Here is a 144,179-nt window from a genome sequence, read left to right on the forward strand (position 1 = left end):
AAATGTATATATATGCATATGAAAATGCATACTGGTGAAAAGCACATTTGTAAGTGTGGTGTATGCGGTAGAAGATGTCGTCAAACTAGTGAATTACGATTCCCACAACACATACTGGTTCAAAAAACGTATATGTGCGATGTGTGTGGTAAAGGATTTAGTCGGATTGATACTTTACAGGGACATATGAGAACGAATACAGGTGAGAAACCTTATAGATGTGAAAACAATTTTTGTCATAGACAAGACATGCAAGACTTATGGATGCATATAGCTCTGTATTTCTTTTTGGAACAATTCTTTGCTTAATGTCGATATATTGTATCTTTTTAAGGCCATATGTCATAAGTAAACTTCTTGATATCGCTTGGTAATTTGGTTCATGATGTTGTGGGATCGTTGGCGTATCCCTGATATCTTTTTTAAAACTCTGGTCGTTTGTTTCAAGGTTTGCAATAAAGTCATCTCTTCGTATTTCTAATGATAAATTGTGTTTCATTTTTGTCGATACACTGTGAAGTAGCCTTGATATTCTTCGATTATTTGTTTGATGATGTTGTTGTATATTCGATACTCGATATTCGATATAACCCTTAGAACTGATCTCCACTTGTATATATATTGCCTATCATTGTTAACGTTTCTTGAAATGACGACTTAAGATTACAATGGGTTATATACCATGTCGTGGTTCTCAAACTGATAACGCTATTGCAAACCGAAACTAGAGGGGCAAAGGACCCTGTGTCGCTCACCTTAGATTTTTGTTGACATTTGATGCATGGAATAATAGTAATACTTTTTGTTAAAGGAAACTTTGTGAACCACTTTCAACAAGTTTATTATTTTCAGTTTTGAGGTCTAAAACACACTTTTCAAGTATTGTGTTGTTCTCTCATGAACATACATGTTTATATATTTGTTCTATATAAACTCATCATCGATACCAGGACTACATTTTGTATATACGCCAGACGTTATCATTACTGGTCAAGGATCGTTAAGGAAACTTTAATTGATTTGTTCAATATATATAAGTTGTTCAATTAGTTATGACAGCAAAGTAACTGATCATTATGGAGAATGGCAACAGATCAACTGTATCAATCTTTTTACTGGACCCAAGATTATCATCTTTTATGAGTGGTGACCTGATACGACCGCAGAGGTCGAACCCTGAACAGTTGGGGCAAGTATGGACAAAACATTCAAGCGTGATACAGCTCTGAATTTGGATTGTGGTCAAATTTTTGACATTACATGTTTTTTTTTTACACAAAACAAATGTAAAGATTTTACAAATCAATTAAAGATTTCTTCTTCAAACTTTTTAAATCTAAAATTAAATAGTTGACACAGCATAGGTTTCTGACACAGAATGAATGTGGTCTTATGAACTTAAAAGTTTTTTTTTGCCTTTTAGCAATTCACTATGCTGTTGAATATTAATCCTCTCAAAAAAATGTTTGAAGAAATTTTCTTTTTATTTATGAAATCTGAAATGAGAAAAATTTACCCCCCCCCCCCTTTTTTCACATCCCCGTTTCCCTTTTTCCAAAACTGATATCAATTCAAATTTCTAATGGAGTTTGCAACAATAACTACTCTTTTAAATACATCATAAAATATTAAAATGTAAAATAAGGTGCTTGTTATCACTGAATGGTAAAGATTGGTTGGTAGTAAAAGTGAATATACATTGTTTATTGTATAAAACAATAAAAAAAACTTAATCAGCAACATTTTATATTGGCAAATTTCCAATGAAGTTATTTACATAAAGTTATTGGCAAATAAAAATAGAAAATGACATCATAGTCATGTCTGGCAAATTTCCAACATATATTATCAACTACTATTCTATACTAAGAAAGATAACTCCAATTGAAAATTAATTGCTATTGCACAATATTGTGCAATTAGATATTGCTTGCTATTGTGCAATACTGTGCAATTGAAAATTTCTTGCTATTGCACAATACTTGATATGGAATCCTGATTTGGACCAACTTGAAAACTGGGCCCATAATCAAAAATCAAAGTACATATTTAGATAAAGCATATCAAATAAGCCCATGAATTCAATTTTTGTTAAAATCAAACTTAGTTTAATTTCGGACCCTTTGGACCTTAATGTAGACCAATTTGAAAACTGGACCAAAAATTAAGAATCTACATACACAGTTAGATTTGGCGTATCAAAGAACCCATTTATTCAATTTTTGATGAAATCAAACAAAGTTTAATTTTGGACCCCCATTGGACCAACTTGAAAACTAGGCCAATAATTAAAAATCTAAGTACATTTTTTGACATAATTTATCAGTTGGTAGTAAAAGTGAATATACATATTGTATATTGTATAAAACAATGATTTAAGTTGATTTAACTACTCTTCTGGACAAAGAAAGATAACTCTAATGGAAATTGCTTGCTATTGCGCAATATTGTGCATTTAGATATTTCTTGCTATTGCGCAATACTGTGCAATTGAAAATACTTGCCATTGCACAATACTTTGCAATTGAAGATTTCTTGCTACTGCTGAATACTGTGCAATTGAAAATTTCTTGCTGTTGCACGATACTTAATATAATAATTTTGGATCCTGATTTGGAACAACTTGAAAACTGGGCCAATAATCAAAAATCTAAGTACATGTTAAGATTCAGCATATCAAAGAACCCCAAGGATTCAATTTTTGTTAAAATCAAACTAAGTTTAATTTTGGACCCTTTGGACCTTAATGTAGACCAATTTGAAAACGGGACCAAAAATTAAGAATTTACATACATAGTTAGATTCGGCATATCAAAGAACCCCAATTATTCAATTTTTGATGAAATCACACAAAGTTCAATTTTGGAACCTTTGGGCCCCTTATTCCTAAACTGTAAGGACCAAAACTCCCAAAATCAAACCCAACCTTCCTTTTATGATCATAAACCTTGTGTCATAGATTTCTATTTACTTATACTAAAGTTATTGTGCGAAAACCAAGAATAATGCTTATTTGGGCCCTTTTTTGGCCCTTAATTCCTAAACTATTGGAACCAAAACTCCCAAAATCAATCCCAACCTTCCTTTTGTGGTCATAAAACTTGTGTGAAAATTTCATAGATTTCTATTCACTTAAACTAAAGTTATAGTGCGAAAACCAAGAAAATGCTTATTTGGGCCCTTTTTGGCCCCTAATTCCTAAAATGTTGGGACCAAAACTCCCAAAATCAATCCCAACCTTCCTTTTGTGGTCATAAACCTTGTGTTAAAATTTCATTGATTTCTATTCACTTTTACTAAAGTTAGAATGCGAAAACTAAAAGTATTCGGACGACGACGACGACGACGCAGACGACGACGCCAACGTGATAGCAATATACGACCAAAAAATAAAAAATTTTGCGGTCGTATAAAAACGAATGGACGCAGATATACACAGACCGAAAGGCCCATCAGTGGCCTCTTTATCAACTGGAATCAACAGATTTTAAAAGTAAGGCCATAATAAAAAGATTTTTTGTTTGGCCTAACCCTGCCTACCCCAAAAATAGCTGCCTACTCCAAATCTTTTATTGTCCTCATGTGAACAAGTGGTTTTTAATCAAAAAGGAATGGAGACTAAAAAACATTTAACGATTTAATTTCTCTTTGTTAAAAAAAATAATAAAAATAAATGACTACCTACCTACCTCAATGTACCTACTCTCTATCTTTGGACAAACTAAATAATTCTTAAGTGTGGCCTAAATATTACAGAATAATGATTAGCTGATAAACTACAATGTTCAATATGCTACAAGTTTGAAGTACATGCATATCATGAATATAGCAGTTTCAAATTCATAATAAATGTAGTTTTAATAATATTCAAACAGAATACATTGAGTAATAAATACATTATTTTTGTATAATTGTATCAATTTGAGGCCTTAAAATATAAATACATTATTGATGTATCTATAATACTAAAATTACGAGGTCCAATTTGTCAGCCGTCATCACGTTAAAACGACGAATGAAAGAATTCAGCTTTATATATAACTAATATAGTACAAAGGTGTAGATTAAAAATTACACCACTCCAGGACCTTTTGTTTTCCACGTAATTAATATTGCCAATAATAAAGAAGTTCCGGGTCGAGTCCGATACCGATACCAATAGTATATTCACCTGTTACCTATTACCTTATCTGTACGTTCCGCATCTAACAGGTGCACCACCAAACGGTGTATTTAGGATTATGCTATATACACGGATCATAATCACAGGGTTGACACTACTAAATTCAATCATTGTCAAATTGTTACCTATTGTAGTATTTTAATCAGTAATAATACGAATACTATAAATCTGGACTAAAAATAAGGTGTATATAGGAACCGTTTTCAATTTGTTAGCGGGCATGACATAAAACATTGAATTCAACTTTATTTATAACTAACATAGGACAATGCTGTTGATTAAAAAATACTCCATTCCACGACCTTTTGTTATCCAAATAATTAATATTACCAATAATTGATAAGTACCAGTTCGACGGGTTCAAACAGAAATATTTGAAAGCAGAGAAAACTGTGTATCTTATAATCGGCATCACTTTATCAGATACAAAATAATACTAAAATAAGGCTTGCGCATAGTTATATACTTTAATTCAGTCACGGACCCGCGATATCACGGGTGTGTTCTAGTAATTGTATAAATTTGAGCTAATGAAAACTAAGATCTGTATTAAATTAGATTCTAAATAAACGTTAAGCTCATACGTTTCTTTATTTTAACAACACATTTATTCTTTTTATTTTAGATTGCGTGTTACAATTGTACTTCCATGTATCGAATGTAAAATATTCATGCCAATCGGCAATGCTCGGGTGACTCCGCTACTTTCCGTCTATCCGTTATGAGGCACGGAATCGACCGAGTTTTGACGAATGGTATTCCTGCGACATACTTCTGAGTTGCCCGGAACATACAAGGAATATAATAATCAATATTACATAATCATAATGATTATTCTATTTAATCATTTTATTCAAAATATGAATGAAGAGGTTCGGTTTCGCCAGGTTTCACTGTTATACATGTAAGCGTGATGATGGAAGTGTTTAACGAGGGACGAAATATACCAAATGGACAGTCAAACTCATAAATCGAAAATAAACTGACAACGCAGGTGCTCTGGACGGGTAAACAGATCCTGCTCCACATGTGGCACCGGTTGTGTTGCTTATGTGATAACAAATCCGGAAAATAGTCTAATTTAATAGGTCACATTAATGAAAGGGAAGGAGATTGTAGTTACGACGTAAGGTGCATATCCGATATCATTTGAGAAACGGTTATTCCATAACGGTCAACCAATTCATGATGGTGTCAGACCACCAATTACTCCCTCCAATTTAGAACGTATGTAAAAGTAGTCCTACTTTGACACAAAATAGTGCTTTTGATGTCATTGTTTACTTAAACTAACCAACAAATTTGCAGAAATGAAACTTTTGGTGAAAGGGAAATATATTTAGACCATTTTGAGCCAAAATTCACTTGTCTATGAGTTTGCATTAAAAATTCAGGATTAATGCGCTACATAGTACACTAATTTAAGATTTCCAGAAAACCGGGAGTTATTTTGGTAGTACCTGTCTTTTCAAAATCAGAAATTTGTTACAAGACTTTAAACATTGGTTGAAAATTGGCATGTAGGAAGGTGATACATGTACAATTCAGGATATACCTTGTTTCCTTGAAGTTAAACTTAAGGTAAAATATTTAGAAAGCTGTGAAAATTGCAAAATTTGGTTGAACAGATAGGGATTTTTAATTGGTGGTCTGATACCTTTAAGGGAAATGCGGTGAAACCCCAAATTCAGAAAACAATTGATTTTTTTTACTTAACTGATCATATGAAGTGATAGTAGTAACATTTCAATCTTTTTGGGGGCAAAAAGTCACATATTACAAATTTAGAGCCTTAGACCTGAATTTGTGCTATTTTTAGCTTTTCCCACCCTGACAATATGCTTTCACATAAAAAAAATGTCCCAAATTGTTATAAATGCACAGCAAGATGTTTCTGTGGTATTTACATTAAAACATGTTTATTTTAGCACCAAAAAAAGTTCTTGTCATCAAGATTTAATGAAATTATTTGATTTTTATCCCTTATATCATTGCGTCATAGCATGTATTTGGCAGATTACATAGCCTGATGTAAACATTGCAAAAACTCACAAAAATCCCATTTATTATCTCAAATGAAAGTTTTATGCCTTAAGTTGTATCAACTGATAGAAAATAAAAACAGTTAAATGACCATGACTGCACTTTTGATCATTTAATAGTCCCATTACTTACACCAGGTGTAAAAAAGGGGGTCAATATTCCTTGACTCTTCAATACCTTGAATTTTTTACTTAACCCATTGTAAAAATTGTGGAAAGTCTTTTAAGAAGTAGAACAAACAAGAAAAAAATCAACAAAACTGATCTTGATATTGAAAGTTTATGTTCCTGTAGTCCAAAATGAAATTTTCAAGTATTTTCTATCAAAGTCATACATTACAGTCAGTTTAAATTGAGCTTTGAAATTTGTAATATAAGTCACATTATGCTCAGATAGGATGTTTCTGACTTCAAATTGAATAAGGATTAAGAATAAAGCAAAGCAAAGATTTCTGAGCAACTTTTTTGGCTCTTTAGGTGTCAGACCACCAATTACTCCCTCCAATTTAGAACGTATGTAAAAGTAGTCCTACTTTGACACAAAATAGTGCTTTTGATGTCATTGTTTACTTAAACTAACCAACAAATTTGCAGAAATGAAACTTTTGGTGAAAGGGAAATATATTTAGACCATTTTGAGCCAAAATTCACTTGTCTATGAGTTTGCATTAAAAATTCAGGATTAATGCGCTACATAGTACACTAATTTAAGATTTCCAGAAAACCGGGAGTTATTTTGGTAGTACCTGTCTTTTCAAAATCAGAAATTTGTTACAAGACTTTAAACATTGGTTGAAAATTGGCATGTAGGAAGGTGATACATGTACAATTAAGGATATACCTGGTTTCCTTGAAGTTAAACTTAAGGTAAAATATTTAGAAAGCTGTGAAAATTGCAAAATTTGGTTGAACAGATAGGGATTTTTAATTGGTGGTCTGACACCTGATGGCGTCCGTAAAATTTACGAAGGGATGATTTTAACTTCACAATTTTGATCGCTTGGTTTAATAGCTTCTTTGTGAGCAGCAACCCTCTATCAAGAAAATCATAATAAGAAATGCAAGCACGGGAATGCTTAAATGTTTGCTCTGAAATAATATGACATGAAAATGCAAAAACCTAAAACTGTCAAATATAGTTCAGTTTTAGTTTGTTACCCCGATTTTGTTTTTTGTCCATGGATTTATGAGTTTGAACAGCGGTATACTACTGTTGCCTTTATTTATTTGTATATTTCTAATAAAAGAAAAATAATCTTAAAATTTTGTTAAACATGACCCCTGTTTTGCAAATAAAAGTCTTGTATTTTTTTTAATTCTTTTAGCGATTTAACATTATTTATATTATTTATCATTAAAGACAAGATATGTTTTGCCAATATTTTTGAAACAATTGGTAGGAATAATCTTTCATTTCAGTAAATAGATTGCATTCAACAGTGTTCACAGGGCCGTAACTAGCCTCTTTTAATAGTGAGGCAAAATATATTCGCCTAACGGAGCGAGGCGAAATATTTTGGGCGAGGGGTCTGTGGGCCGCTTAAGGCCCCCAGAGGCTCTGAGAAAAATAACGCAAAATCGTGCATTCTGAGCGTTTCCCAGACTCTTTCTTGCATTGAAACGGCTTAATTAATTTTTAGATATTTTTTTCGACAATCAGGTCCCAAAGCAAAAACAAAGATTCATTGTAATTTAAGACTTTTAGGTATTAGAGACAACATTAAAAGACCGATATGTAGGATAAAGCAAAAATCGTAATTCTCATAATTATTAATACCGTATCTGTCTGTTTGTTCTTGTACTGTATTGTTATTAGACTTTGGAGATTTTTTTATGACTAGATTTAAATATAGTGACATTGCAGTATTATACTTTAAGTACTAGTACTGCTTAAGTCCACACTAGGGACCATCTTCACCTTATTTTACGATCTTTTACGGTATTAATGATTCTTTAAAAGTATTGTTGAAGACCATCCGGCAACTATCAAGATGAAGAGCAGAACACAAACTTTGACCATTGATCATTTGTATTTTTTCTATGCATTGACTTTGTGTGCGATTATGTCCCCATACTCCTTTATTATCTGTTAAAGGTTCTCAACACGACTTGATGCAAATTTAACCTTTCAATCATAAAAGGTCATATATGGCAATACCTTGTTTTTTTCTTCAAATTATTTGATACCGGGAAATATGTGACCTTACTTTAATTCAAACCATGTCAGCTATCTAGTTTTATTTACAATAAAACAAACTGTTTTGTATTCTTTGATATCAACTCTGAAAACTAAAATGAAACTAGAAACACGAATAACGAAAAACATCCAGGGGATACACCAGAGAGTGAAGAGAACGTCTTGCTTCTTGCAATACACTTTCCGTGAATTTGATATGAAAACAACCTTTTTTTTTAAATTTTTTACATGAGGCATTTGTCTCATTTGCCTCAATGTAGTTACGGCCCTGGTTCAATAAGGAAACTCATGAAGGTTTCAGTGCTGTAAAATAGCTATCAACTTTTTATAAATCCCATTTTTGATATTTGCAGATAAATGTCTTTTTCAACTTTGTCATGTTTTGCAAACAAATTCAAAACTACAGCAATCGAACTCCTTAATGACTTTGTCTAGAACAATGCACGACGAAGCCAAAAATGTAAATGTTTGCAGTATGCCAGATTAAAGAGGGGGAAATAGGGGTCCGTTAACATGTTAACAACACCTCGATTTTGGCAAAAACAATTAACAAAAAATGCAAAAATGCTGATAACAGTTAACAAAGTGGGTTGAAAACTGTTAACAGCTTTAAATGATCTCAAATAACAGTTAACAACACCTTGCAAAAAGGCAAAAACAGGATAACATAAAAAGGTATTGCCCCCCTCATTTAATAATCAATATATTTCATATATAGTCAGCTGCCTTGTTTGCTATGTCTTGAGTAAGGATCTCATTTATCTATTTAAGGTTTCTAATTAAACTTTTCACAATGCAATAGTCAGATAATACATGTTTAAGATTTGTCAGTGCGTTCTCATATGCATCCGTAATTCTGACCTATGACCAAATTTCTCATCACATACATCGCAGCTATACGGTTTTTCACCTGTGTGCGTTCTCATATGGTCATGTAAGGTATCAGTCCGACTAAATCCTTTACCACATACATAGCATAGATACGGTTTTTCACCAGTATGTGTTCTCGTATGTTTTTTTAAGTCACTACTGAGACGAAATCTTCTACCACATGTATCACAGTAGTAGTGTTTATCTCCAGTGTGTATTTTCATATGCGTCCGTAGAGACGGTAGTTGTCCAAACCGTTTACTACACACATCACACTTATAAGGTTTATCACCGGTGTGTATTCTCGTATGTACTTTTAACTGGTGTTTACTACTAAAGCATTTGCTACATACTTTGCATGTATATGGTTTTTTGGCAGTATGCGATCCCATGTGTATTAGTAAATCCTCCTTTTGAGGAAAAACTTCATCACATACATTACATTTTTTAGGTTTTGTAAACTCATGTGTTCTCATATGTACATTTAAGATATCACGTCGAGTAAATTCTTTACAACACACATCACACACATATGGTTTGACACCAGTATGAGTTCTCATATGTTTCTTTAAGTCACTATTTTGACCAAACCTTCTATCGCATATGTCACAGTTAAAACGTTTATCTCCAGTATGTATACGCATGTGCGAGTTTAAGTACTGCTTAGAACTAAAACATTTTCTACAAACATCACAGATAAAAGGTTTATCACCAGTATGAATTCTGATATGCGTCATAAAATTATATCGATTACTGAATCCTTTCCCACATACATCACAGTTATATAATTTATCACCAGTATGCGTTCTCTTGTGTTTCTTAAATTGTCTAAGTCGTCTAAAGTCTTCACCACAGACGTCACAGTTATAAGGTTTATCATTGTGTATACACATGTGTGTTTTTAAGTGGCCAGATTTTCTAAACTCTTTACCACAGACGTCACAGTTAAAAGGTTTATTATCATTGTGTATACACATGTGTGCTTTTAAGTATTGTTTTTGACTAAAACCTTTACTACATATATCACAGTTGAAATGTTTATCACCAGTGTGTATTCTCATATGCAAACGTAGATGACATTGTTGATTGAAATCTTTACCACATACATAACAGTTGAAATGTTTATCACCAGTGTGTATTCTGATATGCATCCGTAGGTGATATTGTTGATTGAAATCTTTACCACATACATAACAGTTAAAAGGTGTATCATCGGACTGAGTTCGTTTAACATCGGACTGAGTTAGTTTTGGCGTGTGCGACTGTGAGATAGGTGTTTGATTTAAGTCGTTGTTACACATATCGCATTTTAACGTTTTTTCGCACGAGTGGATTTTTTTATGTTCTTCGGACTTTTCTTCCCGGTTCCATCCTTTAACACATCCTTTACAATTATTCTCGGATTTTTCAAGTTTTTTCCCTTCTTTACCACACAATTGACACTTATTCTCAATCTTTTTTTCCCTTTTTAATCCTTTACCACACAGTTGGCAAGTACAATTTTTGCTTCCATTATTGCATCTCGGGTCTTTCTTTATACAGTGATCTTGATTATGGTCAGGGGACACATTCATTAAACCCACTGTATTTTTGTAATCAGTCATTTTCTTTGTTTTGTCCCTTCTTGCCCGTTATATTTTTTGTTGTGTGGCCTAGAGTTTTAATAAAAGAAAATAAACATAAATTAATAATTTCATTTTTAATAGCTGTAAATATACTTTAAGTTATTTAGCAAACGTCAATAAGTTTTTAGAAAAGATGGATAAATACCAATAATGGATTATCCATTTTTTATAAAATTGTGTTTTTTTTGTGTCTATCAATGATCATTATTTTTTTCTTTCTCAATCTTCGAGCCCTATCTCATAAAAAAAAATAAAAAAAATATGTGCATTATTGAAGCAGTTACAAATCGTCACCTTCATCTAGATAGAACAAGTGTAGCGAATAAGTTGTTGGTGCATTCTTTAATGAAACAAACAGATAAGACCTATGAAAAAGAAGATGTGGTATAATTGCTAATGGGACAACTGTCCACAAAAGACCAAAATGACAGAAATAAACAACTACAGGTAACCGTACCGCCTTCAACAATAAGCAAAGCCGAACCCGCATAGTCAGCTATAAAAGGCCCAGAAATGACGATCTCAAACAATTGAAACGGGAAAACTCCGCCACATTATTAATGAATGTGCCTGTCCCAAGGCAAGACCCTGTAATTTAGTGGTTTTCGTTTGTTTATGTGTTACATATTTGTTCTTCGTTCCCTGTAATTTAGTGGTTTTCGTTTGTTTATGTGTTACATATTTGTTCTTCGTTCATTTTTTTATATAAATAAGGCCTTATTTATATAAAAAAATGAACGAAGAACAAATATTTATTAACCAGTTAGTATAATTATAAGCTTAACTGTCCTATCATTATAATAGGTGTCAATACATTATTTTACCCAAATAGTCACCCCGGTCCATTATGACTTTTACCCGGTCCATTATTGATTTGTTGCCAGTCCTTTATGAGCACGTGCAATAATGTTGAAAAACCAAAAAAAAATGGCTGACATCAGTGTCCGCTTCGATTTCAATTTTATGTTCTGAAAAGATCTGTGCAACTTTTCTGTGGAATTACCTACAAGTCCAGGACTGCGTAACTTCTTTTAGCAACATTTTGCGTGCTATATTTAGAACCGGAACTCTATAGACGCAGACGACAGTACAGTATGGCAGGCCTTGTTCCTGCAAAAATATCGGACAGATACGCCAAGAATGGCGAAGACATGCTTGATGTTTTGTCTCATGACATAATGAGGTACAAAATGCTTGCAGAGAAGGAGACGTTCGACGCTCTTACCTCCGTCCTGCAAGGGGAACAATCCCATGACAATGTCGAGCTACATGAAATCGAGGTAAACCGCTTGAACAATGACAACAACAACAATGACGAAGGTGATCCGACGGAAACACACGAGCAGCGTGACACAGGAAGCAGTAGATTTAGATCAGTTTCCAATGAGGACACAGACGAATTTCTCAGGAAAAATGTAAATAAAAACACGGACTACAAAACAAGATCAGATGTTAAAACTTTCTACACCTGGGCACAGCAAGTAGGAGAGTTTAGAGAGCTGCAGATGATTCCGTTTAAGGAACTAGATGCTATTTTAGCCCGGTTTTACTTAGGTTAGTTTAAAAGTTTTTTACTTCAACTTAAAGACTCCTAAAAATATGTTATTATGGTAATGAATTTTGATAAAATAGATTTGTACATGCTTTAGCCAGCTTCGTGACGGCTTACGGATAGGAACATGTATACTGAATTTTTGAGTCTGTCCAATATCATTCAGGACATCTTGTTTATATTTTGTAATATCAGTCTGTCCGTCCTATACTAACTTTTGAATTTCAGCTGAAGTTACGCTTGTATGTAGGCTGAATCCATGCAAACAGCTAGTCAGATCTTCATTGAATTTTGTACACTCATTCAAAATAAGAAAATTAAAATGAAAATTCAATACAAGTTAACAATTTCATAGCACAATTTACCGTGTGAGACATCTGTGTTTTCTTGTTGATATCAATTGATTTTTGTATGATACATGTATATTTTTTGTATTTCATGTAAATTTTGTACATACAGAGTGAGGATACAGGCTGAATGGGGTTAATGTTCACTTTTTTTATGTTTCCATTTAAAGGTGTAAGGAACAAAGAGGGACAGGAGTATGAACCAGACACGCTTACAGGATTCCAGAATAGTATTGAGAGACACCTGAAAAACAATAAAGTTGTAGTGGATTTGAAAAGAAATGACGATTTCAGCCATTCAAGAAAGGTGCTCGAGGCCAAAAGAAAGCAATTGAAACAAGAGGGAAAAGGGAATAAAAGAAATAGAGCTGAACCTATAGACACACAGGAAATCCAAAATCTTTATGACAAACAGCTGCTTGGTTCAGGTACCATTAATTTATTTTTACAAATGTACATTTTTGTACATCACAATAGATACTGAATATTGGATTTCAATATTTAAAAAATTTGTAAGGGTTCCGCGGAACCCAGTGTCTCGCCTATTTTTGCTGTAAATCGCAGACTCAACAACAATGAGGAAAAAAATCAATAAAATATTCCTCTTGTTACTATTTTATGATTGTAAGAAAATCTAAGTCCATTTAAAAGTAAATTACAGAAAAAACGGAGTAATCTTTTTACAAACTTTACTTCTGGATACAATCTTATGATCATAAATAAGCTTCTGTCCAAGTTTGGTACAAATCCAGGATAGTTTAAGAAAGTTATTAAAATTTTAAAAACTTTAAACACAGAGTGAATGTAATGGTTCCCCGCAGAAAATCTAAGTCCATTTAAAAGTAAAATATGGAAAAAATGGATTTATTTATTTACAAAATTTACTTCTGGATACTATCTTATGATCATAAACAAGCTTCTGTCCAAGTTTGGTACAAACCCAGGAGAGTTTAAGAAAGTTATTAAAATTCTAAAAACTTTAACCACAGAGTGAATGTAATGTTTCCCCGCAGAAAAAACTAAGTCCATTTATAGTAAAATACGGAAAAAATGGAATTTTATTTTTACAAAATTTACTTCTGGATACTATCTTATGATCATAAACAAGCTTCTGTCAAAGTTTGGTAGAAATCCAGTATAGTTTAAGAAAGTTATTAAAATTTCAAAAACTTTAACCACAGAGTGAATATTTGTTGACGCCGCCGACGACGCCGACGACGACGGAATGTAGGATCGCTTAGTCTCGCTTTTTCGACTAAAGTCGAAGGCTCGACAAAAAACATGGTGCTATATCAATTTTGATGAAAGTTTTGGGATATAACAGATTTAGTGTCATACAGGAGACATTGTACTGCATTTGTACAAATAGCATGAATATAGTTTTTGATTTTCCTACAAACATGACAAATGAATGTCAAGATAAATTAGGTTAAAAAATTAAATGGAATGAAGCTAATTAAAAAAATTGTTTTGTTTTTATATCCTGTCACACAAAGTGGCAAGGTATAATGTGATTTCATTTGAGTGTCCGTCTGTCCATCCGTCTGTCCCCCAACGGTTTCCTGATGATAACTTGAGAACAGATTGACCGATTCCAATGAAACTTTGTACTGTTGTTAAGCATGATTAAAAAAACTAAGTTTGATTTTCAGAAAAATCTGTTTACTGGTTTCGGAGTAAGACCATTTAATCTCTGGATAGTGCCCTATTTTTAAATTTATCATTTTTATTTTCAGCTAATCCCACGTCACTACTAAACACAGTCTGGCTCAACAATGGTGTTTTCTTCGGATTCAGAGGTCGTCAGGAGCATGCATCCCTCCTTCTTGGAGACCTTACTATGAAGCAAGACTCCAATGGGAAAGAATATGTGGAATTTAATGGTTAGTTCATAGCACATGTTGTGCACATATGGTACACAAAATTTTCATTTACATTGCAGTTTATCAGAGGTAATTTTAATAACTTGTTGGGGCATATAATTTTATTCATGTCTGTTTCTCCTTACGCCTGATACAAATTTTCATCTGACATAAGCTTTTACCCACATGTTTACGCTTATTTCGTGCAACTGTCTGTTTGTTTGTGTGTCGTTAACACACAAACCATTAAAGTTTTGTTCAACAACAATAATAAACTGCTATCTATTTAGCATAAAGTGTCATTCCAGTGTCCTAATGATGTTTGATATTGAAAGCATGTGTTTGTTTTTATAATTTTTCAGAGAGAACAACTAAGACGAGAACTGGCGCCAAGTCGTCTGACTATAGAGCAGTAGCACCTAAAATGTTCGAACAAAAAGAAAACCCAAACTGTCCGATAAAAATGTTAAAATTGTACATCAGCAAAAGACCAGCAGATCTTCAAAATGACCCATCATCCAAGTTTTATTTAAGACCTTTGGACAAACCTAAGGAAGATGTATGGTATTCACATCAATGTATTGGGAAGAACAAATTGGGGACTATGATGAAAACTATGGCCGAGGCCGCACAGTTATATGGCCGTAAAGTCAATCATTCAACCCGTAAAACTTTTGCAACCAGTTTGTTACATTCAGAGCGCCCACCTACTGAAGTTGCCCAGCTAGGCGGATGGAAAGGAATCTCGACACTCACACACTATAATTTTCCGTCTATGAAACAACAAGACCAGGCATCAAATATCATATCAAATGTTGTCATTCCTCCATGTTCCAGCAATCAGAATGAAACGGCACCTGAGAATTCAGATAAGGATACCAGTGACTGTCCTGAATATGATATTCACATTGTTTCCTCTCAAGAAAAAACTCTTGATATTCATTATGACAAGGAAAATGATTCAGAGCTATCTATGTTTGAAAAACCATCTCAGGCTTCTAGCATTGTTAACAATAGTAAAAGTAACATGATTGCCAATAGAAAAGACTGCAGTAATCCATTCAGTATTCTAACTGGCGCTGTTATTAATGGTGGAGTCATAAATCTAAACATATTTTCTGGGAAGAGGAAACGGGATGACTTTTCCAGCTCTCAAGAGTCTTAATAATTATCAGACAAGTTCCTAATTCAATCTGTATTTGTTTTCCTTGTTGAAAAATTTTGTTATCAGTAAATAATTAAGAAAATATACAATTCCATTTTTATTGCCTCAGAACTGGTTAATAAAAGTATTAAGAAATGGGTAATTTAATAATGGACTGGTTATATATCCTCGGCGTTGCCTCGGGCCATTACAGCAATCCTTGGGCCGTTATTACAGACCTTGGATATATAACCAGTCCATTATAAAATTACCCATTTATTAATACTATAGTAACACATAAACAAACGAAAACCACTAAATTTCAGGGTCCTGCCTTGGGACAGGCACATTCATTAATAATGTGGCGGAGTTAACAATGTTAGCGGGATCCCAACCCTTCTCCTAACCTGGGACAGTGGTATAACAGTACAAGATAAGAACGACCTCTAAAAATCAGTTAAAAGGCTTAACTCATCAGATGGACAAAAACTAGGGTTTTTGTTATTTATTTTATAATAATAAAAATAATTATTATTATTATTATTATTATTATTATTATTATTATTATTATTATTAAATATTATTATTATTATTATTATTATTATTATTATTATTATTATTATTATTATTATTATTATTATCATCAATTATTATTATTATTATTATTATTATTATTATTATTATTATTATTATTATTATTATTATTATTATTTTTTAAATATTTGTGTAACCATCTTGATTCTTCTTTTATAGAAAATAAATGCAATCTTAATCGTCGCTACACCTTTTTTTATAACATTTCTCATCTTTTTAGATTTTTTTTGTTTTAATTATCAATTCTTAATTTAATTGAACACAAAGTATATGTGTTATAAATGCGCTCCATATATCAACACACACACACATCGTTAATCAGATAGATACTTTGATGCGTAATGCTGTATTTAAAATTGCAGTTGAAAATTCTTATCATCTGAAACCATTAGACTTATGGTCGGGCTTAGATTTTGTAAAATTGTAGAACAATTACAATTATAATTTAAAAGATAACTAGTGTTGGTATTTATTAAAACAGTAAAATTTTCAAAGCAAATATGTATTTATGTTTCGGAAGCATTGTTTGTAGTTTTGATTATGTTAAAACCCTGCCATTAGTTGTGTAACATGATACACATGAACATATTTAAATCGTGTACTTACTTATTCAAATATTAAGGTCGGATGATGTAAATTTAGAGCAAAAGATATAAACGCAAAGGGAGATAATAACAGTAATTTACTTATGGAGAGCCTGTTTAAAATTATCTGTCGGTAAACCAGCAATAAAACGTTTGCAGAATTTGATATCGCGTGTTCTCTCTTTTTCGAATCATGCTATTTTCTCAATAGGCATGATAGGTGTGGCAAATTTTTGTTGCATTTCCTTTTTTCTGTTTAAAGTACATACAATGTAATAGTGGAGACTGCTAATTTGCAAGTCATTTATATATAATATCAACAGTATACATAAATTAAGTATATGAAAAAATACTTATAAGAAAGAAAATCCAAAAGGATTCAAAAAGTAAATGAAAGTTCAACTTCAGCTACAAATCAATAGATCAAGCGTAAAACAACTGTCATATTCTTGAATTGTTACATACATTTTCACAACACAACCTAGAAAACTAAAAAGTCTAAGTAATCAGATTGAAAAACCAAACCGAAAGCTATTCTTATCGGAGCCTTTTATAGCTGACTATGCGGTATGGGCTTTGCTCATTGTTGATGTATGTGTCATTTTGGTCTCTTGTGGACAGTTGTCTCATTGGCAATCATACCACATCTTCTTTTTTATATTCAGTATAATTCTGAAAGTAAGGGATTTCATCAAAGTCCATTGGACACTTATTATGCCCCTGCATTCATATAACGTGATAAAGGGGCTTTACTCAAAACAGTTAAAGTGACCCTGCACAAAATTGAACTTGATTTAAGTTTGTGCTAATAAGCATTGTGTATTTATTTAATGCCATTTAGTTGAGACAAATTTAAAGTTACAGAACGGAAACCAGTTCAGTACCAAATGTTATTATCTGAAACATCCGCAGAACCATTTATTTCCGAAGAAAACACACATATGTCATTTTTGTTTAAACAATTTAAACAAAATATTCTTGATTCCTTTTTTATATAAATTCTTTTATTTCATTGTGTCTATATCTATATCATTCTTATTTTAATGTTTCTCACTTTTTCATTCTCCGTTTGATATAATTTTTTAATTGAAAACAAATTATAGATGTTATCTATGTGTTCCATATATTTTGTTTTAATAGGTCATGCAGCTATAAACCTATAAATCTATATATTTCATTATTTAATTATGTATTTCTTCAACTATATTCTTATTGAAATACATTGTTATCAACTGACAGCAATCAAACTTAATGTGAAATTTTGTAGAAATCGCTACAGTGTGATGTAAACTTATTTTACACGTTTTATATTTCAATTTAGCAAGAACGGTAAAATTCACAAAATAAATTTTATGTGTTTCGGTGGCACTGTTTGTAGTTAATTTGATTATGCTTTGAAAACATGCCATTACTTGTGCAAAACAATAAACACAAACATATAATTATTTACTCACTTTTTCGATATGTTTTTGTACATATGGTAGAATATAAAAGATAACAAAAGAAAAAACGAGAAGGGAGATAATAATAGTATTTTACCTATGGAGCGCCTGTTTGAAATTATCTGTCGTGAAACCTTTGATAAGATAGTAAAGGAATTTAAAAACGCAGTTCTGTTTTTCTTTCGAATAATGTTGTCTTTGCAAAAATGAAAAAAACAAAAAAAACAAACAAACTACAGTATACCAAAATAAACTAAAACAAGATACTGAAGCGCCAAAAGCCTAAGTTCATTAAAGTCATTTGAAACGAGTGACGGATGAAAAATAATGTTTATCCTATTTTTGAACCAATGCATGTATATATCATAAACTTAGTATTCTGTGCACGATTTTATAATTTTTTTACCCATCCATATCGAATAATCGTAAAAAGAAAACTATTTCGGTCTAGTGTTATGATTTGAAAATATGACAGCTAATTAGTGTTCGTGTTTTAAAATAGTAATTTATCGATTATTGTAACGGAGGGGGTCGGTGACGACACCTCCCGGGACGTGTAGTGGCCAGTACTTTGTCCCTATTCGACCATCGGGATACCTGATATCAGATTATGGCTGAATAACAGACAATGAATCAAATGAAACTATAATTTATTCACAAATGTACAATAATAATTGCATGAATTTAAACATAGTCGGAAATATACAGGAGTCAGAAAACTTTCTTAAATGGAGTTCAAAAATAAAGTAATTTCAAATGTAAAATGAAAAATAGAGTGTTCCCAGAGTTAGTCTTTTAAGTAAAATAAAGTAAATTTGCTTCGCGTTGTGTTTTAAAGTAGTAAAATTGCACCAAAAAGGGGTGACTAACTCTGGCGAACTGCACCGATGTGGTGGCTAACTCTAGACTCGATTAGTACTAATATTTGTTCCGGCGAGAATTTGGAGGCCTGTGCAAGGCCGACTCCGACTGAATATCAAATGATATCCTAAACTTGTCATTAATCAAGAGAACTTTAACATAAAAGGTACTGAAGAAAAGTTGAATAAATGAATATTCTTAAAACACTATAAAAACATCAAAGTTAAATACTAAAACAGTTAAATTATCATTCTTTACTTTTATCCTACTATATTTAAACCAAATCAAACCTAAAATAAACATTTAAATACTAAATAATTAATCTGTCCAAATTAAGGGGAATTAATCAGGCTTATCAAAGCACATCTATTACAATCCTCCCCCCTTAGGACAAACCCAGTAAACAATCCAACGTTGACATTACGTCGGGACAACGTAATACTATCGTTGTGACAACGTAGTAAAATTACGTTGGTACAACGTAATTTTGTGAACTCCCAGGCACGTGCTGACAACCATCCACACAACGTTGGCACAACGTAATTTGTGACGTAATTTATTACCATCACAAGACGTTGGGACAACGTGATATCACAACGTTAAATGTTCCTTGTCCTCATTGTATTGCTAGGACCAATAGTATTATCAATTCCAGATGTAAATGGGGTCAATATTTCAAAAATAAAATGATATGATATTCAAAAAAGTCGATTTGGTATGATGGCCAATAAGACATCTCTCCATCTTGAATTAAGTATTGTTGATGTTAGTACTTGTAACTGTACAACCTGCAACATGATATCTTGGTACATGCTGCAATTTATATGGTTAGTGTTTCAGTGTTCTAGAATATCGAATTCACTATAATTCTAGAATTTAGATTAACTTTGAGGAAGGAAAACAGTTTTTAATAAAAAATATGACAAACTACCAGAAGCCTGTAATTCAGTGGTTGTTGTTTGTTTATGTGTTACACATTTGTTTTTCATTCATTTTTTAACATAAATAAGGCTGTTAGTTTTCTAGTTTGAATTGTTGTACATTGTCTTATGGGGGCCTTTTATAGCTGACTATGCGGTTTGAGCTTTGCTCATTGTTGAACGCAGTACGGTGACCTATAGTTGTTAATATTGGTGTCATTTTGGTCTTTTGTGGATAGTTGTCTCATTGGCAATCATATCACATCTTTTTTATACAACATACACCTAAATATTTACTTTTGAATCTATCAGCTGAATTCATTACAAAATGAAGAGATAGGAAATGTGGTTGGGAAAAGGCCAACAGCTTACCGTCTAGTTTACAAAAGATATCAGACATGTTCCTCATGTCGTAACAATAATCCCTTTCCTTTTTCATAAAAGTGACCTACAGGAATTATATTGACCGAGTTGTAATAACATTAGAAACATGATAGGGTGCCAAATGAGATCACCCCAGAGTGATAGAGTTTGGGTTGCTCATTCTTTAGTTTTCTATTTTTTGTCTTGTGTACTATTTTTTTACTATTTGTCTACTTCTTTTTTAGCCATGCATGGTGTTGTCAAGTTTATTTTTCGATCTATAAGTTAGCTCAAAGTTCGGCCCTCTTTAACCTGAATTTCAATCAAACTAACTACTGCTTTTTTTCTGATAAAGGCCACATTAACCAATAAAAATGCATGTAAAATGTTTCTGAATTTTTTTTTATTTTCATTCCAAATTTTAGTTTTTATTTGACCAGTTATTCCAAATTATTGATTTCTGCCCTCTGATCAGCTGGTTGGTTGGTGTTGGTTTCAGGTCTCTGAAAAAATAAATAATCATTTAAAAATTAAAATAAAAATGGGTTCCATTATATAAATTACAGCAGTTCTTTCAAAAAAAATACCAACCGGTGAGAAACATAATCAACGTTTTTTCTATAGTTAGTAGTTAAATAAATCTTGTATATTCATAATAATGTTGTGCTGTGACTCAAATGTACTTTTGCCAATTATACACATTTCGATAATTTATATTAGAAATTTTAACATAATTTCAACCCTGAGTACATACTAATTTATAACTATTTTAACCTTTGTTCTTATCTTAAAATTGTTTTTAAAATGTACATCTCCATTCTAATTGTATTTTGTCATTCATCAATTTAAGATATTAAAAGATTTTTTTAAAATATATTTAAAATTTACTACAATACAGCAACCCTTATAATATATCATATGCCAATGAAAGCAATTTATAAAATCAACAAATTGTAATCTGATAAACAAAATTAATAAAAGAGTACGTTCATGGGCTAATCATCAAACTATGCATTTTATGATAATGAGCATTGTGTATTAATTTCCCTAAATATGGTTCATGCAAATTAAAAGTAAAAGAACAGTTCAAGAGTAAAACTATATAAAACTGTATAAACTGATATTTACCTTTTTATATCTTGGTCCATCTTTTTGAGCTGGTGCATGCTTGAGGGTTTCTGCTATGCACTCCTCAACCTCAGACACACTGCATCTGTGTATTTTTATACAAGATTCTGGAAAAAATATTATAAAAACCATCAATCATCTTCTATATTCAACAATTAAAATCTATCTGATAAGCAAGCCTTTATTTTATAACCATATTTTTTTTTTATCAAAGTTTGAATAAATATAGACTCTAGCTACAACTGCATCAAGTGTGATACAATATTTATCCAATCAAGAGAGTTAAATTTTCCAATTTAAAATGCAAGGCTTGCTGTGAGTTTTAAATATCTAAAATGTAATCCTCTCCAGTGGATGAATATCATATTACACCAGATTTGGTGGTGGATTCTTTAATGATTTTCAATTAAGATGCAGGCAATCTTTTTTCTTCTTTTTTGAAAGATCTGCAAAAGATTTGTACTTTGAATGTGACGTCAGCAGATCAAATAAACTACAAAGGGTGCAAAAAGGGATAAATTGATAAAAATTACAGAGAGATTTTTTGCATTCTAACATCATTCCTTTTTTACAAAATCTTTGAAGGAAATTTTCTTACTTACTTGTGACAACTCTACAAAGGGATAGCTCGGAGAAGTTCTTCTTTTTTTTTCCCTTTCAAGCTATAATTGGACCAAAGACCATTCGTCCCCAATACTCTCAGCATTTTTCGGACAGTGTCCCCAACTTTATGACCACCTAAGGTACTAAGTAGGTTTACCTAAAAATCAAATCAAAATGGAAATTAAAAAAAATATATTTACATTTGTATCGCAGCACTCAAAGGAACAAGTTGATAAAATGTTAATCTTATTTGTTGACAAAGTTAGCAACTTACACCACATTTGTCTAAAAATTTTGCAAATTTAAACTGGATGTTCATCGATGAATATCATTCCCTTTTTGAATGGACTTCCAGAAGCCTTTTCATAATGAGAATTAAAGTCAGATGAAACGAGTAAGAGGTGAAAAATAATGTTTGTCCAATTCTTGAACCAATGCATGTATACATCATGAACTTAGTCCTCTGTGCACAATTTTATCATTTTTTCTCAAATATATCATATAATCGTCAATTTTTTTTCTCTCTGTTTGTTATGATTTAACAAATATGGCTGCTCATTAAATGCCGTGTTTTGAAGCGGAGTTTTACCGATTGTCACCCTATAGTAAACAAATCACTAAATGCATGGGTATTGGGCACGTGTTTAACATGTATAATCAGATATTTGTTTATTTCAATGACAGATCCATGCGTATTGTGGTCACCGAATTGTTACCAGGAGGGTTAAGCTCGGGTCACTATGCATACAGAAAATATGTCAGCGAATTGCTTCCTGGAAGCAAGCAATTAAAAATAAGTAAACTTCTTCTAAATGTGGACAAATTAAAGAATTTTACTCAGAAAAAAGTACATGTACATAAGTTGTATAATGAATACTATCCATTATTAAAATGCATATTTTTTTTTAATTTGAGGTTTCTTATGACTTTAAAATACAATTTGTAAACAATAGCTGCACTGTACAGTTCGGACCTTGGATTTTAAGTGATTTTTTTACCACAGTGATGTGTACATTAATTTTAACTTAGCTTAGTATTACATACCAATTTCTTTTTAAATTCAGGGTTTTCTAGTTCCCTAATAATCTCCAGCAACTCCTCTTCAGATTTTGCTGGAGATTGTATCACATCCTCAATTATAACATCTTTGGGGCCTGATTTTGATGACAAGATTTGCCCCAACATCTCCTTCATTTCTTTTTGATTTTCCCTGATCACTGCCAAATTTTCAAGGATTATCCTCTGAGTGGCTGAAAGGAAAACAATGTACCTTGAATAAGAAATTAGATACTGCTATTTCAGGAATTTTTGCAATAAATATGACAGTCTTGTATTCTTTCAAAATATTGATCTTTTTAAAGTGAAAGAAGCAGTTCTTTCCTCTAAATGGCAATTATTAATGCACAGAATAATTTCTAAATTTACAATAATATATATGAAAACACATTTTCCAAGAACTGATAATAGAAGTATATATATATCAATATAACACAATACAAATTGATAATGATATTAATATATTGTATATAAATTTGTAGAGGCATGGTTTTTTCATAAATTTTTATATAGAGACCAACTACCTTCAATAGTGTCAACCCTTCTTGTCAATGGCATCCGTAATCCAGGCAGATTATCCAGGAATTGGTTATCTAAATAAAAGAAAATTTTAAGATAAGGAAAATTGTTAAAGCCGATTGATATTTTTGAAAATTCTTTTATTCAGTCTTCTTATGGCATTTTTTTAACATATTAAAGCAACTAACATGTGTACTCTTGTTTATTTCTTTCTTATTCCATGATTAACAACAATGTGTCTAAAGCACACAGATGCATATGCCCCAATAGCATTATCATTATCAAATTTGAGTCAAAAATCTTATTTGGCAATATATCATAGAGAACATGTGTATTAAGTTTCAAGTTGATTAGACTTCAACTTCATCAAAAACTAACTTGACCAAAAACTTTAAAATGAAGCGAAACCGAGGGACAGACAGATGAACAGGCCCACAGATTAGAAAACATAATGCCCCTCTACTATTGTAGGTGGGGCTTAAAATAAATGTGTCTGTTTAACAACTGCAATTTTTTATTCTTGGCTAGATGCATAGGTTCTGATTTTCTAGGTCATTACTTAAAGAGTATGTGTCCACAGTACACTGAAGCCTCACTATCATGTTGTTACTAACTTACTTGTATTATGTGGTGACCAATCTACTACTGGTGATGGTGTCATTGATGACCTTACCATCCCTGGTGATGGTGTCAGCAATGGTGGTGGGGCTGTTGATGACCTACTACTACCAGACCTCATTGTTGATGGTGACTGTGATAAACTTGATCTGGTCATTTCACCTGTCAAGCTTCTGTTCAGTGGTCTAAATGATGATTCTGTTCTGAAATCTATATTATAAAAAATAACAAATAAATAAATAAACAAATAACCAATTTTAGACTCCTAAATATAGTAAAATAGGACAGTATGCATACTAAAAGACAGAAACTTGCAAATATGTAATTAAATTAAAGATTAAATGGTGGAACAATATTATCACATTTGAACAGCAATTCAAGTTAGGCTTTCACTGATGATTATATTAAAAATAAAATATGTCTTCAAACTACTAATCTTATCTTTATTTCAAATCATTCTCCAATGAATGCATGTTGTGGATAATGATTCTTTGATCTAGAACAGTTCAAATATATATGAAACAGATCGAGCTATTTTTCTTTAAAAAAAGGGGTCCCAACTCAAGATAAAGGGGTGTTCTTATTATATGTCCTATTTCAAATGCATTGTTCATAAAAATGGGGGTGTTTGAACTTTCAACCCCTGACCATCACCCCCCCTTTTGGATCTACCACTAATATCTATTCAAGATGCACAAATGAGTTTTTAATGGCAATTAAATAATACAGGAAAGCCTCACTATCATGTTGTTACTAACTTACTTCTATCAAGGGGTGACATATCTACTGATGGTGATAGCGTCAGCTGTCTATCCATTTCTGGTGATAGGGCTGCCAATGAACTTCTGTTCAATGGTGATAGCATTGGCGGCACTGGCAGTTTTAACACTTTTTGGGAAGAACATGGTGGTTCATCTTCATCCGAGTCTGCTGAAAAAAATATATACAAATTTTATAGAAATGACTTGAAAAATAAAGTTCATATACATTTTTATTTCAATCAACAGGCTGCACTATATCTAATCTACCAAACTAGACCACTGGTCATAAAAGAATTTCTAACAATCAAAAGAATCTATACATGAGTTTTCAAAAGTGATCTTTAGAGCAAAAAAATTGTTTCAAAAACAGCTGTCTTTCTTTTGCAATCTAGATTAATCAATATATATCAACAGATCTTCTTCAGGAGGTCAACTGCATCAGCTTTTTTAACTTGGGTGCCATATTTTTTAAAAGGCTTTTACACAGTAAAATGAAGTTAACTGAAGACTAAAATTGCCTACAAAACATCAACCAAATAATTATTATCAAATACTGTAAATTCAGAAATTATTGCAAAAATGTGACAGGGTAATAATATTAGCAATAATTGAAACTCGCATGTCTAAATTCTGTGCTTCAAACAGGATTTTTCTCAATATCACAAAACTTAAAATTGTATTTTAGTCTCAAATGACAAAATCAAATCATAAATGCACCCAATAATTTCTGAAATTACAGTACTTAATAAATGTATATATATATACATGTATTACCATCTGGAATACTGGCATATTTTTGAGGCCTTTTAATTGTCCTAGATTTTGTATGTACAGGTACTGGCTGGACACTGACAGGGCTATTTGACTGTTCTGGCTGCACATTGACAGGGCTATCTCTCTGGGTTTCCCCCTGATCCTCGCTCTCCACATTGGATGTGTCTAAAGCCAACTTTGACTTTATTACAGCCATTTCAAATGAATCTGCAAATTCAAAATTTAAATATTAATTTGTAAAGACATTAAACAAACTTGTATACAATGTATAGTTACTTGTGTTATAAAATATAAAGCACAATCAGTTTTCTAGTTTGGCTAATGATATGTTATTTAATTTTCAACACAATCAATCAAATTTATATTTTTAAAGTTCAATATAAAATATACGGCACAAGTGGCACAGTTCTGACATCACAATAGCTTTCAATAATTTACAGTATTAAACAATTTCATTTAGCTTGTAAGCTCAAAGTAAAGGGGGTTCAGCTCTTGTAGTCTAAACATTGTCGTGTTTTTATCTTCTTAATAAGACAAAATTTCTTTACCTGCAGATGCAAATATACGGACAGAATAGATCATCCACCTTTCCTTGTCAGGTACTTCCCCTTTTCTTGCTCTGGTACTCTGGTTATTAAAGGGCCACCAACATGCAGATTCCTTTAAAAAAATATATAGACAATGATAATAAAATCTTACATTTAATACTTCTAAAAAGTTATATGTATACGTATATAGAAAAATTTCGGAGTGAAATATAAATGTGTGTTTGCCGATTGTTCCCTTGAAATATTGGACATTCATAAATAATTCTATTGGGCATTTTTCAACAATTTCTTTAGCAATAAATTAGATATTTTGTCATTTAATGCATGTGATGATGATGTGGTTTTTTTTCAATCTATATGTGTTAATTGTTTACTGTTATCAAAAATAGGTTTCTACCTAATTCAGTCAACTATTTTTGGTTTTAGTTTTAATGTTTTGTAAATGTGCATGAGTATCTTTCCCAAAGTAGATTCACAATTGCCCAAATTTACAACAAATTGATTTCGTGTGCGTAGCAGTCAGTGCTTTAAATAGCTAAAATAATGTGTTTCTGTCAGTTCTTACCCCTTCCAATGTTTTTACTAGCCATTTTTTGTGTGCCACTGCCACCGAATCATCCTGAAAACCCACAACTACATACTGCTTTAACATCTGAAATGAAGAAAAATAATTTTAACGTGAATCACAAATTGGGATTAAATACTCCTGAATAATTAAAGTTCATTTTCATTATCCTTGACAATGAATAGAATGTACAAATATGAAAATGTGAGCTACAATGTACAAACGTACTGATATGGCACATGTATTTTTTTTAAGTTCACACATGCACAAAATGTACTTTTACTTGTTTTTAATTTACATGTGAGGCATACAAATTGATCATGTTGATACTCGAAACATCAATGCAACTGGTTTTTCATACGCTTAAGAACTCTAATGAAATATTAAACGTACTTGCATGATGTTGATCGAGGTCTATTAAGGAAAAATGTTTTCAATTGTTTTTGTCTCTTTGACTTATTCCCTTAACTCCCATTCTTTTGTATACTCATTGTTATATTCCCTAAAATTACATGCAGAAAGGTTTGTACAACAATGTTAGTTTTTCAAATACATTTACATCAGATTCAACTCATTCAACAGGTTCAAGTTATAATTTTAGTTAGTCTTAACTTACCTCTAAAAGTCATGCAGAATTGCTAAAAAGGTAACATGCAAATCAACATCTTTGTTGATCTCAATTGCTTGACGATTAAGCAGTCCAACATCAAGCATTTTCATCTGGGAGAAACGTTTCTCGAATCTGTATCCTCCAATAATTCTTGAGTCACATGGCATATTAAAAATAGCTTCTCCCCTTGAATACACACGACACAATATTGATTTACCTCCATTTATTTCACCAACAACTTCACAGCAAGTGTGATTGTTCAAAACAAAAGCATTATTTGGTTTCTTGTTGCAAATGTTGGGAATGACTGTTTCAACTTTTTTCGATTGTAAATTTTCTAGCTCACTAATTCTTTTAATAATTTGGGATAGCGGATTTTTTCCAGATCGTATCATTTTTTTTAAGTGTTGCATATGATTTTCAAAGGAAAATGCTGCACAGTTATCTAAACAGCCATATTCCTTTGCATCATCAGCCAAATGCACCATGCTGTGAACATTGTAGACTAGTATCTCTTCTCCATATAAAATTTGAGCCTGTGATACGAAATACACCAATAATTCCTTTGCATACTCAACATAATTTTCAACTAAAACTGGACTTACGAGTATAGTCATGGCAACTGAAAAACTTAAGAAATGTTCATATAGCTCTTTTTTTAGTACACCTTTTAACACAAGCTTACCAGTGTAAAGTAAGAACTGCCTGTATTCTGTGGCCTTCCAATAGTCAATTTCATCCAAGCCTCTAGGTTTCCTTGCAAATTTTTTTGGAATGAATTTAGACAATTGGACAAGTCGTGTACTGATTTCTTCAATATGACCAAATGATATTTTGGTCTCCTTCTTTTTACCACGCATCCAAAGTAATAGTAATCTTTTCATGACACCAAGACAAGCCTGATGCATGTAGTCAATAGGAAATGATTTTATCATATCTATTGGAAGATCACAAAACGGGGATCTGGTACGGTGATGTTCTGGTTGGGTTTGGTTACGAAAAGATAAGTCTGTCCTATATGGTAAGTTTTCTATTTCTGGATAAGTCATCCTGCCTTTCCATACACCTCTTTGTCCACATCTATCACAACCGCAATAACCACTGTAAAGTTTAACTCCTTTAATCATTGCCTTTGCTGGAGCATCACAAACAATGCATTTTAAACCTATGTCGATATGTTTTTCGTTTAACATTATTCCTCTTTGAAGAAGTATATCTAATTCATTAATCACTTCATTCAAAAAGTCTAAGCTTTGTGGTTTGGAAGTTCCCAATGTTAATGTAACTGCAAAAACTTTCATTGGTTTCAAATTTATACCACACAAGACTGGCCAAAGTGCTTTTTTTGAACTTTTAAATAATGGCAAACCATCAATATTTAAACTTATTTCTACCCTGTTAACCTGGCTAATTAACTCGCATGGATACTTTTCCAGATTAGTTTTTAGTCCTTTCTCCAAACCAAAATTATAGTACTCCATATCTGATACAACTTGTGTGTCAATATGTCTTTTTGTTTGTAACAAAGTCCGGGCAGTGGAAGGAAGATTTTTGTGTCCATTCTTAATTAAAATCTTGAGCAACTTGTCAAGTGCATTTTGTTTAATAAGATTTTCAGTCGCCCACTCTGAAAGATCAGTTAAAATAGTTGAACTGTCACCTTCACCTTCATCTTCTGAATCTGTTATTTCAATGTGTTGATCAATCATATCCCAATTCCATTCTTCATTTATAATATCTTCATTTTGGTTCATTGGTACACTTGAATCAGAGTCATCTGATAAATCTTGATTCATGTTAATGTTAGGAAAACTTGAAGATTCTATAAATTCTTGTCCCAGTCCACAGGTTCCCACACTTTTGTTTTGGCTAAAATCTCGGCCCTGGGCCTCGTCATCATCAGAACTTGTTGTGCAATTAGCATTATTTGAAGCTGCATGTAAATCTTTATTCACTGCACGTGAAATACTCATCCACCGTCTCCTGTATTTTTTACGCCTCTCTTTTTGTAAATCCATCCTGGAAACAGAAGTTTTGAACAACATGCACTTATGTTAGCTTAAGTTAGTATATCAAAACAAAAATCAAACAAATGAAATATTTCTGTACTCAAACATTAACTTTAGTTTTTTTTCCCCGTTCATTTTTAAATGTTTTTTTGATATCTCCAGGCTTGTGGGTATAAAATTTTCAGAAAAAAATGAAACATTTATTTATCAATACAAATTTTATTGATTACCTTTAATAGTTGTTACTTTATCATATGGTACAAAAATATTTGAAAAAAAATCAATTTGTGTTGGCCCCATGTGATTTTCAAAATGTAGATATCATTAAAAAGCTCCAAATTATCTCCCTTAGGTACAAAAATGACATTTTTGGCATTAAAATTGAAATATCTTTTTTAACTCATCGGTGACCTATATTTTTTATTGTTGTTTTCAAATAGGCTGTACATAAACTAAATAATTGTAAAATTTAAGCGATTTCTGTAATTTAGTTCTTTTTTTTATTTCGATATTACCTCTATTTCTCCTATTAGTTCAACAGATAAAAGGACATTAACAAAAATGTATGCTTCTTTCAATGGCAGATTGTGAGAGTAAATGAACGGTTACCCCATTTTTTATTTCCGTTTTCTATTAATAGATTAAGTTCATTTATACATGTAGAAAAATTAAGCGAAATCCTATATTAAATTTAAAAAAAAGATTTAGACCCGCGAGCCCCCTTAAATGAATAAAACCCTAGATGTAAATGTAGCTATATATACATATATTGAAAGATTTATATATACATATATAGCTATATCTCACAAATGTAAAATAATTAAAAGGGAGTTCAGGTCAATAGACAAAGTTTCATGCAAAGTGGTTAAAGCTTTTTTGGAGTTATTGTCTGACATGCTGACAACTGACCGACAGACAACAGTATACCGAAATACACCCTGTAGATGAGCATTTAAAAACCAATGGTTCTTAATGTTAAGGCATACTTTTGTCTGTTTACATGCGTAAAAGTCCAACAAATCTTTGTGAAAACTAGGTAATAATGTAAGTGCCAAATATACATGTACATACATTCCAAAATTCATAAGTGTTATGTTTGATTGTATGTCTTTATTTTTTATTACACTTTTAGTGTCATTAATAAACACCTTGATTTGATACCTTACATTGAAAAGAGAAGAAGACCCTTTCTACTATCTACATTGTCATATATTATATCTATCTTTCTGTCAAGGAATGGACTCATTTATGAGTGTATATATAGATGTACTTCAGTGATACTTCACTACAGCTCGTCTGCTGAAAACCTTCAAGTATTTACATGTACAGTTAAAATGAGATCTGTATGCATGTACATACTTACTTGTAACACTCGTGGGCCTGGAAGTGTAGGGTGCAAACTTCTTCAGGGATGAACTTACGAACGGACCTAATATAGTAAACTGGGGTATATACATTTAAAGCGGGGAGTTTATACACATTTATACACAAGTTTTATACCCCACCCCGTCTTGACCTTATTATAACATATATAAGCCTAGGTCAAACTAAAAGACTTTTATACTTACAACATTCATAAAAGAACATTGAAAGACACTTGCAGCCTAACTTACATGTAAAGTTACTATATATACTAGATTAACTTCCACCCCCACCCCCCTTTTCTTATATTACTCACTCAGTATTATATCTTGAAAATCAGCACAAGATAATCGAGCAAATTTAATATTAGATGAAAATTGCATAAATTTTGGCTCAAATATCCCTGATCAGTGCAATATATTGACAATAAAAGAAGAAGTATCATATTTCAACACGCGGTCTCAGACAATATAGACTTGAACTTTGAAGAAAACCCCTTTAATAGACGCCCAACACGGCAAGATATGTTTTAATTCTTGTTTTTATCACGGAGTATCTTTTAGGCGTAATATTAAATTATTATATTACCTTTTTCTTTGTTCTGCAATCTGTATTGTGCTAAATTTCACTGCTACGTTATATCATTCACTGTTCAAAACAAGCGGTAAGTTAATATTCATGAATGTGCGCATGCTCAGACTTTTCGTAGTAAGCAGAGGTAAAACCCGAGTACTGCTGAACGTTCCACTAAAACCAATCGTAAAGGAAAAACCCGATATCTTAAAATTAAAACAATAATAATAGATGATGATATATAACTTCTTTTATGACATAAATGAATAAATATTCATAAATAACATTAATATAACAACACATTTGAATTATAATATTTTCTTGGACATTTTGTTAAAGTGCAAATATTATGTCTGAGTGAAAAAAGGGGGATTGGGAATCAAAATAATCGTGACCTGGAAATTTGTTTCAACTGAACATGTTTTTATTTTATTCTAGCGCTGATATTCACAGGGTTGCCAACTACGTTTTTATAATGTTGATACGACGTAACAAAATGTTACGTTGGATTATGCTAGTTGTAACAACGTTGTCACAACGTAATAAAATGTTACGTCATGACAGGGTACTAAATTCACGTGTATACGACGTAATTTTATAACGTTGTCTGTACGTCTAAATCCAACGTTGGGATTTTACGTTCCCACAACGTTGGTACGATGTAAACTCAAGACATGACGTTCAGACGACCATCAACCAACGTTGGGAGTACGTCGTGTGTTTGCTGGGAATATTAAAGAAATTAATATTTGGGAAAAGAACTATTTAAAATAGATGTGTTCAAAACAATTAACAAAAATATAAATCAATGCAAATAGAATGTCAATAGATGTCACAAAAATGTCAAATAATCACACGGTCCAACCATAGGAAAAGTTCCACACAGTATAAACGTCCAGGAATAGGTGGTAAACACAGTTTATAAAGTACGATAATCCAAAGAATATACATCACTACGGTAAACGGACACAGTTATATACAGCATTCTATAAAATAGGTTCTTTAGACGAAAACGGAATGTAAATATCGATAAACTGCATGGTCCAAGTTGTACCAGGTATAGTCCACCATTGTAGATCTCACGAAATCACGTATAACATGTGTTTTCGGGTTCTAAAAAGTCCATCGTTGTACCAGGTTTAGTCCACCATTGTAGATCTCACGGAATCACGTATAACATGTGATTCCGGGTTCAAGATGATCAAAGTTCAAACGTTGTACAAAAAGTAAGAAAGGTATTCTTGATAACAAGAACTGCTTACTTTATCAGCTGGTTGTCTTCACACATAAACTAACTGCCACTCAATAGATTTCTGCCATGACTTATAAAAGTCACAAAAGGGACACCATAACCAAACTAAACAAATTTAAAACAATAAAACTTGTTCAGAAAGGTTAAAAATCCAAATAAATGAGCAAACTCATAAATAAACCTATTAGAACAAGAAACTGAGCCACAATCTAAACAAACCAACATCTAAAGAAAAACACAATCAAATCAAACAACGTTTTTGAGGGTGGTTTTGATGGCAAAACCGGTTCATTAACGTGACCAAGAAAAACAACAAATCCAATGAAAACTTTTAAACCATACCTACTAAACAATAATATAAACTGACAAAATAAGTAAAATACTAAATATACAAATTAAAACATTGTAAAACGAATAAAACATACTATATGAAAACTTTAACTTTTCCTGTCTTGCAACAAGAAGTTTGCACATTATCACCCCCAAAATAAACAGATGAAAATCTAACCAAGTCAGATGGAAATAAATTCTGAACTCTGTTGACAACTTTGCATGATTTTTTCACTTTCTTATGAACTGCAGTAGAAACTGTTTTTTTCTGGTTCAACAACATGAACAGAATTGACACTTTTACAAACTTTATTGGGACAATTAGCTCTGATATGTCCAACAACCGAACAATTGAAACATGTTTTAACTTTAAACTTCCTATAAACCAGCTTTTTAAGAACTTTGACAATTTGATCAAAACCAGACTTCAAACAACTAAAATCTAAACTTTCTTCACTTTCCTCCATTTCACATTCAACAGGTCCAATTGTCAAATTAAAACATTCAAACTCTGTAGCCAAAAATATAGCATCATCAAAAGTTTCAGGATGCTTAAAATGAACAAACTTTCCCATTTCCTTCTCTAACTTTCCAATAAAAAGATCCATAAAATAAGTTTGCATACTTTGAAAATTATCTGGATATGCACGATGACATAAAAGTTTGAATCTATGTCCAAAATCGAACACAGATTCATCTGACAAAATTAAACAACTATTCAGTTGAAATTTATAAAATGCTATCCTTTCCTTAGGATTAAAGCGTTGAAAAAGTAAACTTTAAAAAAAATCATAGCTTTGCAACTGAGTTGGAGTAAGAAGACGTAAAAAAATTCGTGCTTCTTCTCTTAAGTTTATTACTAACTGAAGAGCCATTTCAGATAAATTCCAGTTATTCCAAAGACAAATTGAATAAAATAATCTTGTACATCGGCACTTACACCGTCAAAAGTACAAGGTTTCTGTTCAAACTTTATCATTTTTAAAATCAAAAATTGAACAAAATCAAAAATAAATGTAATACAAATATTCAAACCAAAACTGAGGGATCAGTTATCCTGGTCACAGCACCATTTGTAACGGAGGGGGTCGGTGACGACACCTCCCGGGACGTGTAGTGGCCAGTACTTTGTCCCTATTCGACCATCGGGATACCTGATATCAGATTATGGCTGAATAACAGACAATGAATCAAATGAAACTATAATTTATTCACAAATGTACAATAATAATTGCATGAATTTAAACAAAGTCGGAAATATACAGGAGTCAGAAAACTTTCTTAAATGGAGTTCAAAAATAAAGTAATTTCAAATGTAAAATGAAAAATAGAGTGTTCCCAGAGTTAGTCTTTTAAGTAAAATAAAGTAAATGTGCTTCGCGTTGTGTTTTAAAGTAGTCAAATTGCACCAAAAAGGGGTGACTAACTCTGGCGAACTGCACCGAAGTGGTGGCTAACTCTAGACTCGATTAGTACTATTATTAGTTCCGGCGAGTATTTGGAGGCCTGTGCAAGGCCGACTCCGACTGAATATCAAATGATATCCTAAACTTGTCATTAATCAAGAGAACTTTAACATAAAAGGTACTGAAGAAAAGTTGAATAAATGAATATTCTTAAAACACTATAAAAACATCAAAGTTAAATACTCAAACAGTTAAATTAACATTCTTTACTTTTATCCTACTATATTTAAACCAAATCAAACCTAAAATAAACATTTAAATACTAAATAATTAATCTGTCCAAATTAAGGGGAATTAATCAGGCTTATCAAAGCACATCTATTACAATTACCTTTAAGTCATGGTCAACACACAAAGAAGCATGGATATTTAGGACGTGTATAACATGAAAAATAACATAAAAGTTTATTTAAATGACAGATCTACGCGTATTGCAATCACCGAATTTTTACAAGAAAGGTCACGCTGAATTCACTGCATACGGAAACCTTTACTGGAAGTTAACAATAAAAGTAAATTTCTTCTTGATTTGGACAAAGTATAGAATATTCTTGAGAAGAAAAGGATATGTACTTAAAAAAACATATGCATCATATTTTTGTTTTATTGAAAGTTTCATATATGGTAGTACCTAACACTACAAGGAGATAACTCTGTAAAATCAGATAAACGTTTTAATCACGTTGTGTGGTTAAGAAAATATTAAGCTTCTCAATGATCAAAATTAGTGTTTGTGAAACTGCTATCTATCAAACCCTTTTTTCCGAGAAATTGATTGGTTCAAATTTTCTTATTTTTATATATTTCCTTCATAGGGTCAAAGTAAGTATTTCGTAAAAATTCTATGAAATTAAACTATCCAAATTAATTTGAGTCAAGGTGTTGGGTACCACCTTAAACTGACACATTCTGAAGCTATCAATAAACAGATCAAACGGAAAACAACTGTCTTGTTACCATAATTGATGTCACTGCTGGTGGAGATTTATTTCCCCGAGGGTAGCACAAGCCCAGTAGTCAGCACTTTTTGTGCTGACATGAATTATCATTGATATTGTTATATTTATAAATTAACTGTTTACAAAATTTTGAATTTTTTGAAATAATAAGGCTTCTTACCTCAGGCATAGATTACATCAGCTGTTTTTGGCAACACTTTCAGCGTCACTGATGAGTCTTTTGTAGACGAAACGCGCGTCTGGCGTATATACACAATTTAGCCCTGGTATCTATGATGAGTTTATTTCTTAAGAAAAGAGCACAACATAGTAAACTAAAGACTAAGCTAATAGAAACTAATAGAAACCAATAGAAACCAAAGTGGTTATTCAGTATGGATAGTTAATAAACTCATCATAGATACCAGGATTGAAATTGTGTGATTCAGTCAGCTGCGGGTTTCGTCTACAAAAGACTCATCAGTGACGCTCTTATAAAAAAAGTCATCAACGCCAAACAAAGAACGAAGTTGAAGAGCATTGAGGACCATACACCTTTCTAAAAGTTTTGCTAAATACAGCTATAAGGTATACTAATGCAACAACGTTTGTATCGTTCATTCTGATTGGATAACGTCGCCAGTAAATAACATCAAATCCCCAATTGATGCCGTCGGAGCTTTAATTACAATACAGTTATCTCCTAAATGTTGTCAGAACCTGGACACTTTTAAACAAAACATGTGTTGATTTCTTGACTATAAATGATTTACATAAGCTTATACTATTCTACAAAATATTAAATGGGATGACACCTGCATACTTATATGAGTTAGTTCAGCCATATCTTCCCAGACAAACCCCTTATACTTTGAGGAATGAAAATAACACTTTTCACCCGCCTCTTGCTAGAACTAGCTCTTATTTTAATAGTTTCATTCCTTCCACTATAAGACTTTGGAATAGTCTTCCTTTGAGTTTACAAAAATCACCAAGTTTGGGTATATTTAGAAGTGGACTAGATAAGTTTTATAGGACTGATGATATATTTAAACCTTTCAACTATGGGATAAGGAAACTAAATATAAGTCATTGTCAACTCAGAAATAATGCTAGCAACCTTAAATCTCATTTGTTTAATCAGTTCTTATCCGAGAACACTTTTTGCACAAACTGTAACCAACCTGTTGAGGATAACCAACATTTCTTTTTTATTTGCCCTAAGTATAATGATGTAAGACAGATCCTTCTTGATTCCATTTACTCCATTGTTGATAATGTTGACATAAATATTGAATTACTACTTTTTGGAAACAGATTATTTTCATATGATATGAATATTGCTATTTTTAAATCTGTTCAGAAATATATCAGTGACACTCAACGTTTTGTTTGAAACTTACTTTAATTTTTGTTTCATCTATTTTTATTTTTTATTTTTTTTCTACACTCCAACATTAATTCATTTATTCCACTAAGCAAGCTTAGTGTCTCTTTCAAGCCATATATATATTTCTAATGACTTATAAAGGATATTTGCATGTTTCAAGGTACTTTAAATAACTGATGATTAATTGCCTATATATTTAAATATATTTTGCATTTAGTAAGTAACACTGTTAACATATATTTGCTCGTGTGTGCTCACAAGTAGCATGCATGTTCCACTATATTGCATTATTTTAAATACAGTTGTTGTGATTGAATTATACCTTGTACATGTAATATGGAGAGAGCTTTTATAGGCTGTGCCTGTTGCTCAATCCTTTTCATATCTTAATGAATAAAATATGTTTAAAATCAAATAAATGATTTATAACAACTTACTCAAATATTCTAATGAATTGTATGTTATGTATATATATATTTATGAACTTATTTTTCTCTTGTTCTACAGACAATTTATAGTTTATAGTCTGAATAGTGCATTTACATAATATGTTTGAAAAAAAGCTTTGTAATATTTGTACTGTTTGTTCTTTTTTGGGGCATCAAGGTAGATTAGTGAAAGCTAATTGAGTCACCCTCTTTAAATAAAGTCATTACTTACTTTCTTACTTACTTATTTATGTAAGGGATTTTAAAAGAGTGAAACAAAAAATTAACGCGAAACAAGCACAGTAGTGTTAATCAAGTATTAACATAGAACATTGAATATCCAGTGCATTTATTGAAACAAAAAGTCCAAAACATGTACCCAACTGCCTTCATATTGGTAGATTGCTGTTTATTTCATGTTCAGTGGCATTTGTCATAATGCAATGTGGTCAACAATACAGATAGTGATATCTAAGTGACACAAATCAGTCAACAAGCATCGATAAATAGTTATATCAAAGGTATTAGGATTATAACTTAGTACACCAGAGGCGCGTTTCGTCTACATAAGACTCATCAGTGACGCTCAGATCAAAACACTTAAAAAGCCAAACTAGTACAAAGCTGACGAGCATTGAGGACCGAAAATTCCGAAAATATGTGCCAAATGCTGGTTAGGTAATCAAATCATGGGGAAAAAATTCAAAGTTTTGTTAAAATTCACGTGAATTTCACATGAAAAAAAATTACGTGATTTTCATGTGAAATTCACATGAGTTTTACATGAGATATGCACGAAACAAACAAAAACTGATTTCACGTGAGTATCACGTATAAGCTCGTTTGAGGTGAAATTCATGTGATATTTACATGAATTGAAATTCACGTGCAATTGATGTGAGTGAAATTTGCCTGAGTAGTACCAGCAACATCCTTTCCTACCGAGGTAATATTCTTATGTGTACTACTTGTAACAAAAAATAAAGTCAAACAGTCTTTCGTCTGAAATTGTTGACCGGACCATATTTCTAAACAAGAACAAAATCAAAGTGACCTGCGCTGAACTCTACGTAATTGATATAAACATTTCTAACGGTGTTTGTACACAGATCAACACTTTCATGGATTAATAATAAACTCATCACAAGCCGTAACAAATATACCTTTGTATTGTAATCAAGACTTGTATGTAAACGTGATTGGTATGAGATGTACATTTAAATGAATGTAATTACTATGTATTTGAAACTTAACTATAACTGTCTAATTTACAATTTTAGGACTACCGCAGTGGGCTTAACCATCTTGTCAATATATACTAATGTATCGTTATGTTGTTTGATTTAGAAAACTAATTAAAGTTCAATTCAAGTGCCAGATATTCTCAAAAAATATGTAAAAAGTAGGCCATTTTTGGTCAAAGGGCAGTCTTCAACACTCAGCATTGCTCACACAGAACCTAAATCTATATAAAGTATTGAATTATTAAAAAAGGAAAACAAATTGTCAATCTATATAAAAAACCAGAAATGAAAAAGAGAATTAACCACATCAACAAACAAAAATGACTGAACAACAGGTTTCTGACTTCAGACATGAGCAAAAATTATTCATCGGGTTAATGATTCACATTAGATTATATACTTTGTGTTTCAGCGTACTATGTAGAAAAAAGTTCAAGACGTGAAATGTAGATGCAACAACTGTCACTAAATACTTCCAGTTTAGAAATAACAGTTCAGACGTTGTCAAACCAATTAGGTAAATTACAATTTTTTTCAAATAGTACTTTATTTTTTCCTTTTTTTTTAATTTAATAAATCCTAATAATAATCTATTGAAATAACATAGATTTTACAAAACAAATAGTTAATATGATGCTTTAACTTCGCTACCAACACGAATTGGTTAAGCATTCTCACATCTTTTTTTGTTGTTATAATATGATAAAAACGGGTAATGAAAACGAGTAGACTAAAAGAAGTTTTATGCACTGCCAACACGGATGAGCAAAATATTTTTGCAGATCTTCTAAATACTCACATATTCATAATAATACGATGAAAATATGGAAAATACTAAGAGAGCAGAAATACCATAGGCCAAAGTCAATCAGTCGATCAAAACATTACAAACATTATTTTCGCATACAGCTTTCAACAAACGGAAATAAAAATACTTGGGAATATTGTCAGAACTTTTGTTGTTGTTATTAAATGATAAAAAACGAAGAAAGAAAACAAGTGGACCATTGGGAGTTTTATGCACCGCCAACACTGATTAGCAAAATAATTTATCACATCTTTCAAATACCAAACTAATCATAATATGATAAAATGAGGAAAATACTAATAAAGCAGGAACACCATAGGTCAAAGTAAATCAGTCGATCATGATCAAGAAATTACAATCTTTATTTTCGTATAAAGTTTTAACTAACAGAAATAAAAACACTTGGGAACAACACTCATTTGGTTATACAGACGTCTCTTCAAAGACGGTCCGAGTTTTCGTCATTTATGTACTAAAAAAACGCCACCAAAAAATAATTAAAGACTTCATATTGATTTTGTCAAACGTATAATGTTATACTTAGTCTCAGTTGCCATTTGCGACAGTCAAGGTTTTTTTTCGGAGATGGACCGTGTTGTCTTCGGGGCGACTTATCTCACACCCAAACAGACACTACCTTACTCAAAATATGTGACTAAATAACAGTTAACAAATTACAGCATATAATGTATAAACAGAGCAACATGAACCTTAAGACCGGAGTTGAAATTTGAAAAGGGTAGAAGTTTTCGATTTAAAAAAAATGAATTAAAAATGTTTCTTCATCTAAGCTACTTTTTGTAAATGATAGATTCCTTTCACTTCTTGAAGGAAATACTGATATTAAAGAGCTATTTACATATATATAATTTGGAAAAGGGTCGCATGGGCGGTATTGGCCTGACTGGTCTATCTGGTCCACAAGGAAGCAGAGGATTAACTGGTGAAAAAGGACCAGTAGGTGATCAAGGAGAAAATGGACTACAAGGCTTAAACGGTGAACAAGGCAAAAAGGGTATAAAAGGAGAAAAAGGCTCAACAGGAAACAAGGGTTCGTTTGGCGTCAAAGGTCAAACAGGTGAGACTATTATAAACCAACTTATTTAAGCGGATACTTTATTTCGCGTTTTACTCGTTCTAGACCATTTCGCGGATTTAGATTTGCGATATTTTTTTATTCGCGAAAGTCGCTAAATTAAATCTCTCGCAAAAATTATTTGGTTTACAATATCAAAATAAGATAAGTTCACTGTAGATACAAATGAACAAAGAACTGAGATATTATACAATATTGCAAAAGTACATATGTTGTCGCAATAACTACAGTGAATAAACTCATCATAGATACCAGGACTAAATTAAGTATATGCCAGACGCGCGTTCCGTCTACAAAAGACTCATCAGTGACGCTCGAATCCAAAAAAAGTTAAAAAGGCCAAATAAAGTACGAAGTTGAAGAGCATTGAGGACCAAAACTCCTAAAAGTTTTGCCAAATATAACCCAACTAAACCGAATTCTGCATAAACGGAAAACCTGTATAAATCAAACATGTTCTTAAGCACCGTCATGTGAAATGGTATGCGTTGTGAACCTGATAAAACCGAACATCGACCAAAACCGAACAAAAGCTTACGTCCCTTAAAGGTACGGTTTAAACAGGTTTCACTGTATACAGTAAAACTACATTAATATGTTTACTTATTAAAACAGTGAATTGTATATAAAATTGGAGACCTTGATATTTAACACACGAGAGAGAAAGTTTATTGAGAGATAATCCTTCATCGTTTATAACTCTTTTTAAATTGCACAAATTTGCTAAGATTTTTTAGGTTGCACAGAAACTTCTATCCACTAGCCTTCAAATAAATTGCATGTATACAATAATAAGCAATATGGATATTGTATTGTATTTTATCTTTAGACTTTCAATAGAAACATTCAAACAATGGATTAAAATCCTACGTTTCTGCATTATCTACTTGTACCATCACCTATAGTAAATTCATCGTCGCGGTTTGATACTTACTTTAATGAGACAATTAGATATCTTTAAGTATTCACATTCCACGTACTTAATTTCCAATTTGAACTCCACGTGGGTCATAGCGATACATACTGAGATAGACTGATCCAAATTAAGATACAGTGAAACCTGACTAAACCGAATCCTACATAAACTGAAAACCTGTATAAACCAAAAGTAATTAAGCACTGTCATATCAAATTGTATGCGTTGTGAACCTGATAAAACCGAACATCGACCAAAACCGAACACAACCTTACGTCCCGTAAAGGTTCAGTTTAAACAGGTTTTACTGTAATACAAAATGTATTCTCACACAGGATAATATATGAACATTTATATTGAGAGGTTAGGTACGGTCAATTATATGGTAAGATGTGAATTTATGAACTTTTACCAAAAATGTATCATTGTATGTCAGGGCTATATAAATGAATGAGATTCTGTGAATATCCTACACAGTTACTTTTGCAAATAGGTACTATTTCTGTACTTAAAATATGTAGTACTGGAAATTTACTTGTACTATTTAGTACTATTTCTTTACTTTAAAATTATTGTAATATTTAGCTAGGTGTATTTTCCAGTACTTGATTTGTACTCAAAATATTGGTACAAAAATGATACCAACAATGATCACAGTATTCCGTGTTTTAACATCATAACTTCATAAGATTTGAAAAAGACAAACGTTCACAATGCTGAAAATGTAACCGTGCAACCAATAATCTGTAGTACATGAATTTCAAGTACAAATCAAGTACTGTAAAATACAGGTACTTAAATATTACAATAATTCGTAAGTAACACAATAGTACTGAATATTAAAAGTAGATTTTCAGTACTACAGATTTGTGTTACATAAATAGTACATAAATAGTACCTATGCAAAAGTAGCTGTGTAGTCAGTATATAAAGAATGTGAAAATGTACATACAATGGTTTAGTTCATTATTAAAAGATCAATAAACTATTTATTGCAAATTATGAACTTCATATTATAACATGTATAAGTATGTATATCATATTTGGTTTTAGTTCCTTATGTTACACATACATTCGGCTGTTTGTTTTCTCGCTTATTTGTTTAAGTTTGAAATGTCGGTGTTTTTTAAAACTGACTAGGCGATATGGGTTTTATTGATCGTGTTCTTTGCTAATTGCCGAGCGATAATCTATGGATCTAATTTCTGTGTCATTTTGGTGTATGGCAGAGAGTTGTCTTATTGGTAATTATACACCATCTTATTTATATGTATATGTTATATGTCAAACGAATTCGTCTCTTTTAAGATATAAATTATATTTTACAGAAATCTTTATGATTTCAACTTTGATTAAAGGAGTAGAAACTTTAATTTCTGAACAGCCTACAAGTTTATAACTCTATTATTTGCAGGAGAACGAGGACAAAAGGGTGAAAAGGGAAGCCCTGGAGAATCAGGTACTTTAGTCAAAGAAATATGCAAGCTATATGTTAAATTTCACAATCCATGGTTTCTATTTTTTTTAATTTAAAAAAAATTATATCAATTTTTCGTTTTCCACGAACATGAACCGGGAAATGATTTAAAGACTAATGTATTCGCTCTAAAATTCGTGTATTTAATTTGCAACTTTGTAAATCGTGTTTTCCAATTACAAAGAGATCAATTGAACAAAGGAAATCGTTACCAGATCACATAATTTCTTACGTATCCTAGACTAGGAGCCATCTAGTTGAACATCGACATGACGTCCGTCGACGGCCGATTGTAATATGATCCGTTTAAAACATAGACATATACATTAGTATGAATAAATATTAGTAGACAAAACACGTTTTAAGGTGTAATGACGTTTTCTATGTCTGTTTGGGCTCGTTTTGTTAAGATTTAAAAGATATTGGTATCAACATTTCCCTTATACGAAGTATTTTTTATGCCTTAGAAGTCTACGAAAACAATCTTTATGGTGGCTTCAATGTTTCGTTTATACTATTTTACAACATTACGTTTTTTCTAACTTCACATGCTTAACACATGCACAGGCAAACTCCAGTAACGTTTCAAACTAAAAACAGAATGAATAAATGCGAGTCAATAATACATCAGTAACTTTTCAGAGTTTATTTTAGAAACAAATTTAAACAAACGGACATCCAGTAGAGAAATATTGATATCATATTTTAAACAGGTTCGGGTGACCATTAATTTGTTTACCATCTCGACCCGATAAATAAAGGCAACAGTAGAATACCGCTCTTAAAACGTCATAAACCGATTAGAAAAAAAACAAATATTGGTTACAAACTGTAATCGAGGGAAACACATCCACTATAAAAGGGAAACACATCCACTATAAAAGGGAAACACATCCACTATAAAAGGGAAACACATCCATTATAAAAGGAAAACAACAGAACAACAGAAACACAGGAGGGCAACAAAATCAAACGCCATGCAACAAACATATATAGAAACAAACTATTAGATAACAACTGCCATAGTCCTGACTTGGTACAGGACATTTTAAGAACAAATAGTGGATTGAATCTGGTTTTATGATTAGCCAAACATTCCACGTTTATGCCAATGTTAAAGCTAAACATGGGATGTATGTCGGACACATTGTCCATACTTTCAACAGACATTCATCATATTTCTACTCTTCAGATTTCTGAACTTTACAACATATCTGATCATTAACATCCGTTTACCTAAATAGCACATATTAATGATATTAGTTTATATGCATTGAATAGTATACTCTTCTCTGACCAACTTATGTTTCACATTTTTACACTTTTGTATTGTAAACTTGTTTCTAATCAAAGATAAATTAAGTATATAAAAACCCAAGCCATAATATTCTAATTTACACGAAGAAGAAACAACGAAATGCGTAAATAAAAATGTGTGATTTTTTTTATTACATGTAGCTATAACACCTAGCTGTGGATCTGAATGGGAACAGTTGATGAATAGTTGTTACTTCTTTCAATTCCAATCAAAGAAGACATGGAATGAAGCAAAGGTATACATATTCAAACATAAGCAAACTTACTGATAAAAGTGTGAAGATTAGACGAGAACGCAAGACACGCGACCTAAATACATGTGCATGATTTGTTAGAAATGGGAAGCAAAATGTAAGATTTTCAGATTTCGATGCCTTTCCTCGCTTACTTCGCCCACTCGCCCATTCATACATTTCCTGTACCAAGTCAATTGTTATCAATTTGTTTAATTTTTGAGCTCTCGATTTGGCCATTTGAATCGGAACTTTTCGTTTTTAATTTATTCCGAAGGTCAATCGGTATTTTTGTTTATTACTTTTTTTCGTTCAAAATACGTGTAAGTTTCATCTGTCCTTTCTTTTGTATTTATATTGGATATTATTTTGTTTGCACGTCCTAAAGATATACCAAAATAAAATCAAAATATAATGATAAAATATTAGTTGTTGTTAATTTAAAAAAAAAAAAGAACAAAAATATGTTTGCTAATTTAGTCCGATAACTTTTTATGTAGTTGTTATCATAAATGCCATACGTCGTTACCTTTTTTCCTGCCTATAAACGAAATTTAAAAAAAATATATTTTATAGATTTATTGCCATAACATGGGAGGATTTCTTGTAAATCATATATAAAATCCGGTAAGTACTTTTTTCTATAGTAAAATATCAATTGAGAGTTGGGAAATGTGTCAAAGACACAACAACCCGACCACAGACTAGTAAATAGCTGAAGACCACCAACGGATATTCAACACAGCGAGAAACCCAACACCCACCGGGATCCTAAACAAAAATGTGTTGAAAATTGACGTCATACAAAAGATCCCAACATATAATTGAACTAAAGTTTGATATGATGAAAGACTAATGAAGACCAGCGGCGCCTGAATTGGGACAGGCACAAACATGCACTGGGTTTACATATGTTTAGTGAGTAAATACTTTATACACTTTTCATAATTACTACAAAGTTAATCTCTGATTTATACACTTTTAATTTTGAAGCTGACAAAACAAAATGTGACCCTTTTCTATCCAGGGATAAGAACTTTCAGAAAAATGGCATATTTTTTTCCATAATCTCAACATATTTTAAAACAGTGGCTTAACTATGATGTTAACTCGCGGTTTAGGGGATTGATGTGTAAGTTTCAATGATAAAACCGAATTAACATGATTAAGGTAAATCAATATTCTAATGTTCGATATATATGATGATAATTAATATGAGCTAACGGAGAATATTTTTTAAAGAAAAAACGATAATTTACAAAACGAAGGTGCAACATATGAAACAACTCCTCATAAATGTGTACGTCAGACATGCGTTAAGTTTTTTTTTTAGTAGCGCTCAAATTACAAACGTTAAAAACGCAAAATAAAACGAAGTTATATAAACTAAATTATTTCATCTTTTCTTCTATTTTCATACTTGGTTCTCATATTTGTATTACGACAGTTCTGTTTGTTTTAAGATAAGTCTGCAGGTGACGTTTGGATTGGAGCACACGATTTTGTACGAGAAGTTGACAATACATCACTTACATATACTGACTGGTATCCTGGTGAACCAAACAACTCTCATAACAAGGAAGACTGCGCATGTCTGAATTCTGATGTAGAATAAAAATGGAACGATAATTTATGTTCAAAGACATTTTATTATATTTGTGATAAAGTTGAAGGTTCACATAATAGTTACCAAATTCTGTTAATTATGTGACAGTAGATTATCATTTGTTTAATTCACACTTAATAATAAAAAAAAAATACCGGTTTATATATATTTACTTTTCTGGACTGTTTAATATCATTGAGTGTTATACATTTTCTATATCAAAGCAACATATACTGAATACAACGTTAATATATATTTAGGTATTTTAATTTTGGGCTAATATACATTTGATGACTCAAGAGACACCTCTTATGAGAAAAGGTAGAGTTTGTACCAAACTACTAAAAAAAATGAACAAAAAGTTCGTGCAAAATGATATAAGGAAAGTCCCTAAGCAAATGTCAAAATGAAAAGCTCAAATACTTCAACTGAATGAATAACAACCGTCAAAATCCTGACTTGATACAGGCATTTTTTATGGTATAAAATGGTGGATTAAACCTAGTTTTATAGCTAGCAAAACCTTTCACTTTTATGACAGTCGCATAACATTGCATGTTTTCAATTGCTCAAATTCAAATAGTCTGTAGATGTAACTGGCTATGAATTCATAATGAAATGATAACCAAAAGATGTCTATCGTTAAATCAATGAATGGGGATGTGTTGGTCATGTGTTACATGAAAACATGTAGTGAGCGTCACTGATGAGTCTTAATGTTGACGAAACGCGCGTCTGGCGTACTAAATTATAATCCTGGTACCTTTGATAACTATTTACACTACAGGGTCGATGCCACTGCTTTCGGACGTTTTGTTCATGAGGGTATCAGATGCCCAGTAGTCAACACTTCGGTGTTGACATGAATATCATTAATGTGGTAATTTTTATAAATTTCCTATTTACAAAACTTTGAATTTTTCGAAAAACTAAGGATTTTCTTATCCCAGGCATAGATTACCTTAGCCGTATTTTGCACAACTTTTTGTAATTTTGGATCCTCAATGCTCTTCAACTTCGTACTTGTTTGGTTTTATAAATATATTGATATGAGCGTCACTGATGAGTCTTAATGTAGACGAAACGCGCGTCTGGCGTACTTAATTATAATCCTGGTACCTTTAATAACTATTGACACGAAAAAAGTATCAACATGGAAAGAAAAATATAACAAAAGATTGATCTCGCTTATTGTTGTGGACCACAACAACACATTCTTAAATGTTGACCACAATATTATGGTCCAAACTGATTCTTACAAAACAATTTCCGCAAATGGTGGTGTAAACGAACATACAAAATATCCTCAACATAACACATGAAAGAATGAACATTGTTTATTTTTTGTTTTGGAAAGTATTCTGCTAGTTCGATTAGTTTATTTTTGAATATCCCGTGTAAATAGTTGAATTTTGTGGGCAAATATAGTATGTATAACAGAACAAGGTATGATCTATTTGTCTTTTATTACTAACGAAGACAAACTAAAACTTATACTCAACATGATTCTATAATATAAACAAAAAGAACAAATGGAAATAAATCTAACGAAAGTTTTTCAAGCGAGAAAGAGAAAATGACTGTCAACAATGAATACTTGTATTTATTTGATAATAGAGTACGTGCTATTCACAATGTACATGTTTAGTTTTACGATACAAGTGTCTCTTATAAAAGATATAATATTTAATCAATGTTCAAGATGTTTAGTAATCGGAATGATATTATTAGATTTTACCTTGACCTGTTTTTCAGTGAAATAAGAATCCCACACTCCAACATTGATTTTAAATGGATTTTATAATTCCAAAAATTCAAGATTTCGATTAACATTACAGCATTGTTTTCAATATACATATCAATTTACCCTTATAAGACATGTTCTTCTGACTTTGAGACACCAACAAACTTAGAGGTTATGATCCGTTATACTCCAAATAGAAGAAACCTCATGCCACGCGGTCATATCAAAACGAATGATATACACCAACTAGTTCTCGAGAGTATATTATTTTCAACATAAAATTGAGAATGGAAATGGGGAATATGTCAAAGAGACAACAACCTGAACAACGAGCAGAAAACAGCCAAAGTCACCAATTGGTCCTCACAACTGAAAGTGGGCCTCAGCTGGCCCTAAATAAAAATGTCCACTAGTTGAGTGTTCACAATACTAAATAAACGTAAAACAAGATTCTGCAATAAATTTATGACATTTCGTCAGACATTTACTAGTAGTTGATAAGTGAAATGCTAATCGAATAACACATAATTGTTTTGACCTCACTGAATGTTGATTATTTCAGAGCACGTGCCATGAACATTGAAATTGGCATTTCGCATTTGTACAAGAGCGTTTCGAGTGATAGTGACTGAAAGTTCAAAATGTTTTCAATGTGGCTAATACATGAAATAATCGTTAATTGAGAGACTTTTCGAATTTGCTTAATTGTGATTTCTACCGGTATAATAATGGAAGGGAAACCAATTTTGAATGATTTTATGATTTTTTTTATATTAGGGAAACCTAAATTAGAATGTTCAATGCATCAGAAAACAAACTCTTTGTAAATTGTTATCAAAGGTACCAGGATTATAATTTAGTACGCCAGACGCGCGTTTCGTCTACATAAGACTCATCGGTGACGTTCATATCAAAATATTTATTAAGCCAAACAAGTAAAAAGTTGAAGAGCATTGTAAATCATGAAACCAAATAGCTTCACAACTATCAATTCGAAATGCTTAAAAATAAGTACCAACAAAAATAACCAATCAACAATATTTCACTTCGAAGTAAGCTTACATTCTAACATGACGTCCTTCAAATGCTTTGAGTACACCCCCGTGGTAGAATATAAATATATTGTTTGGGGTGTTCCCTTCGTACTCCCACGTCATATTTTTGTTTATGAATGAGCTACCCGACGTCAGAATATAAGAATTTTACGGGAAACTACACGCCTGTGAAACCGAAAACCATCACAACAAGGAAATGTAAACAAACAATGCTATAATGTGTTATATAAGCCATTTATGTAAACATATAACACATTTAAGTAAAATTATCATTTAAATCCACCCAAACCTATCTAATTGTGTTATTTTAAATAGTTTAAGCATGTCACTTTATATTCAGTTTGCTCCGTTCTCTTATGTCAAATTAATCGTGCGTTTATTTATGGGAACGGCAAATAATGCCTTCAACTAGAGCGGTTCGATCCAAATAAAATGCCGAATTTGTCCTATTAGAATCGAAATAGTTCATGGGGGCTTGAACATATCTAGATTTTACCACGGGTTGTCCCTTTATGCCGATATTTTACCCATCGCTTTCGGTCAGGCTAAAATATTTTGCATAAAGGGCCAACCCGTGGTAAAATCACGATATCTTCAAGCCCCCATGAATTATTTTTTAATTATAACTGTTTAAATATGTTAGGTTTGCATATTTTGGATTTCTCTTAATAAGGAACGCTTATACACAACTTATGAACAACAAAGATGTGTAAACGAGTGAAACACTATCTGACCAGACGGGATATACAAGAATAAACAAGGGTCAAATTTGAAATAGTGAGTTAAAACCTTAGATTTATCATAACTTCTGAAATTTAAAACGTTTAATATAATAACATACACGTGTTACAAATCATACAGTAATTACCCCTGTTTTAATCAGACTTTGATATTTCCCATCAACGTGCAAATTGTAAAGTATCTACTTTATAAAGTTAAAAAAAAAAACGATTCAGGAGATAGTTGAAAGTAGTTGAAGTGTATTTTCAAAGTGAACCTACAATTATATGTCTTATATGTTAATAGATAATTTCATGATGATATTGATAAATAGTAACTCCAATTAAAGGTGTATACTGCATTGATATGTTTAGCAAAGTTTGCACATCAATAATGAGTCTTCAATATGTGATTGCTTTTTAGTTCAATATACAACGACTAATTACAATTTAATCCGATTCTATCAGGCAAATATTTCAAATTTAGATTTTTTCCCTCTGCATTATTGGTAATAAATCATCTGAATCTCCTCTCTTTCAAAATTAAGCTGATTGCTATATTTGTATCTACAAAATTTGTTTCGATTTGAGTATGGTATTATATAATGGCATACACTTTATTAATAAAAGCAATATCCTGCCAAACAAATATAATAATTTCGACCCTTGTACGCATCAACTCTTCGGACCCAATTGTTAACAACTACTAGGACTTCTAGTGTTACTCCCATAGGTCGTTGGTTATATTCCCCTTCTGATTAAGATTATAACACAATGTTGACTGCTGTACCGCTATTTTTGACATTTTTACATATAATGTCTGTCTGTTTGTTTTGTTTAATATAATGGATTTTTTGCGACTTTCATACAAGTGAAAGGTTTAACAAGCTATAAAACCAAGTTCAATCCATCATTTTCGGCATAAGACAATGCCTGTACCAATTCAGGAATATGACATTGTTATCCATTCGGTTAATGTGTTTGATGTTGCCAATTGATTAGGGGTTCAGTAATGTTGTGATTTTACTTTTTTTTAGTAAACATTGACTTTTTGGCAGATTTCATTCAGTTAAAATGTATGTTTGACTCTGATGTTTGCTGTATGTAGGATAAAGACAAGTTAGTGTGTCATGATTATCTGTTAACTTTTTTCCCACCCTTTTTGTGTAAGGTCAGAGACACATATTTCTGAGAAGGCAGTCACTTTTTTCCAATGATATCTAAGAATGCTTGTTAGTTTTGAAGGCTTTCACAACAAACTTTTTTATAAACACCGAAACCAATGTATTGTATATGTGTCGGGTGGATCAATGTTCTACTTACTAAATATGAGAACTATTTGAAATTTAAAATTATATGAACTATTATTATCGTGATGAAAAATAGATAAATTCGATGTAGATTACCCCATGTTTTGTTTTTAAAATACAAGAAAGAGAAACTTATTACCGAACCAATGAATTTAGTGAAAACAATTTAATACAGTGAAACCTGGCTAAACCGAATCCTGCATAAGCCGACAACCTGTATAAACCAAACATGTTTTAAAGCACCCTTATATTAAATTGTATGCGTTGTGAACCTGATAAAACCGTGTATCGGCCAAAACCGAACGCAATCTTAAGTTCCGAAAAGGTTTGGTTTAAACAGGTTTCAATGTAACACATTAATTAGAAATAAGGGACCTGGTCTGTTCGATATATTGTATAGCATACTACAATATAAAAATAAATTAGATTGGCAATAAGACACCTATCCACCAAAGTTCCATCGGATTGGATGTAAGTAATTATACACAAAAAACCAGCCTTCAATAATTCGAAAAAAACAATACCTAAAAGTCGGCTTTAACAGTCCTTGACATGAACCAAAAAACTTGGGACAAGCACTTCAGGAATGCAGGGTTTAAAATGTTTCCTGTAACCAAACCCTTTCCTTTACTTGAGACAGAGGTGAAACAGTACAAAACAAGAAAAAAATATAAAATCAATTTACATTTGCTGGGGGGAATGAAATTTGGCTTATAATTATGACCTAAACTTCAGTTTTCTGTTTGTACCCTGACTGACTGTGAATTCTAATCAACAAGTGTTAAATTGTATATAGAAATAAGAAGATGGGATATGAGTGTCAATGAGATAACACTCCATCCTTGTAAAAGTGTGTAACTCAACTGGCTCAAACCAAGCAGCAAGCTGTATAGGGCCCGCAAATTACTAAAGTTAAACAAATCTAACAGCAAAACTGAAGTCTAATTGTATTTCGTTTGTAACTCTCTTACTGTGATGTCCCCATAATACACAATGCGCATATAAAATAGAGCAGCAGTACACTTGAGATTGATTTATGCAGCATGATTACTGTTTTAAATATGTCTTCTCTACATGACTTCCTAGAAACCCTATACTTAAACGACGATGAGGAGGAGAAGGTGAAGGAAAAGGACAAGAAGGGGGATATCTCATGTTTTTGTTTGGAACATTTGAATTTGAATTATATCTGATCTCAAATTTTACTGATCAGTGATAAGTATTTCGTTTTGAAGAGGAGAAAAAACGATGGAAAATACAGTAGTATCATGAGGTATATACATAATGAACAACTTTCTATAAATTTAACTAATTTCTGTCTATAGCATCACATTGTTTTTGCATTCAATGTTTTTCACAAATGTATCCCATTTTGTTCAAACATCCGACGTCATTCCATTTACTTTTCGAACTATGAAAATGAACACAGTCTTCACCATTTCTCCAATTATCCGGCTGGTTAGTCATCCAATCAGTAAATGTAACCGGCGTATTGTCAGACACCCATGTAAAACGAGATTCTCGCGTTGAATCATGTGCTCCAATCCATACACTTCCGCCTAAAATGCAATTAATCAAAATTAAAAATACCATGCCCACGATAACATGTGCTATGCAGGGATCTACATTCAACTGTTAAAACCCGAGATGTTCGATCAAGGGATAACATTTAACTGTTAAAACCCGTGATGTTTGATGAAAGAATGTATAAATTGTACTGTTAAAAATCAAATGTTCGATGAAGAGATATACATGTAACTGTTAAAACCCGAGATGTTCTATGAAAACATATATATATATATTCAACGGTTAAAACCCGAGATTTTCGATAAAAAGGTATATATATTACTGTTCAAAATCGAGATGTTCGATAAAGAGATGAACATTTAGTTGTTGAAACCTGAGATATATGATGTTAACATTGTCACTAGTATGATATGTGTCTAGTTTGTTAGATACATTGTACGTTTTTATGCAGTTGTATGTTTTGTATTCTTCTGAAGATCATTAACCACACCCTCCGTCCAAAATAAATTTGTTATAAAGAGATATTAGTTGGTGAGATACACATTCAAATAATAAATATAGTGGTTTAATCTGTGGCATTTGTCGATTAAAGAAAAAAAATCAAAATTGCTTGACATCATGAAGGTTCAACTAGGATATAACTTGCTGGATTTCTATTCGTCAGCTATTTTGAGATATTTTGTTTAGTTATTTTGTGTAGCTATTATCTATAGCTTCAATGTATTCTAGGGTCAATACGGTCCCTCGTAAAGCTACTCCATAGGGGATACGTTTTCGACATCTTACTTTGAAATTTATAAGAAAAAAACTTATTTCAAAGTTATTTATCTATAAAATGCGAATTTCCGATGGATAAGATGATATTAGGGAAGTTTTAGTTAATGTTACAGCAACAATTACAGTGTTGTAGAAATACAAAATTGCTAATATCGTGGAGGTTGATGTTTCCTTTAGTAATAAATAGTCCTTATGCAATCATGCTAACACGGCGCTGCTAACATACATAGTGATGTCAGCAATTATAAAATGTGAGGGAAGAATTTACATAATGACTATACACAAAGTTAACATAAAAAGACAAATATCATTTTAATGATAACAAACATTCTATGATTTTGTTCGCACGAAGGATATTGATTTTTGATTTGAAGTTTTGATTGTTTTGTGTTTTAACACAACTTTTAAGCACCGCATTTAGGATATTTCGTGGCTGTTATTGGTATAGGAAGTCGGAGTGCCCGGGAAAAAAAACCGACATTTGCAATTAAGATTGGAGTCGAGTACACCAGCACGAGCGGGGTTCGGACTCACAACTTTAGTGTTGACTCGCTAGTGATTACAGTAGTAATTACTTAGACCACTCGGTTACCGAGGCCCCTCGAAGGATATTGATAATTTGTGATAAACTTACCATTGACAAATGATTTCAAAAACCAGTTCTCAACAAAATCCTCAATTTTTACAAGGAATCCTCCTTTCCTCTGACAGTCTGTCTTAAACAATTAAGATAAAGCATATATAAAAATTAGTCTGATTATATGTTGACATAACTTAAAATAAAATAACATGAACATTTGTAGTGGAAATTGCCTACCATTCAGAAACACATGGAAGTTTGTTGAGATTCGACATGTTTGTCTGAAATCTATGAGGTTGTGTATTAGTTTTTAACTGTATATCAAAATCAAGTCTCTGTCATCCATGTTGTTGTTTGTTTGTTTGATTGGTGTTTATTTGTTAAATAAAATTGATGATATTAAACAGACTATCCAACTAACAAATCCATTGTTTCATAGCTTCCTTGTATAACGCAAGCTCTAGAAAATCACATTTACTGATAAACATAATGGCAGGAACTGATGTAATTGTGCAACGTAGAAATAGAAAGGTCACAATTGGGAAGCTGGAATCATCTTGTTGGTAGTAAAATTGTGTCTTTTCTTTATAGATGTCAGTCAACATATCAAAACAGACATAACTATGTCTCTCAGATCCTTTATTTCATAATTTATGGGACAGGTGTTTCTAAAGCAACCATCAAATAAAATTGAGAATGGAAATGGGAAATTTCAAAATGTGTCAAAGAAACAACAACCCGACCGTAGAAAAAAAAAACAACAGCAGAAGGTCACCAGGTCTTCAATGTAGCGAGAAATTTCCGCACCCGGAGGCATCCTTCAGCTGGCCCCTAAACAAATATATACTAGTTCAGTGATAAGGTTTGAATAATGGAATGAGAGATAAAGAAAGGCAACAGTAGTATACCGCTGTTCAAAACTCATAAATCCATGGACAAAAAACAAAATCGGGATAACAAACTAAAACCGAGGGAAACGCATTAAATATAAGAGGAGAACAACGACATAACACTAAAATGTAACACATATAGACAAAATCCCACGAGAATAACAAATATAACATATATATATAACATCAAAACCAAATACATGAATTTGACGACCTTTATATCAAAACAATAATGCTAGCTTTTTAATTATTCATTTCAATAAGATTTCAAATGTTGTTCTTAGAGATGAATGTCTTACAAAAATTGAGATTACATATTTTATATTGATATATATTGCATTCAAACTTATTTTTGTTTCATTCCATGTTTTTTTTAATTCAATTGAAAGTTATAACAACCGATCCTATCAGATCTATTTTTAACTGTTAAAAAATAGATTTCCAATGTTGTCCCTAGTGATTAATGCCTTTAAAAAACGAGACTATATATTTTGTATTGTTCTTTATTGTATTCAAACTTCATTTTGCTTCATTCTATTTCTTTTTCTAATACAATTGAAAGTAATAGCAACCGACCCTTACCATATCCACTATCAAATGTTGCCCATGAGGATGGGTGGCTTTTAAAAAAGGCAGACATTAAACATTTTAAATTTTAACAATGGTTTTTTTTTTTTATATTTGTTTCATTAAACTTACTTTTGCATCATTCCAAGTCTTTCTTGAATTCAGTTGAAAGTTATAACAACTTCCCATAAACTGACCCCAACCAGATCCACAGGTCATTTTCTTAGCTGTGAAAACATACATATTCGTAATTAAACTGTGATGCATACACGCATAGTAATAACTATTTAATGCATCTGAAAGTGATAAAAAGGAAATACTGGTATGACTGCAAACGAGACAACTCTCCGCAAGAAACAAATTACACGGAAGTTAACAGCTATAGATCATCGTACGGCCTTCAACAATGAGCAATGCCCACACCTCATAACCAGCTATAAAAGGACCCGAAATCGCAAATGTTAAATAAATCTTTTCGCCGATTGCTCCTACAATTGAGTAACATAAAATAACGCACCAGTAACTGCTTTTATTTATGCTTCAAGATAAATGAGTGAATTGTGCTGTTTTGGGTCTGTTCCTTTGCATGCATTTTAATTAAGATTAATTCTGAACCACTCATCGAACAAAGTATTGATATAAGCGTTTAAAGATCTTAAACATTGTATTTATCAATGACATACCTGGTTCCCCAGACTTTCCCTTTTCACCCTTTTCTCCGCCTGCTCCTACAATCCAGATATGTTAAATGATGAATTCGTACCATACATTGAATAAAACAGTGTCTTTCACATATGCAATCCATTAACTTCATTCTGGTTCAAATGGATGAAATCAACGTCCGAAACATGCAACATATTTCAACAAGCCAAGGCATCAAAAGTATGATTTTTTCATAATACTAAGGATTTTCGTATTCCAGGCATAGATAACCTTTGACGTATTAAGTACAACGTTTTGGGGTCTTCAATGTCCTTCAACTTTGTACTTGTTTGGTTTTGATCTGAGCGTCACAGATGAGTCTCATGTAGAGGAAACGCGTGTGGCGTATTAAATTTAAAGGCTGGTACCTTTGATAACTGGTAAGGAAAGTATACACTTATTTGATATATGCTTTTATTTGCTTCTTTGTTAAATGTTTGTTTGTTTTTAATTTGATTGAGATTGTCACATTGTGATGACTACTGTACCCCTATTATGAAAATTTTACCTATTATGTCTGTTTTGTCCACACATCGTTGTCAATATAATGAAATTTGACGCGATTGTCATTCAAATGAGAGGGTTAGCCTATAAAACCAGGTTCAATCAATCTTTTTTTTATATCAGAAAATGCCTGTACCAAGTCAGGAATATGACAGTTGTTATTAATTCGAAAACCATCATCAACTGTTCTCGTGATATTCATAGGTCTCAAAGTATAGACCAATTCATATCAAAAGTGATTTCTACTATTCTCATCATTTTCAATACACTTTATACTTTACTTTGTCTTAAGTACAAATATTTCAATTTGAATGGTCTAAGCCTTAATTGATTTTTGTATAATTGTACCTTTTTGTCCATTGTCGCCAATAGCACCTTTCTGTCCTGTAGTTCCCCTGTTTCCATTGATACCGTTTTCGCCATGTTCCCCTTTTAAGCCAGGTAGTCCATTTTCTCCCATAAGACCTTTAACACCAGTGACTCCGTTTGCGCCATTTTCACCTTTGTTGCCTGAAGGACCAATAATACCAGGTGATCCCATCTCGCCCTTAGAACCTTTTTGACCCTCTGTACCTTTAGCACCAGCTGTTCCTTTGTCTGCGTCTATACCTTTTGCACCATTTTGGCCTTTATCTCCAACTGTTCCTTTTTTGCCCTTATATCCCAATGGTCCTCTAATTCCTGTTAGTCCCTTTTCACCAACTGTTCCTTTATCCCCCTTTGGTCCTTTTTCACCTGTTATGCCTTTATCTCCAATTTGTCCTCTTATCCCTGTTGATCCCTTTTCTCCAATTATTCCGTTATCTCCATTTGGTCCCCTTTCGCCTTTTATGCCTTTTTCTCCTTTTCGACCATTTATCCCTCTTTGTCCCTTTTCACCAATTGTACCTTTATCTCCAATTTGACCGTTTGCTCCTATCAAACCAATGTTTCCTTTTTCGCCCTTAATGCCAGATGCGCCAATTGGTCCTCTCAGTCCATTCTCACCTCTTTCACCTTTCACTTTTTTTTTACCAGTATTGCCTTGATTACTACCAACACCCGGATTGCCTTCGTTTCCTCTGGAGTCCTTATCACCCTTAATTAGGTCTTTCATATCACTGTTATCTTGAATAAAAAGAAATGTATTATATGAATGTTATGAAAATGGTGAGACTTATTATTTTCAAATTATACGATGTTTTTTTTGTGAGTTTCACGTGAATATCATGTGAAACTCATGCGAATTTCACCTGAAAATCACGTAAATCATGTTCATGTCAAAATCACATGAATTTTTAAAATAGAGTAATTCAAATAATATCTAAATTTTGAAATTTAATGCAAATCATGAAAAATATCAATTTTTTTGGTTGTAGATGTCTTGTCAAATTCATATAGTTGAAGATATTAGCAAGCAAAATCGAGGGAACAGCGCAAATGGTGATACAAGCATGAAAATGACCACAAAGCATCATTAATATATACTTTTTAAGAAATAGCTGCTGGCCATTAAAAAAAATATTTTTTTGAAGATGGCCACAGCCATTTTATTCAGTTTGAAAATAGTGATTATTCTGGAAAAATTTTCTTTTGGTAAAAAACAATCATCAGGTTTTGGCGGCTACCTTCCTTACATCATATATTTATTAAAAATGAATATTTGACATTTCCAGTATTTGCGCATGCGCGAAAATATTACAAAATTCTTTCAAAATCATTTGAACTATTTACTATATATTTAGTGTTTTTGGATTTCTAATGATATTATGAATTGGTTTAATAACATTTTTCAAGGTTATGATACACATGTGTTTCACACTTTTGCGCATGTGCAAACTATTTATAGACATCAAGAGTGATTTGTATATATGCACTACCAGGCAATTCTCGGGTATTCGATGGATAAGGTGAAAATGTGGTGAATCAGAAACATCAATTGCAGATCAGCCACTTTTGGAAATGCCTAAGCATATTCACTGGGAATGGCCTGATTTGTACGGAAAAGATAAGTTTGTCGTCATGTTTGGTGGATTGCACATTGAAATGACTTGTTATAAAACTCGGGGTAATATATTGAGTGATAGGGGATGGGCATGTTGTCTTACTAAAGCCAATATTGCAACACCAAGAACGGCAGATTCTTTTTATGTATGTTCAAATGTACCTAGGACTAGATAGGCGCATCAGATAACTGCATGTATTTTGCTTGAACTGTTAATTTCGGATTATGAAAGCTAAACTCAGAATATATAATTATGTCATGGCTCTGTGACGTTCAATGATTTTCAAGACTGGTGTTAAGAAATAGAGTCATCTCGACCACAGTTTCATACCTGGCGTTCAATTATAAAATAAGAACTTCTTCTGATTTTAATATTATGCTCATTTCATGAGTGAGATTTCGTATTTTACAAACAGTCCATATAAAGCATGATAGGGTATTGATTTAGGTCTTGATCAAGTAAATAATTCTCGATCGCTACCGACCCATCTCCAAGATATGACTTCCCTTCCCGAACATCACCCAAAGGTGGCAATGGAATTTGAAAATGACACTTGCACTGTACGTAAGACCAGCAAATTTCTTTCTTATAACACAATTGATCAGGCACAAAAACAGAATAATGAAATTGTGAAGGGCGATAATGGTGCTTTAGGATTAACCGAAAATCCCATTTAAGCAAGTGGATGTATGGAGTCAGTATACTAGAGAATGAATTTGGAAGATCTTGTGGTTTGGGTCATTCTTTAACAGATGAACGACCTAATGAAGACTCTACAAAAATACTCCATTTAGGAAATTGTTGAACAGGTAAGATATGCAAATAAACTCCAAGATATTGGTCCAAACAATACGAAGATCTTTTGAACCAAATGCAAAACGAGGGAGAACCTGCTTTTTATAACCGAATAAAAAATAACAACTTCCTATTTTGGCCGCAAATTGACACTGGAAACGTCTTTGTCAAAAACATAGCTAGAGAAACCTTGAAAATGATTGGGAAACTTTTCTAGACTTTTCATTTCTTGTCACAGTAGACACTTTTACTTGGAATATTTCTTTATCCATAAAAACCAAACTGCTCCTCCGTCTTTATCGCATGATGTTTCTTGAAATAGTGGTATTAAATCGCTGCAAATGGGTTTACTTGAAACATTCTGCGATTTGCTGATCCAAATTCGGACGCATTTATCGTCGGTGTGGCAGCAATGGTTCATTCCAGGTCACAAAGTTGGGCAAATATAGTTGATGATTATGCAAATAATGTCATACTTCCTTACATATAATCTTGCATCGATAAGTATTCAAGAGTAGACATTGTATTTGATGTTTATTAAATGAATAATTTAAAGGCTGTGACAAGACAAAGGCAAGATTTTTTTTGTGCCAGATGGAAAGGTGTTGGTTCTGGTAGAACACCAATGGTTTGGAGTAGTTTTCTCTGTGAAGATGACAACGAAACGATATTTTTCAAGTTTCTTAAGAGACTAATAAAAATGTGTATGTTACTCATGGTGAAAATATTCTTTGCAATTTTAATAAGGATAATTCCTATCTACCCCTTGTAATCATGAAGAAGCAGATACACGAATGTGTGTCCCTATTCGGCATGATTATGAGAGGTGTAGTACTGACACAGATGCAATAGTATCAAGAATTGCAGCAATAGCAAAACTAGTTAGAACACATTGTGGATAGGTTATGGAAGGAATAAAGATTTTTGATGGCTTCCTGTACGTGACATATCACATGCGTTTGGTCCTTGTGTAGCTGCCCTTCCTTTTGTCCATGCATTCAGTGGATATGACACTTTGTGGAATTGTCGTGGGCAAGGGAAGAGGTCACCTTGGCTAACAATGGAAGGTTTTCCAGATGTAAAGGACTTTTTTTTTTGGCTTAAGCATGAAGTGAGGCACGATGTGAATTGTTTGCCAGGAAGTAGCGGCATTGTGAATCAATTTCGCCTACAAGAGGTTCTTTTCCAGAGCACATCAAAAGAGAAGTAAATAAAGAGGGAGTTGTTTGGGTTCAGCCTGATTCATGTATTCGACAGGTAAATGTACCAAGTCATGAACACTGGGGTTGGATGAAAGAAAGAATCAATGACAGTTGGAAACCAAAATGGACTTCTTTGACTGCCGTTGCATCCTCGTGTCAGGAACTTTTGAAATGCGGAAACAAATATCCAGCTGTGTTTGTGACCGCATATGCTACTGTTATGGCCTTCCTTTTACGGGTTGTTGTATAGGCAACTGTCAGATAATTATAAGACGAACAACCTGTCTTTCTAACCAAACTAGGCATTTTAACTTAAGAAAGAGTGTTATTACTTGTTAAGTTGATGAAAATTATTAAAATATTTTCTACGTATTTGCCTCCAATTTGGAACCGGAAAATACTATTTTTCTTCATTTATGTGTTGTTTTGTCGTACTAAGGAGCTGTTGTTAACGTTTTAGCATAACTTACATTGCAGTATACCTATAACACATCTTTCAAGGGTTAACATCCTTTGTGAAATTGCTTGAAAGTATAAAAATCGAAATTTTTGACATTTTTGCCGGCATTTTGAAACCGGAAGTCATCCAAAGTTTCATTAATGTATCGTCTAGTCGTAATTTATAAACTGTTATCTGCTTTTTATCAAATCTAACATTGGATTTTACATATAACACACCTTTCAAAGGATTAACAAATAATGGCTAATTTGTAATGACGTCATTTCCAATATGTGTGGTGGCCATCTTGAAAATTTATCATTTGGTTAACCTTTATACCAAATTTCATGCTTGTATCACGATTTGCACAATTATGTCCATAATATCTCCCACTAATATGAAAAATTTTAAATCAAATTTTCAAACGAATTTCATGTATAAGCTCGGATGAGGTGATTCACACGTGAAATTTTTCATGTGAATTTCATGTGAGATTTATGTGAAATTGATGTAATCAAATTTTGCCTGTGTAGATGCTAAATGCCCTTGTTTATCAGAACTTGTAGTTTATATTAATCTACATGATAATTGACTTTGTTTGTCTGAACTTGTAGTTTATATTAGCTTCCATGCTAAATGACCTTGTTTGTATGACCTATAGTTTATATGAATTTACATGATAATTGACCTTGATTGTCTGAACTTGTAGTTTATATTAACTTACATAATATTTGACCTTGTTTATAAAAAAAAAGATGTGATATGATTGCCAATGAGACAACTGTCCACAAGAAACCAAAATGACACAGACATTAACAACTATATGTCACCGTACGGCCTTTAACAATGAGGAAAGCCCATACCGCATAGACAGCTTTAAAGGGCCCCGATATGACAATGTAAAACAATTCAAGGGAGAAAACTAACGGCCTTATTTATAAAAAAAGAATGAACGAAAAACATATATAAATGTGACACGTAAACAAACAACAACCACTGAATTACAGGCTCCTGACCTTGGACTGGCACATACATAAATGATGTGGCGGGGTTTGTCTGAACTTGTAGTTTATATTAACTTACATGATAATTGTTTGTCTAAACTTGTAATTTTCGAAGTATTACTTGTCAATGTTTGTATCTGCTTTTCTATTCTCACACTGTTTTCTATTTTATCTGGAATAGATTATTATACATTATAGATAATTAAAGAAAATATCAAATGAAGAAGCAAAATATAGAAAGTTATTCAACAAATGACCGAACAACAATTTACTTGTTTGATTTGCTTTACATTTTTAGAATTTGTTACAGTTAAGAAAATATATAATTGTATATGGAAAAATTGGTATTAAAGGGTCACTAGATTCAAGATATATAAAACAATTATTTTTGTTCAATCATTAATGAAACTGAAATATTTAAATTATAATTCGCTATTACCGGCCAGTATGGTTCAATTTGGCAAAACAGGCTAAGAAATATTGATGATGAAATATTCACTTACAAATGAATAATTCGACCTCATTTAATCCATATTTATGTGAATCTCAATATAACCTGTTTAGATAGAGATGGATAACGCATGAATTGTACATGTTAAGTTATTTAAAAAAAAAACAATGTCAACATTGAAAATGAAACAAAAAATCATTTAATTAACTGATTCTATCCAAAACAAATCATTCTTATACAGATAAAAACGATGATTATTATATATTTCTAATATCTTAAATGAAATCAAACAGACATAGAAAAGTTCTAATTCTAGTTATATATGTATATTTAATTGTATATTGCTTATATCGTTTTTATGACCATCGGAGTTTTTTAGTGGTCAAATTGTTAGTTAATTAAACGGCAAGACTATAATACACACGAAACGAAGATACATTTTATCGAGCGAATGCCCTGTCTATTGTTTATATTACATTGTAATAAATCAAATACGAGAATTTGAGTCAAATCTGTAAACATGAATTTGACAGCTAGTGCCCAAATAGAGACCTATGAGCGGTTTTGAAATTTAAAAATTATGTAGTACTTAATCAGTTGCTGACATAGGACAGCCATCTCTTATATTACTTCTCTCATAACCTTGAGTGTCAAAGTATATGAATTTATAATAATAATACTAAAAGTTTTTCAAAAACATACAATTTCGATGACAAAGTGACTGTTCGGTTTAATGCCAATGTTTGATGTTTTATTTTCTTGTGTATGCCTATGAATCTTTACGTAGATCTTCACGTAGGCAATAGTTAACAACTATATAAATTACTTTAATACTGGTATAAAAAAGTTCAATGAAAGTTTTCTGAAATAGCCAATACGTTTAAGAATATTCTTACCATTCAAATATACGAAATTGACAGCTACTGCTAGTAAAACACAAAATAACTGCACTACAATAAAGGTTGCAATTAATTTATCTCTTCTCCTACTGGCCGTATGAATTTCAGCAAGTTTAATATTTAATACGTTCTCTTGAAAATGTTCACTACTCTGAACATGTCCAGTCTGAAGAATTTTTACAAGTTCAACTTGGTCGCCCATTTCCAATGATGATGTCACTTTTTTCAATCTGCCTCCCAATGTTACACTAAACAAAGTACCAATGTGTGAAGTAGTGAATATTACTTCCGTGTTTATATAAATACTTAATAGTATATTTTGTCACGTTGTTCAACAATATATGAATTATTTCGAGTGTGTTAAGAGGTATTAACTTCTTAAGAGTCTTTGGACAATCCTCATTTGTTAACTTAAGGGCATACGATACAGTTTTGATCCCGTATTTGAAGTTTGATGAAAATTTCCATATAGGCTATTTTTTTGCCTGATTAAATCAAATATGTAATAAAACATATACCTTTATGTGCTACTTTTCGAGTTAACTGAGATCGAAATTTTGTCTTTTTGCTCAAAATTCGGATTTGTGGCCGTATTTTCTCTTTCGAAAGAAAGACATAACTTTTGTGTTTAAAAAGATAAACACAAATTGTATTTTGTTGAATAATATGTAATTTCTTTATTTTAAAAGTATCATAAAAATTTATGCATTTTTAATTTTATTAAATTTGGTCCACATAATCTCCCTGCAAAATAAAACAAAATGTCGTTTTAAAAAATAGGGATCCATGAACTCGTTTTCAAATTAAAACAGTTTGAATGATAAAAATCAGTCGAAAAATTCCTCTTTTCCCGATATGTTACAGTTTGACGTTGCAAAAATAACATATTACGTTAGCAACGTCATTACCTCCCCTGTAACTGTATCGTATGCCCTTAATATGAGTATTCTACTTAACACGTTGTGTTACGTTGAGTGTTGTACCTGAATACATATTTTGTTTGGCTAACAAAACAATTAATTTGTTCATAATAAGGAATTCACTTCAAATAACTAGATGTGGTTTGATAGCCAATGAGATAACTCTTCACAAAAAGGAAACTTAAAGGTCGTATGGTGACCTATAGTTGCTAACGTCTGTGTTATTTGGTCTCTTGTGGAGAGTTGTCTCATTGACAATCATACCACAGTTTCTTTTTATATTTAAAGAAAATTCAAACTGGAAAGTCCCTAATCATATGAACATCAAATGATTGACAAACAACTGTCATATAACTGATACGGTACAGGCGTTCATTTGAAAGAGTGTTGGTTAAACATTTGTTGTATAGCTAGCTAAGATTCTCATCGTGTCGCACAATATTCTATTATATTGACAACAATGTGTAAGCAAACTTAAAAGTAATTGTACGTAAAAATGTCAAAACAGGGGCACAGCAGTCAAATTTGTATTACAATCTTAGTCACAATAATACAAATAAATATGCCAACAAAGAAAATAAAAATTCATAATAGACAAGGCACAAATGCATAAAATGAAGACATGGTACATTAATGCGAACACAGCATAACACTACATTGGCGGGATTCATACGTACCGAGTCACAGCAAAAGGATATTAACCCCCCCCCCCCAAAAAAAAAAAAACGATGTTGCACTGAAAATGTTGATAATTTGCATTGACAAATAAAATAACGCTATATCACAAAAGATGAAATGACAAATATACAATTTATTTGTATTTAAGATAATTGTCACTATCTAAACGGTATACATGTAATTTCTATCAGCTACACTTTTTGCGTTTGTCAACCTATCGTAACTTTAGAATCAGTGCTTTAGTATTAGTAATGAGGTAGGTTTTGATAATAAACAATAAAATGAATGAAAGTAAAGATGAAAAGAAAGGAGAAAGGTCAAGTTGGTGCAATTGGTCCAATCGTTGACAAAGGTATGCATGATGCTCTAAAATGTTTGAGGGTTTGTTGATGAATCATTCAAACCAGTTTGAATGAAGTATGTGAAGGGAATGGGTGAAGTTTTAGTGCAATCATTGTATTTAAGAAAAAACAACGTTTAAATCCACTAAGAGAAGACAACAGTAGTATACTCTTGTTCGAAAGTCATAAATAGATAAATAGATAACACATCCGGGTTACCAATCAAACCGAGGGAAACGCATCAATTATAAGAGAAAAACAACGAAACAACAGAACACAGAAGTGCCAAAAAAAAACCAAACAGAATGTAACCCGTCAAGAATGAGCTTCTAGGTTTCCTGTATAAGGGTAAACGTTGTCAGAAGGAGTACTTTGACCAGTTGATATCCAGTGCACGATATTTTTGTCGATATTGTCAATATCGCAATGTCTACTTTGTCGTGTCATCATCGTATTTACATTGTATACTATCTATGCATATGGTGTGTACCTTTGTGTTAACATCGTTTACATTGTTTACACCGTGATGTTGACAATATCGTGTTAATATCGTTCGAATTGTTAACATTGTATTAATATAATGTATTAAGTCTTGAATAAAGGTAACAGTGTAATACCGCTGTTCAAAACTCGTAAATCTATGGACAAAAAACAAACTCGGGGTAACAAACCAAAAACTGAGGGAAACGCATTAAATATAAGAGGATAACAACGTCACAAAATTAAAATGGAACACACACAGAAACAGACTAAGCATTAGACAAAATCCGATGAGAATAACAAATATAACATCAAAACCAAATAGGTTTAACCTTGGTGTTTGCATTGGTGACCTCGTATGCATCTTCATGTTGAATATACCATGTCAACATCGTACTTATGTTGCATATAAAGTATTTACCTTTCTGTTTACATCGTTCACCACATAAAGACTCTAACCTGGGAATGTAAAGTTATATAAAACCCGAATAAAACATACATTTCAGATTATCCCTGGATATTTGTTTACCAATACCAGGTGTTTGTTTAACATTTAATGAGCAGTAAAAATATATTCAATAGGAAAAAATGGTTTTTGAAATCATATATAAAATCCAGTAAGTACTTTTTTCTATAGTAAAATTAAATTGAGAATTGGGAAATGTGTCAAAGACACAACAAAGAGGGACGGAAGATACCAAAGGGACAGTCAAACTCATAAATCTAAAACAAACTGACAACGCCATGGCTAAAAATGAAAAGGACAAACAAACAACAGCAGACACGACACAACATAGAAAACTAAAGAATAAACAATACGAACCCCACCAAAAAACTAGGGGTGATCTCAGGTGCTCCGGAAGGGTAAGCAGATCCTGCTCCACATGTGGCACCCGTCGTGTTGCTTATGTGATAACAAATCCAGTAAATAGTTCGGTAGCTCACATTCATGAAAGGGAAGGGGTTTGTAGTTACGACGTAAGGAACATATCCGATATCATTTGTGAAGCGGTTATTCCTTAACGGTCAACCAACTCGTGATGGCGTCCGTAAAATTTACGAAGGGATGATTTCAACTTCACAATTTGGAACTCTTGGTTTAATAGCTTCCTTGTGGGCAACAACCCTCTATCAAGAAAATCATGATAGGAAATGCAAGCACGGGAATATCGTATCAATTGGGAAATGCAGGTGCTGCTGGAATGTTGCTACTTAGAAATGGAAAGTTCACAATTGGAAAGCTGAAATCATCTTTTTTGTCGTAAAGTTTTGTTTTCAACCGACCCTCATTGTCAATTTCTAGATGTAAGTCAAGATATACGGCCGACTTAACTGTATCTGTAGTATCCTTTATCGCTAGCTCGATTGGATAGATGCGTTCCACATAGTCACCAAATTTTGAATTATTTAGTGAAAGAACATCATCTATGTAGCGAAAAGTAGAGTTAAAGGATATTGCTAACTTCTTATCTTTCTTCCTAAGAAGTTCCTGCATGACGCCAGCCTCATAATAATAAAGAAACAAGTCGGTAAGTAGAGGGGCACAATTTTTTCCCATTGGAATGCCGACAGTCTGTTGAAAAACATCTCCTCCGAACGTAACACATATGTTGTCAATCAAGAAAGCAAGCATCTTGATAATATCAGTTTCAGAAAAATTTTTGTTCGAATCAGAGTGATCCTTTACAAAGTAGGATGTATTCCTTCCTAAGACAAGATACTTGTATCTATGTTGGCCATTTTTTTTACGAACAACCTGACCACAGAGCAGTAAATTGCTGAAGACCACTAACGGGTATTCAACACAGCGAGAAAACCCAACACCCAAAGGCGGGATCCTCAACAAAAATATGATGTCCTTCAAACGCTTTAAGTACAACCCCGTGGTAAAATATGAATATATTGTTTGGGCTGTTCCCATCGTACTCCCAAGTCATATGCTTTTTTATGAATGAGCTATCCGACGTCACAGAACGTTGACGTCAGAATATAAGCATTTTACGGGAAACTACACGCCTGTGAAACCGAAAATCATCACAACAAGGAAATGTAAACAAACAATGCTATAATGTGTTATATAAGCCCTTTATGTAAACATATAACACATTTAAGTAAAATTATCATTTAAATTCATCCAAACCTATCAAAATATGTTATTTTAAATAGTTTAAGCATGTCACTTTATATTTAGTTTGGTCCGTTCTTTTATGTCATATCAAAAGTGCGTTTATTTATAGGAACGGCAAATAAGTGGTTCGATCCAAATAAAATGCCGTATTTGTCCTATTAGAATTGAAATAATTCATGGGAGCTTGAATATATCTAGATTTAACCACGGGTTGTCCCTTTATGTCGATATTTTACCCCTCGCTATCGCTCAGGCTTAAATATTTTGCATAAAGGGCCAACCCAACTAATAAACAACAAGGATGTGCATTTTCTAAAACGAGTGAAACACTATCTGACCAGACGGGATATAGAAGAATAAACAAGGGTCAAATTTGAAATAGTGAGTTAAAACCTTAGATTCATCATAACTTCTGAAATTTAAAACGTTTAATATAAAAACATACACGTGTTACAAATCATACAGTAATTACCCCTGTTATAATCCGACTTTAATATCCCATCAACGTGCAAATTGTAAAGTATCTACTTTATAAAGTTAAAAATTAAACGATTCAGGAAATAGATGAAAGTAGTTAAAGTGAACCTACAATTATATGTCTTATATGGTTACAGGTAATTTAATGGTGATATCGATAAATGTTTACTCCAATTGAAGGTGTACTGCGTTGATATGTTTAACAAAGTTTGCACATCAAATATATGTGATTGCTTTTTAGTCCAATATACAACGACTGATTCAATTTGATTCGATTCTATCAGACACATAATTCAAATTTAAATTTTTCCCTCTGCATTATTGGTAATAAATCATCTGAATCTCCTCTCTTTCAAAATTAAGCTGATTGCTATATTTTTAGCTTCATTTGTTTCGATTTGAGTATGGTATTATATAATGGCATACACTTTATTAGTAAAAGCAATATCCTGCCAAACAAATATAAAAATTTCGACCCTTGTACGCACCAAGTCTTCGAACCCAATTATTAACATCAACTAGGACTTCTAGTGTTACTCCCATAGGTCGTTGGTTATATTCCCCTTCTGATTAAGATTATAACATAATGTTGACTACTGTACCGCTATTGTTGACATTTTGACATATAATGTCTGTTTGTTTTGTTTGATATAATGGAATTGTATGCGACTGTCATACAAGTGAAAGGTTTAACAAGCTATAAAACCAAGTTCAATCCATCATTTTCGGCATAAGACGATGCCTGTACCGATTCAGGAATATGACATTGCTATCCATTCGGTTAATGTGTTTGATATTGCCAATTGATTAGGAACTTTCCTTTTTGCATTTTCCTCGGAGTTCAGTAATTTTGTGATTTTACTTTTTTTTTCAGTAAACATTTACTCTTTGGCAGATTTCATTTAATTAAAATGTATGTTTGACTCTGATGTTTGCTGTATGTAGGATAAAGACAAGTTAGTGTGTCATGATTATCTTTTAACTTTTTTCCCACTCTTTTTGTGTTAGGTCAGAGACACATATTTCTGAGAAGGTAGTCACTTTTTTTCCAATGATATCTAAGAATGCTTGTTAGTTTTGAAGGCTTTCACAAAAATCTTTTTTTATAAACATCGAAACCAATGTATTGTATATGTGTCGGGTGGCTCAATGTTCTACTTACTAAATATGAGAACTATTTGAAATTTAAAATTATATGAACTATTATTATCTTGATGAAAAACAGAAAAATTCGAAGTAGATTACCCCATATTTTGTTTTTAAAATCCTATGATATGGGTGACACAACATAAGTTTTTCCCACTGGATTTTTGGTTCCAATGTAATGTTTATAATCATACAAAGGTTATATATGTCAAAGATATTTTTGAATCAACAGTGGATGGCTCAGAAAATGATTTTAAAGTTCACTAACAATGCAACAAAATGTTGTACAAAATGAAGAGTTATCTCCCCTTTTTAATGAATTTTCAGTGCTTTCTATGTATTTTTGTTCTCTTTATTTGTTGTAGTTAACAAAAGAACAAAATTTAACTTTGAGAAAGAATGAATTTGTGATAAGAAGTAGATGAAATTTTTTTTTAAACAAAATATGTAATGTGCCATCCACTGCCTAGTTTTTCCATGGACACCCTCTTAATACAGTAAAACCTGGCTAAACCGAATCCTGCATAAACCGAAAACCTGTATAAACCAAACATGTTTTAAAGCACCGTTATATCAAATGGTATGCGTTGTGAACCTGATAAAACCGCATATCGGCCAAAACCGAACACAATCTTCAGTTACGAAGAGGTTTGGTTTAAACAGATTTCACTGTAACACATTAATTAGAAATAAAAAAGACACCTGGTCTGTTCGATATATTGTATAGTATACTACAATATAAAAATAAAGTTAGATTTCAATTAGACACCTAGCCACCGAAGTTCAATCAGAGTGGATTTTAGTAATTACACAAAAAAAATACGGCCCTTCAAAAAACTTGGGACAATCACTTCAGGAATGTAGGGTTAACGATATTTGCTGTCATCAAACCCTTCCATTTACTTGAGACAGAGGTGAAACAGTACAAAACAAGAAAAAAAATATAAAATCAATTTATATTTGCTTGGGGGAAATGACATTTGGGTTATAGTTATGACCTTATAATTTAGTTTTCTGTTTGTACCCTGACTGACTGTATTCTAATGAACAAGTGTTAAATTGTATAAAGACATAAGAAGATGGAATATGAGTGTCAATGAGACAACACTCCATCCTTGTAAAAGTGTGTAACTCTACTGGCTCACATCAAGCAGCAAACTGTAAAGGTCCCACAAATTGCTAGTCTAAGAGTTAAACAAATCTAACAGCAACACTGAGGTCTAATTGTTTTTCGTTTGTAACTCTATTACTGTGATGTCCCCATCATACACAATGCGCATTCAAAATAAAGCAGCAGTACACTTAAGATTGATATATGCAGCATGATTACTGTTTCAAATGTGTCTTCCCTACATGACTTCCTAGAAACCCTATACGTAAACAACGACGAGGAGGAGAAGGTGAAGGAAAAGGACAAGGAGGACGATATCTCATAGTTTTGTTTTGGAACATTTGCATTTGAATTATATCTGATCAAATTTTACTCATCAATGATAAGTATTTCGTTTTGAAGAGGAGAAAAAACGAAAGAAAATACAGTAGTATCATGAGGCATATACATAATAAACAATTTTCTATAAATTCAACTAATTTCTGTCTATAGCATCAAATTGTATTTGCATTCAATGTTTTTCACAAATGTATCCCATTTTGTGCGAACATTCTGCGTCATTCCATTTATTTGACCCACTCAGAAAATGAACACAGTCTTCACCATTTCTCCAATTATCCGGCTGGTTAGTACTCCAATCAGTAAATGTAACCGGCGTATTGTCAGACACCCATATAAAACGAGATTCTCGAGTTGAATCATGTGCTCCAATCCATACACTTCCGCCTAAAATGCAATTAAACAAAGTTAAAATACCATGCCCTCGATAACATGTGCGATGCAGGGATCTACATTTAGCTGTTAAAACCCGAGATGTTGAATGAAGGGATAAAATTTGACTGTTAAAACTCGTGATGTTTAATGAAAGGATATATATATATATTACTGTTAAAAATCAAATGATGATGAAGAGATATATATTTAACTGTTAAAAACCGAGATGTTCGATGAAAACATATATATATTCAACTGTTAAAACCCGAGATTTTCGATGAAAAGGTATATATGTTCAACTGTTTAAACCCGAGATTTTCGATAAAGAGATGAACATTTAGTTGTTGAACCTGAGATAAATAATGTTAACATTGTCACTAGTATGATATGTGTCTAGTTTGTTTTGTATTCTTCTGAAGATCATTAACCATAACCTTCGTCCCAAATAAATTTGTTATAAAAAGATGCAAGTTGGTTAGATACACATTCAAATAATAAATATAGTGGTTCTTCTCTGTGGCATTTATCGATTAAAGAAAAAAAATCTAAATTGCTTGACATCATGAAGGTTCAACTAGGAGATAATTTGCTGGATTTCTATTCGTCAGCTATTTTTAGATATTTTGTTTAGTTATTTTGTTTAGCTATTATCTATAAATTCAATGTATTTTTGGGTCAATACGGTTCCTCGTAAAGCTGCTCCATTGGGAATTAGTTTTCGAAATCTTACTTTGAAATTTATAAGAAAACTAGAATGTGTCCCCAGAACACGAATGCCCCACTCGCACTATAATTTTCTATGTTCAGTGGACAGTGAAATTAGGGTAAACCCTCTATTTTGGCATTAAAATTGAAAAGATCATATCATAGGGAACATGTATACTAAGTTTGAAGTCAAAAACTACCTTGACCAAAACCTTTAACCTGAAGCGGGACAGACGGACGGACGGATGAACGAACGGATGAACGGACGCACAGACCAGAAAACATAATGCCCCTCTACTATCGTAGGTGAGGCATAACAACTTATTTCAAAGTTATTTATCTATAAAATGTGATTTTCCAATGGTTCAGATGCTTGTAGGGAATGCTTAGTTAAAGCAACAATTACAGTGTTGTAGAAATACACAATTGCTAATATCGTGGACGTGGATGTTTCCTGTAGGAACAAATAGTCCTCATGCAATCATGCTAACACGGCGCTGCTAACATGCATAGTGATGTCAGCAATTATAAAATGTGTTCCTTGCGAGGGAAGAATTTACATAATGAGTATACACAAAGTTAACATCAAAAGACAAATATCATTTTAATGATAACAAACATTACATGCTTTTGTTCATACGAAGGATATTGATTTTTGATTTGAAGTTTTGATTTTTTGGTGTTTTAACACAATTTTTAAGCACAGCATTTAGGAAATTTCGTGGCTGTTATTGGTATAGGAAGTCGGAGTGCCCGGGAAAAACCACCGACATTTGCAATCAATTAAGATTGGAGTCGAGTACACCAGCACGAGCGGGGCTCGGACTCACAACTTCAGTGTTGACTCGCTAGTGATTACAGTAGTAATTACTTAGACCACTCGGCTACCGAGGCCCCTCGAAGGATATTGATAATTTGTGATAAACTTACCATTGACAAATGATTTCAAAAACTAGTTCTCAACAAAATCCTCAATTTTTACAAGTAATCCTCCTTTCCTCTGACAGTCTGTCTTAAACAATTAAGATAAAGCATATATAAAAATTAGTCTGATTATATTTTTACACAACTTAGAATAAAATAACATGAACATTTGTAGTGGAAACTGCCTACCATTCAGAAACACATGGAAGTTTGTTGAGATTCGACATGTTTGTCTGAAATCTATGAGGTTCTGTATTAGTTTTTAACTGTATATCAAAATCAAGTCTCTGTCATCCATGTTGTTGTTTGTTTGTTTGATTGGTGTTTATTTGTTAAATAGAATTGATGATATTAAACAGACTATCCTACTCAAAAATCCATTGTTTCATAGCTTCCATGTATAACGCAAGTTCTAGAAAATCACATTTACTGATAAACATAATGGCAGGAACTGATGTAATTGTGCAACGTAGAAATAGAAAGGTCACAATTGGGAAGCTGGAATCATCTTGTTGGTAGTAAAATTGTGTCTTTTCTTTATAAATGTCAGTCAACATATCAAAACAGACATAACTATGTCTCTCAGATCCTTTATTTCATAATTTATGGGACAGGTGTTTCTAAAGCAACCATCAAATAAAATTGAGAATGGAAATAGGGAATGTGTCAAAGAGACAACAACTCGACCGTAGAAAAAAAAACAACAGCAGAAGGTCACCAACAGGTCTTCAATGTAGCGAGAAATTCCCGCATCCAGAGGCGTCCTTCAGCTGGCCCCTAAACAAATATATACTAGTTCAGTGATAATGTTTGAATCAAAGTTTGACTTGTGGAATGAGAGGACACGACCTTTATATCAAAACGATAATGCTAGCTTTTAAATTATTTATTTTAATAAGATTTCAAATGTTGTTCTTAGAGATGAATGTCTTACAAAAATTGAGATTACATATTTTATATTGATATATATTGCATTCAAACTTACTTTTGTTTCATTCCATTTTTTTTTAAATTCAATTGAAAGTTATAACAATCAACCCTATCTGATCTACATAACTGTAAAAAATAGATTTCAAATGTTGTCCCTGGTGATGAATGCCTTGAAAAAAAGGAGACTACATATTGTGTATTGTTATATAATGTATTCAAACTTCCTTTTGCTTCATTCTATTTCTTTTTCTAATACAATTGAAAGTAATAGCAACCGACCCTTACCATATTTACTATCAAATGTTGTCCATGAGGATGGGTGGGTTTTAAAAAAGGTAGACATTATACATGTTAAATTTTTACAATGTTCTTTTTTTATATTTATTCCATTAAACTTACTTTTGCATCATTCCAAGTCTTTCTTGAATTCAGTTGAAAGTTATAACAACTTCCCATAAACTGACCCCAACCAGACCCACAGGTCATTTTCTTAGCTGTGAAAACATATATATTCGTAATTAAACTGTAATACTTACAGGTTGCACTTTGTCAATACAGCTGTTTCTGAAAACACGCCTCTTTTGGGGAGATCTTGAATATTCATAGAAAATTAATTTTGTTTACATACTGGTTCCCAGTTATGCTCTGTGTGTTCCATCTCACAGAGACATAAACTTGGGAATGTTACCAGTAAATAAACATGTGCATATTGTTAAAATTAAAATCTGTGGTAACCTTTCATTAGATGTAGGGGTAGTTAGGAAAATTAGTGTTAGTTTAAACTCTGAAAAGTTCAGGGCATATAAACGTTTAAAATATGCCACACAGCCCTATATTTTGACCTTTGAAAAAAATTGTGATGCATATTAACTTTCAATTCTAGGATAAACAAAATTCAAAACTTCATAGTAAAAGTGGTACAGTTTTTGCCGTAAAAGGAGTTCCTATGGGAAATTGCATTGTCAATATTTTCAGAAATGCAACCTACACGTATAGTAATAACTATTTAATGCATCTGAAAGTGATAAAAACGAAATACTGGTATGACTGCCAACGGAACAACTCTCCGCGAGAAACTAATTACACAGAAGTTGACAGCTATAGATCATCGTACGGCCTTCAACAATGAGCATGATGAGCAATGCCCACACCTCATAATAAGCTATAAAAAGACCCGAAATCGCAAATGTTAAATAGTTCTTTTCGCCGATTGCTCCTACAATTGAGTAACATAAAATAACGCACCAGTAACACAACTGCTTCTGTTACATGTGTTAATGCTTTTAGATAAATGAGTAAATTGTGCTGTTTTCGGTCTGTTCCTTTGCATGCATTTTAAAGAAGATTAATTCTGAACCACTCATCGAACAAAGTATTGATATAAGCGCTTAAAGATCTTAAACATTGTATTTATCAGTGACATACCTGGTTCCCCAGACTTTCCCATTTCACCCTTTTCTCTGCCTGCTCCTACAATCCAGATATGTTAAATGATGAATTCGTGCCATACATTGAAGAAAACAGTGTCTTTCACATATGCAATCCATTAACTTCATTCTGGTTCAAATGAATGAAATCAATGTCCGAAATATGCAACATATTTCAACAAGCCAGGGCATCAAAAGTATGTTTTTTTCATAATACTAAGGATTTTCGTATTTCAGGAATAGATAACCTTTGACGTATTTGGTACAACGTTTTAGAATATGGGGTCTTCAATGCCCTTCAAATTTGTACTTGTTTGGTTTTACATCTTTTTGATCTGAGCGTCACAGATTAGTCTTATATAGGTGAAACACGTGTGGCTTATCAAATTAAAAGCCTGGTATCTTTGATAACTGGTAAGAAAAGTATACACTTATTTGATATATGCTTTTATTTGCTTCTTTGTTAAATAATTTTTGTTTTTAATTTGATTGAGATTGTCACATTGTAATGACTACTGTAGCCCTATTTTGAAAATTGTACCTATTATGTCTGTTTTGTCCACACATCGTTATCAATATAATGAAATTTGACGCGATTGTCATACAAGGGAGAGGGTTGGCCTATAAAACCAGGTTCAATCAATCTTATATCAGAAAATGCCTGTACCAAGTCAGGAATATGACAGTTGTTATTAATTCGTATGATGTGTTTTATCTTTTGATTTTGCCATTTGATAAAGATCTTTTCGTTTTGAATTCTCCTCGGATTTCAATATATTTGTAATTTTACTGTGCACTGCCGCTAGCGAAATTGATAGGTGCCTTTAGGTTCTCATGTTCGTCACAAATGTGAACGTTCGGCTTGAAAACCATCATCAACTGTTCTCGTGATATTTATAGGTATCAAAAGTGGTTTCTACTATTCTCATCATTATCAATACACTTTATACTTTACTTTGTCTTAAGTACAAATATTTCAATTTGAATGTTATCAACCTTAATTGATTGATGTATTATTGTACCTTTTTGTCCATTGTCGCCAATAGCACCTTTCTGTCCTGTAATTCCTCTGTTTCCATTAATACCGTTTTCGCCGTGTTCCCTTTTTAAGCCAGGTAGTCCATTTTCTCCCATAAGACCTCTAACACCAGTGACTCCCTTTGCGCCATTTTCACCTTTGTGTCCTGTAGGACCAATAATACCAGGTGATCCCATCTCGCCTTTTGAACCTTTTTGACCCTCTGTACCTCTAGCAACAGCTGTTCCTTTGTCTGCGTCTATACCTTTTGCACCATTTTGGCCTTTATCTCCAACTGTTCCTTTTTTGCCCTTATCTCCCAATGGTCCTTTAATTCCTGTTAGTACCTTTTCACCAACTGTTCCTTTATCCCCCATTGGTCCCTTTTCACCTGTTATGCCTTTATCTCCCATTGGTGCTATTATCCCTGTTGATCCCTTTTCTCCAATTATTCCGCTATTTCCATTTTTCTAAGAAATATTGATGATGAAATATTCACCTACAAGTGAATAATTCGACCTCATTGAATCCATATTTATGTGAATCTCAATATAACCTCTTTAGATAGAGATGGATAACGCATGAATTGTGCATGTTAAGTTATTTAAAGAAAACAATGTCAACATTGAAAATGAAACAAAGAAATCCTTTAATTAACTGATTCTATCCATAAAAAATCATTCTTATACAGATAAAAACGATGATCATTATCATATATTTCTAATATCTTAAATGAAATCAAACAGACATAGAAAAATTATTATTGCACAAATTTGCCTTCTAACTATTTGTATATATTTAATGTTATATCGCTTATGTCGCTTGTATGACCAACGGAGGTCTTCAGTGGTTAACTCGATAGTTAATTAAATGGCAAGACTGTAATACACACGATTCAAAGATACATTTTATCGAGCGAATGCCATGTCTATTGTTTATATTACATTGTTATAAATCAAGTACGAGAATTTGAGTCCAATCTGTGAACATGAATTTGACCGCTAGTGCCCAAATAGAGACCTATGAACGATTTTGAACTTTAAAAATTATTTAGAACTTAATCAGTTGCTGCCATAGGACAGCCATCTCTTATATAACTTCTCTTATAACCTTGAGTGTCGAAGCATATGAATTCATAATAATAATACTAAAAGTATGTTAAAAACGTACAATTTCGATGACAAAGTGACTGTTCTGTTTAATTCCAATGTTTGATGTTTTATTTTCTTGTGTTCGCTATGAATCTTTACGTAGATCATCACGTAGGCAATAGTTAACTATATAAGTTATTCTAATACTGGTATGAAAAAGATCAAAGACAGTTTTCTGAAATACCAAATACGTTTAAAAATATTCTTACCATTCAAATATACGGAATTGACAGCTACTGCTAGTAAAACACAAAATAACTGCACTAAAATAAAGGCTGCAATTAATTTATTTTTTCTCCTACTCGCCGTATGAATTTCAGCAAGTTTAATATTCAATACATTATCTTGAAAATGTTCAGTACTCTGAAAACGATCAGTCTACAGAATTTTTTCAAGTTCAACTTGGTCGCCCATTTCCACTTGTCCAATGATGACGTCACTTATTAAATCTGCCTCCCAATGTGAGACTAAACAAAGTAGCAATATATAGCAGTGAAATGCATTGCTCTACAACTTCATTGAATATTTTGTCACATTGTTTAACAATATTTGAATTAATTCGAATGCCTTAAGAGAAAAAAGGGATAATAATACTGTATGACAGGACTTCGTTGCATAAAACATGACAAATGACTTGATTTGCTCGAAATATAAGAGAGTTTGATTGAGGGTTCTTCATTTCTACATTATTCATTTTTAGACTATTTTCTCTATTCTTTATAAGTTTTACCTGTTATTCTCGATTCTTTATACTGTAATCCCCTAATATTCTCTTTTCTGTATTTTGTATGCCATTTTTTTCTTAAATTTTCATTAGTTTCCCCCTTATTCTTCATTTATTGCAGATTATTCTCTGTTTATGTTATCCCATCTAGACCCCAACATAAAAAATGTTAGATTGTGAGTGATGGCTTACTTCTCAAGGGCATACGATACAGTTACAGGGGAATAATGACGTTGCTAACGTTAATAGTTATTTTCGCGACGTCAAACTTTGACATATCGGGAAAAGATTCAGTTTTCGACTGATTTTTATCAGTCAAACTTATCTAACTTGAAAACGAGTTCATGGACCACTCTTTCTTAAAATGCCATTTGGTTTGATTACGTAAGAAGATTATGTTTGCCAATTTTCAGGAACGTAAATAGTGCATTTTTTTTAATTTGATAAATATACAGCAAAAAATGACGTTTTATTTTTCTACATTCGTGAACATTTGATAAATATGAGTTATTTGAAAAACAAATTGCACAAATTTAAAGGACATTTATATAAAACAGAATTTACAAATAATTTAAAAAAAAACAGCTTGTGTTTATCTTTTTAAACAAAACAGTTATGTATTTCTGTCGACAAGAAAATTACGTTCACAAAACTGAATTTTGATCAAATATATAAAGTTTTGACCTCAATTTACCAAAAAAAGTAGCACATGAAGTTATATTTTTTATTACATATTTGATTTAATCAGGTAACAAATAGCCTGTATGCAAATTGTCGGCAAAATTGCAATATTGGATCAAAACTGTATCGTATGCCCTTAAAGCTCGATTATGTCAATGTTTTGTGACACCTCGAGTCAAATACGGTTACAATTCATTATCCACTACACGAATAGATTTCTTTAAGTGTTCAACCAATGAAAATATTGTATTTTGCCATTTATTATTGTAATTACAAAGATGATACCCATATGTAAACACGGCTCGCTTTGGCGACAATCTGACTACTATGTGTGAAAACATTTGAATCGAAAGTTAAGTTAACCGAATGGACTTTATTTTTTACTGTCAAAGGTAATTAAAATCTATCTTTTCCTTGTTTAAACAGTTATTTAAATATCATTCACGTAATCTAATCTATATTTATGGGTTCTATATTAGTTGACCTACAAGAGAGGATTATCGTGTGCTTTAAAACATAGCTGGAATAAGAAGGTACCCTGTAGCTAAAAATTATTCATATTGTCTAGGGCTCACTCTTTTATTTGAATTCACTATGTTATACATAAGTATAATTTTTTACCAATTTTATGAGAAAAAAAATTGCTCCATTTTATGGTCGATAGTGGGAACGTCCTTGTTTATGTTTCTTCTGCGGTATTATTTTTTAGACTACAGTGCTGCCAAGGCTTATCTTTTATTTGCCAATGTTACAAATTTTCAAGTCATTACTTTATTAATTTATTCAAATCAATAGTTACAAATATTAAAGCTAAATTCATATTTGTATTGTTTAAAATGATATCATAGATTTGCTCTAAAAATAGTATTTTTTCATAAAGTCGTCTGACGGGTTTATTAATAGTTATAACCTCGTTTTAAAAATTTAAATGTATTTACCTGACTTGTCATGCGGCGAATCTATCGATTAAATGTAGAACTTAATCTAAAAATATCACTGTGGTGATCACCAAAATATTAAAAAACAATTATCGCTAATAAACAAGATGTAGTGTGGTGTATTAATGTAAATATTAAAGTAACCGACATACAAACAAAATAATCGTAAAATAAGTATTAGATGCTATACAAAGGTAACAAAGAAACAGGCCGGTAACAACCGTTGCCGGATAGTTTTTGTGCACGAGTAGTCACGCCTTGAGGTGGCACGGTAGTATTTGCATTCCATAATTTAGGTTGCTCTTTTGTGTACCCTACTTAGGTCAATGTATCTGAACAGTGTGATTGGACTAAAAATACAGTAACAACTGAACATACTTTCCCAAACTGAGGGATGAATCAGGTGTAGAAAGATATGAAATAATTTTACATACAGATGGAAATGAATTTCTGGGAATTTTTTTAAATTTTGTATTCACTGCGCCATAAAAGACCTAGATGCACTAGTGGCCTTACGTTTTTAAAGATAGCAAAAGAAGTAAACGGTCATGATAAACATTCAAATTAATTTCTGAATAGTAAAATGAAAGTACTTCAGTTAACTGTGAATTTACAATTTTTTGCAGTGTAAGAAATGGGTGAAAATTCTAAAAGGCTATCATTATCCCCTATGGGCCAGGAAATACTACCGTGCCAACTTGACCTGTCTGCAAGTGCAGAAAAACTATACGGAAAGTTGTTTCCGGCCTGTTTTTTGTTACTTTTGTTTTGTATCTGACTTGTACGACGTTTCAAAAAAGGAGTAGTACACTTTGCAAGACTGAACATTTGAGAAACTTAAATGTTCATAAAGCAGTAAATGTAAGTTATAGTTTAAGCACATTTTTTTCATTTCCTTTTAGCCGAAGTTTATTTCTAGAAAAAAAATCAAGAATCTAATAATTTGATAAAAAAAAGAACCATTTCAAGTAAAAGATGAATGTTGTACACACTTTAGACTTATAAAATGCAACTTCGTAAAAAAGTAATATATGAAAGGAAGGTTTTAGTGGTAAGTAAGCTAACGTTTTATTTTTATGGGGGAAACGGAAAGGAATTTCTAAAACATAAGATGACATAAATTTTGTATTTTTCCTCATGTTTAAATGTTGCCTTACTTTCTTTAAAACTGTAGAACTGATGAAAACTATTGACCGTTTGTCTCTACAGTGTCGTAATTTTTGAAGTTTCTGGTCAGTATAGCATTATTAGTCCGGGGAACAAATGATTTTACACTTTCTCAAATACCAACAAATCTGACATTTCTACGTCTTTTTCTGTTTTATTTGACAAATTCAGGATAGAATTGACAATTTCATGAACGTTAACATTCTTGTATTTTTTTTTTTGGTTAAAATCGTTTTTCAAAAATATTAAAACAAACTTTAATAACGTGTTCTGTAAAGTTTATCAAAAGAACTTTTTGTACCTTTTCGCATGGACTGGCTCATATATGAATTCAACTTAATTATAATTTTGATAACAATATAAATGTATCAAAAGAATGAATTTTCTACATCATTAGTGAATGAAATGTTATGAAAAAATGAATTTTATCTTGTTATTAGATATGTTTAGGCATATACTTTGATTCAGACTTGTCTCTGCAAGTGTTGATCGGGATTAAACGTGTTAATATATGATCCATTCGCAGCTTACCGTCCAAAATTGATGAAAAAAGTTGACTAATTTTCTTTTAGATGTTCTGCCTATTAGGACATGTATTACACGAATACTTTTTATTTATAGGATCAATCGTGCATTGGTGAGTTGATAGGGATTTTATCTTTTGATAAGATTTGATTTTTATAAACATATTTCCTGTGTTTTATTTTAAACAAATACATTTGTATAAACGTCGGTATCATTTCTTTACTTTCAGCATTGTCCAAAATACATTGTACTATTCATGTCCATACAATGAAGAAAATACATTTATTGACCGATTATTTTGCTTCATAAAGGGGGCTGTATGTTCTTTTCTGAGTATGAAAATTAATTAGTTTTTCAACCCCATCACCCAAATTTTTTTTAAATAATTAGTACTATTATATATACGGTATTCGGAAAATCAGGAATAATGCAGAACATTAATATGTCATCTGCTGGACCACAGTAATTTTGTTCTCATAAAATTTTGGATCAAAATATCTTTTTTTAGGAGAAAACAATCCCCCCCTTTTTGAACTTAAATGGCTAATCCCTTAGTGTACTGATATGAATAGTATTTTACTGGAATTGCTTGAAAAAATATTGATGCTATGTGAATATTTTGTATAAAAAAAAGACAGAAAATATGTCGATGAAGCAAAAAGTTCAAATCGAGTTGAAATTTAAAGTGCCTATGAACATACTGATCATGCACGAGTGATTCTATTCATAAAAAGTGTCTGTATAACAACTAAAAAGAGTCCGTGTATTATCTTAAAAAAGTCCGTGTACACCCGTTTATGTATTGTTTTTCTATAGCTCTGCTGGGGGCAAAGTCGTACAAAGTCTTATAACTTAATATATGTCATATAAATGAGGAAAAAATCCTTATTATGAATGATGAATTGACTGTATATACTGTGTACTATTGTCTATTATAAAATATGTATTCCGTATTACAATGTATATAAATAAATTATCAAACACATACACATAAGGTTATTGCGTTAAAGGCATAAGTCAAAACTTTTCAGTTTAATTATGTCCTTGTTCTTGTTTTTTCTACCAAACGAACATATCATATTTATTAATAAAACCAAACACTTTTTGGGATATCAGCTTGCCTGCATAGTACAGTTAAGCATTTTTTTTTCATTTTATTTACAATGCACGAATGTTTGTCTGCACGTCAGTAGCCACTGCTCCAACATATGATTTACCAGTTATACACAATCTACAAAAGAAATATCTTTGTTACCAATCTTTTCAAGCATTTATAATCTTTAAAAATCGCCCACTTCAACCATACGTATGAGAGCATCAATTACCAACATTGAAAAAATAAAGGTGGGTGGGATGGTGTCAGAAATGACCAGACTGTACTATTCAAAGGCAAGCGTCGAATGACAAATAATTATACATCGATTTAACGTTACAATTCTTCCAGATTATTTTAGCTAATGAAATACTCAGTAATTCAGAGTAGACCTTATATCTAGTCATGTGACAAATGTCAAAACAAACACACGTGTTCATTATAAAATCAATAAATACATTGTATAAGTTGCAAACCTGATTACCAACATTAACATCCTCAGAATGTTGTAAACTTGAATTTTTCACAGGAGGAGTGATACATGCATAGACAAACCTTTCTAAGATCTGCTTGTCACATATAAAGTTCTGTAAGGTTGCAGTTTCGTCTTTAGAGATAAATGTGAAAATTAAAGATATTCATGCTATAGTATTTAGTATTATATGAATTTGTTACTTTACAGATATATAGATATAGAAATATGAAGTATTTGCTGCCATTGCTGATTCTGATAAAGTATCAAATGATACAAGGTAACAAGACGATAACTGTATGTTTAACCAAAGTCAACAATACAATGTCATTATACAAGTGAATATGAAACACCAAAACTAAAGATAAAGGAGCTATTGGGATTATTTTAGTCATATGCAAATGCATTAACACACAACCTTTCAATCTCAAATTTTATTTCTCAAATTAAGCTTAATTACATTCAACCTACTGACATGACTGTATTAGTAACATGTTTTATTAAATTTTGTATACTTTTTATAAAAAAATCACTTTAACAAATCCAAAGATTGACCACAAATTATTACTATAAAAAGAAATGATTATTATACATTAGTTGAAGATAAATTGCCCCATAGTGATTTTCAGGGTAATGATTTTAAGCACAACAACTTTGTTAATCCTTATCCAAATAAAGTGTTGTAGTGTGCCCAAATACGTATACTATATTTTACATGTCATGGTCGAAATGTTCTGATAGCGTGAATTAATGATAAGAATGGTCCCCTGAAAGATAAGTATGAAGATTTATGAAAGACCGTTTACCCATTATACTTTAAGTTATCATTCAAATATTCGAAAGTTTACACCTGACTTGTAAAACTTTTTCGAGCATAATAATCTGGACAAGCATATATGTCTACTAAATATAGCCCCCATAACTTGACAATCTTATTATCAAATAAAGAAACAATACAGATATTTCGACAACCAAAATAATTAATGGACAATACATTGTAAGATATCTGCATGAAAACAACAGAACCATTCGTGATTGCTTGAACAGATATTATCTTATTCATAAAAGCAGTCGTGGTAATTTGTTGTTTAAATTTCTAATAGCTTAAACCTCTACCAATTTAAACTCTCATTGTCAAAAAAGAATCATAGTTTGAACAACAGAATGCCATACCAATCTTCGTGTCCTACCATCAATTTCGACAAATATTGATAATATAATATTGAAACAACCTAAATGAGACTTTGTCGACAAATTATGATTTGAACTATTATAGACAAAGGAAGCCTAACAACAATATACCACTACCCGCTTACCCCACCAAAATTGTTGATTGCTGCAATAATCTGATGATAGTCTTTTTTATGTTTTGTAATTTTTTGGGATTGTTTTTGTATGCACTGTCAAACTATATAAATGGCAAAGTCTACGTTCAGGCAAATAGGTGATTTGTCAATCTGTGTGCGACATTTTTTAGTATTAGGTTCAGTATTAGTAAACATGTAGTAGTCCAATACCGAAATATAGCCAGTCTTCATTTTGTTTAATAGATTAATGACAATTGAACAGCAGTTTACTACTGTTACTTTTATTAAGCATATGTTATAACAGGCTAATAAATGTCAATTCAAAAATACATTCATAATATATTTGTTTACATTGTGGGAAATTTTGAAAAAATGTTGACAGTAATAGAGATTAAGAAATCAAACACAAATGTTTGTTTTATTTAAATAACAGTGATTACATCTAAAAAATGCTTTCTATTTTACCTGTTTGCTTTGAACATGACTTTTCTGATAGCAGCCATCACTATTCTCTAGTTAACGTGTCCTATTTCTCCTCTCGGCTAGTAATAACACATGTGCCTGTATGATGTCATGCAATGTATCAATTATTTTTTTGAAAAGATAAATCAACCTTAAAATACATGTTTCTCGTTTCAGGTGGATTGGAATGGACAGTTACCGGAAAGGTAACAGACTATGGACAAAATGTGACATTATTTTGCAACATTTCAAATTGTTGTCAAAAATATTCAGGATGGAATATGTGGACAGCAGTTGAAGATGTTGAGCGAACATTGTTTACAGATGTCAGAACTGCAAGTCCAAATAAAAAGTATGATGGGAAGGCGTCTACGAACGGATATACCTTAATTATACAAAATCTGACTAAACAAGATCTGAATGTTTCGTATGCCTGTGTATATGGTGCAGCATTCAGTGAAAAAAAACTATTACGAGAAGAGGATGTTTTCACTGGTAAGTTCCACCATTGAATACTATATGTCAACAATACGTTGATATGTGAAATGTCAACAAGACGTTGATATATGGAATGTCAACAGAACTGCATGAAAATAACAGAACCGTTGGTACCTGCTTGAACAGATATTATCTTATTCATAAAAGCAGTCGTGGCAATTTGTTTTTTTAAATTTCTAATAGCTTAAACCTCTACCAATTTAAACTCTCATTGTCAAAAAGAATCATAGTTTGAACAACAGAATGCCCTACCAATCTTCGTCTCCTACCATCAATTTCGACAAATATTGATAATATAATATTGAAAACAACCTTTATGGGACTTTGTCGACAAATTATGATTTGAACTATTATAGACAAAGGAAACCAAACAACAATATACCACTACCCGCTTACCCGACCAAAATTGTTGATTGCTGCAATAATCTGATGATAGTGATTGTCCTTTTTATGTTTTGAAATTTTTTGGGATTGTTTTTGTATGCCCTGTCAAACTATATAAATGGTAAAGTCTACGTTCAGGCAAATAGGTAATTTGTCAATCTGTGTGCGACATTTTTAAGTATTAGGTTTAGTATTAGTAAACATGTAGCAGTCCAATGCCGAAATATAGCCAGTCTTCTTTTCGTTTAATCGATTTATGATTATTGAACAGCATTTTAATACTGTTGCTTTTATTAAGCATATGTTATAACAGGCTGATAAGTGTCAATTTAAAAATACATTCATGATATATTTGATTACATTGTGGGAAATTGTGAGGAAATGATGACAGTAATAGAGATTAAGAAATCAAACACAAATGTTTGTTTAATTTGAATAACAGTGATTACATCTAAAATGCTTTCTTTTTTAACTGTTTGCTTTGAACATGACTTTTCTGATAGCAGCCATCAATCACTATTCTCTAGTTAACGTGTCCTATTTCTCCTCTCGGCTAGTAATAACACATGTGCCGGTATGATGTCATGCAATGTATGAATTATTTTTTTGAAAAGATAAATCAACCTTAAAGTACATGGTACTCGTTTCAGGTGTATTGGAATGGACAGTTACCGGAAAGGTAACAGACTATGGACAAAATGTGACATTATTTTGCAATATTTCAAATTGCTGTCATAAATATTCAGGATGGAATATGTGGACAGCAGTTGAAGATGTTGAACGAACATTGTTTACAGATGTCAAAACTGCAAGTCCAAATAAAAAGTATGATGGGAAGGCGTCTACGAACGGATATACCTTAATTATACAAAATCTGACTGAACAAGATCTGAATGTTTCGTATGCCTGTGTATATGGTGCAACATTCGGTGAAAAAAAACTATTACGAGAAGAGGATGTTTTCACTGGTTAGTACAACCATTGAATACTATATGTCAACAATACGTTGATATATGAAATGTCAACAAGAAGTTGATATATGGAATGTCAACAAAACGTTGATATATGGATAAATATCGTCGGTACAACATGGCAAGATAATTTTCAATATCGTTGTTAATTTTTGTCACACATGCGATCGTGGAACATTTAGATGATTATCTAGAGGCAGTGTTATCACTGAGTTTATAAATTTTGCAATTGCCAGGGTAATGAGACGATATTCAAAAGATTATATTTCCACATGCATTTAAAAAAAATATTATCCGTAATAATTTATATTCTATTAGCAATAGACCAACTAAATATGGGGTATTGAACGATTGGAATATGTATATAACTTTCTGGCAGCACTCGTCCAACTTAAAATTCATTTTGAGAAATTATCCGTACTGTTAATGATATGTGATATATATGTATTAGGTAAAACGTTGATCTTAACATACATTTTAGCGGAGACGTATAGGTGTTCTCCTTTCTTTTTTTTTGTATCGTAACCATGTTGAACCTTTGATCCGACAAACAGAACATGAACTATTCACAGTAATCTATGAAATGTGTACTGAACTTGCGCTCTTAATTTTTGTTATTTCTAAATGCTTTAAACCCCTTCTTTCTAATTAGTTATTAGGAAGATAGCTTGATTTGCCTGTACTTATAAAATAAAACAAAATAGAATAAAAAGCAGATGACGGAATGTATAAATTCCGAGTCACATCAAAAGCCAGTAAACAAAAAGAAACATAACGGGAAAACTAATGTAAAATGAATTGCAAATTAAGCACATATAATCTATAACACGTTTAACTCCAGATATCTCGTATCAATTCGTAAGGTTGCATTTCTGTTAATATTGACAATGAATTTTCCCATAGGAACTCCTTTTACTGCTAAAATTGTACCACTTTTACCATGAAGTTTTATCCTCGAATTGAAAGTTCATATGCACCACAATTTTTTTCAAATGTCAAAATATAGGGCTGTGTGGCATATTTTCAACGTTTATATGCTCTGAACTTCTCAGAGTTTAAACTAACACTAATTTTCCTAAATACCCCTACCTCGAATGAAAGGTTACCACTGATTTCAATTTTAACAATATGCACATGTAAATGTACTGGTAACATTTCCAAGTTATGTCTCTGTGAGATGGAACACAGAGAGAGAGCATATTTTTTCATCATGCGGTGTATTGATATAGATATGAGATATGCTGTTTTATAGGATATTTTGATAACACTATTTTATTTCAGATACAAAACAGAATCTTCCTACTGAAGACGACAGACTTTCTGGACATAAAATGTAAGCTTGAAATATAGTTTTGTTAAAGTATTACCTAAAATGTTCATCATGACCAGGAAGGTGAAGGAATCATTTAGTTTAGTACTCCTATAGTCTGCATGTACATAAATCGTTTTTTCTGAAAATTTGTTTGATTACTAGATTTAATCTGACAACTGTAAAAAGTTTTGTTGTTTTGGTCAAACGACTGGCACCTCCAAATAATTACTAATTCCAATTAGCCAATGCTTGGAAAAGTTCTTCGATAATCCCATTAATAGCAATTGCTATGGTATACGAATACTGTTTTGGGGTGATTCTAGATAAAATTGTGTTAGGAAGTTAGGTTACCAAGTTAAGTAAACCCGCTACTTGTGGTTTTAACGTATAGTTGAACTACACGTACAATTAATTTTGACTTGTTTCAGTGTTGGTTTTCTAGTTGGAGCAGTGGTGTTTGCAGCGTCTGTGTCGTCAGTTTTCCTGATGTTAGATGTTCGGAGAAAAAAAAGAAAAAGAACATTACATGGAAATGTAAGCAGAGCAGAAAGCATTACAGGTAATCAAGATAATACTATATGTATTTATATTTCAAATATTTCAAAGTAACAAATGTATGATTTACGTTAAACGGGAGTTACTTTTTGTTAATATGGAAAATTGAACATACAACTTGACAGGAGTGTAAAACAGTATCGAACTAAGTTACACAAGTTAAACAAGGCTTTTACTTATCAGAAACTACTAAACCAACGGAAACAAGTGGTAAAATTGAAGCTATACGATAAGCTAGTAAACAAGGTCATATTTAGTTTTTTTCGATCTTAATGATAAAATAAAATTAGCAGCATTGGATTGACATAAATAGTTACAAAAACGTTCAAATAAGAAAAAAAGAATGATAAGATTAAAATAAGTATTAAGTTAAAAAGTATTAAAGACCTACAAACATGACAAATACAGCTATGATATATATTGTTGAATACCAAACTTTATAACATACGCGATAATTTTGATTTTCCTATAGTGAACCTTCCATTGCTGTGTAGCAACATCCCAGCGGCACCAGCATGTGGAGTATATGTGTCTCAGTTGATACGTTACTCTAGAGCTAGCTCAAATTACGTTGATTTTGTTGAACGAGGAATACTGCTTTCTCAAAAGTTGCTAAAACAGGGCTATGAATCAATCAAATTAATGTCATCACTCAAGAAATTTTACGGTCGCCATCATAAGCTGATTGGCCATTATGACAAAAGTGTGTCAGAAATCATATCTGATATTCTTCCTCAGTCAAAATAACCTTCCAACATTACCGAACTGAACAAAGAATTAACACGATGGGTGCCGTATACGGTGCGAGAAGTGCTTACCTTTCCGGAGCACCTGATTTCACTCCCGGTTTTTAGTGGAGTTCGTGTTGTTTCTTATTTATTATTTATAATTGTTAATGTAAATGTCCTTTGGTTTTTTTAGTCTTTGTTTACTCCTTAGTTTTGATAGTGATTGTCTATTCAAACATGCAATACTTACTTAGTAATAAACAAAACAAGGAATCTTTGTTTTTCCACTAGTTTTCTAACATTAAGATTTAGAGTAAATACTGAGAATGAATAAATTCCCAGTGACAATATTGATTTTTGTGAGAATTTGAATACAAAAATAGGTAAAAAAGATATTTTGTTAACAATTTACATAATTGAGGAACGATCAAGTATTGATGTTAAAATATGATGGAGTCTTTATTCTCAGTGTTAAATGAGAACTATCTTTCATTGCAAAGATATAATGAAAATTGAAACTAGTGATACTGCCTAGTCTGAGTTGTCTGTGAGTGAAAAAAATAATGTTCGTGAAATTGAAAAAAAAGGTCAAATAATGTTTAAGATTCTCATTTTATGAGAAATATTTGAGAAAAGGTATATATGTTTAATCTATTACTAAATGGCTGTAAAAATGCATTATTGTCATATTTTTAACCAACCTTTCTAAAATTGTCCGTTTATAGATTTTGAAATTATAAAGAAACTAAGGATTCAATTCCCTCAGGCAAAGATGACCTAAGATGAAAATTTGGCTAAATCCAAAAAAGCGCTTCGGACGCATGAAATTATTAATCGTGTAGATTTCATTTTTTTATATTTTGTTATACTTCGAATCAAGTCGATAGTCTTAGTCGATACTGTGATTTTTATAAGTTAAAAGAGTTTAAAAATCAACAATCATTAAATTAAACACCATACCATGCTCAAATGCTTAATTAACAATTTAATTTGTATCATATTAATTGATATAGTCGTCTTATCATACTGACTTTTATGAATTCATATTTCAGGTCTTGATGAAAACATACCACTCATGGGTAAGTCACCCTATAGTGTGTATTGTGTATTAGCATGTATCTGTTTGTCTTTATCTCTTGAAGCCATTGTGTTCAATACAAGCCTATTTAAGTCTTTAATGTTGAACACTTGTGAAAGTTGCATTTTACAAATTTCTAAATTACCAATTTATATAAGCCTTGTACACATATATTTTGTGAATTAGACTTATTCTAAATATCATGTAGAATAATTATCCAAGGTTATCATAAACCTCATTTCTTGAAAAATGAGAAAAATATGTTGTAAAAAGCTTAGACGACAACCCTCAAGCATTATCTTTGAAATTAATAGATGATTTCTAGGAAATTTTGGTTTAAAAGAATAATTTCCAGTCTCAAGTTTTTCTGAATGCTACAATATATTGTAAATGATTAAGATACAAGTTTTTCCATATTGGTTAATCCGGATGCTTTGCTCATACTTAGGGTTAATCAAAGTTAATCATTCTGTTTAAAAATGTTCAAATATCAAGAAATTGTCGTAAACCCCGTCCCTTCATTCATATATATTTACTTTTTAGTCATTTTAAGATGAGGTGAACGATGAAAATGATAGAGTTAGACCGGGATGAAGGTCAGTGAAATTTGGTCTGCCACTGAGAACTGGTGGCATATTATAACAGAATTCATGTACAATCATTTCTTGTTAAAAGTGAATATAAAGATAATAATGTTGTTACCTTTTTCATGTCTAGCACTTCAAACTTTTTGAAAAGATAAAGACAATTTTTTAAAGCCTTATATATTTCAATCATGTTGTTGTTATTGATAGATATTCCAACGGAGATAAGTATTGAAGACAAAAAAACATATATGGAAGCAATAAAATCTGGAAAAGAGACAAGAAAATTCCTTAGAATTCAGGTTATTGGAAAAGATGGTGTTGGCAAGACTAGTCTTGTACGTAGATTACTTGGCCTAGAAATTGATGATGTAAGGAACACTGATGGAATAGATGTTTCTAGGCAATGTCAGATAAAAACAAGTGACGGTGAATGGATTGTTGGTAAAGGTGAGTTTGATATATTTTCTAGCCAGTAAAGTATTTTCAATTTAGAATATGTAAACTTGTTCATGCGATGTTATTTTGACACATAGTATTTTTGGAAAAAAGCGTTGAAGATTTGAAGATCAGTATGATAATGATATACTTCTATGTTGTACACATCTTACTGAAATCTGACCTGTGAAACAGAAATTCCACAACGGTCACCCGATTCGTGATGGCGTTCGTACAATTCACGAAAAGATTTTTTCATTTTCATTATTTTGAACTCTTGGTTTAATATTAATAGAGTCCTTGTGAACAGCCATCCTCTATCAAGAAAATCAAAACAGAGAACACAAGCCCTGGAATGTTGTATCAATCTGAAAATATATTCATTATGTATGCAGGCGCTGCTGGAATGTTGCGATATGGAAACGGAAAATTCACAATTGGGAAGCTGAAATCATCTCTCCTTTTGTAAAGTTTTTTTACGACCCTCATTGTCAATTCCTATATGCAAGTCAACCTATGAGGCAGAGTTAACTGTATCTGTGGTATCTTTTATCTCAAGTTCGATGGGATAGATACGTTTAAAGTTTTGAACTATTTATCAAGAGAACGACATCTATATTCAACAGAAAGTAAAGTAAAGGATGCAGCTAACTTCTTTTCTTTCAAAGAAGTTCCAGTATGAAGTCAGCATCATAAGAATTAAGGAACACTTTGGCAAAAAGAGGGATCAGGTGGTTCTTATGGGATTGCTGATACTTTGGTAAAACCAAATTATCCTCCAAACGTAACAAATATGTTGTCAATCACGAAATCAAGCATCTTGATAATTATTTTGTTTGAGAATTTGTTGTTTAAATCCGTGTAATTTTTTACAAAGTAGGACATGTAGGATGTATTCTTTCATAAGACAAGATACTTAACACCTAATGTATTGACCAAAAGTCTGAACAGTATTCCATTTACTTTTATGGATAAGTCGAAAAATTGATACAAAACCAAACTTGATTTAAACAATTTTTTGGCGGACTTTTAATATGAGCACAAGCTCTAAATGACAGCTTCAGTCTATAATTTAATTACTAGTAACTAAAAGCCGTTATACACCTTATTTTTACTTGTTTGAAAAGCTTCAAGGAGATATATATATGCTGATTTTTATCTTTTTATGCTCCACCTACCATAGCAGTATCTTTCTGTCTCAAATGTGCCTTCAAACAACATGACTTAGGTGATGTTTAATAAATTCTAGACCTGATTGAGCTCTAAGCGCATCTGCTTCCGTAATATTGAACATGTCAGAAGCGCTTGTAAACTTGGTTGCTTTATAATAAAGTAAATGTCAACGAGCTCTTGATATTACTTACGTAACTTTGACACACGATTATTAAAATTAAGGCAAGAGTAGTATACCACTGTTCGAAAGTCATAAATCGATTGAGAGAGAAACAAATCCGAGTCACAAACCAAAACCGAGGAAATACCTGCAAAAATTAAAGGCGTCAAATGATACCAAAGGGGTATTCAAACAAGGTTTTTCTAGCAAATTTAAGTTTAACTGGATAGCCCTGATTTAAAAAAAAAATATTGAACGGCGTTACTGTCTCAATTCATAGTTGTTCTGCCCAGCTCCTAGTAGGCTCACAAATAATTCTGAAATATGAAACATGTCAAGGTATCAATCGATATTTTACATATTGCCGACGCTTTTTAAAGATAATAACATTAATTTTGTTTATAAAAAATTAATGAGAGTTGATAAGTGACATGAAGGTGATGAGGAAGTCAGTATTAACTAATTAAAAGCAAATATATTTTTAAACCGGGACTTTGGATTAGCTGTAATTTTTTGTCGAGCCTGCAAATTTATTTCGAGGTAGAGAGACATTGCATGTTTGAGTGTTCAGCATGTGGTTGTTTATGACCAAATACAGTATCCAGGAAAAATTATGAAACTAGTTATTTTCATTTTCTGTATTTTACTGATAAACTTAGTTTTGTTTTACAGTTATCATTCAGATTCAGTCTGATATTACAGTTTTGCTGTCATCAATAACAGTTTCCAGTAGATAGAGTCTAAGGTTCAAGTTTGTTACACATCAATTACTGTGTCAAACCTTCATAGAATTTTTATGAAATTTTTACAGAAGTTTTCTAATGGTTACGAAATAATGTCTGATGCAAAGTCTTGAAAATAACTTTTGATTTACAGTATTTTCCTGAGAGGTGGACTTAGGTTTATACAATTAGCATTTACAGACAACTAGGGAGCAATTGTTATAAACTCAAAACATGATTGTTATAATCATCAAGTCCAAGAAATAGCAACTAAATAAATAATTTGATTCTTTTTTTCAATTCTGTATTATTCTGTAAAATGAACACACGTTTATGTAAACATTACGCTTTTACACCGAGAGCAACAATCGTAGGCGAGACTCGGAGTTCCGCAGAACCACTAACGATTGTTTTTGATTACAGTGAGCACTTACGTAACTATTTGTATGCGTACGACTTTTTGATATTTGTTCCGTTTTATGATTGAAAGGAGTAGGTCCAGTAAGACCCCTTTTTGTTCCCAACATATAGCAGTTTTACAAAATTGTTAAAATGTAAACTTTTAGTTATTTAATGGACAGTAAAATGCTTCTGCTTCATAAATATGGGCTGTTTTTGACAATACAATGCACATATATCGGGTACTAGCACCAATTAGTCATGCTAAATTACTGAAATCTTCATAATTCTAACATTTTAGTTAAATTTTAGACGGTTTCCGTGTAAAACGAAAGTGGCCGCATTCGTGTTCATCCTAAATATTGAAATGCAAGTTGTATTTGATGATAATACATAACATATATAAAGGTTGAGGATGAACACGGATGCGGCCACTTTCATGTTTGACCAAAACCATCTGAAAAGTGACATTTTTTGGCATATTTGGTCGATTTGTCATATTTGAGCTTGAATCGAAACGTTTTTAAAGACTAAATTAGTTAAAATCTTTCACATAAATTAATTGAATCAAATGAAATAGACACTTAAGTGTTTAAAAAGTGGTCAAAATCTTTTTTCAGATGAATCTAAAATTTGAGGCCAAAATCGATCCTTACCGGACCTACTCCTTTAGTGCATTTCTTTGATAAATCGTTTCTGAGCCATCGGTACATGTGCTAGTCTGTTACGTATTTCATTGTCTAGTGCTGTTGAGTACATGTATTATGTCATTTATATTAAATAATAATATGCAGTAAAGTTAATACAAAAAATGCAAAATATGTACAGATTATAACATGCCCTTTTCCATATTGGCCCTGGTATCATCCCGAGACTCCCATATCGGCCTCGCAGCTTTAGCCTCTAACAATTATTTAAATCTATTTATTACATAGTTAAGTTCTGCAGAAAAGAGAAAATAGAATTGTTTAAATCTATTTATCACATATTTAAGTTCTGCAGAAAAGAGAAAATAAAATTATTTAAATCTATTTATCACATATTTAAGTTCTGCAGAAAATAAAAAATAAAATTCATTTATTAACAATTTAACGAAACATAACAAGTTAAATCTTACACATTTTATCACAAAAGTGGCGTTAAGGATGCGATGACGTAACGTCATTCTTTCACTAAACAATTCAAAATTTGGTGACTATGTGGAACGCATCTATCCAATCGAACTAGAGATAAAGGATACTACAGATACAGTTAAGTCGGCTTCATATCTTGACTTACATCTAGAAATTGACAATGAGGGTCGGTTGAAAACAAAACTTTACGACAAAAGAGATGATTTCAGCTTTCCAATTGTGAACTTTCCATTTCTAAGTAGCAACATTCCAGCAGCACCTGCATACGGGGTATATATCTCCCAATTGATACGATATTCCCGTGCTTGCATTTCCTATCATGATTTTCTTGATAGAGGTTTGCTGCTCACAAGGAAGCTATTAAACCAAGAGTTCCAAATGGTGAAGTTGAAATCATCCCTTCGTAAATTTTACGGACGCCATCACGAGTTGGTTGACCGTTATGGAATAACCGTTTCACAAATGATATCGGATATGTTCCTTACGTCGTAACTACAATCCCCTTCCCTTTCGTGAATATGACCTACCGAATTAGACTATTTACCGGATTTGTAATCACTTAAGCAACACGACGGGTGCCACATGTGGAGCAGGATCTGCTTACCCTTCCGGAGCACCTGAGATCACCCCTAGTTTTTGGTGGGGTTCGTGTTGTTTATTCTTTAGTTTTCTATGTTGTGTCGTGTGTACTATTGTTTTTCTGTTTGTCTTTTTTATTTTTAGCCATGGCGTTGTCAGTTTGTTTTAGATTTATGAGTTTGACTGTCCCTTTGGTATCTTTCGTCCCTCTTTTGGAATCAGGGCACAATATCAATATACTCTTTTTTGCTCCGGGCAATTTTGAGGTTATTGCATATCCAAAACCCGACGCATTCGTAACAAATATGTGATAAGTATCGTTATCATAGTTATATTGTTTGAATTTTCATTTATTTTTCTTGTAGTTGAAACAAAAAGGAATGAATTAATAAAAAGAATACTGAAGGTAGTTAACATGAAACTAAAAGTAAATGAACAAGTGTCTGCATCTGCAACAGACAACATGCAAGATGGACACGAGCAAGACCTTTTTGACGGACAAAGGATAGGAACCACAGTATGTGCTGAAATACCTTTTAGGGATAGCGATAGAAATACCAATATCTTTTCACCTGCATCATACAACTCGGATGACAATATTGCTTTTGATTTCAGCAACGAAAATACCAATATTAAAACGCCTGATTCCCCTGCTGTGTCCCCTGTAACTTCAGAAACAAGTAACCAAATCACTAGCCATATAATTGAAACAGCAATTGACAATATGGATGATATTCTTTCCGGTGTACAGAATCAAAAAGAAAAAATTACATCAGACGAAATAGTACAATGTGGCATATGGGATTTTGCTGGTCAAAAGGATTATTATGCCACACACCAGACCTTTTTTACTCCACATGCTATCTATCTTCTCGTTACAGATATCGAAGATGAGATAGGAGATACCAAACAAGATCAGAGTTTTGATTCTATTGGAGGTTAGGTTTATGACAAGTAGATTTTTTTTGTTTAAAGCGCTTCAAGTTTTTCAAAACAATGATTTTTATCTATAACATATTCGTTCAAGTTCAAATTATGTTGGTGACCTATTGAAAAGGTTCACAAAGCCAAAGAACTCGCCCAGGATATTTTATTGTCTCCAAGGACAATGCTGTAAATTATATCATTTTTGTTAATCGTAAATTTTATATTGAGGTTCAACAAAAAGAAACCACAAATTCGCGGGGCTTATTTCAAATACACGGTTAGTAGTGAAGTTATGACTTTAGCACTATTTGATTTTTTTAAAATGTATTGAAAGTTCTGTTTAATATTGCTATATCAAAGTTGTTGATATTAAAATATTATTGTTAACATTAGTTTTTTATGCAGATCAATGGAAGTAGGTTTTTAAAATTAAACACTTGAACAATTTAATATAGAAATAAGAAGATGTGGATTACTCTAGTCTAAATTCAACAAATAAAGATAGTCGGTATGATAAATTCGTAACTAAATGTGCTAGTGACCTAATACGATATACATACGGTCAGTAAAATCAATATTGGGAGAGAGAGCTTTCGCTTTCGCTCTCAACCCTATAGAATTTACTGACTATGTATATATCGTATTAGGTCACTTTCACCCTATGTAACTAATACAATTTTCTTTCTTTGAGGGAGGTCATAGTTTGTTTGCCAAAATCTAGTCGTATGCATAGTCTTCGTGTGATGAATTTTCAAGTTGCGTGTGAAGACCTGCTGGATGCCGCATGCTGTTTATTGCTATGGTCGTGGTGTTGTCTCTTTGACACATTCGCCGTTTCAATTTTTGTTACTTTGAATGGTTACATAAAAACCTTGCTCTATATATGCGTCTATTACAACATTGTGGATACATGTATTTTGCTGATATTAATGTTCTTGATTAGAAAAGATACACGCGCTATTTCAAAAGTATTTTATTTTGGGTATTTTCCTTTCATCTGATCAACATGATCAAAGTCAAAAAAAAAGACAATGCAGCACGAACAGTGGTACGTGTATAACACAAACTATAATGAATTCACAGTAACATAAAGGTTTTTTCGTTAAGGTCTCTTCCTTAGAAACAATACGTTAAATACTAACTGTATACTGTGTATGAAATAATTTTAAGGCATACATATTCGGCTCGCAGTGTTCATAACACTTTCAATTTTCTTTGGCACAGTGATCATAATTATATTTTTGTCAAAATGATGATGCATAAGGAGTACAAACGAATGTGCAATGTTATTTTTTGTTTCAGATTACATTGGATTTTGGTTTGATAGTATTCACTGCTTTTGTACAGATCATTCCGCAGTAAAATTATGCCCACCTGTAGTTATGGTTTGCACTGGCATCGACAAAGTTCCAGTTGAACAGGTATACTTACATAAAGGTGTATAGCTTTGGGAAATACTGTACTAAATGATAAGTGATCATTGTAAAATAGTCGAATTATACCAGAGGAAAACTATTATCCCACAGACTGAACTGCAGCCGTATCAAACCCTGGTTTACAAGAAGTATTACACAAATAGTAATGTCAACTTAACTGTCATAATATATGTTCGATTTTTTGTCTTTTTTTTTATCCGTTATTCTTCTCTCCACTGTTGCGGAATCCAAACAGAATATAATGTCCACACAATAAGTCACAATCTAGTTAATGTAGTTAAAGTGTCAATGTCAATCAAAAAAAGACAACGTTTGAAAGTGTTAATGTCTAATCTAAAAGTTTAACGTTAGTGTCGGCTTATATATAAGTCTGAAAATTATCATTGATATAGGTTATAATAAAAAGTTAACTGTTTACTTATGAAATTTTAAAATACTAAGGCTTTTCTACCTCAGGAATAGATTACCTTAGCTGTATTTGGCAAAACTTTAAGGAATTTCGGTCCTCAATGCTCTTCAACTTCGTACTTTATTTGGCTTTTTTTTTGGGGGGGGGGGGGGGGGTTGAGCGTCACTGATGAGTCTTTTGTAGACGAAATATAAAATTTTAATCCTGGTATCTATGATGAATTTGTTTACACCCACCAGAGTTAGAATTAGATTTTTCTACAAACACATTTTTGTCCGTCCCTCAGCGGGATTCGAACTCACTTCTTTAATACACTACACCACCAATCACTTAGCCGCATGTCCAGCGCTATGGACCACCTAACCACATCCGCTATATAAAAATCTAACAAAAATAGTCCTAGTGTTACTTTGTCACGGAAGGCGAATCTAGAAATAGACATAATACATGTGTTTTTAAACATGTGAAGATGTTATATTATCATTGTATACACAATGTATTTGTATTTGTCAGCAATCTAATCAACAATTATTGTGTACCGTAGATAATAATGAATCAATACATATAAAGGCATAAAAAGTGTCCAAACAACACCAATAACAAAAAAGGAAACACTAAATGTAATTATCTATAAATATTCCAGATAAATGGTGTTCTTCATCAATAAGATTATGATGTAAAATAAATCATTTCAATATATGCTAATTAAGTAAATTATAACAAATTTATACAATAAAGCAGTTTAAACCAACCATAAAAACGCTTGTATATTTCTTACATTTCAAAAATAACAGAGATTATATACCTATTCACAAGGGAGACTGCAACTACATGCTTCAAATAAAAATAGAAACGGGTGATATGAACTAGTACAATTCTAACAATTCCAAGGTAACGTCAGTTAAGATGTTACAACGATTGCGTGGAAAAGCATTCCTAATAAACAGCACTGACCAATCTAAGTTGATTTAATATTTAAAATTTAAACATTTTCTAAGTTTAGAGTAATAACAACAGATGCAGCCTTCCTTTTATTGATGCGTACTTGTAAATCCTACTCAAATGAATAGAACCCTACAATTTAAACTGGTATAATTCAAAAATTTTAGAATTGACGAAGATAAAGTAGCAACAGAGACTGTGTAGTAATATTTAATGTAGCCATAATGGAAAGAACTTGGCGAATTCGAACTACACCTTCTCATTTGTCCCATTTGGTGCCAAAGGTTTTAATTTTCTTTCCCGAAGTATGTCCCGAATGAGTCTTTCCTCCCTATACAAAGCAGTGGCGAGATCTATGACTGTAAAGGTCAGTTGATTGAGATCTGTCTTAGTGAGGCCAGGGGATCTCAAATGTCGACTGAGAGGAGGGTCTGCCATTCATTCATTTTGTTAAGTCATGTTCAAACTCAAATGAATGAAAGCCATACCTTCCTCTCAATAAAATTACAACATAAAAAGACACTAAAACTCATCAATTGAAATTGCTTAACCCAATCAAAAGACATAAATACAAAATCAAGTAAACATACACTGAGAGTAAAATTTGATCTAAGACACAATATGCTTACAATAATGATAAAACTAAAGGGGGACGTGTCAAGCAATATCAGAAAGACAACCATGACCTTGGACAAAAATTCGTTAAATAAAATAACGCACACTGGTTAATTTAGATATAATAATGATTTTATAAAGGTTACATGGAGTACTGATTTATTGTTTACAAAATGAATAAATTTGTTGTTGAACTTCATAGTATTCAAAATAAGAGAACAGAAGTGAAATTATTTTCGTCATTCAAAATAGTGAGACGATATATAACACAAAATACGTAAATATTGAATAACAAAAATATATTAATAAATTGTGTCAACAGGTCAAATTACGCGAAAGTACAAATTGAGAGTACTAGCAGTTACTAACAGCTTGTTCAAAAGTCAGAGACATAAAACATCAAACATCAGAGACGTAAATCATCTAAAACATTCAACATTTAAATGCTCCGCACTTCTAAGATTTTAACTTAAGCTAAAGTTCTGTACTACCCCCTCCATTCACTGTTTGTCTCCTACAGATTTTAATTTTACCGATATGCTTGTGTTTATATACTAATAACATTTCAAAGTAATCAAACATTGATATCATATACTTGTCAACAAAAGAAACGATACACGACTTTGGAATAAAATTTATCAAAAATAATTAAAAATATGAAACAAAATCATTTAGAGAGGGGGCCCATATTCGCCGGGGACACAATTTCGCCGTTTTATGATTTTGAGGTGTAAACACTTCAAAGGATTGCTGGAATGGAAGAAATATGCCAATAAATTATAATTTTTTAACAAAATATGATAATTTTTTAAACTTAAGGTAGTTCGGAGGTTTAAGCTTTCGCGCCGTCTGCGCATAAAGTTGCGCAATGATATCATAAGTCATGTACATTGTCGTAATTTTCCATAACAATAAAATATGATCATTTAAATAATCTTTTTTATTCAAATACATTGAGAAAGGGTTGAATAACTTTTAAATGCCATTTTAAAACTTAATAAAGATTATTGTTACTATTGTCATTGTCGAAATAGTACTTCCGTTCTAAAAAAATAAATATGGAGCACGTTTTGACGTAGGAGAAGAATGAAGAGAGAATAACTCATATTAATCGAACACGTGAACTGCTTTTCATGAATACTGTAATGCAGATCGAAATTATAGATAACGATCTTCACTTTGGTAGCTTATGAAGCAGTTTCACCCTTGTCTTACACTAGAAAAGGTCCGACAAATGTGCGAAAGATGAATGTAAACAAATCATGAAAAGGGGGAAATTTAAACTGAAAAGTAAGTACTAATGAATTGAATATACATGCAGAGCGACTCACGACCACTGAAAAATAATATGTAAGCGAAAAATTAGCGGAAATAATTTCAAAACATTATCCGTGTCGAACAAAAAAAAAACAATGACCCCCTCTTTTCAGGCTGAAAATTAATTATACATGTAAGTTAACCATAGGCATAGCTCATGGTACTTCTATCATGTAATAGATTTGAAAATTTGTGGACCTGAGAAATATGTCATCTGCATAGGGTTCAGACCATTTGTGTTTCTGGGAGAAAAGGTCATGAATCATGAAAGTAGACGGTTTATATAATTACATTTATATCCAAACAGAATTTTCTTGTTGTAAACTTGGATTATTCGAAAGGGAATGCAGTTGATTTTGCCCGGATTCCAGTTGTTACATTTTTAGTTAAGCATGCACGCTTAAAACATATTCCATCTATATAAAAAATATGTGGTATGATTGCCAATGAGACAACTTTAATGTATCCACAAGAGACCACAATGACACAGACATCAACAATGAGTAAAGCCCATACCGCATAGTCAGCAATAAAAGGCCCCGATATGACAATGTACATTGTAAAACAATTCAAACAGGAAAACAAGAAAACTAACAACCTTAATTGTATAAAAAAAATAAACGAAAAACAAATATGTAACACATAAACAAATGACAACCACTGAATTACAGGCTCCTGACTTTGGAAAGGCACATACATAAATAATGTGGCGGGGTTAAACATGTTAGCGGGATCTAGACTGTATAAATTATTTTTAAAAATGAATCATTTCACAAAACTACCTTTCTTACCGATGGTCTGGATGGAGGGTCCTTCATTTCATTCTTATCTAATTCTTTATACCATTTATCTCTATTTATTTTTTTGTTTTTCCATTTTTCTGTAATTCTTATTATTAATAACACCCGGTTTTTCTTCATTGTTACATGTATGTCTATTTTCTTTATTTACAAATGTGATGTGAACATTACATGCATTATTCTCTATTCTTTAAAACTTTTCCTGACCCTCCTATAATATATTTGATCCTACAGAACCTTCATGAGAGATAAACAAAACTTTTACTACCTAAACAGGAAAAGGGGTCTTGTCATAAAATTATTTTTTTTCAAATTTAAAAGCTTGTTAGGTCTCTACAGAGTTATTTCGAAGTGCATTTCTTTAACATGTTAAAGACATTAAATGCACTTTCAAAAATAACACCTGCGCTAAGTGGGTGTTATATTCTCTTGATGGCTTCAGACATTTTTTAACCTTTTTCAGCTGGTCCATTCATGATCAAAAGTTACAGTATAATTTCAACTTTTCTAAAACATTTTAAAATACTTCCTTTTTAAGGCATATTTTTTAAAGGTGTATGAAGTAAATTGCAAGATGTGTAATATTCACACAAGAGTCTATATTTTGTAAATAAAGATAAAATCAAAGGATAATAAATTAACTAATGTTCCTATCTAATAGGATAGTAGGAATAATCCGATCTTAACCAACTTTATGTGACCAGAGCTTACTAAATTAAAAGCCTGTGGACCAAATTTCATGGCAATTATAAGATATATATTATAGACAAAATGTTTTTATAGACTAATTTGATGTACATGTACCAGACATGTCGAATGTATAAAAATTATTCAAAAGTCAAAATTATAAAAATGTATGAGCCTTTTAGCATGTTTAGTAGGATTTTGAAAGAAAGCTTGTATGGAGATGTGATATTTTCCAGTAATTTAAAACTCGTGAATGCTTTTGTTGAATGAATAATCCCAGTGGCGGATTCAGAATTTTTCATAAGTGGGGTCTCACTGACTGCCTAAGAGGGGACACGTCAGGTCATGCACCAGTGATTCCCTATATTATTAACCAAATTTTTCCAAGGGCCGCCGCTGAATCCTCCCATATGTACATAATGTACTTTAAATAGAAAGGAAATTGGCACACATGTAATATATTAAATGTAATAATTTAATTGTACGTTATGTATTAAAAAGGTCTTAGGCCAAAAACACTTGAAATAATTCAGGGTCAATTTAGGCCCTAGCACATACATTGTATTTACATTTAAAAATGCATTCTACAGCTGTAGTTATTAAAATTTGCTTTTTTTGGGCTGATTTCTATTGCATGTAATTTCAGTCTGAAGAGGCATACATGTATATTTGAACCACTTACTATCCTACAGTAGAAAAGAAAAATAACATGTTAAATACAGCAGTTTAAGTTACAATAGATATTGTAAAATGCGAATATACTGGAATCTTTAATTTTATGACAGACTTTTATGTACATACAAACCTCATCACATTTTTCTTGCTTCATAAAGGTTGTAAGACAAGGATCCCGACTATTCATACAACTCATTCTGCAAATTTATCTGCGATAATCTACTTTTCGCTAGATTCAGAGTTCACAAGTGAATAATACAAATTGATAAAACCCGTATGTTGTACCAATTTACCCCACTGTCCCAGGTTAAGGGGAAGGGTTGTCACCTTCAAACATTAACCCCACCACATTATGTATGTGCCTGTCCCAATTCAGACAGTGGTTGTCTCATGTGTCGTTTGTTGTTGTGTCACATACATGTACATGTATTTTTTTGTTCATCATTTTGTACATTAAGATGCCTTCAGCATGTTCAGTTTTCTCATTTGAATTGTTTTTCATTAGTCATTGAAGGGCAATTTACAGCTTACTATGCGATAACGGCTTTTGACCTGTAGATGTTAACTTCTGTGTCATTTAGTCTATTGCGGAGAGTCGCCTCATTAACAATCAATTATCATACCACATCTTCCTTATATATTGAAACACAAATATTGACACATGAAAACCTGTCAGATAGAAAGTCAGAATGAGACTTATGGATAAAAACTTAGCAGACTGTCAGCTCACACTTTTAATATGTTGTCACAATCATGGTTTAAGAACAATAATAACCAGATGCTCCACAGGGCTCAGCTTTATACAACCGCCGAGGTCAAACCCTGAATGGTTTGGGCTAGTATGGACACATCATTCAAGCTGGATACAGTCTGAATTTGGACTGTTAAATAGTTGACAGAGCATAGGTTTCTGACACAGAATGAATGTGGTCTAATGAACTTAAAATAATTTTGTTGGCTTAAAATTGAGCCATTCACTTTGGCTGTTGCACAGATGATGCCCCCGCTGTCATTTATTTTGCTCTGAAAATTCAATCAAAGAGATTTTATGTCTGTTTTCCCTATATTTAGCCTATTTGCACTCATTTTCAGAGGTCAAAAAATCTCTTGGATGGCCGGTGACCCCCAAATTTCATTTCAATTCTATAAAATAGAGACATAAAACTTTACAGGATGAAATAATGAGCAACTTCTGTCATTAATTTGGCTCTGAAAATTCAATCAAAGAGATTTTATGTCTGTTTTCCCTATATTTAGCCTATTTGCACTCATTTTCAGAGGTAAAAAATCTCTTGGATGGCCGGTGACCCCCAAAATTTATTTCAATTTTATAAAATAGAGGCATAAAGCTTTACAGTATGAAAAAATGAGCAACGTCTGTAATTTATTTTGCTCTGAAAATTCAATCAAAGAGATTTTATGTCTGTTTTCCCTATATTTAGCCTATTTGCACTAATTTTCAGAGGTTATTAAATCTCTTGGATGGCCGGTGACCCCCAAATTTTATTTCAATTTTATAAAATAGAGACATCAAGCTTTACAGTATGAAATAATGAGCAACGTCTGTCATTTATTTGGCTGTGAAAATTCAATCAAAGAGATTTTATGTCTGCTTTCCCTATATTTAGCCTATTTGCACTCATTTTCAGAGGTCATTAAATCTCTTGGATGGCCGGTGACCCCAAATTTATTTCAATTTTATAAAATAGAGACATCAAGCTTAACAGTATGAAGTAATGAGCAACTTCTGTCATTTATTTGGCTCTGAAAATTCAATCAAGGAGATTTTGTGTCTGTTTTTCCTATATTTAGCCTATTTGCACTCATTTTCAGAGGTAAACAAATCTCTTGGATGGCCGGTGACCCCCAAAATTTATTTCAATTTTATAAAATAGAGGCTCTGAAAATTCAATCAAAGATATTCTATGTCTGTTTACCCTATAGTTAGCCTATTTGCCCATATTTTCAGAGGTTATTATATCTCTTGGATGGCCGGTGACCCCCAAATTTTATTTCAATTTTATAAAATAGAGACATCAACTTAACAGTATGAAATAATGAGCAACTTCTGTCATTTATTTTGCTCTGAAAATTCAATCAAAGAGATTTTATGTCTGTTTTCCCTATATTTAGCCTATTTGCACTCATTTTCAGAGGTAAAAAATCTCTTGGATGGCCGGTGACCCCCAAATTTTATTTCAATTCTATAAAATAGAGACATCAAACTTTACAGTATGAAATAATGAGCAACTTCTGTCATTTATTTGGCTCTGAAAATTTAATCAAAGAGATTTTATGTCTGTTTTCCCTATATTTAGCCTATTTGCACTCATTTTCAGAGGTCAAAAAATCTCTTGGATGGCCGGTGACCCCCAAATTTTATTTCAATTCTATAAAATAGAGACATCAAGCTTTACAGTATGAAATAATGAGCAACTTCTGTCATTTATTTTGCTCTGAAAATTCAATCAAAGAGATTTTATGTCTGTGTTCCCTATATTTAGCCTATTTGCACTCATTTTCAGAGGTTAAAAAATCTTTTGGATGGCCGGTGACCCCCAAATTTTATTTTAATTTTATAAAATAGAGACATAAAGCTTTACAGTATGAAAAAATGAGCAACTTCTGTCATTTATTTTGCTCTGAAAATTCAATCAAAGAGATTTTATGTCTGTGTTCCCTATATTTAGCCTATTTGCACTCATTTTCAGAGGTTAAAAAATCTTTTGGATGGCCGGTGACCCCCAAATTTTATTTTAATTTTATAAAATAGAGACATAAAGCTTTACAGTATGAAAAAATGAGCAACTTCTGTCATTTATTTTGCTTTGAAAATTCAATCAAAGTGATGTTTTGTCCATATTTCCATATACCCTATTTGCACTCATTTTCAGAGGTCAAAATATCTCTTAGATGGCCGGTGACCCCCAATTTTTTTTGCATTTTTTCATTTACAATACTTCAAAGTGAAATGTCACAAAGTATAAGAAAATTCTGTCATGTTTTTTCTATACCCCTGAACTACCTTAAACAAAATTACGGCACTTACTGCAAAAGATCGAAAAACGGACAACGATTTTCGGTCAATTTCCTGAATAAAAAACAGGATTTTCATAGATATTTTTCTGATCATTTTTTTGACTGATTGGCCTAAATTTCTGTTTTTTACACCTTTGAAATGTCTGCTGTTCATCTATAATGAAATTTATTTGATAAATATTATATAAAGCTGCAGTAATTTGGTTTTAAATAGGTGTGTAAAAAAGGCGAATATGTGTCCCCCATTGACAAAACTTCAGGAAATTTCAAACACCTTTTCATCTAACTTTGAAGATGATTATTTTCAAACAAACATGTTTTCAAGCTTAGGAATGTTTTGCATTTGAAGTTATCTTAATATAGAAATATCAGTATACTTCAAAAACATATAGACCTGAACATAAACTGTAGAAAACATGGAAAGATATGGCGAAAATGAGCACCCCACTCTACACTATTTTAAAAAGCTTTTATTTGCAATGTATGCACATATGATAATGAAAATCAAAACATGTCAGAAAGTAACATAATTCCGTGTAAACGATCATAGGGTGCAAATTAGTTTTGCAGAAAGTTGGATAAAAATCGACACACAATTTTTTAAGTACTAAATTAATTTTCAAATTTTTTTAAATATATTCAATATGCTAATCAAGTTTTGGTCATAGTGTAACTTAATATATATTGTGTATGTAAATCAATGGATAATGTATACATTTTAACGATTTCTTGTGATCCGAACTTTGCTTTACAAAGAAACAAAGAAACTGTACGATCTTTTAAAAAAGAATTGATGGCAAACATTGTCTTAAATTTTAAATGAGAGATTGGCATCATTCGTTGGAACTTCTTATTTTAAAATTGTCGTTTAATGTTAATATTGTCAAAAAATTTAAATTTCGTCAAATGACGTCATGAAAGCAACAAACAAAAATTTGTTTAAACGGATTTATATTTCCATTGTCATTAAGTATTACTACCTTCAATATTGGTCATATAAACGGAAGTCTTTGTCTTGAAATTTGAAAAAAAAGTTGTATATCGTTTCTTTTGTTGACTAGTATATATGGGAATAAGTAGGTAGACAAAACAAGATATTTATGAATACTATATATGTTTCCCCAAAAGAGACGTGGTTTTTGAACAGGCGTTTTTATTAGGTGCGACCATATATTAAAGTGTGCCTCATATCTGCATTCATCAGTTGATATATTCTTCAAAGAAGATTCAATCAAATAAGCAAAATTGGAGGAATTTAAGAAAACTAAATGTAAACCCAAACAACCATGTGACTACTAATACCATCCCATTAAAGAATCAATTCTGATATTGCATACTTCAGCCACAAGAGTTTGGACTGCCTGGTGACTGAAATCTCCAAGAAAAAGTTGAGCTTAATATTAAAAAAATGTACCTGCACTATATCGATCGATCTTGTTACAGTATGGTCTGTAAATTTACTGATGTCATTTGAACAAAATTTAATTCAAAATGCTCCTACAATAGACCGGTCTGCCTGGTACCTAAAATATTCTAGACAAATATTCGAGAAAAAAAATGAACATATTGCTTCTTACCCTATCGGAGTACCTGCGATGACTCCAGATTTTAGTATTCTCCGTGATAAAAGTGCTTTGGAGATAATATGTGGTCATTAATTTCAAATATATTTATGTACCGATTCAGTGCATATTAAGTATGTTATAATTAAAACAAACTCTTGGTGGTATAACGCTTTTTGAAAAGTTGTTTTTGTCCTCAAGTAATAAATTATCTTGCATTATAATGACCTCACATCTGTATACTTTGATTTTAAGGTTGAAAATAAGAAAGAGGAATATGAAGACACATTTCTTCAGATTTTTAGAGATCACAAAAAGGTAAATCATAGGAGAAGCATCCACTTTATTTCAAACACACAACCTCTTGAAGAAGAAATTAAAATTTTGAAAAACAAAATTTCACAAATAGCAAAAGAAATGGAATATTTCGCGGAGGAACTTCCTACAAGGTGGATTAGACTAGAAAATGCATTATTTGTATTAAAAGATTTGAAGGTTAATGTTTCATCGTGGCAGGATATTGGGAAATTAGCTCATGATAACTTGATAGGAGAAAAGGAACTTCTTCTTTTCTTGAAATACCAGCATAAAATTGGTAATATAATATTTTTTGAGGATAAACGTGATTATATCATTCTTGAGCCAAATTGGCTGGTTAAGTGTTTCAGATGCCTTGTATGTGACAATGACAAGAAAAATTATGGCTCATCAACTAGGACTGAAAGGTACAGGTTAAAATGCGAAGGGCAGTTGTCTGATAACTTGATTGATGAGCTTTTTAAAAAGGATCCTGAGTTAAAGTTTGAAGAATATAAACACCATATACTGGATGTAATGGAAAAATTTGAAATCATAGTAAAACCCCAGTTTTTGAATACCTACAACGAAACATACTATATCCCATGCATGATTGAAAACTCGTCTACTCTGATAGACATTAAGAAGAAATTGAACATAAAAAATCCTAGTTGTACACCATGGTTGGTTTTTGAATTCAATTTTCTTCCCGTTGTCTATTATAATCACATTCTGTTCAGTTACATAAGAAACTATAAAGTCTGTAAAGAAAAGTCAGGAGATACAATGGGAGATGGACGTCCAGCTTTATATGCAGGCAAAGCAGTTGTCTATTTGGATGATACAAGATACTTAATGCTAATTATCTGCTTTTCCAAGAATGCTATAGCAATTCAAATATGGAGATGGAAAAAAGTGGATGATAATACATATAAATATATTTTAAATGAGCTTTGCAGTACAATTGCACAGTTGGAAGGAAAATTAATGCATAAACTGCATTATGAAATAAAAGCAAAATGCAATACTGGAGATTATGCAAGTGCTTCTGACAGAGTAGGATATGCAGATCTAGCAACACGATGTGTAGGGGGAGAATACCGGTGTGAAGAGCATAACAATAATCACAGCAAAGACGACATAGAGAATACCTGGTTAAAACATGTTCCGTCTGTACGTATTTCTATTATTGTTTCTTTTTCTCTCAATACAGGAAATACAATAATACACACAGTAACAATCTAAGAAAATGTCTGGTGTAAGAATTGTTTTAAGTATTTTAGTTTTTTAACTGCACATGGAATTATTGTGAAAAATGCATGGCTATTCATTATGGCTATTCTAACCTTGAAATCATTTTATTATTCATTAGTTAACGTTACATTTTTTGATTAGAACATTCTTTTTCAGATAATTTAAGTACACGATTTAAATAATTTGGTGTATGAAATATTTATCATAAAGGGTTCATCTATAACTTGACACTATTTAATGATTATGGGTCAAAGTTAAAAAGATTCGCAGATGCTATAACCTGCATGAGTAAAGAGTTCATTTTCCGGTTAGACCAACAATTTCTGTCTGTCATCATTTATCTGACATCATTGATAATGTTAAGTTTATATGATACCTGTAGTAAAATATAATATCCATGTCTTTCAACAGTATTCAAAATAAAGAACAATGTTTTAAAATTAGGCTGTATATATGTCAGCCTAATCACACTAGTTACCTATTTTAGTTTTGTTTGTCGTATGTCATAATAAATTCATCTTGCTATAAGAAAGTATGTACCTTGCAAACAGTAAAAGCAGAAATTTAACATAATGAAAGATATTTTGCATATCATTTCAGTTGTTTCAGATGGTGAAAGATACTCCAGAATACCTTCCCATAACAGACAAAAAAGTATCCACGAGGGTAATAACTTAGTTCAGAGTCAGAATAGAAAATTAATGACCGTAAGAAACAAATGCCATCTGGCATCGTGCTCGAGATATTTATATAGGAAAACTATATTTGTATAAATAAAGGCAACAGTAGTATACCGCTCTTCGAAATTCATAAATCGATTGAGAAAAAACAAAACCGGGTTACAAACTAAAACTCAGGGATTACTTTCCACAACAAATTAAATCATCATCCAAAACTTGGCAGTAAGTATTTACGCATGATAACCTTTGTTATAATCTATTTGTAATATGTTGTAATGATTTAAAGTGGTTTTGATAGATTATTTAAAATGTGGAATGAGTGCCAATGAGACAACTCTCCATCGAAGTTACAATTTGTAAAAGTAAACAATTATAGGTCAAAGAACGGCCTTCAACACGGAGCCTCGGCTCACATCGAACAACAAGCTATATAGGGCCCAAAAAATGACTAGTGAAAAATCTTTCAGGAAAACAACGGTCTAATTTATATAAAAAAACAAGAAACGAGAAACACTTATGAACCACATCAACAAACGACAACAAGCAAGTATGTTACTTGCTGACAGTAGTTGACCATTTTATCAACAGTGTTTATGAGTAAGTAAGATTGAAATGTCACTTTTGTTTCGCAACTTATCGATAAGATATAAGGAACATCGTACAAAACAGTTATAGTTCTTATGAAAAAGTAAAATAACATAAACACCAAGAAAAAAATCTAAAAATTAAGTCCCTTATCAAATCAAAAGCTCAAACTAATGGAAAACAACTGTCATACTTCTGACTCCGTAAATTTAACCAGGTTTTACAGCTATCTAAAAATCTCGCTAGTATCACAGTCGCATACCATTATATTAAATGGACAAGTATGTTTGAAAACAGAAACAGATATACCAGTAATAGGTAAAGATGTCAGAAATAGGGAAACAAGGCCTAGGTATCTTCCGATGAATTTTTATGAAAATGAACTACACGTTCTTTAACATAACTCTGTCCACCAACATTTTGCTTAGACACTGATGATGTTTTGTTTAATAAGTATGAGAAGCAGCTGTAAGCTCGTAAATACCTATTATTTGAAATTTACCTGAATATTTGCCTACATTGAAATTTGTTCTCTGTTTTTCTTGTTCTCAATTCTCTTCAACGCAGTGAAGGCTACCATCAAATATGTTCGACAATTATTCGGTACTGGCTCAGGATGTATTGTTAATTTTGTGTTAAGCGGTTCTATCACATGTAGGATGCGTTATTTCCATTTTTTTTTATGTAAATGGTATATCTGTTCAGCTCATAAACCAACAGTAATTAAGACCTAAGGTCCTTTGATAAGTCATTGGAATATTAAACAAATCCATACTATCTGTTCAACACCTAACTAAAGTTGGGACGAATTCTTGGACTAGTTGAATTTATAGTATCCCTAAATTGCTTGATTTGAAAGATCGTGAAGTACTCTAATCTAAATTTAACATAAAAAAAAACATGATGAAAAAGTAAGAATATTCCAAATATTGTAACATATTGAAGAAAGAGTTATTCAATGATAAACGTGTTAATGGTTAATTGACGACTGGTAAATTTTTAATTTCTAACTTACATTTCCAGATACGTGTAAAATACCTTCATAACGCAGACTTCAGCAGTGAAATCAATTCCACAAAGGTAACATTTTTTTTCAGAATTTTAATAGAAACTTAATGACAGTAAGAAACATCAACAAACGACAACAAGTAAGTATGTTACGTGTTGACAATATGTTTTTTAATCATCAGTGATTTTGAGAAATAAGATGTTTTGAACAATTGGTTTCTGATTTAATTTTTGTTTTGTATTTTTTCCTAAAATGTCGCTTTTGGTTTGCAACTAATCGAAAAGATATTTGGAACATGATATAAAACAGTGAAACTGCTTATGAACTCCAAGGAAAAATCAAAAAAGCAAGTCTTTTAACAAATGTTAACATCAAGAGATCAAACGAATGGAAAATAACTGTCATATTACTAACTCCGTAAATGCATTTTCTTATGTAACAATGGTAAATTAAACCAGATGTTATAGCTATTCAAACCTCTGTTAGTATCACAGTCGCATTACATTATATCAAATCGATAACAATGTTTAAACAACACAAACAGACATACTAACAATAGGTTAAGACGTCAAAAATAGGGGTTCATCATTCAACATTGTGTTATAATCGTAAACACTACAAAACAAACAAATGTATAAACAACGAACAACAAAATTATATCTAGACGAAACACATCAGTAAAAATGGAAGATAAGTAAGATGATCAACAAACTCAATATCTAGGAACTATACTTCAAGATCATCATGTATAATTTTGGAAGTTGATACGGAATATGTATCAACATAGTCTTTGCATCTTCCGTTGTACTTCCGACGACACGATCTTTGGCATAACTCTGTTCACCAACCTTTTGCCCAGACACTGCTGATGTATTATTAAGTCTGAGAAGCAGGATGTATTGTTCAATTTTGTGTTAATTGGTCAAATCACATGTAGGATGCGTTATTTCCTTTTTTTTAATACAAATGGTATATCTGTGCAGCTCATTAACCATATGTTATAGAGACATAACCTTCCTTGTTATGAAATCTTTAGAATATTAACAAATGCGTACTCTCTCTCAAACAATTAATCAAATGATGGGACGATTCTTTAACAAGTTGAATTCATGCTATCCTTGAATTGCTTGATTTGAAAAATCTTCAAGTACTCTTATCTAAAATTAACATCAAAAACATTGTGAAAAATATATTTATTTAAAAATTGTAACTTATGGAAGAAAGAGTTATTCATTGGTAAAAGACCAAATTCAACCTATGGAATTCACTTTAGAACATATCGATAGTTCAAGCCAAACTATATTTTTAGCAATTCTAATTCAAATTATTACATATTCAGAGATCTGTTTTAACAAGATTTAGACTTGGAGCTCAGACACATAAAATAGAAAATAGGTCTTTATAGGTCAGTATTAAACTGGAAAAAAATATGCAAATTTAGTAATGGAGGAAATATACGATATAAGATACATCTTCCTTTAACAAAGCTTGGTTAGAAATCACTTTCTTACATGTCTAGCTCAAAATTTATTAAAACAAATAAGAATGTTTTACATTATAACAAATATCTTATTAATGAGAAATGAAGACAACATCCGTATGCTTATAATTTGGCAGTTATTTGAAGTTGAAATTGAATAACTAAGCTTACTTTGTATAGAATTAAAGATATATGCATTTCCGTCAGTCGTTATGTGCATGTAATCAATTCAAAACAGACATATTATACTTTATTCAACCTATTTCTTATAACTTTTATATAATGTTTATACAATTATATTGTAATTACTCCCCTCGTTTTGGGTGCCGTTATTGGCAAATAAATTATTTGGTGGTTTGTTTGTTGGTATATCAAATTGACTTTCTTTTAATATCATTTAAAAAGAAAAGACAAATTTTACGGTGTGCAGTATCTGCTTAGGGTATTTTTTCAAATTATAAACATGATAAATGCACTTGTTCTCTACTTGATTGGTAAAATATTAATTGTTGACATCAGTAACACAGTTCTGTCAACAGGGCCATTATTATTTTAAGATGATATCTTTGTTTTTATATTTTAACTGTTTTTTGCAGGAACTTCTTAGAGTACTTGACCAAGTTTACAATTACTGACAATTGGATGCATTGAAATTTCTGTTATGTAAATCCTTATTCAGGATTGCCCTTTTTATTTATTGCACATCCGTTCTGTATATTTGTTTTCTTTTCAGTTCACTAACGAGGAAATCAATTTTGCAAAGATGCAAATACTTGTCATGAATATTCTTGCTGATGTATTATATGACATATTAAAACGAGACAAACCAGATCTACCTCCAACGAGAGATTTTGACATAGTATACTTATACAGTCAGCTCAGAAAACTGAATAAAAACATTCCTAGTAATGGATGGGGCGGGCATATGATTCAGAGTACAGACATATCTATTGGAGATGATATTGAGCGCATTAGACTTACAAGAAATGAACTACAACACAGTAAATCTTTTTATCTAGATGATAACCGTTTTTATGAGTTACGTGATATAGTCAGTGACCTTTTAAAACGGTTTGATCGCTACAACATGTCAGCAAAGAATTATACAGAAGAGCTAAATGCGGTTATGAATAAATGTATGTCTTCAGAGGATGTATCAAGTAAGTATGCTAAACAGGCGGGTTTATTAGCATTTTTTCTTTAATGTACATCAGGGTTTCATCAAGACGTGTTTGTACTTAAGTGTATACAGACTGAGGTATTTGTTAAACAGTCTCCTTGAATCTGCTGACTATAAATATATTTTGATAAACATGTTATATCGCATGAAAGTCACTACAGTTTCTTTTTTGCTACTGGTTAAAACTGCAAGACAGTGTAAACAAAAAGTATTTGCTTTTTTTTAAGTACACCTATAAACAGTCAACTATTTTTGTATTTTTTTTTCTCAGGAGGAATGGAAAAAAATGGTATTAGAATGTCGGACTATGATATTATGATATAGAAGCAGTTTATATGGCAAACCGTCATGTATACACTTTACGGGATATACAAATATTACCATGGCAACATATTTTCAGAAGACCAATTCTGTTTTGATTGAAACTGAAAATCTTTAAAAGATATGTTTTGCTGCTGATTAATTCAGACTAAAACTCGCTACTACACGAGTAACAAAAAGGAAATACCAATATGAAACATCTGACAAAAGTAGAAATATTGGATACAATTTGAAAATATTATTTTGTATATTTTCTGTATTCAATAGGATAAATGCTAGGAGATTGAATTATAATGAAATAGAACCTTTATCATTATGTACATTCACATGAATATTTGTATATGAATATGCATTCGTAGACATGTATGTCTAATTATGAAATCAGAGTTCTACTGATAGGTTAATTTGTAAATTACAGCAAGAAACACGAGACAAAACCAAACAAAACAACATAAGAAAAAATCTTTTCTATGTTTTTGGTAAGAAATTTATATGAAATATTTGTCATTTAAAGATTAAGTGTTGATGGTATAATTCTTTAGTTTTAATCAAATTCATTCTCTCAGCTTGTGTACTTGCAGCGATTTAATGATTGGCATACTGTCTAGACATAAATCTGTTGATAAGTACGTTATTTTAATCTTCATAATGTCTTTTTGTTTATGATGGTTGTGTTGCACTTATTACTTGAATTATGATTTGTTTGATTTGAAATCTAATTAACTCAATGCATGCGGCATATTTACTTTTAAAAGTACTGTGAAAAAGTTAGTTCCTGATGGGTATATTATGTTGGCAATACAAAATAAACGTTAAAACAAATATTGCATATATGTAAAACATGAGTACTGTGTTTGATCCGCAGGATGACTGATTGACACATGAAACCATTTTTTCAGGAGAGGCAATCGTTCAAAACTTTTGAGATATTTTTTTTAGTTATGTTTTTGATTTCTGTTCAGTGCTCATAGAAGTTTTGTTTTTTATTTACACAAAAAGTTTTTTATTCGTGAGCATGATACATTACAAATTTATGGCGTTGTATTTTATATTAACATTTTCTTCCCAAAAAACAGGAAAACATAATGAAGGCAACTAACAAATGTCAGTGATATTTATCGTTAGATTTTTTGAACTTTTCTTCTTTGGATGATTTCTCATATAATATTCAATGGAAAAAAAGAGGTATGCAGTCAGTTAGTGACCTTATTGATAAAGAAAATATGATTTTGTATAAATTCGAGCATCTTCAAGAGTAAAAATCAACAGTTTTCTCAAATATAATGGTCTGATTTGAAGAATTCCTCAGAATATGAAAAAATGCCTTCAAGAGAATTGTTTAAAGCAAGATTTGTATTAGCCTGATAATGGTGAAAATTATAGGTAATGTGAAAGCAAAATTTGTATATACAAATTTAGTGAATAAAGTTATTGAACTACCAATAGTCAAATTTTAGAAATGGGCAGAACTGTTGAATATTGATACAACAGAATGTTCAGAATATTTCAGGATAACCACAAAATCCTGTAGAGATATTTATTTAAGAACCTTTCAATACAAATGTTTGCATAGACTCATAGCAACGTATACCTTTTTATACAAAAGTAAAGTAAAAGACACCAAGATGTGTACTCTTTGCAAACCTGGTGAACACACCATTAAACACTTTTTTTTATACCAAATAACTTTTCAATTGTGGCAGTCTTTTTCAAATGTAGTAACAAAAAATTGTAAACTTCGTTCTTAACAAAGAGAATGTGTCTATTGGTTCCAAAACTGAAAGTTTATTACTGAATCTGTTAGTCATAATTACAAAAAATTATGTAAACAAATACAATAATAAATTAAATGAAACAAAACCTAGTATGATTGGGTTAAAGAATAGAATAAAAAAATACCAATTTCTGGAATATTATATTGCAAAGAAAAATAAAAAAGTCCAAGTGTATGAGAATTTGGTCCCCTTTAAATGTAACATTTAATCAATTATTGTTTTCATATAAGTGAGAAAAAAATATTTATATATTATGAGCAAAATTTTATCGTTGAGTTTTCGGGTTTTTTTTGTCTTTAAAATATTTTGTTTTTAAAATGTAAGTCAAGAAACCAATGTAGCAAAACAAATGGGTGAAGAGTATTTGTATTGTATGAGAGAAAATCAGAGAGCAATAGAATATTACCAAATATAATTCATATGTAATTTTAAATACTATAATTGTGATATATATTGTATACCGAATTGTTTTCTATAGTTAACCCCTTGATACCCTTGTCAGGTGGTAGTGTAGGGGTACATGTATGTTAAACCCTGACTATTGAAAAACAAATAAAAGATACAAAAAACTATCAAATGATACAGGTACAAGTCCCTACCCACTTCGTCCTTTTATCTGAAAACAGAAATACACCACAGGAGGCAATAACTATATACTGATATAAGAGTACTATAGCATGTGCATATAGTTTAGAATGAATTCTTGTGTGAAACGCCCGTATTTGTTTTTAATCAGATCAAAACGTAATGTTTTTTTATGTATTTTCGTCTCTTTTTGTTTTATGTCAGAAGGTTAGTGACACATACTTCTGAGAAGGTATTCAACTTTTTGTCCCTATGATATCTATGATGACGTCTTGTTTATTTTAAAAGCTATCACATAAATCATTTTTTATAAACACCGAAACCACTGAATTTGTGTCGTTTGACGTGAGAAAACGAATTCTGCTTACGAATTATGAGAAATAATTGAAATTTAGAAATGATCAGAAGTATTATCAGAAAACTCGAGAAAAAAAATCGAAGTCGATTACCACATATTTTGTTTTTAAAATTCAAAGAAAGAGAAACTACACCAAGTAATTAAGTAACAACATTTCAATAACACATTAATTAGAAATAAAACGACCTGGTCTGTTCGATATATTCTATATTATACTACAATATGAAAATTAAGTTTGATTGCTAATGAGACACCTATCCACCAAAGTTCCAATAGAGTGGATGTTAGTAAATATATGATAAAAACGGAATTCAATAATCAGATTCACTATTATCGAATTGTCGGCTTAAGAAGGTCCCGATATGAACAAAATAGGAAACCTTTCATTGGAAAAAATTTAACAAAACCAAATATGAGAGATATGTACCAACGCCAACCACATACATGTAGACTTCTAACTTGGGACAAGTACAGCAGGAGTGTTGCAGGTTTAAAAATGTTTGCTGGCGCCAATCCCTCCCTTTTACTTGGGACAAATTAAAAAATAAAATAAAATTAGTTTACAATTTTCTTGGGGAAATGCATTTTGAGTTGGATTTGAGACTTTATCGTTCAGTTTTCTGTTTTTACCCTGTTTGACTATAAATCCTAATGAAATAGTGTGAAATCGTAAATATATATATATATATAAAAAAAAGATGTGGTACAAGTGCCAAGGATACAAATCTACATCAAAGTCACAGTGTGTAACTCAACTCTAACCCTTGTTTCACACCAAGCAGCAAGCTGTAGAGGGCCAAATGACTAGAGTAAATCAATTCCAACAGCAAAACCAACAAGCTTATTTTTTTTGTTTGTAAATATAAAAAAGGTAGATGTGGTATGATGCCAATGAGACAGCTATCCACAAGAGACCACAATGGCACAGACATTAACAATTATAGACCACTGTACGGCCTTCAACAATGAACAAAGCCCATACTGCATTGTCAGCTATAAAAGGCAACGATATGACAATGTAAAACAATTCAATCGAGAAAACTACCGGCCTTATTTGTATAAAAAATGAACGAAAAACAAATATGTAACACATAAACAAAAGACAACCACTGAATTGCAGGTTCCTGACTTGGGACAGGCACATACATAAATAATGTGGCGGGGTTAAACATGTTAGCTGGATCCCAACCTTCCCTAACATTGGACAGTGGTATAACAGTACAACATAAGAACGAACTATAAAAATCAGTTGAAAAAAGCTTTACTCATCAGATGGACAAACGTACACGTGGACGTGGCCGGGTACTTGAGAACAAAAAAACACTAGGAACAGATCTGAGAGTACTCTCAGTTATCTGAAAGCTAGTTCTAAGCCACTAACAACTAATAAAAAAATCATGCATCCAATTATTAACACCGATTTTTTTTTTCAAAAGTGATTATTTTTGCAGTGGTGTCTTGCCATGGCTTTGTTTGGACTTGTTTGTTTGCTTTTTGGCCTTGAATGATTGTCCCTAATAATTTATTAACTGTGCATTTGCATTCAGATATCGCAGATCAAATTTATTCGTTCATAGTGTGTTAATTTACGTTTTTTTGATTGAGTTAAGCTTGCCAATTGATACTTTATCGTGTGTTTTTCTATGTTGTGATGTTATGCTACTGTTTCGGTAAATGGGAGAAGGTTTGGTACCATTAAAACGTTTAATCCCGCTGCAAATGTTTGCACCTGTCCTAAGTCAGGAATCTGGTGTACAGTAGTTGTCGATTGTTTATGTAATTTATACGTGTTTCTCGTTTCTCGTTTTTTTGAAATATAGATTAGATCGTTGGTCTTCCCGTTTGAATTGTTTTACACTAGTTATTTTGGGACCCTTTATTGCTTGTTGTTCGGTGTGAGCCAAAGCTCCATGTTGTAGGCCGTACATTGACCTATAATGGTTAACTTTTATTAATTGTTATTTGGATGGAGAGTTGTCTCATTGGCATTCACACCACATATTCCTATATCTATCTAAGACTAAACTATCAATCCGTACACATCCAACATCCAATGGATTTTGTTTAAAGACGTCATAAACAGTCAGAGAAAAACACGACCTTGTGCAATACCAAGTTACAATTGTTTAATTAAACTGATTTAAAGATTATGTCTTCGTCATATGAATATTAGGCAAAATACTCCCCATTAGGGGTTTAGTATCATACCACCATAACATATATGAGAAGAACATAACCCGTGTCATGCCAACAACTGGTTTTTAAATAAATGTGTTTAGTTCCGATGCAAAGACCCTATAAGTGAATCAATATTAACGCCAAAATATGCGATCTTTAATGACCTGACAATTGTATCGTATATATATATATCCCTTCTTAATAAGTCTATTTGTTAGCTTCTGAGGTGAATACTGACATGTTTGTGCTTTATAAAGAATATTTCCATAATAGATTGGATGTAAAATACCTGTACGTATAAGAAGTCTGCATGTTGAGCTATATTTACGAATGTTGTCCTTATACCGATGATAAAATTTCGTAAATGTTACCCTGGTGTAAAAAAAAATCAGTAATGATCAATGAACCTAATTTCGTTTTGAAGTGGAGAAAAAAACGAAAGAACATATCGATGTATCATGAGGCATATACAAAATAAACAAGTTTCTTTTATCTAATTTCTCGTTATAGCATCACATAATTTTTGCATTTGATATTTTTCACAAATATATCCCATGTTGTGCAAACATCCGACGCCATTCCATTTATTTGTTATACAACCTCGTGTACGCACCAAAATCTATGGAGAAAGACGTTTCGACAAAGCTACTGAGAGTCTCTGGAACAATCTTTCTAGCCATCTAAGACATGAACACTCAATCGAACTTTTTAAGAAAAATTTGAAAACCCATTATTTTAGACTCGCTTTTAGTGATTACATGTAACTTTTTATATTCACAATGGCTTTTTAACTTTGTTCTTTTCGTTGTAGTATAATATGTCTTTTAATTATGATTATTTATTTTTTAACTTTTCTGTTCCTTTTGGTTTTTTTTTTATTATATGTGTTTCAAAATTTCATTTTATTCTTATTGCATTGATTGTTTTAATGTTAAACACCTTTTATTTTTTAACTGAATTGATTGTTTTATGTTAAGCGCTTAGGGTAATTTTAATTAGATAATGCGCTATATAAATACTGTAAATAATTTGTTCCACTTTGAAAATGAGCACAGTCTTCATTTCTCTAATTATCCAATCAGTAAAATAGAGAATTGTCAGACACCCAAACAAAACGAGATTCTCGCGTTGAATCATGTGCTCCAATCCATACACTTCCGCCTAAACTGCAGTTAAACGAAATTGTAATACCATGCAATGGATATAATGATCGATTAAGGTATTTTGGGGTCAATACAGTCCCTCGTAAAGCTTATCCATTGCGGGTACATTGTAGACATCTTACTTTGAAATTTATAAGAAAAATACCTATTTTAAAAGTTTATTATCTTTAAAATGCATATTTTCGAAAGTTCAAATGACAAGAGTAAATATCTTGTTAATGTTACAACAACAATAACATTGTTGTAGAAATACAAAATTGCTGCTATCGTGGACGTGAATGTTGGCTTTAGGAATAAACGGTCCTCATACAGTCATAATGACATGACGCTGCTAACATAGTGATGTCATCAATGATTTAATGAGTTCCTTGCGAGGGTCGAATTTACAGAATGACCATACACAAAGTTAACATAAAAAACAAATATCATTTTAATGATAACAAACATAACATCATATTGCTCGTAAAAAGAATATTGATAATTTGTGATAAAACTAACCACTGACAAATGATTTAAAAAAACTAGTTTTCAACAAAATCCGCAGTTTTTACAAGGAATGCTCCTTTCTTCTGACAGTCTGTCTTCAACAATTAAGATAAAGCATACATACAAATTGGTCTGATTGTATGTTGACATAACTTAAAATAAAATAACATGAACATTTTGTACTGAAAACTGCCTACCATTCAGAAACACATACAAGTTTGTTGAGTTTCGACATGTTTGTTTAATATCTATGAAGTTCTGTATGGGTTTTTAACTGTATATCAAAATCAATTTTCTGTCATCCATGTTGTTGTTTGTTGTTTATTTGTTAAAATAAAATTGATGATGTTAAACAGACTTTCCAACTCAAGAATCCATTATTTCATAGCTTCCTTGTATATCGCAAGCTCTAGAAAATCATATTTACTGATAAACATGCGTGCAGAAACTGATGTAATTAGAAAGTAGGAATAGAAAGTTAACAATTGGAAAGCCTGAATCATCTCGTTGGTAGTAAAAATATCTTTTTCATTTATAGATTTTTGACAAAATATAAGAAACAGACCTAATTGTATCTCTCGGATCCTTATTTCATAATATATGGGACAGGTGCGTTCAAAGCAAACACCAAAGTTTGAATCATGTTATAAGAAGACACGACCATTATAGCCAAACGATAATATAAGCTTTATATTTATCTTTTTAACCGTAAAAAATAAGATTTCAAATGATGTCCCTGATAATGAATGCCTTAAAAAAAAAGACTACACATTTTGTATTGATATATATTACTTTCAAACTAACTGTTGCTTTATTCCATGTCTTCGTTGAATTCAATTGAAAGTAATAACAACCGATCTTTACAAGACCCAACTATCAAATTTTGTCCAAGAAGATGGATGGCTTTCAAAAATAAAACGTAGACATTAACCGTGTTAATTTTTTGCAAATTTTATTTTTTTGATATTTATCGCGTTAATTTTGCATCATAGCAAGTCTTTGTCTAATACAATTGAAAGTAATTATAACCGTCCCTTACCATATCCACTTTCAAATGTTGCCCATGAGGAAAGATGGCTTAAAAACATAGACATTAAACGTTAAATTTTCACAAAGTTTTTTGGGGATATTTGTTTCATTAAACTTACTTTTGCATCATTCCAAGTCTTTCTTGAATTCAGTTGAAAGTAATAACAACTTCCCATGAACAGATCCCAAACAGATCCACAAGCCATTTTCCTAGCTATAAAAAAACATACATATTCGTAATAAAACTGTTATGTAAACATGTATAGAAATAACTATCAAATGCATCTAAAAGAGATAAAAAAAAAAGGAGATGTGGTATGATTGTACGGCCTTTAACAATGAACAAGTCAATTACACATAGTTATATATAGAATGGCCCGAAATCAGACATGTTAAATAGTTCTTTTGGTCGCCTGCTTCTACAATTAAGTTTTATAAAATAACGCACCATTAACATAAATACTTCTATTTATACTTAAGGGCATCCGATACAGTTTCAAGGGAGGTAACTCTTGGCGCGAAGTTAAGCGTTTGAATTCCCGCAAAACGTCACTTTTTGCGGGACGTAATGCGTGTAATTTCCCGTAATAAGAAACGTAATGTGGATTTTTCGATGCTCCAATTTCTGTTTCTCCCGCATACTAACTTCTACACCATTAATATTAGTGCATTTGATTCTAACAGGATAACAGTCCAATAAAATCATAAGAAATAAAACACATTACTGTTTCTGAGAGATCTTTAACAAAATATTGTATAGTGAGCAATCTCAAGACGCCTGATCCTTTCGGTGTTACTAATATAATGCATATCAATTATCATTTTTATTATCATTTATCATCCATAATTTGGTCCGGATCCGATTTTCTGTCATTTGATTACATCGCAGAAAACCAATGATATTTTTAAACTAATACAAAAAAAAGAGGCCCACGAAGAAGTAAACTTCCTAACTGAACAATTTATTCAATTTATTTAAGTTAGGTAAATAATGGTATGCCCTTATATTAACAATGATACAACTTTAATTAAAGAACAAAGTTCCTATTTCCTCTACGTAGCACGCATTTTATCTAACAAAAGACAATAGCCAACAATATTTTTATACGCCCGTAAAAATTGACGGGACGTATTATGGTATACAAATGTCCGGTGTCCATCTGTCAGTCGTAAACATGGTACATCATATCTATACAGCACGTTGCAGAGGGTATAATGTTTTGACCCGTCCGTCTGTCTGTCAGTCAATCTTGTTTCTTGTCATCGCAACTCCTCTCAAACCACACATCAGAATTTCATGAAACCTTGTTGGATAATAAAGACAATCTTACGTAGTTGTGCATGTCGACAAGAAATTACAATTCAGTTTTTTTCTAAGAGTTACGCCCCTTTGAACTTATTTGCTTCAATATACTTCTGCAGCATTTTGACGTCGCAACTCCTCTGAAACCACACAACAGAATTTCATGAAACCTTTTTAGATAATAAGGACATACTATGCAGATATGCATATTGACAGGAAATTATGATCCTTTTTTTTCTTATACAATTTTGTTTATTACAGTTATTTCATTTCTCCATTGGCAAAGTGGGGACGTTGTTATGTGAGCGCGCTCACTAAGGTTCTTTGATATCCTTATTCCATTAAACTTAACATGGTTGTTTTTTCATGATGGTCAAACGATCTGTATACTTTTTGGTGAACGTTTTGAGTTATAGGACTTTGTAACTAAAACAGGGGTATGTTTTTTTTTTCACAGGTCGCGCTGTATCTCAAAAACGATTTCTGATAATTGCTTAAAACTTAACAAACTGATTAGTTATATTAATCTGAAGATCTGTATACTTTTTGAGGATGATTCAAATTTTAGTTAAGAGTTATTGAGTTTATGAAAAAGAGGGTGTTTTCACATGTCGCGCCGTATCTCAGAAACTATTTATAATTATTGCATAACATTTCACATACTTGTTAGTTAAATTATTCTTTAGATCTGTACCCTTTTCGTGATGATTCTTTGATTCATTTTTGAGTTCTTGAATTTATATCAATGTATAGTTTTATTATGTTATTAGTACAAGTCTATATTACAAATTGCACTAAAAAAAGCTTGTGTTGCAATTAGTTGGAGGTTGAGTGATTTTAGAGCTTAATTGACTAGACATATTATACATCTCAAAAATGTCGCCTGTAATTTGCAGAGATAACGTCGAAATTGTCTGCCTGCGACGTCGTGGACTTTAGCCCTAACGTTGAGGTTACAAAAGGGGGACGCAATTTTTAGGATAAATCGCGTTTATCATAGAATCCAGCACGGTGACATATATTTTTTATTTGAGATTTGGAGAAAGCATGACAAAATGCAGTTTTTGCAGAAAAATGATAAAAATGACATTTTAAGAAACAGTTTATTACCTTGTTTTTAGGTTTAAAAAAATACCCCTTTGAGCATCTGGTCCGCAATATCAAGCAAGGCTTGAACAATTGTATAGTCATTCGTGTTGGGATTTATTTTTTTCCTTATTGTCACTTACCACAGCTTCATATTGAACCCGATCTTAATAATTCACTACGAAGAATATTTGCTCCAAAAATTTTATAACAATGACTAACTTTTTTACAAAATAGCACAAATCCCCAATTTTCAGTCTCAATTTTCTCGAAAACAAGCACGGTGACCTATCTTTTATTTCGTGTTTTTTTTTTTAACTCGTCAAGGCCTACAACATATATCAAAATTATAAAAATGACATTGTATCGAGAAACTGTATCGGATGCCCTTAAAGATGAACTAGTAGATTGTGCCGTCTGGGTATTTTTTCTTAATATGAATAATTTGATATATAATGTTGTGTGCTTCTTTGTTAAACATCTGTTGGATTTTTTTTCTTATTAAGATTGTGACACGGTGATGACTGCTGTATCCCTATTTTGACAATGTTACCTATTATGTCTGTTTTGTTCACACATCTTTGTCAATTAAATGGAATTTGATGCGACTGTCATACAAGTGTTAGGTTTTGCCTATAAAACCAGGTTCAATCAATCATTTTCTACATAAGAAAATGCCTGTACCAAGTCAGGAACATGACAGCTGTTGTTAATTCGTTTGATGTGTTTTTATCTTTTGATATTGGTAATTGAGTAAAGTCTTTTTTGTTTTGCTCGGAGTTCAGTAATTTTGTGATTTTACTTGCTATGATGACTGTATCAAAATATAAAATACATAAATACCTATTCCCGGAAAAATAACAAATCGGTTAGTTAATATTAAGTGCATTGGCGCTTACAAAATTGCTAGGTACCTTCAAAATGCCCTTCAACTTTGTACTTGTTTGGTTTTATAACTATTTTGATCTGAGCGTCACTGATGAGTCTTATGTAGGTGAAACGCGTGTCTGACGTATAAAAATAAAAGCCTGGTACCTTTGATAACTGGTTAGAAAAGTATACACTTATTTGATATATGCGTTTTTTTGTGCTTCTTTGTTAAATATTTGTTTATTTTTCTTCTGAATGAAATATTAACACGGTGATGATTATATCTGTTATGTTCACACGTCGTTGGCAATACATTGTATAATGGAATTTGATGCAACTGTCATACAAGTGAGAGGTTTTGCCTATAAAACCAGGTTTAATCCTCCATTGTCTACATAAGAAAATGTTTGTACCAAGTCAGGAATATGACAGCTGTTGTTAATTCGTTTGATGCGTTTTTATATTTTGATTTTGGCAATTGATTAAGGTCTTTTTGCATGTTTTGAATTTTCTTCGGAGTTTAGTATTTTTGTGATTTTACTGGCTATGACTGTATCAAAATGTAAAATACATGAATACCTATTTCCGGAAAAATATCAAATCACTTATTAAGTGGGAAGTGCATTGCAGCTAACAAAATTGCTAGGCATCATTTAGTAAATACCATTATCAACTGTTCTCTCGATATTCATAGAACTCAAAGTGTAGAACAGTTGATATCCAGAGTGATAACTACTCTTCAAATCATTATTAATACACTTTATACTTTACTACAAATGTTTCAATTTGGTGGTTCCCAGCCTAAATTGATTTGTGTATATATATGTATCTTTTTTTACCATCGTCGCCAATAGCTCCTGTCTGTCCGGTGGTACCCATATTCCCATTGATGCCCTTTTAGTCGTGTTCCCCTTTTAGCCAGCCTTTTTCCCCCTGATAAGCCTGTATCTCCCATTGATCCTTTAATCCCTATTGGTCAATTTTCGCCAACTGTTCCGTTGTCTCCATGTGGGCCCTTTTTGCCTATTACCCCTTTATCTCCTTTTGGTTCTTTTTTTCGCCTTTGATGCCCTTTTCTCCGATTTGCCCTTTTATCCCTATTATGTTCATCAACGGTTCTTTTATCACCATTTTGACCTTTTGATCCTATTAAACCGTTTGTTCCTTTTTCGCCTTTAAGTCCTTTGTCGCCTTTCTCACCTTTTACTCCTTTTTCAGCAATGGTACCTTGATAACCGTCAGCACTCTCGTTTCCTCTGGAGTCCTTATCACACTTAATTAGGTTACCCATACCATTATCATCTTTAATGAAATAATATCTTTTTTGTATATGAAAGAGGGAAAATAGTAAGACGTGATTATTTTCAAATTAAGCGAGGTATTCGTCAATGTAACAAAATATTAGCTAAACTATATATATTTTTTTTTTACTATTCGGATTTGTTAACAAACTTATTCACGAGGAGCCAGCGTTTCATCTTTTTAAACGTGCTATCTATATTCTGCTGGATGAAAGTTTTGTTTCGAAACGTGTTTTTTGCCCTGTAATTATAATCACATTGTTTTTCTATGATTTGTTTTTTTTTTTTGTGGAGTTTGTTGAGAAATTATCTGTTAACTTTGTAATTAAATATTCAAGAAAATTATAAAATTGAGGATGGAAATGGCCAATGTGTCAGGGAATGTGTCAAACAGAAAAAAAACTTAAGAGCAGAAAATACCACTCGGGGTGGGCTTTCTTACAACCCTAAACAAAAATATGTACTAGTTCAGTGAAAAATGTCTACATCAACTTACATGCTTATTGACCATTTTTGGCTGAACTTCAAAGTCTAAATTAGCTTACATGATGATTGACCTTGTTTGTCTAAAATTGTATGTTTTGAAGTATAAATTGTGCATTTTTGTATCTGCTTTTCTAGTCTGACACTTTTTTCTATATTATCTGGAATAGATTATTAATTATTACAAAAAATATAACTGAAAAATATCATTATGGCCTTATATATAGGTTGCACTTTGTAAATACAGCTGTTTCTCAAAACACGCCTCTTTTGGAGAGAACTGGAATATTCATAGAAAATTTATTTTGTTTACATACTGGTTCCCAGTTATGCTCTCTATGTTCCATCTCAAAGAGACATAACTTGGCAATGTTACCAGTAAATAAACGTGTGCATATTGTTTACCTTGAAATTTGTGGTAACCTTTCATTCGAGGTAGGGGTAGTTAAGAAAATTGGTGTTAGTTTAAACTCTGAGAAGTTCAGGGCATATAAACGTTGAAAATATGCCGCACATTCCTATATTTTGACCTTTGAAAAAAATTGTGGTGCATATGAACATTCAATTCTAAGGTAAGATATTTTTCCAAAACTTCATAGTAAAAGTGGTACAGTTTTAGCTGTAAATGGAGTTCCTATGGGAAATTGCATTGTCAATATTTACAGAAATGCAACCTTAAGGTGTTACCAAACACCTTGATTAAAAGTGATTTTACTCGTTTAACTTCATATTAAATGTCATCCTTGGACAAAAAAAAATGAAAATTTGAAAATTGAACACACACTTTATAGGTAAAAGGTCATTGGATATATAGCAGTGTGTTAAACGTTTTAATCAAGTTGTAATTTAGATCATTGATATGCTTAATATTTCCTTAACAATGTAAAGTTATTAAAACGTTCATCTGATTGTTACAGCGTTAGCTCCCTATGGTGCAATGTACCATCTTAAATGTTCTTTTCTAGTTGTACGCTGCCCAAAACCATTGCGATGTTTAGCTTCTAATTATCAAAATACTTTTCGATATAAATTTGCTGTTTTGTGCCAAGCATATGGAAATAACAAAAATGTAATAGTATTCGTCTGCTCCTACTGTGTTTATCAAACCTCGTGTTATATTTGTCACTCTCAGTTTATATATACAAATGTAGTAATATAACTGAATTATGAATTCATGAAATGGAATATGTACATGGGGAATGTGTCATAGAGACAACAACCAGACCAAAGAGCAGAAAACAGCTGAAGACCACCACTGTGTCATCAATGCAGCGAGAAAATCACTCACCCAGAGGCTTGTACAATTATTTCTGTTTCCGTTGGCTTACTCATGTTTGAATTGGAGACTTGTTGAAACATTTTAAAAATAGTTGTCCATAAATAATGAGGTATGTATGTTGATTGTCTTTCTAATAAAATTTGATTAAGTATTTGGTTTGTTTTACCTTTAAGGTAGGTCATTTGAATACCACCGCGCATAAAACTTGTGCAACTACGATCCGAAGACTGTCAGATATGTTGAAATATTATTTCGGGATTAATATATGAAAATGGGTTTTTCACTGTTAAAGATATAATTTATTTATTAAGAAATGATCAAAAACTCAATCATTATTTTAAAAAGATCCTTTTCCGACGGATTTCATATTTACGACTTTGTACCGGAAACTCGAAATTCTTCAGCGTCATTCAGCCGTAAAGATGTAAATATCAACACTGCAACGCTTTAAAATGGTATTTTTGAAATGTAAAAAGGGTCTGCTGTTGAAAAACAAATATTTGATAGTATCCATAAAATTTGATCACGATATTAAAGACCTAGGGAGGATTGTGAACTCCAAATTTTTAAGGAAGTTAATCTCAAATTTCTGACATATGCCATCTCTTTTAACTGTTTATTTGCTTGACTGTCGATGTATAAATGTTGATAATGTCACTATAACAATCTGTAAATGAGTACGATATCGACGACAAATGGATTGCATTATTTAGCGCCGATGCGATTGATATTAAAAAAAGGTTGTGAAAGATATCTGAGGGACATTCAAACTCAGAAATCGAAAATTTACTGCAACGCCATGGATAAACAGAAAAAAGACAAACTGACAAACTATAGTACACAAAATTGATCATAAAAAACATAATAGTAAGACACGAACCGTACTAAAAACCTGGAGTGATCTCGGGTACTCCTGGAGCTTAAGGGTAGACAGATCCTACTCCAATTGAGGTATCATGGTTTTTTACAAACCCGGTAACTAGCTATATAGGATTATTTGATAAGTCACAATAAATGTTAAATGTTCTTATGTATCTATATGTATCTTTACGTAGACCTCTATGTTATGTAAGCACTGGTATGAAAATGTCAACAAATGTTGTCTTAAATAACAAATTTGTTTAGAAATATGCATGCTTACCATTCAAATATACGAAATTAACAGCAACTGCTGGTGAAACACAAAATAACTGCACAATAATAAAAGCTAGAATTAATTTATCCTTTTTTCTACTCGCCTTATGAAATTCAGAGAGTTTAATATTCATACCATTATCTTGAAAATATTCACTACTTTTAAGATGTTCAGTCTGAAGTGTGTTTACAAGTTCAACTTGATCGCCAATTTCCAATGATGACGTCACTTTTTTATCTGCCTCCTCTGAGACTTAACCAAAGTACCAATGTGTGAAGCAGTGAATATTAGTTCCGTGTTTATAGAAATGCATTGCTCTACAACTTTTAGGCTTCTATGAATCATTTCTCAATTTATAACGTATTCCCCTGATATATATATAACATGTTTAACTTTGACTACCCTCAATCACATACCACCTTGTTTGACATAAAAACTAAACGTTTCGTGATCTTCTTATTAAAAAAATTCTCAAATTTGCTTTGTTAACTTTCATCATGTTGATGACAACACATGCTCACTCATATTACAAAAGAAGTTTTACTGAAGGAATCTTTCAAAAACAAATAACTTGATTTTGATTATAAGATAGTTTTTTCCGTCAAACATGCTAAGCCATATACGGTTTTGTTTGTATCAATTATTGGTCTGAAGGTTTTTTTCAAAAATGTGTTTGCGCAGCCTATTTTGGTTAATACGTTTTCGTGGTTTTGCTATCTGCCCTCAACATGCAATGCCTCTCTTTTGTGATGCATACACATTAGTATACACCTTTTCCCAGTTAGCAATTAACGTAATGAGACTTAATGGCATGTTTTTACATTCTTGGACGGAATTACCAATTTGACTGTTTTGTGAAAGCCCTTTAATGTACAAACATTATATTTACGTTTAGTTCAGATAAAAAGTTGTACTTCAAAATCCGAGTTATTTCTCTTTAACCGGAATATAATTCAGGTGTAGTGTATAGGCAATTTACGTTTTATCATTCATGTTCATATAAGTGGATCAACAAACCATTCAATACTTCTATTAATATGACATTCGATAACATTTAAAAGCATATACAATAATTGTGTTATAGGCTATTCTCATCAGAAATATTTTTTTTTTATTAAATATTCTTCAAACCATTTTTCATGTAACATGATTTTTTTTTTTTGCCTAATCTCAAAATTAATTTCTTTCAGACACTTTGATAAATAGTTTTTATTTGTAGCTTAGAAATATTGATAATGTCCTGATTCACAATTGAATGTAAACCTTTCATAATAGCAAAATAGCAGATACGCTTCATATCTATACGTATTCTGAAGGTGAATAATGTATTCAAACTACACACTTTATAAGATCGATTTAAGCTGTTGAATGTTTTAGTCCTAGATAAATTTCCTGTGAGGTGCTGTCAGAAAGTTAATCTGTCTCAGATCTGAACTTTTTTGTTAGGTTTTTGTTAGTGTTCTGTATCGATCTGATGGGTTGCTCCAGTTTTTTACCATTTCATTTAGTTTGTTTTATGTTGTACTGCTGTAGTACTGTCCCCAGTTTTGGAGCGGGAATGGCGCTACCAAAATAAGTGACTCTGCAGCTTTCGCTTATCTAACAGAGGATGATTATTTGTGTACATCAATTTGAAGCATACTTAATGCTCATTAAAAAATGATATTATTTCTTGTCATCGGTACGGCAGATTTTTTGTAGGACATTATCTCCCCCTTTGGCGCATTTTCTTCTGTTTTCGGTCCTATGACAATAAGACTAAATAATTGGCATATTGCCCTTTTCAATATACCTACGTAATTTCTAATACATACAACAAATGTACAATGAATCACTATTGAATTATTATTAGATTGTTTCAGGACAGTAAAGAGCATGGACAAGGTTGTGTCAGTAGCCCAACATAATATATCAGCAAAAACTGAAGTTCAGAAAATCACAATATTTCATACCAAGGAAACTTGTGAGAAATGAATCTCATTTTAAATACAATGACTCTTTAAAAGAATACTATTTAATAAAAACATACAAGACATTAAAGAAAAATGACTTACTTAATGTAATATCACTCAGTCATCATCGAAATTAATATAATTACCTAGAGGGAAGTCAATATGAAGTGGGATGAAAGACATAAGGAGACAAGAGTAAAAGATATTTCAAAACATATAAAATCAGTTGTCATATTGGCAATTATACCACATCTCCTTCTTTGTATACTGATACATCCAACTTAAATGTGGAAAAAATAAATCTTTCATAAACAAGTTCTGAAACTAAAAAGCTTTAACCGTGCAAGTTGCACCAAAGCCTCAAAGAGTTGCTAACTTTCAATTTAATTTATATTGAAAAACCACACATTTCATTTTTGCAAGAAGTTTAAGTAGTCCTCCAAATAGCTATTTGAAATTCTGCTGCTGGCTTGCTGTCTCTTTAAAGTTTATCCCTATGCTAACATTTGAAATACATAATAAGGGAAAAAAAATTATTTATTTCAATTTCAAGTTGAATGTTTATTAAAATGATGACTCCCGTTCTTTTTTTACTGTCGTTTCTTCTATTTCTACATCTGAAAAAAAAAACGCAAAATACCAAAAATAAAATTGTTGAAATTTATTAGTTTCTATATTTATATATCTAAAGCTCACTGGTAGTTAAAAAACAAGACAACAAATATCAAAAGGATTAAAAAATATTATGAGTAGCTGTTAGCTGTTTTCATAGATTTTATGTTTTTTCAACTGTGACTCTTCCATAATTGCTGTCTTGCAATTTGTCTAGTCTGTTTTGTAAAACCTGAAATATTGATCAGTTTTTTCCAGTCAAATGAACTAGTAAATACTTTCAGCCTAATTCAACAATATACATGAATACATCTAATAATTGTTAAGGTTAATTAAAGTTATCTATTTAAATATTATAATAATCAAATGTTTTAATTTTGATTATATGATCATGTTGATTGGTTGCTGTCTCAACAACATATGACTAACTTCAATGTTTTCTCTAAAACATATTTGGTTTATGTGTGAAAAACCACCTACCTGATACATTTTCCAACTTTTCCAATGTAATCAAGATCTTCATATTAGACATCAGCATATCTATCATATCAGTAGAGCCTAGTCAACTAGACAAGGACAATTCTCCATTCTACTTCAAATATAAATAAAATTTGAAATAATACATATGTATCAAATAATTTTCAAAAATGTATATGAGGTTTGTTATATGCATGGTTATGTGTGTTCTCATATACAGGTCACAAAAAGGACGGGCAATAACCATATAAAAATATAAAAAAAAAAAATCAATGATGGGTTAAATGATATAATACATCAGAAATGAAGCAACTAAACAATACAAATCTAACAAGAATGTGTTCATAGTACATGAATGCCTCACTCACTATTATTTTCTACATGTATGTTCAGTGGACCGAGAAATCGGGGGTCAAACATCTAATTTGGCATTAACATTAGTTAGATTATATCATAGGGAACATGTGAACTATATTTCAAATTGATTGGACTTCAGTTTCATCAAAAACTACCTTGACTAAAAACTTTAAACTGAAAAGGGACAGACGGACAATCTTACAAATGGACAAACAGACCAGAAAACATAATACCCCTCTTCTACTGAAAGTGGGGCATATAAATTCTTTTTTTTTTTCTTAGAAAAAAAAATTGTACGTGCAAACACGTTTTTTTTGACACGATTAATCTGATTATTTTTTTTTTATTTTATAACACTACTTTATTGTAATTGAAATGGAAAAATAAGGAAAAATCTGAGCATTGAGAATAGGTTTTTTTTCAAATTAGGGATCAGTAAACATTGTATTTGTAAAGAAAACATAAAACCCCCGCTTTCTTCAATTTAGTTAATTGTTCAAATTAATTCAAGGCATTTTTCAGAAAGGAGGTTTTTCTATACTAGGCTATTCTTGTAAATGAGCAAGGTTTAATTAAATTGAGAATGTGTTTTGGGGTCACAAATACCCTTCCTGTAACAATATGCACCAGTCAACTTCCGCATACAGATGCATGATTAATTTCATTAAGGCCCTTTTGTAATTATAAGCATTGTGTATAAATTTCATATCATTTAGTTAGAGCAAACAAGAGGAAGAGAAATAAACCAACAGATTGAGTAATTGCTTCATATATAAAGGAACATGAGTCATAAACGGTAAAAGTGACCTCACCAAATTTTAAACATGATCTATGTTTTGTGGTAATAAGCATTGTGTACCTATTCGTTTTATAACATTTGTTTGAGGCAAACTAAAGTAAGAAAACGGAAACTCAACAATTTTTTATTTAACTTCTGCTATTGATAAAGACTGTATGTTTTTCTATGCAACTAATCGTGTTACTGTTGGGCACCTTTAAATGTTGTGTTTTTTGGCACTCGGGGAATTGCTTTTAATATAGTAAATTTTTGATACATGTCTTTACAAAAATATTTATATAAAACATAGTATTACTTACAAATAATTGAAAAATTAAATAGCATCATCATATTTTCTTAATCATTGTGCGCTTTGTACAGCGGCTGGTATTAAATCTAAACAGAAATTATAATAATTTTATCTCAAGATTTATAGCATATGGAATAATAATTTTAAAATCTAAAAGCCCACATTTTCTTGTTATAACATATAAAAACTTGGTCATTGTTTTCACTTGCTGAGAGCTATATATTTGATGGATTGCTGTTCATGTCTAATATCATACTACCATTATCTACTGGCATATTGATAAATCATTATACATAAAATGAAGCATTTTTGTCTGTAGCAGTATCTTTGTTTATTTGGTCATTATTTTTGAATTTAGTTGTTTTTGTGGACTCTTTTTAAAAGTGCACATGTTTATAAATATGTATTCTTTAATCTCAGCAATTCATCTAATATAAGGACACACAAATACTTGTTTATATTTAAATCTGAGTCAAATGATACTGTTTTCTTGAGAAAAAAAATGCCTTCAAAATATTTTTATATTTTTAGTTGGTAGTTCTTTCTGAATTATATAGCAAAAAATGAAGGTGGAACATTTAACTGCAGTGTGTTGTAGTGTGAGGTCCAATAATCAGTGCCTCATCTCTTTGGTGATTCTCGTAAAAATAACACACATCCCCGAGTCTAGACAGTAAACTGAAAGTTAAAAAAGAAACAGACTATAGTTTCATGTGATATAAATACAGAGTCTGACAAACAACTCGGGTCTCCGTCTCAATCAGATATTACATAGTGTATGCTGTTTTAATTTGCCGTTGATGTTTCTTTATTACTTTTAACAATCCAAAGTAATACATATAAAACTTACACGGCTTCTTTAGTGCCGGGCTTCCATACTTTTTGCGATGATTGTTTTACATTTTGGGCAACACAAATGCTTTTCATTTTCACGGAATTACACAAATCGTCAAATGGTGAAACGTTACAAAGTATTTCACAACGTTGTCAACTAATTCCGTAAAAAATATCAGCATCTTAAGTTTGCCTGTTTAGCGCTGTGCATGAGAGAGCCAGATCAAGCTAAAATTTTGGGATCATTTCAACAAAGTTCTCAATATGTTCTCTGAAAAGCTCCAATTTATTTACGTACGTTTTCGGGAGAAAGATAACATTTTACATTTTAAACGTACAGGGCTAATGTATTTACCTACCGAACGATAGGAGCATCAGACAGTACAATCTCTGAAACTTTTCCATCACAATGAGTCTTCTGCTATAAATACCCGTTGTGTATAGACCGTCAGCTTAATAAAATAAAGTCTGCTCCGATAAAATAAACGAAAAGTGTAACGTCGTCTAAAAATTACCGTTTTGTTTGAGAGGACGCAAATTTCATTTATTGAATTTAATTAGATATAATACCATGTAAAAATTCTTTAAATATTCATTTATTTTTGCATCTAATTTATTTCTTACTCAACCCAGTAATTATATTTGCAATTGCGATAACAAGTGGCAATACAAAACTAAATATTGTATGACGGCAGATCGTAAAATCACGACGTTACTTTGGCAGACAGAGTGCCTACCAAAATGTATACCGCAGTCACAAACTTTATGTGGTTTTACCCAAACGGAAGCCTGTAATTTCCTGGATCTCGTTTCTTTATTGAGAAACACTTTGTAATATATGTTTGTATATGATCTTTACCCATATGTCATAAAGCATCAACGTTTGCTTTTTAGCATTTGAAGTTGTATTCCACTAGCAAATAGGAATTACTGACATCATTGACCTTTCAACTTACATTCCCCTAAATTCATGATACAAAATTTAACTATTGTAAGAAAAGATTCATACCCTTTTCGTAAACTTTTGCAGGAAAATAATTATTTTTATTTTTATATAAACATATCATACAGGTGTTTCAAATGATAATAAAAATGATCAAACATACATTTTACAATTAAAACATCAAAATAAGAAGATCATGCAAGATGGCGTTTGTGTATATATGTCGTGTACATGTTGCGATTTTGTACAGGTTATAACATGTACAACAATATTGTACATGTTATAACTTGTATAATGCAAAAATACAAGTTATAACATTACAAAAGTACCTCATACATGTTATAACCTGTACAAAATATTGCTTAAAAATGGTTTTAACTTGTACAAAATTTAAAATAAATCTTCATGAAGTAAAAATTACATTTAAATTCACCAATGCATAAAAAACAACAATAAATACATTTGTAGGCCAGAACGTGTCTTTTTCTGTAGAGGACAATGATCACAAAGTTTCAGAAATATATGATTCATGACTTATGTTGGTAAAATGTGTTTTCATGTAATTGTATGTTTTATGCAGTCCATCATGGCTTAAATAAGTGTGAAACTATTTACTAAAAGCTTGCATTCCTCAATGACAATTACATTAGATACTAGTAACTAAATTCTTCCAAAAAATTTACTTTAAACATATTGATTTATAGTGGATTGGGAAACAAGTTTTGCAACTTATATTAATCCCTTTCCACTTTGCGGGTGCGAGTGCTGCCTTGTAGCGGCATTAGCTTGCTCTTTTTCGAAATCTACAAGGGTGTCTTTAACGTGCAAGAGATATGGCTCTCTCTTAACACGGGTCAGCCATTTAACGTCCCCTTCCCACGGACTATCATCGTTTCCTCGAGACCATACTCACAAATGGTGTTAAGGGAGAGCCGAAAATTCAGTTCCTGAAAGTTTCATCCCAGACGGGAATCTAACCAGGAACCTTTGTGTTAGTAGTCCGATGCACTAACCACTACACCATGGCTCCAAAAAATTTAAGAACGAATCCTAATAATTTTGGGAAATACTCCTCCCTCTCGTTTTTATAGCATGCAAAGACTAAAACAATGTCTTATATGCTTGCTCAGTAAAAGCAAGAGAGAGCTGAAATAGTTTTCATTGGACCACGCTTCATTATCAATATCTTTGGATCTACTCTTCAACATTTTTGGCCTTCAGCATGACTTATGTAAATTTATAACTCAATTTTTGTTTATAAACTATAAGATCATTGCATGAGGCGAATGTCATTTTGATGTTTTAAATATATATCCTCTACTTTGAAAGCATGTATTTGTGGCCTTTGGATGTTGTCTGCTCCATGGGCGGGTTGTTGTCTTTTAGACACATACCCCATTTCAATTCCCAATTTTATTTGTAGACACATCTATCCTGGCTATCCTCTGAGGTCTTTTAGTGTCAACTAGAAAGAAAGTATTTTACTATTGCCTTCAAAGTGGACACTCACAATTATAATTCATCAAATGAAGATATGTCCTAAGATATATCTTATGACAGGTCTTAGGAATGCTTCGTAATACCGACCCCTGGACATTAACTATATCAAAAAAGGAAAAAACACACTAACATGAAGGAATAATACAAAAGTTATGAAAATGTTATTAAGGTCAATATCATCTGTTGCGATAATAGAAAAATATCCTTATTTATCGATTTTGTACACGTTAAAACCATTTTTAAGCAATATTTTGTACAGGTTATAACATGTATGAGGTACTTTTGTACATGTTATAACTTGTATTTTTGCATTATACAAGTTACAACATGTACAATATTTTTGTAATGTTATAACCTGTACAAAATCGCAACTTGTACACGACATATATACGTCCTTTTATAAGAAACAAACGTAATCGTTAATAAAATGAGAAAGCCCGTTTAAAAATTAGTAAGTGAAATATCATATTAGTGTTTATGATTACATTTGACTGCTGATGGTATTTGTTTCTTATATTGTTTTACTTTTCTCCATACCATTTATTACACAAAAAGATACACTCAACTGTTGAAAGATGAAACAAATGTCATAAAAAAACGTGTCGTTTGAAGAAATGAAACGAATATCATTTAAAAGTGCAACTCTTCTTTATCTTTATTTTCATGAATGTTACCAACTTGACTAACGTTAATGTAAACGAAGGAAGATGGCATAATTTTTGTTTTCGGTCCGCCCGAAATCAAAATTCCACTTATTTTAAACCAATCAGACCAATGTATGGATATAAACAATAAGCTCTTAGATAAATGAATTTATTACATTGGTTGCAATGAATTACATTGATTTCCCAGTTAAATAAAAATCGATAATTTCACATGTGAAATAAACGTGGTCTTTTCACTCTCTGATTTTTGCTCTAGATAACTATCATCCCAGTTGTCAACATTTCGTTCTGACATGAAATATCAGTAATATTGATAGAATAACTAATTGAAGAATTCACATAGAGAAAACTATTCAACTCGTGACCGAACAACACTGATAATTAACTCATGCGCTACGCGCATTCGTGAATTAATGTGTTGTTCGGTCACTCGTTGAATATTACTGATATTTCATGTCAGAACGAAATGTTGACAACTTGGATGATAGTTATCTAGAGCAAAAATTAAAGAAAATGTGCCGAATACGGCTTAAAACCTGAAATACGAAAAGTGGTAGATAATAAAATTTCTCCTCCAAATCAGGGATATAACAGTTGTTAATTCTTTTGTTGTGTTTTAGCAAGGGACTTTCCGTTTTGCTTTTTTCTCGGAGTACGGTATTTTGTTATTTAACCTTTTACATAACGCCCACTATTAAAGTGAATAGAAAAAATTAAATGTCGAAAACAACAACATACTGTGTATTCAGAATTTACTATCACTACCAATTCCAAAAATGACAAAAAAAGATAAATAAAACAACACTTACAAGATTTTGTATTAGGTCCATGCAGTTATGGTATTGCGATTAACAAATAACATTTCGTATCTTAGCTTCTTCAATTGTAAATAAAATATAATAACATAGCTTTGGGAAAAAACTCTTTTCCAAGGACTAGAATGGCTATTTTTTTTTTAAATGGATATGACTAGTATACTAGTCTTCTAAAGTAGAAGTAGACATGTTGTCATTCTTAAGTTATATTTACTCAATATTAAGTGTTTTTACTTCTACTTCATACTTTACGGTAAAAACTTTAGCATAATGTAGAAAAAGTTAAAATATCGAATCAACGTTAATATTTCTGGTTTAAATGAAGAAATACTTACACTTTTTTTTATTCAGCGGAAACAGATAAATATCTATCTATAATCTAATAATAATGTGTCAGAAAAAAGTAAAATAACAAAAATACAGATGAAGCAAAATTATAATTTGAATAATAACCCTTAATTCATTGAGCATTGTTGAGAGCTTACAGTAAGTTAATACATTTTTGTTTTGCTAAAATGCAATATATTGATAATTTCAATACCCAAATAAGCTGAACTTTTTAAGGGTCTTTTCTCATTAATCAATGGTAAATTTATTTAAAATTAGGAAAATTAATCAGTTCTAAAAAGAAGAAATCACTAGTCATTTTCTGCCAGTCTGAGCAGAGGGCACCCTTTTTTCAAATGATAACAATTCTGAAAGTTATCACTTTTTTTTTATTTACATTATCAAAATCGATGTATGTAGTATGTTTCAAATATTAATGATCCCTTTAACATGCGTTTTCTTTATTCCTACTTTTATCTGTCTTTATAAGTAATTATCATTGCGTATTTTTGAACTGTGTACACAGGTATTTGTGGATTTTGTTTAACCAGATCCTCTTTATCAATATTCATTCTTGTAATTTTGTTTCTTATAATTTCCATTATTTTCTTAAGGTTTTTATGTTGTGTGTGTGTGTATAAAACCACGTAGATGATAAACTTCACATGTCATAATTTAACTATGTGCCTCACTTATAAGAAAACTAAAAACTTGACAAGTCCTTGGAATGTTTCATTACTAATTTCTTTATTGGAAATTCAGTTAACTGACAATTTGAAATTAATACTATGTTATCATTTACTCAGAGTAGCGTATTCTTCAAAAATAAAATAAAAATAATTATGCGTTGATCGCGTTTTTAATTATTAACAGATAAAATAAACACAAGCATTAGCTATGATGAAGGGGATTGACTTTTGAAATTAGGTATTGGAGGGCCTGGAGTAGTTTTTGTTTTTTGTAATGAATTTGATCAAAAAGTGTTAATGTACCCAGAATAATTCAGTATATACATTTCGCTGTACATAAGATGAATTTTTTCTACCGAATTTTGTTTGCGGTAGTTTTATGTTATGGTGTTGTCTAAGTCTACGTCTGAAGACATTTTGGTTTGCAGATAATAACTAGAGTGTAACTTTGTGGATCACTATGACATTTTAGTACAATGTTCTATACCGATAAACAATTGCTGAGGTGTTTTTGTAGGACGTTAAACATATCAACAATCAACCAGTCAATCAAGTTTGTAGGCTATTGTCTTTGCAGTTATTACATATAGGGACAAACAAAGATCTGTTTTACTGGTTCATGGAAAATATATTGGTTTGCAGATAATAATTTTAGTGTAAATGTATAGACGAGTAAGGAATTTTGGTAAAAGTTTCCAAGGAGAATTTTGATTGATTTCGGTTATTGTCTTGGCGGTTTCGTATTCAGGGGTCAGAAAGGAGTCAAAAACTCTACTTGTTTGATTTTAAGACAATAACTTGCTTATGAGAAATTTTTACAATTTTACGTCCAGAGAGTGCTATATTAGAATTTTGTGAACCCACCAGTTTTTCTTAACCTGCCTTGTACCAAGTCAGAAATATGGTAGTTGATGTCCTATAGTTCGTTTCTCTGTGTGTTACATTGTCCTTTTGGTATTTTGATGCACTTCAGTGTTTCTGTAGTTTTGTTGTTTTCCTCTTATACCTCATTTTTAGTTTGTAAACCGGACTTGTTTTCTCTCAATCGATTGATGACTTTCGAACAGCGGTACACTACTGTTACTTTTCTTTATTCTTACAATATACTTATGTTTTGGATACTATTGGACCATAATAAGTAATTACATACAAATGTCCAATTTAGAAATTTGTCAGTTCTTTTACCACATTTCTTTCTTTTCCTTCTTTAAGGAAACCTATTCTGTGTCAACTATTCAATCATAATCTGAATCACCAAAACACAATCAAAGATGTTTTAAGCTTATATGATGTGTACATGACTGTTCAGGTTGAACTCTGCCGTATCAAGTTTCACCTAGCTGAGTAATTTTTAATTGCAAAAAGTGTTTTATGTTGTGAGTCGAGAGTCGATCTCGGAAAGGGGCGGGATTATTTTTTTTATTAGGATTCGCATTTACATTCAATGCAAATACATTTTTTATGTTGTAATTTGCCTTTTGTTACAAATCCGCGGCGGTGTCAGGAGTTTGTGGATGAGGTGTTTATCCCTCGGAATTCGGTTAACAAATAAAAAAGGAACATTTAGTTTTCAAAAAGCGTTCTTAAAATACCATGAAAATACAAAACTACCGCGTTGAAGACAAGTAAACTTTAAAATAATTATAGCAGCCTAAAGTGTATGACAGAAGACATAATTGAAATATTTGTTTGATATTGCATTTAAGAATTGAATGCTCTTTTTTGTAAATTTATTGGGGTGTAAAAGCGTTGACCGAAGTACATGTTGCATGAAGCGCGGAAGCGCTTCATACTAAAAATGTGCGCACGGTGAACGCTTTTACAACCCTATAAAGTTACAAAAAAAGCATTCAATACTTATAATTACATTTTTACCTATAGGGTCATGAAAACACGCCTTTTATCAACTTTTTATTTCATTTACCTGTGCACTTTATTTTGGGACCTCGTGTCATCATGAATGAAAAGTTTTATTGTATGATACAACTGCTTAAGGAATAACACGTGATGTACAGTTAGCCAATCAGAATAACGTATTATAGTGAAGCATACATTTAATGTAATTATTATGTAATGTTCTACACCATACATATTGAGAACTAGATGACTAGACGTATTTGTACAGTTATTGTGACTAATTAGGTACATGTTAAACGCAAAGATACATATTATTCCTGCTATTATCCGACCAGTCTTTTTTCTTATTTCTTAACGCCGCGTGCTTAGCGGAAAAGCAGCATAATATCCATATGTTTGACCCAGCCTTAATTTAGGCACGCGATGGGTTTACTATAATATTGCCAAAATATAATGAACCATTTGACACCGAAAACCTAGCTATAACGGACCAAAATATTACAAGTGTAAAACAATTTTCCAACGGGAAAACCAACGGCTTGAAATTAAGTCACAGTTCAAAAACAATCATGCACGACAATGCACGATTTTGGATAATATGAACATTAACGTTTTGTATCGAAATAATGCGAATACCCCTAGGTAGTAAAACCTGATTTTGATTTTTTTCTGGTATTGTATTTCAAAGATCAAGTTGAATCCAATTTAAATATTTTGCATTTATTTGGTTTTCTTTTTAGTTTAAACAAATATTGAACAGTTAAATACATTGATATTTGTTTAAACTAAATCTCAATATATCGCAAATATTTCGTCATAAAGCATTCATCACACGACACGAACACAGACGGTTTAAGTCGACAGTAGATCAAAGCAATTAATGATAACAAATATGTTTAAATCTTATGTTATTCCTACTGGACAATTTTAACAAAAAATGAAATACTTTTGTGATTTTTATTTAGGTTACCGCACATTCTTAAGTTGATGAGACATACTGATTTTTTTTTCGATATAATAGCCATTATAGCTTCCCGTGTATTTATATCATCGGTGTAATTCATATAGCTGTATTTTAAATCAGAAATTTTCAATTATATCAGCACAGTATTCTTTATATCATTATCTATACATTATAATCCGAACACGAAAAAGCATTACAACCAAATGGAATTATGTGTGAAATGCACCCTTAAAAACCATAAGCACATAGTTTTATTTAAATCTCCTTATTTGTAAATGCAGAAAACTTTAAAGAAAAATAGAACCTTCATTTATGGTGAAATTGAAAAGTTTGCTTGATATAATTACTGGAAATGTGATGATTTACTTATCTACTGATTGATGTTTAATGCCACTTTCAGCACACATGACTTTTTAGTGTTTGTGAGTTTATTGTGGTGGAAAAGACGGAGTGCCCAGAAGATCCAGAAAGAATCGTCGAAGTGGAAGTGTTATTAATTGATTGAGGAAGGATGCTCTTTTATTTTTGAATAAGCCAGATATTTGGAAACCTCTGTTGTTATCCATGTAGCGCCATTTAAAAAGGTTACAAGCTAAACCCTACTTTTCATTTAATAATTCGTGACATATCAAAACAATATTTTATTTTTGGTTTCTTTTGTCCCTCGTTCATATCATGAATAATTGTTATTCATTTTCTCATATAAAACTTGATTTAAATAATCTTGAGGTTGCACTTTGTAAATACAGCTGTTTCTGACAACACGCCTCTTTTGGGGAGAAATAGAATATTCATAGAAAATTAATTTTGTTTACATACTGGTTCCCAGTTATGCTCTCTGTGTTCCATATCGCAGAGACAGAACTAGGGAATGTTACCAGTAAATAAACACGTGCATATTGTTTACATTGAAATCTGTGGTAACCTTTCATTCGAGGTAGGGGTAGTTAAGAAAATTAGTGTAAGTTTCAACTCTGAGAAGTTCGGGGCATATAAACGTTGAAAATATGCCGCACAGCCCTATATTTTGACCTTTGAAAAAAATTGTGGTGCAAATGAACTTTCAATTCTAGGATAAGATTTTTTTCAAAACTTCATAGTGAAAGTGGTACAGTTTTAGCCGTAAAAGGAGTTCCTATGGGAAATCGCATTGTCAATATTTACAGAAATGCAACCTATATAGGGTGAAAAAGGGGAACATTCAGAATTTAACCAAATTTGCTTTATTTCACAGATTTTAAAGAAATTAACTCAAAT

At 31.8% G+C, this 144,179-nt stretch overlaps 7 protein-coding genes across 11 annotated transcripts; 2 read left to right on the forward strand and 5 right to left on the reverse strand.

The window, feature by feature from the left end:
* Nucleotides 1-8,784: 8,784 nt before the first annotated feature.
* On the reverse strand, nucleotides 8,785-18,514 carry LOC143051664 (uncharacterized). 2 transcript variants are annotated; one of them, XM_076224567.1, is made up of 2 exons: nucleotides 18,455-18,514; nucleotides 8,785-10,944 (listed from the first exon to the last, which is right to left on the reverse strand). In XM_076224567.1, the coding sequence occupies exon 2, from the start codon at nucleotides 10,894-10,896 to the stop codon at nucleotides 9,250-9,252; it is 1,647 nt and encodes a 548-aa protein (XP_076080682.1). In that variant the 5' UTR covers nucleotides 10,897-10,944; nucleotides 18,455-18,514; the 3' UTR covers nucleotides 8,785-9,249. The 2 variants fall into 2 exon arrangements, with proteins under 2 accessions (XP_076080682.1, XP_076080681.1); XM_076224566.1 differs by lacking the exon at nucleotides 18,455-18,514 and adding an exon at nucleotides 17,023-17,110.
* Nucleotides 14,552-15,925, forward strand: LOC143051661 (uncharacterized). The gene is made up of 2 exons (XM_076224560.1): nucleotides 14,552-14,699; nucleotides 15,041-15,925. Exons 1-2 carry the CDS (start codon nucleotides 14,657-14,659, stop codon nucleotides 15,841-15,843), a joined length of 846 nt encoding a protein of 281 aa, XP_076080675.1. The 5' UTR covers nucleotides 14,552-14,656; the 3' UTR covers nucleotides 15,844-15,925.
* A 2,457-nt stretch (nucleotides 18,515-20,971) lies between the features above and the next one.
* LOC143051667 (uncharacterized) lies at nucleotides 20,972-29,985 on the reverse strand. 4 transcript variants are annotated; one of them, XM_076224571.1, is made up of 11 exons: nucleotides 27,775-27,882; nucleotides 27,159-27,245; nucleotides 26,594-26,705; nucleotides 26,046-26,252; nucleotides 25,273-25,437; nucleotides 24,511-24,720; nucleotides 23,898-23,966; nucleotides 23,362-23,567; nucleotides 22,317-22,474; nucleotides 21,715-21,821; nucleotides 20,972-21,089 (listed from the first exon to the last, which is right to left on the reverse strand). In XM_076224571.1, the coding sequence occupies exons 2-9, from the start codon at nucleotides 27,243-27,245 to the stop codon at nucleotides 22,328-22,330; spliced, it is 1,203 nt and encodes a 400-aa protein (XP_076080686.1). In that variant the 5' UTR covers nucleotides 27,775-27,882; the 3' UTR covers nucleotides 20,972-21,089; nucleotides 21,715-21,821; nucleotides 22,317-22,327. The 4 variants fall into 4 exon arrangements, with proteins under 4 accessions (XP_076080686.1, XP_076080685.1, XP_076080688.1 ...); XM_076224570.1 differs by having other exon boundaries at nucleotides 25,273-25,440; XM_076224573.1 differs by lacking the exon at nucleotides 22,317-22,474 and having other exon boundaries at nucleotides 25,273-25,440.
* A 22,317-nt stretch (nucleotides 29,986-52,302) lies between these two features.
* On the reverse strand, nucleotides 52,303-63,675 carry LOC143051668 (uncharacterized). Its single transcript, XM_076224574.1, has 7 exons — nucleotides 63,361-63,675; nucleotides 62,093-62,185; nucleotides 56,937-57,695; nucleotides 56,066-56,110; nucleotides 55,515-55,609; nucleotides 53,980-54,061; nucleotides 52,303-52,600 (listed from the first exon to the last, which is right to left on the reverse strand). Exons 1-7 carry the CDS (start codon nucleotides 63,563-63,565, stop codon nucleotides 52,386-52,388), a joined length of 1,494 nt encoding a protein of 497 aa, XP_076080689.1. The 5' UTR covers nucleotides 63,566-63,675; the 3' UTR covers nucleotides 52,303-52,385.
* A 7,473-nt stretch (nucleotides 63,676-71,148) lies between these two features.
* LOC143051003 (C-type lectin domain family 12 member B-like) lies at nucleotides 71,149-75,383 on the reverse strand. The gene is made up of 4 exons (XM_076224077.1): nucleotides 75,343-75,383; nucleotides 74,317-74,411; nucleotides 72,994-73,075; nucleotides 71,149-71,370 (listed from the first exon to the last, which is right to left on the reverse strand). The coding sequence occupies exons 1-3, from the start codon at nucleotides 75,362-75,364 to the stop codon at nucleotides 73,016-73,018; spliced, it is 177 nt and encodes a 58-aa protein (XP_076080192.1). The 5' UTR covers nucleotides 75,365-75,383; the 3' UTR covers nucleotides 71,149-71,370; nucleotides 72,994-73,015.
* Nucleotides 75,384-76,295: 912 nt separating this feature from the next.
* LOC143052037 (uncharacterized) lies at nucleotides 76,296-76,816 on the reverse strand. The gene has a single exon (XM_076225011.1). It carries the CDS (start codon nucleotides 76,773-76,775, stop codon nucleotides 76,296-76,298), a length of 480 nt encoding a protein of 159 aa, XP_076081126.1. The 5' UTR covers nucleotides 76,776-76,816.
* Nucleotides 76,817-83,340: 6,524 nt separating this feature from the next.
* LOC143052038 (uncharacterized) lies at nucleotides 83,341-112,142 on the forward strand. The gene is made up of 12 exons (XM_076225013.1): nucleotides 83,341-83,393; nucleotides 85,060-85,377; nucleotides 86,415-86,732; nucleotides 88,017-88,068; nucleotides 88,476-88,606; nucleotides 90,383-90,409; nucleotides 91,203-91,442; nucleotides 95,962-96,534; nucleotides 97,826-97,944; nucleotides 108,261-109,475; nucleotides 110,157-110,222; nucleotides 111,845-112,142. The coding sequence occupies exons 1-12, from the start codon at nucleotides 83,342-83,344 to the stop codon at nucleotides 111,935-111,937; spliced, it is 3,204 nt and encodes a 1,067-aa protein (XP_076081128.1). The 5' UTR covers nucleotide 83,341; the 3' UTR covers nucleotides 111,938-112,142.
* Nucleotides 112,143-144,179: the final 32,037 nt, after the last annotated feature.

The sequence above is a fragment of the Mytilus galloprovincialis genome, chromosome 11 (assembly GCF_965363235.1).
Source record: "Mytilus galloprovincialis chromosome 11, xbMytGall1.hap1.1, whole genome shotgun sequence".
NCBI classification, from domain to species: domain Eukaryota; kingdom Metazoa; phylum Mollusca; class Bivalvia; order Mytilida; family Mytilidae; genus Mytilus; species Mytilus galloprovincialis.

Bases quoted from the DNA above. Each gene is read 5' to 3' on its own strand.
- LOC143051668 (XM_076224574.1), bottom strand. From the start codon at position 63,565: ATGGGCGACCAAGTTGAACTTGTAAAAATTCTTCAGACTGGACATGTT. The intron at 62,186-63,360 runs GTAAGAATATTC...AATCTATTCCAG, and splicing joins CAATTTCGTATATTTGAATG to ATAAAATAGAAAACAGTGTG. The intron at 56,111-56,936 runs GTACAATTATAC...TCTGGATTGTAG, and splicing joins TGGCGACAATGGACAAAAAG to GAGCAGGCGGAGAAAAGGGT.
- LOC143051661 (XM_076224560.1), top strand. From the start codon at position 14,657: ATGAAGCAAGACTCCAATGGGAAAGAATATGTGGAATTTAATG. The intron at 14,700-15,040 runs GTTAGTTCATAG...ATAATTTTTCAG, and splicing joins AGAATATGTGGAATTTAATG to AGAGAACAACTAAGACGAGA.
- LOC143051003 (XM_076224077.1), bottom strand. From the start codon at position 75,364: ATGGGAAAGTCTGGGGAACCAG. The intron at 74,412-75,342 runs GTATGTCACTGA...ATGTTTTCACAG, and splicing joins GGGAAAGTCTGGGGAACCAG to CTAAGAAAATGACCTGTGGG. The intron at 73,076-74,316 runs GTAAGTTTAATG...TAATTGTTTAAG, and splicing joins AGACTTGGAATGATGCAAAA to ACAGACTGTCAGAGGAAAGG.
- LOC143052038 (XM_076225013.1), top strand. From the start codon at position 83,342: ATGAAGTATTTGCTGCCATTGCTGATTCTGATAAAGTATCAAATGATA. The intron at 83,394-85,059 runs GTAACAAGACGA...TTCTCGTTTCAG, and splicing joins AAAGTATCAAATGATACAAG to GTGGATTGGAATGGACAGTT. The intron at 88,607-90,382 runs GTAATCAAGATA...TTCATATTTCAG, and splicing joins CAGAGCAGAAAGCATTACAG to GTCTTGATGAAAACATACCA.
- LOC143052037 (XM_076225011.1), bottom strand. From the start codon at position 76,775: ATGGGAGATAAAGGCATAACAGGTGAAAAGGGACCAATGGGGGATAAA.
- LOC143051667 (XM_076224569.1), bottom strand. From the start codon at position 29,813: ATGTTGTTCAAAACTTCTGTTTCCAGGATGGATTTACAAAAAGAGAGG.
- LOC143051664 (XM_076224567.1), bottom strand. From the start codon at position 10,896: ATGACTGATTACAAAAATACAGTGGGTTTAATGAATGTGTCCCCTGAC.